General features: G+C 41.7%; 2 protein-coding genes across 13 annotated transcripts; both read right to left on the reverse strand.

The window, feature by feature from the left end:
* Positions 1-776: 776 nt before the first annotated feature.
* Positions 777-114,845, reverse strand: arhgef12b (Rho guanine nucleotide exchange factor (GEF) 12b). Of its 12 annotated transcripts, none has more exons than XM_047018153.1 (41): positions 113,770-114,845; positions 58,850-58,870; positions 57,883-58,008; positions 57,600-57,694; positions 54,912-54,962; positions 53,205-53,303; positions 53,045-53,094; positions 52,209-52,266; positions 51,868-52,073; positions 50,243-50,362; positions 50,023-50,142; positions 48,751-48,870; positions 48,463-48,546; positions 48,196-48,306; positions 47,453-47,551; positions 46,592-46,634; positions 46,382-46,487; positions 46,034-46,171; positions 45,221-45,253; positions 34,045-34,159; positions 32,545-32,650; positions 30,091-30,321; positions 29,313-29,463; positions 28,249-28,284; positions 27,845-28,011; positions 27,539-27,685; positions 27,331-27,416; positions 27,108-27,233; positions 26,596-26,710; positions 26,373-26,473; positions 25,997-26,074; positions 25,685-25,760; positions 19,490-19,657; positions 12,305-12,392; positions 8,659-8,733; positions 8,447-8,556; positions 8,039-8,308; positions 7,532-7,837; positions 7,129-7,358; positions 6,670-6,742; positions 4,910-6,037 (listed from the first exon to the last, which is right to left on the reverse strand). In XM_047018153.1, the coding sequence occupies exons 1-41, from the start codon at positions 113,799-113,801 to the stop codon at positions 5,937-5,939; spliced, it is 4,668 nt and encodes a 1,555-aa protein (XP_046874109.1). In that variant the 5' UTR covers positions 113,802-114,845; the 3' UTR covers positions 4,910-5,936. The 12 variants fall into 12 exon arrangements, with proteins under 12 accessions (XP_046874105.1, XP_046874110.1, XP_046874109.1 ...); XM_047018155.1 differs by lacking the exon at positions 113,770-114,845 and adding an exon at positions 59,296-59,615; XM_047018149.1 differs by lacking the exons at positions 58,850-58,870; positions 113,770-114,845 and adding an exon at positions 777-2,899 and having other exon boundaries at positions 5,902-6,037.
* A 1,768-nt stretch (positions 114,846-116,613) lies between these two features.
* On the reverse strand, positions 116,614-117,850 carry tlcd5b (TLC domain containing 5b; the record flags this gene model as incomplete). The annotated part of the gene is made up of 2 exons (XM_047018162.1): positions 117,476-117,850; positions 116,614-117,098 (listed from the first exon to the last, which is right to left on the reverse strand). Coding segments are annotated over exons 1-2 (675 nt in total), but the record flags the coding sequence as incomplete, so codon positions are not given.
* Between the last annotated feature and the right edge of the window lie 26,329 nt (positions 117,851-144,179).

Genomic DNA, 144,179 nt, shown 5'->3' on the forward strand with positions numbered 1-144,179 from the left:
ACCTACAGAGTTCTCTGACCCTAGGCTTGACCATATAATTCACTCGACACAAAAACACGTTTATTGCACCTCTAGTATGATAATGGTCAGCCCAGGTCAGTTTGTTTATGTCAGCCTAGTGTCATCTATAGGTCATGTGAGGAGAGGGTTCTCTGCTGGCAAGGAATGCTAGCACCAGTATTTTCAGGATATAATGTTCCATTCAAAATTTTTCCGACACTCAATTATGCTATTATTCCACTTACATAGTGGGACCAGTCTCACCTACTTTAAATTGAGTGAGCAAGATACCAAAATACACTATAAAGGCAGGAATCTCTGTGTGTCTGTGGCTTATGATCCTGTGAACTGGGCAGTATACTGTATGAGGTTGAAAATCGGCAGGTGTATTGCACAGGTTTCAAGGACATGGTGTGTCGTGTGTGAGAAATAAATATAAACATGTTCTCCGCCATGTTAAGCTGCACTACATAATGATTCTGCAAAACACCTGCTAGATTTCAACTTCATACAGGGCTCTGTTTAAAGATAATCGAGCCACAGACACACAGATTCCTGCCTTTATAATTAGACTTGTGCAGTGCCTGTGTCCATGATGCACTAGCACGTTGTTCCAACAGGGTCATATTTCATAATGTTAACTTGCATTGAAAAGTAGTGGCAGAGAAATGATAAAAATGCATAATGTCTAGACCACAAAACTTGTTTATAAAGCATCACAAGGCACAAGACTCAAGAAATACCTCAATTACATCTGTCAAAAGACAAAAACACAGTTTCAGTGTTTCCAGCAAGCTTCTTTAATAATATATTTTACATTTTCAGTTGTGTGGTGTCGAACAATCCCCTTCATTTTAACAACGGATCAGTCAAATGTAAATCTCTCAACTAAAATAACTATTGATGTTTTCAACATAGCCAGAGACCATTTTAATAATAGTACTCATAATAATATAAAATATTATAACGTCTAGACAAAAATAATAAAAATATAGATTACATTAATATTTTAGAGATACCTTGCAGTCTCAACATTTTCATTTTTTAGTAGTTTCTGTTAAAATGATACATGATTGTATGATGTAGAAAGCAAAAGAAAAAACATGGAAATGTGTAGATTGCTCTTTCTTTAAGAGATGCAGTGTTGGTCATAATTATACAATTTTTACATTTAAAATAGTCCATACAAGTTCTTTTTAAAAGTTTTATGTGGTCTTTTCAGCTTTTTTTGTAATTTACTTCTTTTTCATCCAGAATCCATGACAACTTCATAAGCGCACACAGTCTTTTGGCTACGGTGTACGTTGGAGTAAAAGTAATATATGTTTTGTGCCTTGCAGTCATTTCTCAATCCAACCATGAAATTGCAGAAGTCCTGTGCTCATACCCCAAAAGCTTAATGGTGAGTGAAGAGTTCCCCAGTAGCTTGTATCCAATAGATTGTGTACAGTAACTGTTTTGAGTTTCAAAAATGGTAAACCAGAATGTTACAGTAACTGCTTTCGGAGGGGGGGTATGGGGTTGGAGGGGGTGCATGGGGAAGTGATGGGGCTATTAGAAATAAATGAATATTACATGACAACAAAGTTAATCACAGGAATGACAATAATGTCCTCATGTATTTCTGCTTTGTCACAAGCTTGTGAGATAGCAGGTCTGCTCTTAAGTAAATCTGAGGATATACAGCCCTGCACCCATAAAGTGGGTACGTTTATTTTCTCCATCATCTCAACACTGACGGCATATCACTGAAATATTTTTACAGCACTTTTCATTCCTGCAGAAGTCTTGTCCATATTTCCATCAAAACAGAAATGTGAACAGTGGTGAAAAATTCGAAGTCTAGCCTTTTTAAATGACCTCTATGACTGCAATATGACTGCACAAAGGAGGAAGGCATATACATTTGCATCAAACTGTTTTAAATCAATAGCTACAATTTATGATAAGGAACTGTTTGACTACATTTTGACTATTTTCTGAGGGCTGATCAAGGCCTTGTGCTTATCTACTTGAAGTCTATCTAACAAAGTTTACGGGCTGGTAATTCAGACCTTGATGTTTAACCTCAAAAGGATTTTCTATAAATATCCACTGTTGATAAGTCAATCAATTACCAGGATCAGGTTTAGTTGTTAGTGTTGTAGACTAAGTTTTAGGTCCAAAAGTTTACTTTCTATCTGGCAAAAATGGGAACAACAACAGATTTCAATTTGTACAGACCTAAATGGCTGATTCCTTAAGTGTATGCAACTGTCCTCGGAATAATCAGCACACTTCTCATATTGAGTCACAACTACTTATGTTGTGTATTGTACTCTATGGAGGTGTATCAATGGAAAACCACTCTCAAACAGATGGAGGGGGTGATGGAGATTCTGGATCACTGAACATCCCCCATATAGAGGGACACAATTCTCACTTTTAACCAGAACCAAATTCTCACAAGCAACAGGAACATACTACTTAGATCAGACGCAGTGGACAAAAAAAAAATCTGTGGTGAGGATTTCCCTGTCCAGTGATATCCATGCTCGCTGGAAAAGTTGTATGGTGGGCCATGCAATCTGAATGGCACTTTTCTTCATTTCCATTTGGTTTTCTGGTTATTCAAGTTGACCATTACAGTGGAGTGTTTGGAAGTACTATGGTCCTGGGATGAAGCTGTGGAGGTTGAGGTCTTCCCTGATTGCCATGTATGCCGGCCTGTCTACTTGCTAACTTTGCTGAAATTTCCAGGCTCTGCGGTCGGCCACTGCAGCATGAGGGGATGAGGAGAAGAAAGGAGGTGGGTGGGGGGCATCCAGAGGAAATCAGACACCGTCTCCCCCTCCCTCTGACACTCCTCTGTCCTTGAGAAGTGGAAGGGAAGAGGACTGCCATAATCACTAACTCTGATCTGGAGAGAGACACAGGGAATTAAAAAAAATAGTAGAGGGAGTTAGTGACGGTACAAAGCAGAATCTCCTAGCTCTGAAGCCGGTGAAGTAGTGATGACATCAAAATATATTAAACCATGTTGGAACCAAACAAAAAAAACAAAAGTCAAAAGTCAAACAAATCAAAATATAATATACTGCATATTTGAGATTCTTGAAATTGTAATAATAAATATAGCTGCAAGAAGCAATGGCGGATTCCTCCTTGAAAATGGCAAAATGTTGTAACATTTACATAATAGATAGTTACACTGGGAATAACCAGAAGACTTGAAACTGTAATTTCTGTCATAATAATAAATAAAAACGTTTGTACCTCTGACTGGATTCAACCCACCACCCTTCACACATCAGCACTGCGTCTCATCCTACTAAGCTAAATCATTCAGTTTTTGTATCAGAAAATATTTTAATAAAATAAAATTTATAATAAAATTTCTCCAATGGCACCCATTGTCAGATTTAGTTGAAGTTTAAACAGCTGTAAATTTGTCCAATTTATATATGGGACATAAAAACAGGACAACGGGATGACTGGGTTGCTGCTGTAAAGAATAGCTTACTCGTAGTGCTTTAAAAAGGTTGCTTGGGGTGCCAAAGCTTATCATGTAAGGGAATTTCAAATCATGCCTAGCATCAGTTGCGATTTGTCCAGGCTTAGGTTCCTGAAATGAATTTGCGCAACAGGCTAAACAATCAATATACTTCATTTGAGCTAATTCGGTTGTGAATCTGACACTACCATGCGTAGACTCCAAGTAGCTAGCTACTGTTGTAAACCTGGCTTGTTTTGCAGTGGTTTACACCGTCTCGCTAAACGGATGATTGGAGTGTTGTTATGGGTTCAAATCAACACTCATTGCTATGTTTTACAACCGGAGGATTGACCGGAAGACTAGAAACCGATCTGTCAAAAAAAAATGTTTTGCTTTTGACTGGTTTTGAACATACAACCCTTTGTTTACCTGCACATCATCTCATCCAATTTAGCCATTGCCAGATCTGAACTCTTTCATGTTCAGTCATCAACTGGATAATAAAATAAGATGTTTCTCCAATAGCAAGCATTGCCAGATCTGGTCCAAGCTCAAACAGCTGTAATTCAGTCATATTTTCACATATCAAGGTGAAAGTTTGCAGGGTACTTCAGGGTGGTGTCATCTTAAAGCCTATTAGGTTTGAAAAACCATCATTCAAAATGAAATTTGATTTAGTGACACAAACTTATTGAGGCAATGTGTACATTTACATAAATACACCCCTTTCACCCATTTTGTATTTGATTCAACTGTCTTAAGCAACATTTTTGAATATGTCAATGATATATATATGTACCAGATTTCAAGTCAATTTGACCTTTTTTGTAAGAGGAGATCTATTTTGAAGGTTTTCCCAATTTATCACTGTACAGGAAAATCCATCACGGTGGACCTTAAGAGTCTTTGAGGCTTTTTTCTTCCTCATGACAAATGAGGCATGCACACCAAGTTTCAGAAGAATTGGAGCAATGAGGTGGAAATGCAATCAATCTGAAAAGTGGACATTTGGGCGTGGCCTGTGGCGCCCCCTATGGTCTGATGTGGGCCATTCTGCGATTGGGCCGTAGTTGTGGCATGTTGTATCAGTATGCCAAATTTCAAAACTTTTTACCAATGTGTTTGTGAGATAAATTACAAGAATAAATATCGCTGCGAGCAGCGATGAGGGTTCCTCCGCAAAATGGCAAAATATTATAAACATGTACACTATAGAAGATCGAGAGTTGGACAACAAGAGAGCAAAACTACTTCATGTTTGGCCAACAACAGGCTGAATGGGGATTTGAACTCATGAGCATAAGGTTACAAATCAGTCTCTCTATCCTCTCTGCTACACACCAACTGTTAAGATTGTATGAATAGAAAGTAGGGATGTGCATCTCCATCACTGAGGACGATTCGATACACATCTCGATGCACTGCCAACGATCCGATACATTAAAGATACATAAAAGCAACTACTAATGCGATACGGTACGATTCACCCCTATTGCGATGCAGTGCGATTCGACACGATGCGATTCAATGAGATGCGATGCAAAGGGAATATTATGCTATGCAATTTAATATGGTACATAATGATTTACATTTATGCTATGATTTTATTCTTTGTCAGACTGCAAATCATCAATTAACTAAACAAGTGAAAGTTTTATTTCACATATTAAACAAAGTCTCTGACAATAGAAGATAAAATAACATCAGGCCTGGACCTTGCCTTAAACCAGTTCTTCTTTCCTGTTGTATGTGCTCTCTGGATGTGAAAATGGGTAACGCTAAACTATTACTGGCAGTCACAAGCTGCTGTAAACACTGTCATTTAACTCCACACACAATTGAACTCATACGCCCTACTTTTCCTACTCATACGTCCTACTTAAGATTTTTCTCAATGACTCAGCTATCTCTCGTCTTACTTTGTCGTACACAACAGGGATTTGTTTTGTCGGAGAATAACTTCCTATGCTAGGTGTACCGCCCGGTGGAGCTAGCCACTGACTGTAGCCATAGCTGAATCCGAGGGGGAGGCAGACGTCTCCAGACAAACACCATGTAGCCTCTTCAGGTGACTACCTAAATTAGCCGTGCTGCCTGTGTACTTTATAGCAGTACGATATATCTTGCCAATTATATGGGTCTTGTCAAATCCGAAGTGTTGCCAAACCTTGTATTTATTGCAATTTGTAGGAACGTGTAGGCTAACTCTTCCTCCGCCATGATAACACTCGCCCGGACACGCCTCCAACTCGCGCGAAACTTTGCTGAGAGACTTCACGAGAATCGGCACTGACAGCAGTGGAGATAAGAGCGTGCTTAAGAAACTATCTAAATATAAAATTATTGGTCACAAATCATTGGTCAAATTTGTAAATACTATAGGTGTTCGCATACACATAATTCTATACAAATACATTGGATTATACCGATGCAAAGATGTTTGAAACGATGCATCGCGATTTCATCCCACATTGTATCCGGTGCACACTTTTTTGATCCGGGCCATCGCATCGTGAGCTTTTATGCCGATGCACCGATGCGAATCGGTGAATCTTCCCATCCCTAATAGAAAGGGCAGAGTGTTAGCTTTGTTCAGCTTTGGGACAAAGGTTAAGAAACTGATGACATTTCAAGGTGAAATTGCATGAAATTGTGCATGGTATTTCAGAATGATGTCATCCTTTTTAACTAAACAGATAATCAAAATTATGACAGGCCAAAATATTACGACTGGGTTCAAACCTACGACCTTACACTTAACAAGTCACCATCCCAGCCCACTGAGCTATTCTCATTGTTGAATAGTCATGCTCAGTTACTGTATAAAAAAGTAAGCTGTTTCTCCTGTGGTAAGCGTTGTTAGATTCAGCCACAGTTTAACTGCTTGTACATTTCCTATAAAAACGGGACAACGGGATGACTGGGTTGCTGCTGTAAAGAATAACTGACTCATAGTAAAAAAAAGGTTGCTTTGCACATGCTTAGGTTTCTGTCAACCAGCTTCATAAAGTAGCCCCCTGGAACGTTATCCAACATTTGTTTTTCTCGAAGGAGTTCCATATGCTGCACATTTCTACAAATGTAGAAATTGGTCAAACATAGGAAAACCCCTGGATGGAGTCGATGTGTCCAAACTTTTGACTGGTACTGTGTAACTATTAAATATGTACATACCAAGTTAAAGAACATAGTACCTTTATTCTCCTCTGTGTCAGTAGCCGTTTCACTCAGACTTTGGCGCAGTTGGTTATACTTGGTCTCCACGTCCTGTAAGCAGATTGTTGACACAAATGTAGCTTCTGTTTTGACATATGAATGTGAAAGGGATGGATGGGCTGCATATGGATGACTCGTTGATGACTAAATGAATGGGTGGGTTGATGCATAAAAGGCAAAAGAATGAAACTGTCAGAAGTGGTGGATGACAAACAAATAAATGCCTCTGAAAACAATGACCACAACTTTATTCATAATAAGGTACTTTCCACACTTTTCTTAGCAGTCAAGTGAGATGCGTGGGATGACCCTAACCTCAGGGCTAATTTTAATCTTGGCCATTGCCTATTCGAGAACTTGTCATCGTGGACCTCCGTTTGACTCCTGTTAGCATGTTATGCTACTAGCTAACGTGAATCTAATGCTACTGTGCCTACCTTCAGATGTTGCAAGTTGGCCTGTAGGAGGCGTAGGTGAGTCATAACCTGTCGGCTGAGGTTGGGGCCGGCGCCCCCTGTCTGTGAGGACGAGGAGAGCAGCTTCTTCAGGTCGATGCTGAAGTCGCCTGCGGAGCCCCACTGGATTCCTCCCTCTCCACCAAGCACGCCGTCGTCATCTGTACTGCTTTCCCCTGAACCCCCATAACCCTCCAGGACCATGTAACTACCTGGGAGGGGAGGAAAGAGGCGATAGAAGATGAAAGATGAAGATGAATGAAGATGGAAAAGTAGAAGAAATGTATTGTGTTGATAAAAAAAGGTGTGATGATGAGGGGTCCTGATAATGTCCTATTACCTCAGCCCTGCAACCCTCCCCACCTATCTCGCCCTACCAGCTCACCATATTCCTCCGATGTCTCAAAAATGTCTGTGTCACCAGAAGGGAGTTCTGGAGCCCTGTCTTCCTTCCCAGTCTCCGCCTGGTACAAACCACTGCCGTTTTCAGCGGAGACAACAGACGGCGGTGTTGTCCTGCAGTCAGGGTTGTTGCTGCTGCTGCTGTCCTCCGGGCCCCTAAGGGAGGTGGTCCTGAGTAGTCGGCCTCCGACGGCTCGGCCCTTCCTCTGCTCTTTGTCTTTCTCTTTCTCTCTTCCTCCCTCCTCACGGGTCATCATGTGGTTCAGAAGCACCTGCTTTAGGGCTGCCACTGAGAGGAAGGAGTGAGGAGTTAGCTTTATGGAGATATTAAATAATAAGCAATATCAATCTACCGCAATGTCAACATCATGAATATGTTTTAAACCCTGCCAAAATGTCATGATAGGGACGAAGTGTAATGTGACACGTGTGTATGGAGCAACTAAACCAGGGGTCTTTCAAAGAATACGTTTTGAAAAAGAAAACTCACAGGTCCTTAATGCCTCCTCTGCCCTGGTAGGAGCTATGCCAAAAGCATCTGGTTCCTGGTCATCCATGGCGATGCCCTGCCGTGACCTCTGCTGAAGGAAGGGCAGTCTGTCGGCCAGATCGCCTTCCAGGAATGTGCTCACTTCCTCCTCCTCCCCTCCCCTGTCGGGTACAGCCTCTTCTTCCTCCTCATCCTCTGATTTGACACCATCAAAGGGATTGGTCCCTATCTGTGGGGCTTGCAGAACCAAAGAGGAAGTGACGTCTTTTTCTAGGAGGACACAGTAGGGAGGGTGTGCCTTAGTACAGCACACAGAACAGAAACACATTTCCAACCAAATGCTGTTATTTTAGTGACCATTTCAATACTGACATGATATAATCTTGAGATACAGTATTGAAATATAACCTAAATAACCTGGGGACTGGATACTTCCAGTTGAAGTCCTGTCAGGGTCAGGGTCTTTGCTCAGTTTGGGCACTGCCGTACTGATAATCTCAACAGCTTCTTGCTCCACACTGAAATGCACAGACATCCAAATTCAATTACAAAAACCAAGTTCAAAATTTGTGTTTCACACAATAGAGGTCACATAAGCCAAAACAATGCTTAAGACTCACTCTGTTTGTGGTAAAGGTATGATGTGCAGTTTCGTCTTCATGTTGTCCGCCCTCTGTGTGATTAGACACTGCCACCTGGTGTAGGGGATGCAACACAACACGTTGAGCTCACAAAGGAGACAATAGGCCTCATTCAACAAATGTTCTTAAGAACAAATCTGTTCTTAAACCCCACTTACGCAGTTTTCAAGAAGATTCACCAATGTTTTCTTATTTGGGATTTATTCTTAGGTAAGAACAGAATTTATGCACATTAATGGGCCTCATTCACCAAATGTTCTTACGAACCAATTTGTTCTCAAACCCCACTTACGCAGTTTTCATGAAGATTCTGGCATTCACCAATGTTTTCTTCTTTGGGATTTGTTCTTAGGTAAGAACAGAATTTACGCACACCCAAAGAGCATTCTTACACACTATTGAGAGCTGACATGTTTGCGCAAAATAAGTAGTTATACCTTTTTCGTCACTTCTAATTTAAAATAGAATATTTCTCTCCTTTATAATTTTCCACCTAATAATTTTCACAATTTTACACATTTTTTTGTTTTTGTTTTAATAAATACACACAACACTTACATTTCTGCTCATCTGTAAAGCACTTTGAGTTGCCATTGTGTATGAATTACGCCAGTCCTATTTAAATAAACTAGCCTTGCTTTGCCTTCAATTCACATCAATTATGTTAAAGGGGCAATTGACTGCAAAACCGATTTTACCCAGTCATTGTTGAAAAACGACAGTTCGGAGGGTAAACTGAACATACCGTGAATATCAAAGTCCATTGACACCTCTTTCCTATTCAAATCTCAAAAAGAAAAAATTTGGCTGTAAAACTCTAGCTTTTCAACAAAGCTACCGGTCCTACGTAGGACCGGTGATCGCCCTCTTATTGGCTCTCTGTATCTTTGTCACGCCCCAGAATTTACATCCAGACCAGCCCGAGGTAGCGTCTATCTCCGATACTAGTTTAGCTGCGCGCTGCTCTGTGTAGGCTACTTATAAGGAATTACAAAGAAGAACGTTTTGAATTATAACAAGGATATTGAAAATAGACCACGGTCGTAAATGCTGTGTTCCAGGCTGTACAGGGAAGGCTAACACTCACAGTCTTCCCAAGGAGCCAAACATTCAACAGGCATGGCTGCTGTTGTCTATGAGAAGATCCCGGCGAAGTTCGACACTCAATCATTCATTTGCTCTGAACATTTCACCCAAGACAGTTTTGACAACCTTGGACAATTTCAAGCAGGATATGCTAGGAAGCTGAACCTGGAAAGAGGTGCTGTTCCAACCGTATGCTCATTGCAACCGCAAGCTAAGGACAGTATGTTGTGCTAACAGTTATTAGCAATGCTAGTAACGTTTCCTGTATATAGCATACCAGGTAGAATGCTAAATACGTTTCTACACACATGACTCTAGCTAGACTAGCTGTAGTCGGCATTAGAAGGGAAGCTTCCGAAAAATAGCCAGAAAACGAACTGCAGTCTGGCTTATTGCTAACGCCTGTCTAGATAATCTATTTGAAAGAACTGGAGAAAGGCAGGTTCTACATATAGGATACGTTAGCATTTCTAGTAACTGTTACTAGTAACACCTAGACTGTAGGCATGTAAACAAGTTTAGCTTGCTAGTTAACGCAAGAGCATAGGTAGAATGTGTGATAATTTAGCCTAGTTTATTGGCAATGGGGCTAACGTTGATTCATGTTCCTGACTGTGTTTCATTCAAATAAATAACCTGTGTAATGAAAATCTACAATTCACGATGCATGTTTGTCCAGATCTTTGTCATGTTATTTTACAGCAAGATATCTAGAGCTAGCCTAGCTAACTAACTGAAGCCGAGTAGAATCACGATATGGTTTGGTTGCTAAGCTGTAGCCTAACGTTCTACCCACCTAAATCAATCCAGTTTGCTTCAACAACCGAAGTGGAAACAAGTAATGTTATCATTTCAGATGATATATAGTCAATCTGTTGAAAACAGTGTTGTGTAGACACAATAGATTTATTTGCGCGTTTTTATTTCAAGTCTCCAACTTCGGTGTTTCAGAGAGTGCTGCTGTTGGCCGTGTTGCGTTTTTGCTCCCAGCTTCACTCGTTGATAACCAACCAATCAGCGCGCAGCTTATCTAAATATTAATGAGCATACCATAAAAGGAGAAAAGCTAGTGTTTTTTCCCGGGAACATTTCAGAGGATCTGTCAGAGGGCATAGAACAGCACACGGGCCATTTTCAACCCAACCAATGTTACATACCCTATTCGGAGACCTTAAGGAACTGTGAAATACCCCCAAAAAACAGTCAATTGCCCCTTTAACGGTGAACCTTGCCATTCAATACCAAGTGACTTATCACGGTATTTATATTCCGCACACTAGGACTACACCACACAATGGCGTATTTATTGCTGCTGCAACATTTATTTGCAGAAAGTGACGACTAGGCTACCTGTTGGGACGCTTTAGGCTACCAAAAGCAGTCTTCATGGATATTTGTAACAGTCATCCATCTTCTATCTTTTGAAATATGTTTTTTTCCCTCAGATTTCAGATCAAACCATTTCTTTTTCACTTCATCAGTTCTGCGCCCTTCTCCAGATACAGCCTTCACTGCATGAGTAGAATAATTGCATTCCATGCATCGGTTTTATTGACTGGTCTTTATCCACCGCTGATGCTAAATATGATGTGTTGTTTGTCACTAACTTCTTGCAGCAGTACCTCCACTTCGGAATTACTAAAGTTTTTCTTTCTTTTGGATTTGGGGCCTCCACCGTCTTTACCTCGTCTTTTCAACAATTCTCTGAGTGTGACCTGCCATCTCATGCCCTTTTATGGGAATTAGCGAGGCGTTTACCTTTGCTAAATAAGAGCAATGGGGCACAAGCTTTCAATTTATGACATTCTATTGGGATTCATCATTAGGTGCGTTCAACATGGACTGCAGCTGCATGAAAGGACTGGCGGGAGTAGCCGCTTGCAGTCGGGGAGGAGTTGAAAACGGCTCTGTGAAGTCGGACATTCCAGCTTCTCGTGGCTTGCTGCGTTGACGTCAGTCATGGCCGATCAAGCGCTGTTAGCTTACTTTATTTATAATTAAACTTAATCTTTCCGTTACTGAAGAGGCAGACTAAAACCCTTTCTTCGAATTTTTTTAATTATATTAAACAGTTTGGTCCGGATTTGAGCATTGGCGAAACTAAAGGTGTCAGAATAATTACAAAACACGCGTCAAAGTTGTTGTGTCTGAGTCTGGCCAATCATGAAATAGCTGTGTCGTCATTAGAACCCGTGCAGTTGCTGTTGAGAAAATGCGCTCGGCTACACAGCCGGCAGTTCTCAAATCGATTTCACGGTACTTTGATGGCTACGTCACAGTGACCTAGCCTCGGCGCTGTCTCAAGTCGGACAAAAGGTCTAGCCGGCTGCGGCGCTGCATGAAGTCAGTCCATGTCGAACGCACCTATTCTAAGACCACACCTGCGAACAATTCTGCTGTTTAGGAACACGTCATGAATCACACGTAGACTTTTCTTAGGAACCGTCTTAAGAACACATTTAAGAAATAACTTAGGAAGATATTGGTGAATGAGGTCCATTGAATAAGACACTGAAAAGAAGAGGTTGGACAGACTTACGTTCTCTGCTCTGACACCGTCTGTGCCATTAGCTCATAGATTTGGGCACCGTTGTCTGACATGGACAACACGAAGAAGGACTTGTTATCTGAAAAGGGAGAGACGTGACATTCCATTTTATTCATTTAGCAGAAGCTAAATGTCTTAGGAGAAGAACTACAAGGAGGGAGTGTTCAGGGGTCGATGTTCCCGCGTCTATGCATACTGCTGGATGATGTCCTGGAGGAATGCAGGATCCATCCTGTTGCTCTCAGTATAGGTAAGTGTTATATCTAAATTAACAAAGTAAACCTTAATAAATGAACGGACCGGGGGCGGCGTGCAGTTAATTTAATTCTTTAAGTGAACCTAAGAGACACAGTACACGGCAACCTGCCCAATAGGGGCGCTTAAGTAAAGTGGCCCAACAGGGCCAAAATTAAGGATAAGAAGTATAGAATCCCAAAACACCACATTTCCTCCCCCCTTATTTAACACATCCACCGGCACTACAACACAATCACTATGAGAACTTCCATTTTAGGACAGGATATATGGGTTACATTTGTAAACTATAAGTTCAAGCAGCTTGCCATTGGGCTTGTTTTTGCTGACAATGTTGCACAATTTCACTCCCTGTTGGTGGTTTGATTTAGCCTGGCTGCCAGCCGAACAAAGCCCCCGCCCACAAAAAAATGTGGTCGGGAATTTCAGTCTGGAGTTGCTCGGTCTGGGAAAAACTAATCCCCGAACAAGAGCTGTTCGGACCAATCCAATTGTCAGGGCGTGCTTTACACGATGATGGACAGATGATCAACAGTAACATAATTAACCACGTCACCAAAGAGCGCTTGGGTTTAATTCGTTTTCAACAAACAACATATTACGTTGCTTTGATTGGTTGTAGGTCTATCCAATTCCGGATTCGGTTGAAATACGCCCCATACTCACAGCCCAAAGGAGCGGTTTCAGACCGCTTCAGAGTATGACAACGTCAGGCTAGGTTTGATTAAGTCCATGCTCGTTCTCTTTTGAGTAGTAGTGTTGCTGGAGATTACTTTGTGGTGCTATGTGGGGTGTTCCGGTAGGTCAACAGGAAACGGTGTAGCCCCTGGTAGAGGGTACCCAGACCCGCAGATGCCTTTAGGCTGTGCTTCAGTGTTTGCACAAACCTCTCAGCTAAGCCATTAGTGGCTGGGTGGTAGGGTGCAGACCTAATGTGTTGAAAACCATTGACTCTGAGGAACACAGTCATCACTTTGGACCCAAACTGAGGCCCGTTGTCACTCACCAGTTGATCCGGACTTCCGAACTGACTGAACATTTCTCCCAGTTTCTCCATGGTCTTCTTTGTTGTTCTTGATGTCATGATGGCAACCTCAGGCCACTTACTGTGTGCGTCTATGACCACGTCCTAAAATGGTCCAGCGAAATCGATGTGTATGTGCTGCCATGCCACAGCTAGCCACTCCCTTGGATGAACAGGAGCTGGTTGAGGTGCATTTCGCACTCTGTGACATGTGGTGCAGAATTTAGCTTTCTCTTCAATGCACTTGTCCAATCTCGGCCACCAGAAGTAGTTTCGGGCCACCTCTTTCATGCGCACCATGCCACAGTGTCCCGCATGGAGCTGTTTCAGCATGGGTCTGCGCAGTGATGGGGGCATGATGACCCTTCTCCCCCACAGCAAACACCCCGACAGCACAGACAGTTCTTGTTGTCTGACCCCATATGGCTTAGTTTCAGGTGTGTCTGATCTCTTTTTCCCATTTTTTATGGCCAACGGGTCGTTCCTTGTGGCGATTTTCACTTGATGTGCTGTAACAGGGGTATCTTCAACTTGGTGGAAGTAAAAGATGTCTGAGTGCTATGTCATAGGTTTAGTTACAGGAAGTAGAAGGCGTGAGAGGCCGTCTGCATTGCCATGGAGTTCTGATTTCCTGTATTTGATGTCATAGTCATGGCCTGACAACAGCAAAGCCCATCTTTGCATCCTACTGGCAGCCAGCGGTGGGATGTCTGTACGTGGTCCCAGGATAGCAGTGAGTGGTTTGTGATCAGTTAATAGTGTAAATCTCCTCCCGAACAGATATTGATGGAACTTCCTGATTCCAAACACAATGCTCAGAGCCTCACGCTCGATCTGAGCGTAGTTGGATTCTGCCTTATTTTGTGTTCTCAACGCAAATGCTATAGGCTTTTCTAAACGGCCAGGCATAATGTGAGAAACAACTGCACCTACCCCATAAGGAGATGCGTCACATGCTTAGTTGTGGTGGCAATGATGGGTCAAAGTGCGTCAGTGCATCAGAATTCAACAGGGCCTCTTTTGACTTGAGGAATACTGTGTGGCATGCAGCAGACCATTCCCATGTAGTGGTTTAAATAGGGTGGAGAGATTCTGAATAAACCGGCCATAGTACTTAAGCAGCCCTAAATATGAGCACAACTGATTAACATTTTGAGGAGGTGGAGCCTCCACAATGGCTCTGGTCTTTAAAGGTGCTTTATATAGCCCGGACGCGTCAATCAAATGTCCAAGATAGTCCATAGAAGACTGAACATTTTTCTTTATGAACCCTCTACTACTCTCTTAGGCTCTGTAGAGTTGCGTCCAGGTTACGAAGGTGGTCAGAGTCATCCGTCCCAGTAATCAAAATGTCGTCAAGGTAACACTGTACGCCTGGCAACCCTGACAAAATCTGATCCATGGCTTTTTGGAACAAGGCAGGAGCTGAGGTGACCCTGTAGCAACCGATAATGTAATTACGGCCAATAGTGTAATAACGGCCAATAACGTAATAATTTGAATGTAATAAAACCAATAACGTAATAAATTGCCAATAATGTAAAAGTTGTTGAGCCAATAATGTAATAACGTTTTGCCAATAATGTAATAACGTATTACGTTATTGGCCTTGCATTGGAGAAAAAAACGTTGAAAATGTAATAACCGAGCCAATAATGTAATAACTGAGGTATCACTTTATTTTATCTTCAATTTCCGGAGAGCAAGGCCGAATCCCAATACTCCCCCTTACCCCTTCCCCTTACCCCTTCCCCTTAATTTACCCCTTCCCCTTGGCCCTCGAAAGTAAGGGGTAAGGGCTACATAGCCCTAGGAAATGGGACGCCACTTGGTTACAGGTACGTCATCTAGCACGTATCGATATCTCCAAAGCAAGTAGCGTTATACACTGATATTAAACGAAATTCGCTGCTAATGTTTACTTAGAACTGTAGACATGCTAGTCAAAGAAATGCGGGACTGTTGTGCAATTCAGAACTGTAACATTAACGTACCAAACTAGCGATTTTTAGAAACGTTTCAATTAGGAAAATGGTTGCAAATATATATGTTCATGACTGTAAATAACACAAAACAAGACTGTCATAATTTTTTTATCAATTAATTAAGCCGATAATATAACATTTATAGGACTCTCTGGATGATTTGGTCGCCATTGTTGCCGGTCGCACAGTTTTCACATAGCCCTAGGTTTCAAGTAAGCTCCCGATCTTACTTGGTTTTAAGGGGTGTATACCCCTTAGTCTTAGCCCTTCCCCTAGCTCCAAAAGAGTTTTGGGACACCACTAGCTCTCACGGGAACGCGCAAAACTAAGGGGAAGGGGTAAGGGTAAGGGGTAAGGGGGAGTATTGGGATTCTGCCCAAGTTGTAAAACATAACTGTGAAACATAACTGTCTTTACATCAGGGGCGAAAGTAGTTTTTATTTCTTGGTGGTAATATGATACCGGTTTAATGCGTGTGCACAGCGCGCGCCGAAGATTTCACTTCGCCTAATTATTTATTCTCACTCTACATTTACATTTAGCATTTATTATGTATTTATTTGTTTATTTACTGTTTATTTACTGTATTATAGTCTACTTATCAAGCATTCACTAGGACTTCATATCACTCTAGCATCACTCTTTAACCCACCTGTATCTGTTTTTGATAATTCTGCTTCATGATGAATGCCGACCGACGAGGTTTTGTATTTTGCCAGCAGCGCAGATCATGAGAGGGGCCCCTTGAGGGGGATCCCGATAACAGTGTCATTGCACTTTACTGCATTGACTATCAAAGGGGCGCTCACATATTTTGTCGTTGCATTTTATTCTTAACCAGTCGTTGTCTTGGGGCCCCAAGCCTGCTCGGCGCCCCAAACAATTGCTTGTTTTGCTTGCCTTGTCGCGACGGGCCTGTGCGTGTGTCGTAATTTCTTCCCGGTACGGCATGGTTTTGCATATGTGGATGAATGAGTGCATTAAATCAGTTTAGGAGCAGCATCTAGGTTATATGCATCAGACAAACATTTAGCTTTTAAATATTGGTGATTAAAGCAGTATGATATGATATTATTGAATGAGGGGGCTGCAGTCATATTGACATATTATACATTATCGGCTCAGTTATTTAATTTTCAGACAATTCTGCAAGCAATTGAATGTTGCTTTGTAGATCAGACTGGCCCCAACACTGTTTTGGCCGATTCAAGAATCCCAGAGTAAAAGTAAAGCTTTGCTTAGGGTAGCCCGACGTGTGCCTCCAAAAAATGTTACCAGTCGAGACCAATGGAGCCCAACCTGAGAGCAATGGAGACCGCGGGGCTGTCATTGGTCAGATAACGACTCATTCCCGCAGCCCCTAGCGTTCCGGCGGTGAATTGCAAAACCATACTGAAAACTGCAACGCAGAACTTAGAAAGACTCACGACTCCATAAAAGCGCTTGCATGGTCATAAGATGGATACACGGAGTACTATAATGGAACCCTAAAAGTGAGGTATAAATCCAAATGGACTCTTAATTGCTCCTTTAAGGCCTCCTGTGGAGGGGGGTTTGAGGGTGGACGGGCATCTGTAAGGTCAGATATTTAAACATGTGTTGCAAGATGCAATATTAAGGCTAAGAGTGACACTTTATTTCCAGAAATTGAAGATAAAATAAAGTGATACCTCAGTTATTACATTATTGGCTCTGTTATTACAATTTCAAAGTTATTTTCTAACGCAAGGCCAATAACGTAATAACCAGCCAATAAAGTAATAAGTTATTACTAGTGCTGTCAGTTAAACGCGTTATTAACGGCGTTAACGCAAACCCAAATTAACGGGGTCAATGTTTTTATCGCGCAATTAACGCTCTTTTTGACCGAGCAAACTTTGTCGTTTTTTTCACATTCTGTTGCAACAACTACTGACGTTAGAAAAACGACAATACCACACCGGATCTAGCTAGACCGGAATCAAAACAACAGGCACGCCACACACTTGTTTGGGCTTGCGAGCCGGCTAAAGAGTAGTAGCAGAGCCCCTATACGGATTAGACATTCTCTGGTAGTAGGCTAACGTTACGTTTTGAGTTGATTGCCAGCGCCAGACACCAAAATGGATGCCAATAAGATTCTGAATGGAAAGTTTACTTTTAAAAGGTTGCCAAATGGTTCCATTGACAATACCAAAGTGATCAGTGTGTTCTGTCGTTGTGAACTGAGCTATCATTGCAGCACGTCGTGGTGAGCTATCATCGCAGCACACAGCTGATGCGAATTCTCCGCCCGCTCGCCAAAGCCAGGCAATTGCAATGTTGTTTTCAATAAAAAAAAAACATTTGCACGAAATCCTAACCACTTTTCCATGTTGAGAAGAGCATTAACATTTGAAAAAAGAATGGATGAAAAAGAAATCAAGGGACATTTACAATAGATAAAAATGTGCGATTAATTGCGATTAATCGCGAGTTAACTATGACATTAATGCGATTAATCGCGATTAAATATTTTAATCGTTTGACAGCTCTAGTTATTACATTATTGGCAAAAAGTTATTACGTTATTGGCTCAACAACTTTATTACATCTTTGGCAATTTATTACGTTATTGGTTGTATTACATTTAAATTATTACGTTATTGGCCGTTATTACATTATTGGCCGTTATTACATAATCGGTTGCTACAGACCCCAAAAGCCAGGCGGCAATAGTGGAACAGTCCCTGGGTGCTGATGGTCCGGAGTTCTCTGAACTCTTGATTGACAGGTAGGTAGGCCTGGTTCAGGTCAATTTTGCTGAACTGTTTGCCATGCGCCAGGCCTGCAAACAAATTGTCCATGAGGGGAAGTGGGTAATGCTCTGCTTGCAACACTAGGTCACTTTGAAGTCACCACATATCCAGAGTGTCCCATTATTTTTGCGGACAAGCACGATGGGGGTGGCCCAGCCACTGACACTCACTGGTGCCAGCCCCCCACTTGTCACTAGATCGTCTAACTCCTTCTGCACCTTTGGCCGGAGAGCATTCGGCACAAGTTGTGCCTTAAAAAGTTGTGGGCTGCTCCCAGGTTTAATGCTCAACTTTGCTGTCATGTTCTTCATGTTGACAAGGTCATTTGTGAAAAGATCAGCGTGCTTCTTTAAGATCTTCTCGAATGCCGTCTCTCCCTTGATTAACATTCGTACCACTGGCCATTAAATTTTTACTTTGTCCATCCATAATTGGCCCAGCAGGGATGGGTGATCACCCAGTACGACATACAAAAGGGAGTTTCAAACATTGGCCATTCAGTTCAGTGCTGACCTTTACCAGTCCTGTTATGTCCGGCATGTTTTAGATGCAACACACCTGATTCAAATGAATGGGTCGTTATTCAGCTCTGCAGAAACCTGTTAACGACCATTCATTTGAATCAGGTGTGTTGGAGCAGGGAAACATCTAAAACATGCAGGACAGGGGATCCCGAGGACCAGGGTTGGGAACCACTGCACTAGGCGGTCACAAATTGCATCACTAAGTGCTTCATGTTTGAATTAGATAAGAAGTATAGAAACCCAATACACCACAGTAAGGATCAAGGTTTTGCACCTATCTTTGCGGTGGCAGGCAGCCAATGAAACGACCTCAGGGGGGGAGTTGGATGTGAGTACTTGGGGAGCTTAAAGATTAGACGGGCGGCCGCATTCTTGACGATCTGCAGGGGGTTTATGTTACCCGCTGGTAGGCCAATAAGGAGGTAGTTACCATATCACTGGGACTCCCATAGTGAGTGAGTAAGGTGCTTAAGTGGAGCCTCTTCAGCAGACCTGGAAGGTCCTATCAGACAGGTAGGACCAGAACCATTTAGTCTTGTACGAAATTGCAGCATAGGACTCTGATAACCCAGATCGCTTTCAGTTTTTTTCCCACAGAACAGGGAACTCACCAGTTGCTACAGAGCGCACCAGCACAGTGCTGAGCTTGATGATGGGGCTGAAGATGTGCTTGGTGTCTGCTGTCCCTGCCAAGTTCTTGCTGTGGCACTTGAGAACCATGCGTTCATCCTGCTTCTGCAGAAGGACCAGGATGTCCTCAAGAAGCAGGGTGTACAGTTCTGAAGGGAGAGGGAGGAAAGTAGTACTGGCACATCAGCATCATTAGCATATTAACCAGATAGATCACTTCTAAAGCTAGCACGTCACAACCTCACAGTACATCTGGTCTAGAACTGAATATATTTGAATATACAGTCAATTCTGGAATTATTGGCAACCCTGGAAAAAATGAGTAAAACATGTTTCACCTTTTTGTCTTTTAGCTTAATGTCCCATTGGAAAAGGAGTTGAACAATCCAACCTTCAATTTAAGTACATTAATTTAGAGAAGAAAAAAAAAACAGGTTCCAGGTGAAAGACCAGACAAAGCATGGCTCAAAAAACTCACCATGAAGAAAAACAACAATGGTTCCCAGCTGCCCTTGCCAGGTCACCGGGGCCCCGCCCTGGAGCCAGGCCAGGGGTGGGGCTTGATGGCGAGCGCCTGGTGGCCGGGCTCAGCCCGAAGAAGCAACGTGGGACCCCCTTCCAGCGGGCTCACCACCTACAGGAGGGGTCGTGGGGGTCGGGTGCAGTGTAAGATGGGCGGGGGCCTTGGCGGGGGCCTTGGCGGGGGCCTTGGCGGGGGCCTTGGCGGGGGCCTTGGCGGTCCGATCCTCGGCTGCAGAAGCTAGCTCTAGGGACGTGGAACATCACCTCGCTGGCAGGAAAGGAGCCTGAGCTGGTGCGCGAGGTAGAGAGAATCCGGCTAGATATAGTAGGCCTCGCCTTGACGCACAGAATAGGCTCCGGAACCAGTCTCCTTGAGAGGGGCTGGAGTTGCCCTTGGTGAGAGGCGTCGAGCTGGGGTGGGAATACGTGTTTCCCCTCAGTTCAGCGCCTGTACATTGGGGTTCACCCTGGTGGACGAGAGGGTAGCCTCCCTCCGCCTTCGTTTGGGGGGACGGGTCCTCACTGTTGTTTGTGCATACGCACCAAATGGCATCTCAGAGTACCCACCCTTTTTGGAGTCTCTGGGGGGGGGTACTGGAAAGCGCTCCTCCCGGATATTCCCTTGTCCTCCTTGCGGACTTCAATGCTCATGTGGGCAATGAGAGTGAGACCTAGAGGGGCGTGATTGGGAGGAACTGCCCCCCCGATCTGAACCCGAGCGGTGTTTTGTTGTTGTACTTCTGTGCTAGACACTGCTTGTCCATAACGAACACCATGTTCAAGCATAAGGGTGTCCATATGTGCACTTGGCACCAGGACACCCGAGGTTTCAGTTCGATGATTGACTTCGTAGTTGTGTTGTCGGACTTGGGGCCGAATATCTTGGACACTCGGGTGAGGAGAGGGGCGGAGCTGTCAACTGATCACCACCTGGTGGTGAGTTGGCTACGATGGTGGGGCAGGGCTCTACGCTAATGTTTCCACAAAGGAGTACATGTGTACACAAAGAAATTTAGGAGCACAGTGTTATTTTTTTGTATGCGTTTATAAACATAACTTAATACAGGGGCGTCGTTAGACCCTTTTTACAGGGGCACATGCCCAGTATAAATCTGCTGTGCCCCAGTAAAATCTAAAGTTTTAGTTTTAACAAACCGAAAACACAAAGCTCGCATTGACTATAGATGTCCCTGCCAAAGCTGATATCAAACTTGCGTCCCTGAACTGTTATATGGTGGGTTAAGCGAGGGGAGTTTCTATAGCCTAATAGTGCATTGTGCGCAACAAGCTTGGAAGAAGGGATATGAATAGGGACCTGTGCCCCAGTACAGTTTTATGTCTAACAACGCCACTGACTTAACAGTTAATGCTAGACAACAAGCAACTTTCACTCTGATAGAACTAGAACAAATAGTTTAAGAAACATGTATATAGTTATAGTTAATATTTTCTTTAAATACTGGGACATTATATATTATGTAAACACGCCATGGATTAAAAGGCTTGGTAGTCAAAGCTAGGGTTAGGGTTAGAATGCCAGGGATTAAAAGGTTTGGTAGTCAAAGCTAGGTAGACCCAGAGCCATATAAAAAGAGAGTTGGGACACTTCCATAGACTTCCATTGTAGTCTAATCGAAGAAGGCAGAAGTAAAGCGTGTCATTTGCGACCTGTAGTCCCAAACATTGTATTTTGCAACGTTCAACCCCATTCATGTTCAGTGTTACGGATCAAGTTAGCTGATTTTGAAAATAGTTTTTAAATAATGCAGTAATTTGATCAATTTACCAGCTAAGTTGCTTCGTAACACTGAACATGAATGGCGTAATAGTTTGTGAAAGACCCAGAGAAATACAAATTTCCGACGAGGCAAAATCCCGGACAGTTTTGGAATCCCTGCCGGACGCATTTTTTTGTTCTCGAAAAGAGGACATGTCCGGATAAAAGAGGACGTTTGGTCAAGTTTATTGTAAGATATAGCTTGTTAGATTCTAAATGCACATCTGATTAGAGCTAACAACAATGAATTGCAGATTAAGATTAGCTGTCGACGCTCTGCAGGAATTTCAGGTCCACTCTCTAAAAACAAACGACCCTCTCACTGGACATATTGCATAATAAAATGTTTTATTGAATGCAATTGGTTGCCTTGTATATTCTGTTCTATTTACCAAACTCCTTTCTTGTTTTAAATTGAGCTGGTGTGAGCTACAGTATGGTAGCTAGCATAGACATTTCTAGCTCTATTTGACAATATTGCTGCCTAGTGTTATAAGTTAATGTAATACATAAATGTTAATAAAGTATCAGACATATACATAATACAACACACCGGTAACCAATTGATATTATGTGTTAATATACCGACAATGTCAGTAAATCTAGATGCTGCTACTGTCTGTCCCGTTGAAAACCATTCAAACAGGTTGCCAACAGTGTTTTTTTTGCGAGCTACTTGAACCAAGTGATCACGTGTCGGCGAGATCAGACAGTGTCGTAACTCTCTTTTTATATGGCTCTGGCCCATTGGTAGCGAATGTTCTGTGTATTGACAACAGCCCGTCGTCACTTGCATCGGGGGGCGCCCTTCTATCTCTGGGGCTGAGGTGGCCGATGTGGTTGAAAAACTCCGCGGTGGGAGGGCCCCTGGGGTGGATGAGGTCCGCCCGGAGTTCCTTAAGGCTCTGGATGTTGTAGGGCTGTCTTGGTTGAAATGACTCTGCAACATCGCGTGGACATCGGGGACAGTGCCTCTGGACTGGCAGACCGGGGTGGTGGTTCCCCTCTTTAAAAAGGGGGACCAGAGGTTGTGCTCCAACTTTAGGGGGATCACACTCCTCAGCCTCCCTGGGAAAGTCTATTCAGGGGTCCTGGAGAGGATAAGTCCGTCAGATTGTCGAACCTCGGATTCAGGAGGAGCAATGTGGTTTTCGTCCTGGCCGTGGAACAGTGGACCAGCTCTATACCCTTGGCAGAGTCCTGGAAGGTACATGGGAGTTCGCCCAACCAGTCTACACATGTTTTGTGGATTTGGAAAAGGCCTTCAACCGTGTCCCTCGGGGGCTCATGTGGGGGGTGCTCCGAGAGTACGGGGTACCGGATTCCCTGATCAGGGCTGTCTGGTCCCATAGTTTGGTCCGCACTGCCGGTAGTAAGTCGAACTTGTTCCCGGTGAGGGTTGGACTCCGCCAGGGCTGCCCTTTGTCACTGATTCTGTTCATAACTTATATGGACATAATTTCTAGGCGCAGCCAGGCCATTGAGGGGGTCCAGTTTGGTGACCTCAGGATTGGGTTGCTGCTTTATGCAAATGATGTGGTCTTGTTGGCTTCATCGGGCCGCGACCTTCAGCTCTCACTGGAGCAGTTCGCATCCGAATGCGAAGCGGCTGGAATGCGATTCAGCATCTCCAAATCTGAGGCCATGGTTATCGACCGGAAAAGGGTGGAGTGAAATCTCCGGGTCGGGGAGGAGATCTTGACCCAAGCGGAGGAGTTCAAGTATCTCGGGGTCTTGTTCACGAGTGAGGGAAGAATGGAGCACGAGATCGACAGGCGGATCGGTGCGGCGTCTGCAGTGGTGCGGGCTCTGCATCGGTCCGTCGTGGTGAAGAAGGAGCTGAGTCGAAAGGCGAAGCTCTCTATTTACCAGTCGATCTATGTTCCTACCCTCAACTTTGGTCACAAACTGTGGGTAGTGACCGAAAGAACAAAATCGCGAATACAAGCGGAATACAAGCTTTCTCCGCAGGGTGTCCGGGCTCTCCCTTAGAGATAAGGGTGAGAAGCTCGGTCATCCGGGAGGGGCTCAGAGTAGAACCGCTGCTCCTCCGTGATGAGAGGAGCCAGCTGAGGTGGCTCGGGCATCTGATCAGGATGCCTCCTGGACGCCTCCCTGGTGAGGTGTTCTGGGCACGTCCCACTGGGAAGAGGCCCCGGGAAAGACCCAGGACACGCTGGAGGGACTATGTTTCTCGGCTGGCCTGGGAACGCTTCGGGGTCCCCCGAGGAAGAGGAAGAGCTGGTGGAAGTGGCCGGGGAGAGGGAAGTCTGGGCCTCCCTGCTTAGGTTGATGCCCCCGCGACCCGACCCCCAGACAAGCGGCAGATAACGAACGGACAAACGAATTTAAAGAAAAGAAAATCTGTGATCACTGTGTGCCACAATTATTGGCACCCCTACATTGAATGCTTTGTACAACTCCCTTTTCCAATAAAACAGCACTAAGTATTCTCCTTAACATCTATTTAAATTGGAGAATACAGAGCTAGGAGTCTGAGAGCATTCTTCTTTACAGAATCTCTCCAGATCATCCAGGGTCTTAGGTCCTCTCTTTTGCACTCTCCTTCTCAGCAAACCACAGGTTTTCAATGACCTAGATGGCCTTGTCAGAAACCGGATTTAGTGTTCAATTAACAATTTTTTAAAATTGATTTGGACATGTCCTGCTGAGAGATCCAACGACAATCCAGCTTTAGTTTCTTGTCAAAGACAGCCAGATTCAGATTGAAAATATCCAAGTCTATCAAAGTTTGTAGTGTCATGTACCCTAACCATTATAACCATTCACTGACTTCTGAAGCTCAACATAATTTTCCCTCATTTGATTGGTTAGTTCTCCTATCTTTCCCATGTTGATGAATACAGCATGAATAAGAGAATATTGGGCCTCATTCTCGAACGCAGTTAAGAAGAATTTAAGAAGGAATTTCTCCTGAATTGGATTTAGGAAAACATTTGGCATTCATTAAAGTTTTCTCATCTGGGATTTGTTCTGAACTTCAGAACACTTTCCGAACTCGAAATAGCAGTCGTAAATCGTCCAGAGTTGTCTCAAATGCGATTCCTTAAAAAACCACAAGGTTCAAAGGAAACGCATTTAAGAAAACTCTTCGTGTTTGAAGTGTTAATGAAGTTATGAGAAATCGTTGGTGCGTTGACGTGAACGTGATTGCGTTCACATCAACTCTACAGACTATGGCAAGCCGTTTTATCAATTAAGCAATGAATTCTTGATATCCAAAATTCGAATTCTGGATATCAAGAATTGCATTTTGGATTTCAAAAATTCGAATTTTGAAATATTATTGCAAATTCAGGAGCACGAGGACGTGCTTTCAACTTAAAATATATTCTTCCTGGGGAGCACAGCTCAGAAAACGTCTGCTGCGTAGGAACACATTTTCAAGCGTTCATGAATTTGGCGGATGTCTTTTTCTTACATTGTTTTTCCAAAGCCCGTAAGAAACAATTCAGAAGAAACTAATAAAATGTTCGAGAATGAGGCCCATTGACTCTGTGTCACCTCATATATATGCCTGTGAAAGAGGAAGTCACAGATTACTGCTTGTAAATTCCTAAACACTATGATAAAAGTCAAATATTAATGGAAATGCTTTAGTTAGATTTGTTCATAAGAATTTCTAGGGGTTTCCATAATTGTGGGACTCATGGTTTTATTAAAAATAAGATACTTTTTTTCTCAAAATAAACTTTGGGAAGTTGGATTGTTCTAATTTTCTGACATTAGGGAAAATTACAAAAAGGTGTCATTTTTGTGGCACTTTTTACTCTTTACCAGGGGTGCAAATAATTTCTGAGTTAACTGTTTAATATGTATGCTATTGAAAGATGTTATTTGTTATGGAAGGTCATACCGATGATCTTGTCTTTGTTGACTTTCCAGGAAAGAGGTCCTTCATGTACCATCTTCTTCTTGGTGAGGTCCAGATTCTATACAAAAGCGGGAAAAGGCACCAAACATTTTTGAGTTGATCTCATTGCAACCCTTGACCCAAGTCATTGTTTTGGAGTGACATTTTTTTAATTTTGTCCATCCATGGTTTTCTCTAATCACAAGCACAAATATAAAAAAGGAGAGTTCATTTCAAGCTTTTATCAAGAACAAAAAAAACAAATGAAAGAAAAAACGTTGAGAAAATGGTGAAAGTTTTGCTGTTGGACCTCACCTTAAACTCAGATATCATAGGGTTCTCACTCTGCTTCAGAGATGACAGGTCTAATCGTCGCTGGTAATCTTCTAGCCTCTGGAAAGCAGAGAAACACATTCATGAGCACCTAAAATGTTGAATATAATTTAGTCCTGCCACTAAAACAACATGATGAGACAAGTTGCTTTGCTCAACATCATTTGAAGATATGACGTAATTTATTTTATATTATTTGTATATATTAAAACATATATTACAAGGACAAATCACAGAAACCATTTATTAAAATGTAAAGCAACCAGAAATACATAACAAGTAAGACTGCTTGTATAGTATATTTGTGTATACACTTTTGAGGCCTTTTAACCTCAAGTTTAATTATGTGCCTTCTAACCTGTTTGTTCTCTGCCTCTTTGACAGCCTGGTTGACATAATTGAGTATCTTCCTACAGCACTCCCCAGCTCTCTTCACCTTGTCTCTTTCCTCTGTGTCATCTGTGGCAGAGTTTAGATACAAGCCAAAAGTCAACAGAGAACCCACCATACATCAATAAATATCGCCCCGCCTACACCAAAAAAACGCTGCACACTGGTGATAGCAACTGTGCTCAGTGTACCTGTGTACTTTGCTATGCTCTCTAGCAAAAGCGGATACTTGGTGAGTCTCTGCATCTCCACTGGAATGATATCCTTTAGCTGCAGTCTGCGACAGAGGCGGTTACTCTCTGCTTCCTGCCAGATGAAAAGACAGAGTTAGCGTCATACAGATGTCTCCCCTGTAGTGCTTCTCTCTAGCTCTATCTCAGCATGAGCTGCCGATGACAGTCTTTAACCTTGCAAGATAACTGCATTTGCATGATATAGACTTTGATAGACAGATGGTTTATCACAATCACTTGGCAATTTCTTTTTTAAAGGGCCAGCCCTTTAAAAAAGCCCCACAGTTTCCAAGGATGACTTGGTTATGTGTAACAACCTATCTGGCGAGTCAGGTTAAATCATATTGGCCTTCATAGAATTCATTGATTAAACGCTCGTTGTGTAGCAGTACTCCGGACTATATTGTGTATAGCCTTGCCCTACCTACCTCAGCATAGTTGAAGTATAAATATTATTGGTAATACTGTACCTGCATAAAAGAGGTGAAGCGCTGGTCTTTCTTCTGTCTGGTCTTGATAAGTTCTAAAGCAAATGGCTGATTACTGCAGAAGGTGCCCACTGCCCGCTTGATCTTCTCCTCCTCTCCACCACTGAACTATATTGTGCACACACACACACACACACACACACAGTGTCAGTCAAACGCAAGTTTACTTTGCCATATGGCATTAGTTTATGAAAGCATCCATTACCCATGTTAGCAGATCATCTCCTATCTGCCCGATGACTGATGACTCATTCTTTTTGCGTATAGCCGTCATCTGATCTGTTATAGACACTGGATTGCAGGATTAGTTTTGACAGAAAGTAGTAGTCCTTCCACCAAGCAACCCACACTCAAGCATGAAAAAACGGTTGTTGTGTGTTATGACCCTGGTCAGTTAGGGGGATAGTGTTTACCATGTAGCTGAACGATCTCCTCCAGGTTAGTGAAGATGTGTTTGATGTCGACTGGAGGGAGGATGCCGTCTCTGGTTAGCTTTTGGTAGAAGACGTAGTCTAGAACCTTCAGCATTCTCAGGTGTGCTCGCTCGGTGTAGAAAAGTTCTGTGGCGTACAATATTACACTTTAAGGCGCAATTTATTCCCTCCGTTCAGTTCACTCACACCTCAAAGATAATTTGAAAGAAAACTAAAGACGGTTCAGAAATGTTGAATACCTAACAGCACCAACACTAACAGAGTCAACCCCATATTCAGACTCACCATTGATAACTTCCTGTCTCTTGATTTCCTGTGGTGTAAGGCCAGCCAGGATGTCTCGACTGACCAGCTGCTGCCAGTTGGGAGGGTCCTGTTCGCACTCAATCTCATTCCCTTGGTCATCTTCGCTTTGCACGTCTGAAGAGGTCAAACCACTTAACCCGTCCATTCTGTAAGTGATGGGGAGGATGGAGGGATTATAGATGTTAAAGCTCTCACTGGAAAAAAATTTGACTTATTGACTGATTAATCAGCCGAGAGGGGAGGTGTGACTGGCTCTAAGGTTTTTTTCATTTAGAAACCTAACAAGATGTATTCCCAAAAGACACGTTTAATTAAGTTTGATTACATTGGATGACTCAAACGAAAATCAAGATGGCGGTAGCAAAAGAACAGGAGATGCTCACCTCCGAGCAGGCTTGGGTGTCCCTCCCTCTGGAGCTCTGAAAACAGATCAGAATCTTAAACCCCCACACTGCTGCTGCCCACACCAAATTATTTGACTCACTGGCCTTGCTATCATGAATCAGCATGCTCTAAAGTCCTTCCAACGAGGTCACTTACAATCCACAAAGAACAAGAAAAGAAAACACACACAAAACAAACAAGACACACAGATCTTCAGAATTCTGCCCTTTGGCCTTAAGACTGTGATTTACAAAGGAAGTAAACGGCTATGTCTGTTTCCAAGCCTATCCAAGCATAGCATTGCAAAGTGAGTGACCCAACATTTATTGCATTGAGACCGCAGTTGTGGCCATGTCAGAACGAAGGGATGATGAGCTTGGAAGTGGTACGACACGGCAGTATAGTGGAACACTATGGGGATGTGAGGGAATGACAGGACAAATATTTCTGGATCATGCAATCTTTTTGGTCAGTGTACACACTTAGATCTTAGCTGGCCTCCACTGTATTGTCCACTCTGATTGCATGAAGCATTAGGGAAGAGAGTTGATGGATGATATTTGATACAGCATTGCAGCATGTGTTGCTAGACATGCAATATTTGATTTTGAGTGAGTAAGTAATGTAGTTAAAACAAAGTAACTTAACATTTCTGTTGCAGCAAAAAATGACTGTGCATACTAGTCGGATTTAGACACAAGACAAGTCTGGCCATAGTGTAACGGGTGTGAACCTGTGAAACCTCAGGTATGAAACAGGCCACCCGCGTCAACGTATAGCTAGCTTTTCTTTGGCGTAGCTGGTAGTGGTCACGCTTAGCAAGTCGGAAGTCGTGCATTCAAGCCCAGTGAGTGGCGAGTGAGCCTTGTCGTGACAGAGCGTGGCTACAGTTGTTACATACCCGTCACAATAGAAGCAATACAATAATTACGTATATAAATGAATTCTGCATAGAGAGAGGGGGACAGTAATTCGAACTAAATGACATTGTCCTTTATTCTAATACAGTGTGAAACTGTTTGAAATTCTTAACTAATCTCTGTATTTGTGGTGCAAAACGTACCTGTCACTTTCTCGCTCCTCCTCTTGTAATTGGTCTAGGGTGCAGGAGCTGAAGTCAAAGTGGGTGCTGGTTGGGTGGGACATGCCATCAAGGGTATCGCCCAAATGGACCCCCTCACTAAGTCTGGGTAGAGCAGAGGAGGGAGGGAGGCCTGGAAGGGACACAAAAGAGTCAGTTTCATTCCATTCTATTGTTCCCTCCAAGCCAACAGAAAGCACAGTGCTGATTCCAGCTAAAACTATATTGAAGAGAGATTGCATTCAGAATTGTTGCAAATTATTTCATAGACTTCATAACACTCAAAAACGGAAGAGTTGAACAAAAAATGTAACCATTACATGACTGTCGTCCAGAGAAACATCAAAATAGAGCAGAAGAAGGAGGGGGAGATAAATAATGGTACAGATACAAAAAGGCAAAGATGAATGCCCCTGAATCAGGAATAAACGAGTAGCCAAAGAAGGCAATTATTTTCCTGGGCTGACCCTTTGAGTAGCCAGACTGAGCCAGTCTTATAATAGGAACCTGGTCTAGAGAACACATGTGTGTGAGAGGGGGGAAGTGGAAGTTAGGACAAAACAAACAGGCAACAAATGAGGGGGAGGGGGTAAGGGGTAAAGGGTGTGGGGCAGGAGAAGGGAGAAGGTAGAGGTAGGGAGGGAAAAAAATAGCTTCAAAGCAAACATAAGAAACTGAAGGAGGTGAATGCTGACGGATAGGGTGAGAAAGAGGTAGTGGATGGCTTGCATTAAGATCAGAAAAGACGACAGGCTATTACCTGAGTCCGAGTCCCGTCCCGTCAAGTCAGAGCCCTGGCTCGCTGGCACGCTGTGGGGGGGTGAGGTGATATAGGTCAAGGGCTGGGCGCTGGCATCAGAGCCCTCGCTGGATTGGTTCCCGCGGGCCCGGCTCCCAGCAGAGGAAGATTCTGAATGCTCGGAGACCCCCATGGCTGGCTGGGACAGCTGCTTCTGGGGTCGCTGCTTGGTCAGCTCCATGGCCTTGCCAACTGTGCACACACACACAGATGTATACACACACACAAACACACCTGATTACAGAGTAGACGCAGAGCTTTGGTCCCCATCCACCCTTCGTCTCCTTCTAGGATGCTGGAGGGGAAGGGTGGAGTTGCTTTTGAAATGGAGAGGGCACAAGAAACTCACAGCGCAATCCCTCACATTTTCATCACAATGAACCTTCCCTTACGGAAAGAAAATGTATTTACCAATATATGATTTGAAATACATTTTAATATATTGTAATATATTATTTTCCATTACATTGACCAATATATTATATATGGAAATACATGGAATAATATATTGATGATAAATATATTACTAATATATTATAAACTATAATATCTATTCATGTAATATATTGCAATATGTTGCAGAATACAGCAATGATTGCCGTTTTCCATATATTGCAATATATGGAACATGAATATACAATATATGGGGTTATATATCCCAAAATATATGCAATTATGTATTCATAAATAACCACCATAATCTATGCCGCTTTATATGGGAAAATGTATGGGTAATATATGTAAAGATATAGTGTCACATGTATGCTTCATGTATGGTAGAAGATATTTTAAATATATGTAAAATTATATGGAAAGATATATTGTACAATGCATGTGTACATATACGAGAGCATGTCCATACAATGTACAGACATATATGGTGATATTTACATTTAGCAGACGATCTTATCAAGTGACTTACAGTAAGTTACAGTAAGTACAGGGACATACCCCGAGGCATGTAGGGTGAATTGCCTTGCCCAAGGACACAGCTTCATTTTTGCGCTTACGGGAATCGAACCGGCAACCTTCTGATAAATAGCCTGATTCCCTAACCGCTCAGCCATCTAGAAGGTATTCGAATATGGTTGTCAACGGCAGTATTTCAAATGGAATCCCGATTCAAACAGTACCACCTGCTAACTGGAAATGTGCCCCCAAAAACATAAATACTGTAAGATTGACATTTATTTAGGGGGAAATGGCTAATTCAAAAAGGTTTGCTGGAAGCGATCATTGTCATATATTTCAAATATTTTTCCATATAATTTTACCTATATTTAAAATATATTCCACAATATATTGAACACATATCTGTACATTTATTTCATGTATATCATTCCATATAATTAGGATTCCCCCGTCAGGAATAGGCTTTAAGGTGACTTCCCCCTGAAGTACCCTGCAAAGTTTCACCTTAATATGTGAAAATATGACTGAATTAGAGCTGTTTGAGTTTGGACCAAATGTGACTATGATTGCCATAGGAGAAACGTCTTATTTTATTGTTCAGTAACTGAACACTGCAAAGTCTAGATCTTGGAATGGCTCAATTGGATGAGAGGTTGTGCTGGTAACCGAAGAGTTCCAGGTTCAACTCCAGACATAGGCGGGTTTTTTTTACAAAACAGTTCCTAGTTTTCTGGGTAATCCCGGTGTAACTATTATATCAATTTTACAATATTTTGCCATTTTGAAGGAGGAATTCGCCATTGCTGCTTACAGCTATATTTTTTACATATAATTCAAATATATTCTACCATATATTAAACATACATGTGACACTATATCTTTACATATATTACCAATACATTTTCCCATATAAATCGGTTATACATTATGGTGGTATTTATAGATTTAAAATTGCATATATTTTGGGATATGTAAACACATATCATATATTCATGTTGAATATGTGGAAAACGGCAATCATAGCTGTATTCTGCAATATATTGCAATATACTACATGAATATATATGATAGTTTATAATATATTAGTAATATATTTATCATCAATATATTATCCCATGTATTTCCGTACAATACAATGATTAAATCCCATATATGGACATATATTGCCTAATATATCACATCATATTTTCCAATATACTGCAATATATTTTCCTTCCGTAAGGGTTATCACATGCGAATCATGCAACCTTTGTTTGGTCCAGTGTAAAAAAAAGCTGCCATAAAGAGAGGTCTTCTTAACGGTAATATTGTGGGAATGTTGGGGTTTAGTGTGTGGTTTTAGAATTTGATTACCTTTTGGCTCAAATTCCCCAGTATGTTTAAAAAGAATATAAACGGTGTCTTGACCACAGGACACCGTTGTTGTACTGCCCTTCCAAACAAAACACAAAAACTCAAGGACTGCAGTCATTTTCAGCTGTTGTGGACGGCCGATCTACGTACTTGATGTGGAGTCCACTCTGCTGGGCCGACGAGGGGGGACGAGGATGCTGGGAAAGCGAGGTTTCCTCACCTTTTCTTCTCCCTCTTTCTCAGGCTTAATGCTCTTCTGCGTGGCAAAGTAACACAGATATCAGACGCTCGCAAGACAGTCAAGCGAGTGTTAACATGCAAGAGTGGAAGTGAAAAATGGTTCTGTGAAGGAAAGTTAATGTGAATGTTTATGTGAGATCCCATCCGTGTCCATTCGCAATTGTTACTGTCAACTGCATATAGGGTGACCCGACGTAGACCTAGTTCTGCCGGGCACTCTTCCTTAACATCATTTTTTGCACCGAACACAACAACAGCGGATGATAAAACCATCGCTGCTGAGCTGACCAAATTATATATTTTAATTTCTATTACAATTAAAATAGGGATTGTCCTCCTTTTTGACCCTTTGTCCTCCTTTTTGGACCCAGTGTCCTCCTTTTCAGGGTAATGCTTCTGGTCACCCTAACTGCATAATAGATGGTCATGGTTGATTTGTATTTGTATGGAGCTAGAAAGCTGACAAAAGTATCTGAATTTGAATATGAAAGATCTGAAATATTTGTGTGTCGAATTTCATAAAACTTAAAAATATTTTGCTGTTGAATATATGAAATTCGCTATTAGTAATACAGTAGCTAGCTAGCGTGACTTGATTCAACCTGGATTTTCTGTGTGGGTATTATAATTATAGACACAATTGAAGTTCATGATTTTATATCAGGCTGGATGTTGATGCCATCAAGCTCTTAAAAGAACTCCAACACAGAAAAGAGAACAACGGAACATAAATATATAGGCTATAGCTTTGCCGTTGTTCCGCGTCTTCCATCGGTCTCCGCCGCCCTCTGACTCTATCTTGACTCACTTGGTAACACAGTAACTGCCTATTTTGGCAGAGGAGAAGACACAAGTTTTTACAAGTTTCATAAGCACTTGCTCCATACTCTTCCTCCAACGACCAACTCTTAGCTTTTGTTCTGGGGTAAAATTCGGTCAGAGAATGTCTAGATTCGGTCGTTCTGAAATCGTCTTCTTTTCCCTGTGAAGGCAAGCTGTTTCACCTTTGGCCTAGTTCAGACAAAATCTGAATCTGAATTTCCGCAATCTGAATTTCCGCAATCTGAATTTCAGCAATCTGAATTACAAGAATCTGAATTCCTGCAATCTAAATGTCAAGAATCTGAATTCCTGCAATCTGAATTGTATATTTTTTTATTTTTGGATCAAAATAATTCAGTTTTATTAAATTCGGCATACAAATAATTCAGATATTATATATTCAACAGCAAAATATTTCAGTTTTATGAAATTCGACACACAAATATTTCAGATCTTTCATATTTAAATTCAGATACTTTTGTCAGCTTTCTAGCTCCATATATTTGTGCCCCTGTGAGAGAGCTTTTGCAAGTATAGGCTTGTGTCTGCATGTGTGAAAGCGTATGTGTGTTTTGAGGCCTCTATTACCTTTATCTTAGGCAGGAAGTTGATGCGGACTCGTTTGGGTTCCAGACTGCGAGGTTCCTTGACCTTCACCCCCAGGTGCTTCATGTAGGTGAGGATGACATACTGCATTGTTGTGCTGAAAATAAAACAACATACTCAGAAAATACAAAGAAAACTCGACTCAATGACTGTTCCCTAGTCAACAGTCAAATATTATGTATTATAAAAAAAGACATCTGTCTGTGCTTAGAAAATATAATTACTAATATCCCATGCAGAGGAGGTCAAACCACAAACTGAATTTCCATAACCTCTAATATTCTGCTAATAGTGGCATCCTGTTTTGAAGCATGCAGATGAAATCACCGATCAGCTATGTGGAGCCATCCTAAGATCTTCTGTTCTCTTGACCATCTCTGGACACAGTGCAAGCACACACACACACACACACACAGACACACAGTCCCTCAGCCCGCACATCTTTGACAGCTACAGTACGTCACTATATGGGATATGATCCACTCTCAAGCATGGTGAGTGTGCTACATCTCTCTAATAACGCCAGGAATCTGTGTGTGTGTGTTTGTTTGTGTGTCCGCATTAGTTTCCCACGATTATCTGGAGAACAGGGCACTCTGCAAAATTCAAAATTTCGTTTTTGTTGTCCAGTCTGCAGGTGCCAGACCGAATGCTTCCGTATCTCCTGCCAGAAGGCAACGGGGTAAAAAGAATGAAGGATGGGTGGCAACAGTCTCTTAGAATCCTGCAAGCTTTCTTGAGGCATTGTGTGTGGTGGGTTTCTTGTAGGGCTTGGAGCTTCCTGCCGATGATAAACTCAGCAGACCGGACCATACTACGTAGGGCCTTGCGGTCCCTGTCTGTGCAGCTCCCATACCTCACTGTGATGCAACCAGTCAGTAAGCTCTCTATAGTGCATCTGTAAAAGTTAGTGAGGATAACTGAGTCCATAACAAACTTCTTCAGTCTCCTCAAGAAGAGGCGTTTCCGGGCCGCTTTGACCACCTTGTCCGTGTGAGAAGAAAAGGTGAGATCATTGCTGATGTTCACCTCGAGGAATCTGAAGCAACTGACCTTCTCCACTTCGGATCCGTTGATGTGTAGTGGTGCATGCTCCTCCTCCTGCCGCCTCCTATAGTCCACAATCATCTCCTTAGTCTTGCTGACGTTGAGAGAGAGGTCCTCTCACCATAATGTCAGGGTATCAACCTCCTCTCTATAGGCTGACTCGTCACTGAGATGAGGCCCACAATGGTTGTTTCGTCAGCAAACTTAACAAGGAGGTTGGAGCTGTGCGTTGCCACACAGTCGTGAGTGAACAAGGAGAACAGGTGAGGGCTAAGTACACAGCCCTGGGGGGTGCCTGTGTTGGTCATCAGTGTCTATGAGGTGCGGTCACCGTTTCTCATCACCTGTGGCCTCCCCGTCAGGAAGTGGAAGATTCACTTGCATAGGGAGGTGCTTAGTCCCAGGTCCACAAGCTTGGAGACCAGTCTGAAGGGGATGATGGTGTTGAATGCTGAACTGTAGTCAATGAACAGTATGAACATCGTCTGTAGACCTGTTGGACCGGTATGCAAACTGCATAGGGTCCAGGGTGGGAGGCAGCGAGGAGCAGATTAATGACCTGACTAGCTGCTCGAAGCACTTCATGATGACAGAGGTCAGTACTATCGGGCGATAGTCGTTCATGCAGGTGACCTTGGTGTTCTTGGGAACAGGGACAATAGTAGTCCTCTTGAAGCAGGTGGGTAGTACAGGCAGGCTGAGGGAGAGGTGTGATCGATTCTCTCAAAAACTACCACGACAGAGGTTAAAGATGTCACTGAAGATCCCTGTTAGCTGGTCAGCACAGCCCCTGAGGGCCCTACCTGATATGCCGTCTGGGCCAGGTGCCTTGTGAGGGTTGATATTCTTGAAGCAATGCCTCACCTCAGCTAAAGTTAGTGTAGTGTGCCAAGGTTTTCAGGTAGCTTCACTGCAGGGGGGGGTCACTGTCCCTCTCAAAGCGAGCGTAGAAGGCATTCAACTCGTCTGGCAATAGGACAGAGGACTGGGTCTCACTGTAGCCTCTCCCTTTGTAGTCTGTAATGGCTTTAAGTCCACTCCACATGCGCCTGGGGTCAGAGCAATGGTAGCTGGACTCCACCATGGTCCTGTAAGCCCTTTCCGCTGCTTTGATGGCCTTGACAAGGTCGTATCTGGCCTTCTTGTACTGATCAGGGTCCCCAGAGTTAGACCGGGCACTCAGGCCTGGACCGCAGCTCAACCCAGAGCTTCTGATTAGGGAAAGACCGGACAGCCTTCTTGGGGACGATATCATCGATGTAGTGTTGAATGTAGCTGGAAACAGTGTCCATGTTTTCATTAATGTGGGGAGTCAGATGGCTGAGCGGTGAGGGAGTTGGGATAGTAATCAGAAGGTTGCCGGATCGAGTCCCCGCCGTGTCAAATGACGTTGTGTCCTTGGGCAAGGCACTTCACCCTACTTGCCTCGGGGGGAATGTCCCTGTACTTACTGTAAGTCGCTCTGGATAAGAGCGTCTGCTAAATGTAAATGTAAATTAATGTCCCCATCTGCTGCCTCTCTAAACATCAGTCAGTCAGTGATCAAAAGCAGGGCGGGGGAGGGATTTGTAGCTGCCCTTGAATGCTGTATAACAATAATAGAGGGTCTGGCCTCCACGTGTGAAGAAGTCACCCTTACGGAAGGAAAAAATATTGCAGTATATTGAAAAATATAATGTGATATATTAGGCAAGATACAGTGCCCTCCAAAAGTATTGGAACAGTGAGGCGAATTCCTTTATTTTTGCTGTAGACTGAAAACATTTGGGCTTGACATCAAATAATGAACGTGAGACCAGAGATCAACGTTTCAGCTTTTATTTCCAGGTATTTACATCAGGATCTGATGCACAACTAAGAAAATATCACATTTTGTTTGAATCCACCCATTTGTCATGTGAGCAAAAGTATTGGAACAGATATACTTAAAACATATTTAAGTGAATAAGACTTAATATTTAGTTGCAAATCCTTTGCTTTCAATAACTGCAGCAAGTCTGTGACCCATTGACGTCACCAAACTTTTGCATTCTTCCTTTTTGATGCTTTCCCAGGCTTTCACTGCAGCCTCTTTCAGTTGTTGTTTGTTTTGTGGGGTTCCTCCCTTCAGTCTCCTCTTAAGCAGGTAAAATGCATGCTCTATAGGGGTTAAGTCTGGAGATTGACTTGGCCAGTCTAATACCTTCCATTTCTTGCCCCTGATGAACTCCTTTGTTGTTTTGGCAGTGTGTTTTGGGTCGTTATCTTGCTGAAGGCTCTGCCAATCAGTTTGGTTGCATCTTTCCTTAAATTGGCAGACAAAATGTTTCTGTAGACTTCCGAGTTCATTTTGCTGCTGCCATCATGTGTTACATCCTCAATGAAGATTAATGAGCCCGTCCCAGAAGAAGCCATGCAAGCCCAAGCCATGACATTACCTCCACCGTGTTTCACAGATGAGCTTGTGTGTTTGGGATCATGAGCAGTTCCTTTCTTTCTCCAAATTTTAGCCTTTCCATCACTTTGGTAAAAGTTAATCTTTGTCTCATCAGTCCATAGAACTTTGTCCCAGAATTTTTGAGGTTCATCTCTGTACTTTTTGGCAAATTCCAGCCTGGCCTTCCTATTCTTCTTGCTAATGAGTGGTTTGCATCTTCTGGTGTAGCCCTTGTACCTTTGTTCATGAAGTCTTCTGCGAACAGTAGATAGTGATACCTTCACTCCTGCCATCTGGAGGTTGTTGCTGATCTCACTAACAGTTGTTTTAGGGTCTTTCTTTACAGCTCTCACAATGTTTCTGTCATCAACTGCTGATGTTTTCCTTGGTCTACCTGTTTGACGTCTGTTACTTAGTACACCAGTAGTTTTCTTCTTCTTCAGGACATTCCAAATGGTTGTACTGGCTATGGCCAATGTTTCTGCAATGGCTCTGATTGATTTTCCATCTTCTCTAAGACTCACAATTGCTTGTTTTTCACCCAAAGACAGCGCTCTGGTTTTCATGTTGTTTTCACCTCTGAATACAGTCTGCATAGACAAAACCTATCTTACCCAATCTGAACCTGAGTGTAGACATTCAGTGGTATTTATTGATTGAATAATGTATGTAATAGGACACACCTGGGCAACAAAACACACCTGTCAGTCACATGTTCCAATACTTTTGCTCACGTGACAAATGGGTGGGTTCGAACAAAAAGGTGATATTTTCTAATTTGTGCATCAGATCCTGATGTAAATACCTGGAAATAAAAGCTGAAACGTTGATCTCTGGTTTCACATTCATCGTTTGATGTCAAGCCCAAATGTTTTCAGTCTACAGCAAAAATAAAGGAATTGGCCTCACTGTTCCAATACTTTTGGAGGGCACTGTATGTCCATATATGGGATTTAATATTTATATTGTACAATACATTGCAACATATTCAACATGAATATATAATATACGTGTTTATATATCCCAAAATATAAGCAATTTTATATCTATAAATACCACCATAATGTATTCAGATTTATATGGGAAAATGTATTGGTAATATATGTAAAGATATAGTGTCACATGTATGTTTAATATATGGTAGAATATATTTGAATTATATGTAAAAAATATAGCTGTAAGCAGCAATGGCGAATTCCTCCTTCAAAATGGCAAAATATTGTAAAATTGAGAAAATAGACAGTTACAACGCGATTACCCAGAAAACTAGAAACTGTTTTGTCAACAAAAAAAATCCTATGTCTGGAGTTGATCCTGGAACCCTTCGTTTACCAGCTGTTATGCCTACTCGGAGATCCGGGCCTCGACGGTGTACCCGTTTGTCCTCGGCTGTAGCCAATTATGTTTATGTATTTAAGAGGTGAGTTTGTGTTTGTCAGTTGTCGGTTATTGTCACGTTTTATGTCCAGAGAGCATTTTAGACTTCTCTTGAGAGCTCTGCAGGATGCAAGCTTTATTTTTGTTGTTCTGACGAATAGGCTACCTAAGTTGAGTGCTGTTTTGTTTTGCCTATGGACATTCCATTAAACTACAACCTCCTGCATCATACACCTCCTGTTTTTTCGTTCGACTCAACTACATGGTGACACCCGCACAACCTCATCCAATTGAGCCATTCCAAGATCTAGACTTTGCAGTGTTCAGTTACGGAATAATAAAATAAGACGTTTCTCCTATGGCAATCATAGTCACATTTGGTCCAAGCTCAAACAGCTCTAATTTAGTCATATTTTCACATATTAAGGTGAAACTTGCAGGGTACTTCAGGGGGAAGTTGCCTTAAAGCCTATTCCTGACGGGGGAATCCAAATTATATGGAAAGATATATATGTAATATATGTACAGATATGTGTTCAATATATCGTGGAACATATTTGAAATATAGGTAAAATTATATGGAAAAATATTTGAAATATATACTGACAATGATCGCTTCCTGCAAACCTTTTTGAATTAGCCATTTCCCCCTAAATAAATGTCAATCTTACAGTATTTATGTTTTTGGGGGCACATTTTCAGTTAGCAGGTGGTACTGTTTGAATCGGGATTCCATTTGAAATACTGCCGTTGACAACTTTCTTAGAATATGTTCTAGATGGCTGAGCGGTTAGGGAATCAGGCTATTAAAGTTTTTTTCAGTCGCTAACAAGCATTTGTCCAAACAGTTGTCACATTTTCAAAACTCTAAACACAATTAGCACAGCATCAGTCTTTTTTGGCCATACAATTCACATATTTCATGTCTTTTTCACACAATATGCAGTCAGTGAACACATTTCCACAATGCTTACATTTTCTTAACAGACAAGCCATACCTCCCAACAAAATGATGGATTGTTTGTGTAGTATTTACGAATGTTAACACACAACATCCCACAATAGCAAAAACAATTCTCCAAACCTTAGATACAGTATAAAAACATCTGCTTCTGCAATGATATTAGTTCAAAAACAACATATCTCAGCTGAAAAAAAAGACAATTGAAAAATGGACACAGAGCTGATTTATGTTGGGTAAAGTGGGCCAACCTGATTCCAGTCTAGCTTAGACTCAGTGGCAGGGGTTATTTCCTTCAATTACCATAGAAGAAGGACTTTGAGGAGTGATGTTTTTGGAAACAGAAAAATACAAACACTGTAATGTTTGGACGAGGAAGAGCAAGGGGCCCAGGGAGATTCGAGCAGGCCCAGTGAGAGATGGAGGGAGAGGTGCAGAAGCAGACAGAAGGAGGTGCAGGTGCAGTGAGAGGAGCAGGGCTGGGGATAAGAGCAGGCCCAAGGAGAGGGCAAGGTAGAGGTGTAAGAATGCGTGGTGGTGGCATTCCAGGGGCTGCAAGAACAGTTGTCAGTGATGAACTTCATACCACTATCATTGACCATGTAATCAACCACGGTCTTTCACTAAGAGAGGCTGGTGAAAGATTGCAACCCAAGTTGAGGTGGAATGTGTTTGAATGTGAACATTATTGTATATGTGGACTTACAGTTCCCAACCAAGAAATGTAGTGTAAAAGGTGGATTGCATGTTTTGCATGCAAATACCTGAAACATAAGTCTATGCAGTTTTTATAATGTCAACAATAGCCAGTATTTTGAAACCTGGTGTACTTTGAATGACCGCATGTACCTTGTGAAGTGAAAACAAGTGTTATTCTTTGACAGAATCATTTCATTTTGAGTCAGATTTCGTAGTCAGTCAGTGTTTTGGTAAAGTCAGTGTGTGCAGAAAAACATGTGTTCTGTCTTGAAATGGAGAGTTAGTATATATTTAACAAAATATGTTTTTGAGAAGAAAATTATCCATTTGGCCAATTGTGTTTTGTAGGTGTCAGTCTGTGTTAAGAGTTTAGAAAAAGTATCCGAAGTATGGGTACGCGCTTCTTAGCGATTGAAAAAAACTGTAATCAGAGGGTTGCCGGTTTGATTCCCGGCAGCGCAGTTTTTGAGACAGTGCGAGCATTTTTTACAAGCACTCGTGCATGTGCGACCTACACATTTTGAGTGCACAATGTCAGCACACAACGATGTAAATGCGACAATTTTCATCATGTTGGCTCTGCATACCATCACAATGGATTTGAAATGAAAAAATCAAGATGTGCTTTGAGTGCAGACTTTCAGCTTTAATTTTAGGGTATTTACATCCAAATCAGGTGAACGGTGTAGGAATTACAACACATTTGATATGTGCCCCCCCCCTTTTTAAGGGACCAAAAGTAATTGGACAATTGGCTGCTCAGCTGTTCCATGGCCAGGTGTATGTTATTCCCTCATAAAGGGAGTTCGTTATTTCATTGACAAGGAGCAGATAAAAGGTCTAGAGTTAATTTCAAGTATGGTATTTGTGTTTGGAATCTGTTGCTGTCAACTCTTAATATGAGGTCCAAAGAGTTGTCACCATCAGTGAAGCAAGCCATCGTTAGGCTGAAAAATCAAAACAAAGCAACCAAAGAGTTTTTAAGGCAAAGAAGTGGAATGTTCTGCAATGGCCAAGTCAATCACCTGAACTAAATCCATTTGAGCATGCATTTCACTTGCTAAAGACAAAACTGAAGGGAAAATGCCCCAAGAACAAGCAGGAACTGAAGACAGTTGCAGTAGAGGCCTGGCAGAGCATCACCAGGGACGAAACCCAGCGTCTGGTGATGTCTATGGGTTCCAGACTTCAGGCTGTCATTGACTGCAAAGGATTTGCAACCAAGTATTAAAAGTGACAATTAGATTTATGATTATGTTAGTTTGTCCAATTATTTTTGGTCCCTTAAAAAGGGGGGGGCCACATTTAAAATGTGTTGTAATTCCTACACCGTTCACCTGATTTGGATGTAAATACCCTGAAATTAAAGCTGAAAGTCGGCACTTAAAGCACATCTTGATTGTTCATTTCAAATCCATTGTGGTGGTATACAGAGCCAAAATGATAAATTGTGTCAATGTCCAAATATTTATGGACCTAACTGTATTTGAACTCAAGCTTATATGGTGCGTCGCTGTATATCAGTTGTAAAAATGACAATAAAAAAACGGCCCCTTCTGCAACCGACGCAGGCACACCCCACAATTTTCCCCAAAATTGTCCCAGGGGCGATTCTATGATCAGACCTTTAGGGGTGCTCAGCCCCCAATCAGAATGTGACATGAATACAGTGCCTTGCAAAAGTGCTAAATGTAAAACCCCTTGCTAATATAAATCCCTAATTTCACTGGATAACAATTAATACATTTATGTATTATTATGCAAAATATTGAATGAAAAAACTAAGGATGTCCCTTTCTTCATGAACTACTAGCATCAAATGATAATAAACAATATATTTAAAATTATATATTATTATTTTTAGGGGTGCTGAGATCAAATTTAGGGGTGCTTGAGCACTCCTAAAAATGACATAAAATTGCCACTGAATTGTACCGTCTCTAGTAACATGAATAAATGCATTGCAGGTCAATATAAGGTGTGCCCCTCAACTTTCTGCTTCTGCTCCAAAAAATTTCAGTCAGGGGCTACTGTGCTCCTAGAAAAAAAAGTTAGTCTGGAGCCCTGTATATTATATATTCATGTTCCATATATTGCAATATATGGAAAACTGCTATCATTGCTGTATTCTGCAACATATTGCAATATATTACATGAATAGATATTATAGTTTATAATATATTAGTAATATATTTATCATCAATATATGATCCCATGTATTTCCATATGTAATATATCGGTCAATGTAATAGAACATATTATATTACAATATATTAAAATGTATTTCAAATCATATATTGGTACATTTACATTTATGCATTTAGCAGATGCTTTTATCCAAAGCGACTTCCAAGAGAGAGCTTTACAAAAGAGCATAGGTCACTGATCATAACAACGAGGTAGTCCCAAACACTGCAAGCAGCCAAAACATGAAGCATACATTGTGAAAAAACTAAACAAGTGCCAAAAGGGAACAACATAAAACAACATGAACCATGCAGGACTGTACCTGTGGAAGAACAATCAATAGTAAATATTTCACAGCGAGTACAAGACTTAACTTCGTTACAACTAACCTACAAGAGCAACCAGTCACTCAATAAGAGTCATTGTGATCCTGGAGGAAACTAACAACAGGTCTAGCCAAGCATTCCTAAGTGCCGTTGTACTCCCGGAACAAGTGCGTCTTGAGCCTTTTCTTGAAGGTGGGGAGACAGTCGGTGTCCCTGATGGAGGTGGGGAGCTGGTTCCACCATTGGGGGGCCAGGCGACCAGGGGGGCCTGGTAAATATATTTTCTTTCCCTAAGGGCAATGTGCTGATAGTATTTGGGCAGGACCTTCTTTATGTTGGCTCTGTTGAAATCACCAACAACAATGAAGGCTGCCTCTGGGTGCATATTTTCCAGACCATTGATAATCCCATACAGTTCATCCAAAGCAGCAGCTTTATCTGCCTGGGGGGGATGTAGACTGCACTCATGACGACCGCAGTGAACTCCCGAGGCAGAAGGGTCTGATTTTTACAGTTAGCAGCTTAAGGACCAGAGAGCAGTGGGATGTTAGTACCGCTACATCCGTGGCCCATAGAAAGTTAACCATAAGACAGACCCCTCCGCCCCTGCATTTGCCTGAATCAGCTGTCCTGCCCAGTTTTGAATCCCAGGGGGATGGGGGGGGGTCTAAACCTTGCCCCTTGCCCAGGGAGCTAAATGTGCTAGGACCGCCACTGGGTACCAAAACCACTGAGAAGAACTGTCATCACCAGCTGCATCACGAACACTGCACTATCCAAGCCCGGAGTGGCCATCGGGAGAATTCCCGGTGGGAATTGCTTTCTCTTTGTTTTTTCACACACCGAATAAAACTATGTGTTAAGTTTGTTAAGTTACTGTGTGATTGATAAGTAAGCTAATAGGCTACAGTAGGTTTTAATTTAAATAAGCCTATGATCAGACTGTGCATTAAAAAGTGCAGTTTTCAGTTTTCGTGCATGCTCTCTTTCTCAAACACAAGTGCGTGTACCAAGGTTGTTGCCATGGAGACAACCCTAAACCATCGTTGTGGAGGGAGTTAGCAAGATTAAGCTGATGCGAAAATAATAAAATGGATGGAAAAAAGAGGCCAGGAGGAACTGAAAAAGCCAGGTAAAAAAAGAAAGATCTTCAAATATGTTTTCTCAAAAGCCCTCAATCTTTCAGGAAAAGAATTGGGTTGTCATTTCCGGCTAATATAATAATGGCTATATTACATAAAGCTTAAAAAAAAAGAATTGCACTGAAATTAATGCAAAAAAAAATCTCACGCGCTCTACGCCTGCCCGCATTCATGTGAAGTTACGATTTCAGCTCACATCAAAACCATAAACTATGTCCTAGGTTCGGGCTAAGCCCCGAATGTTTACAACTTATGACTCTGCCCCTGGTGGGGATGGGCTGGTTTTGGCCATTACACTCCTGGGCTTAAAATGGGTCCCACTCCAGCCCTGGCACTATCTATCCATAATTCCAGAAATATGTGTGTGTCACCGACATCATCGCGGGCACTGTGCCCTATCTAAAATTCCAAGAATCTGTGTGTGTGTGCCACCAATTGTATCACAGGCACTATCATAGAGTTCAAGTAATCTGTGCTTATGTGATTCACTGCCATCTTAATCACTGACTGCATCTCAGGCACTATGCACTAGTTTCTTAAACTCTACAAAATGAAAGGTTTTGTGCAATGGACAGTATAACAGTGTGTATGCGAACACTGTGACTTGGACAGTCTGTAGTTATAGATAGTCTTTAATACCATAACATGTATTAAGAACTCATTCAGCAATCTATTCTATTTTTCTTGCACTAACCGCATAACCACACCTCCTTCTCATTTACTTGCCAGCAACACTCAGCACTGCATGCTTAAAAGACTTCATCGATGACAAACCATTCACTTGAGAAAATTCATGTCAGAAATAAATTAAATGTAATATAATAGAAAATAATTCGAATTGATTATAATAACATTATAACGGCCGAAGACATCATTCAATTCACAATACACAATCCTCCTCTATGAGAAAGTCGAATCAAGAGCCCAAATGTCAGGCAGGCCCACTGAATAAAAGAGACAAATGAGAGAGGAAATGAGAATGTGACACAAATGGCCAACTTACCACTTCTCCTCTTCAGTAGAGGGTGATGTCAGGCTGAGAGAGGAGAAACATAACATAGTTAGCTAATTTACATTCATACACACACATACACACATGCATAGACAGACACACACAAACTACTGATTTTGTTTCATACAGTAAACAAATGAACAAGCATATGTAGAAATCTCTAAGATGTTTGAATGGAGTTTGGATTAAAACGCTCTACACTCAAGCAAACCATGGGTTTAATATATATTTTTTTTTGTTAGGGTAAGTTTTCATTAGCTTCTAGTGGTTAACCTGGAAGTTAGCAAAGCCTCAAACAGGTATTTGCTTTGGTTGTAATGCAAACATACAAATAGCCAAGAGGTGTGTATGGCGGGTAACGTCACCCAACACAGGTAGCCCCAGCAAAAGTACATACCTAAACTGCTTACACCCTCTAACATCAAAAACACACAACAGAGATGTTTCTGAAGAGATGCTCATCAGGAATGTTCACAGGCTGTTTGAAGAATGTAAGTCAGAATGTCAAACCCACGGTATCTTAATCCCTTAAATCTCCTTAAATGAAGAGACCTGGAAAATCACCTAGAAAATAGGCTTCTATGTTTGTATGTGTATTTTTCTGTTTGTGTGTGCAGTGTTTGTTTGTGTGATTCTATCCTATATCTATCTTTGTGTGTGTTGCGTCTGTGAGTTGGGGACATAATCTGTATCTATCTGTGCGCATGTCTGAAATGTGTGTGTACTTTGTGTGTGTGTTTCTGCGATCTGTTCTGCAAGTGTGTGCTTTGTCCTCCGTGAGTGGGTTTATGCATGGCTACTCACAGCACATCCTCAATCTTGGACATTATGTGTTCAGCGCAGGAACGCTCTCTTTCCAGTGCCACACGGTCCCGCACTCTCTCCGTGTCCAGCTTGGCAAGCTCAGTCTCTGCCAGCGTCAGACCCATGCTGCGCTTCTGCCTACACAGACACACACATGCATGCGCACGCACACACAAATGAGTAGAAAAAAGCAAAACAAGAGCATTTGTTGTAGTGAGTTATGATTTATTTGGGTCTTTATTGTCCCAGACAAAAACAATCCAAACAGATTAGTAAAATGCAAATAAATATTGCAAAAAACAATATAGTCGGCATAATGCATGTGGCGTTTCAGGGTGTGTGTGTTACCGGAAGTCCTCCAAGTTTTTCTGGATGTCAGCTAGGAGTGTGTCCTGGAGGACCTGTGTGTACTGTCTGTGTAACTCCTCAGGAATGAGCTCTGGTCTCCGGCGTTCTGAGGGGACACACAGCCTGTTAAACACACACACTGCTGCACATACTCACAACCACAGCGTTCATTGATTTTGTGAAAACGATAGGAACACAATAAGAGCATACCAAGTTCAGAAGCGATAGAGTCAGGCACTGCGACTTTAAGGTTCTGTAAAAGAAAAAAGGAAATATGTAATATCACTGTCGAACAGAAACTGTCAGATTCTGCTGCCCCAACAAATGCAATCCATATCAAACAACCATTGTTGAAAGTAGATTTGAAAGGATACTGAGCATCGTTTTGGTCACTTCTCTATTCCCTTTCGTTGGGAAAAGTCTAGAAAAAGTCCACACTTGACGGATTCATGACATGAAGCTTCCACCAAGACCTGTCTTTCTGACACACACAAACATACGCGCACACAAACACACACTTATCCCTTAAAAAAAAGCCTGCCCCGGCAAAAATCCCATAAATGTTAGCCTGTGACCATCCTCTGGCAAACCCCCAAATAAATGATAATGGTTGTATTAGCATTCATGCTTGCATTTCTCATTACATTTCTATAGATACAAGCAGTTGGACGTCGGTTACTCCAGTTATCTGAGATAACCACCACTGAGACTACTCACATTCAAATCTCTTTTGACAGTCTACAGAAATTAAACATAAGAACATGTTGATGTCAACACTAGTTCTACAGTGTGCCACAGTTACATTCTTAGCAGATAACCTGCCCCTGATAGGCTATGGTTCTTAATTAGGTTAAGTTGAAAGTAAAGGATTTGGCCAATTAGTTAGTTACCAGGGGGGTTGTACCATACAGCATGTTACATTGTGAAACCCTGAATGGAAAATTGGCAAGGGAGAGTGAGGACACTGATTCTCCTGCTAACTTAGATTGTAGACTGTTTAAGATAGAGGCTGTAACAAGGGCATCGGGGCTGTGGAGGTTTGGATTGTGTGTGTGTGTGATGCCAGCTCACCGCTGCTCGGTCCATAAAGAAGGTGTGAAAGTCCATAAAGATCCGTCTGGTCTCTTTGGAATTGGTCTGCTTATATAGGTCGGCATAGAGGTAGCACAGCTAAGAGACCAAGGGACAACAGGCAAAACAACTTACAGAAATCAGCAAAACACTTCACATTTAATTAATTGACTCAGCAACAGAACTAATTAATAAATAATCAACATATGCAAAGTGATTATGTTACGGCCACGGCCTGTTCCCTGTCCCTTTTACACCCCCTGCTGGTTCTCCTGTATCATCCTGCCTAGACCCTACACACCTGCCGCCCATTACCTCATCATCCTGCATACTTCAACCCGCTTTCCAACCACTCCTTGTCAAAACGTTGTCACAGCTATTGTGGAAGTATGCGCTTTTGACCCTCAAGCATTGAGGATTCAAGCATCAAGCATTCACTTGCCTTCTGTAAACCTGTTTTCTTTGTGCAGGATCGTCATCCGAGAACCCAGTCCCTGTCTACCTGCCGACCCGCTGATTCACCGAACAAGACCACAACTCAGGAATACACCCAATAAATCACCTAAATCGTATCTGTACTGCATTTGGGTCCACTCTGTACTACACCATAACAGATTAATAGAATATGTATGACCCCACTTTAGGAGAGAAATACATAATTATACGTAAAAGTCATACGTTGAGGTATGTGTGGGATCCGACACTGTTGATAAAATGGACTGTGTGTGTGTGTATGTTCTCACCAGAGGTGCCGGATCAAACTGTGAGACCACGTGATGTAGGAAGGCAGCCAGGTGAGCAGGTCTAGACTTTAGCAGCTCCATGCTCTGGAAACAGCTACACTGACCATTAATCTGACAGAGGGAGAGAGAGAGGGACAAATAGAGAGGAAGGAAAAAGAAATAAGGGGAAATAGATAAATAGGAGAGGAAAAGGGGATGAGAGAAGGAACAAAAACAGACTGAAGCGGCTAAAGCCATAAAACAATTTTTTCTGTTATCTACTCTTACCTGTTCCTGTTCAGTATCAAAGTAGTCATCCTCTGCTCCGATGATCTGAGGGTTTAGTCGGGAGGAGGGGCTGCCCACAACGGACTAGGAGACCAGAACCACAGTGCATTAGTTTGACAAGGACTGGATACACTGCCACACATACATGCCATCAAAACAAATTCACAGCTTTTTGGTCTGGGAGTAGGTTTTTGATTATATTTTATGCAATAGTGTGTTTGACAGTGTATGTACACACAATACAGAGAGGTGTGTGTGTTTGTGCATGTATGAATATGCGTGTCTCACCAGATCGGGTGTGTCCTCGGTGTCGGGCGAGTGGCAGTTGATGCTGTCTCTGGGGGTCTTTGGGCTGTGGCAGGGGGTCTCTCTTTGGCACAAACTCTCGGGGAAAGGACTTGGAGTCACCTGACAGAGACAAAACACCAGAACAATAGACCATTTCAAATCCCTCTGAACGACCCTTAGTCGAGCTGGCCAGGCATAACTATCGCCAAAAAATAAACCAAAACGTAGCCAACAGTTTACCCACACTTCTTTTATTTATTAAGAAATTAGATCACTGTTGGCCTTCCAAATTGTGCTACAGTGGAAGCAATGTATTTCACACACACAGAAATAGCAATTGATTATTTAGCTTCACATTTACATTTATTGCATTGCATTGCATTTAGCAGATGCTTTTATCCAAAGCGACGTCCAAGAGAGAGCTTTACAAAAGAGCACAGGTCACTGATCATAACAACGAGGTAGTCCCAAAAATTGCAAGCAGCCATACATTGTGAAAAACTAAACAAGTGCCAAAGGGAAGACCCATAAGAGTATGCAGTTATACAAGTTACAAATTAAACAACATGAACCTCAAAAAGTGCAAGACTGTACCTGTAGAAGAACAATCAACAGTAAAATATTTCACAGCGAGTACAAGAGTTAACTTCGTTATAACTAACCTACAAGAGCAACAAGTCTCTCAATTAGAGGCATTGTGATCCTGGAGGAAACTAACATCAGGTCCAGCCAAGCATTCCTAAGTGCCGTTGTACTCCCGGAACAAGTGTGTCTTGAAGTGCCTTTTCTTGAAAGTGGGGAGACAGTCAGTGTCCCTGATGGAGGTGGGGAGCTGGTTCCACCATTGGGGGGCCAGGCAGGAGAAGAGCTTGAAGCTTCACAATCTGAATGGCTACCATATTGTCAAAAATGCCTCGGATACAAGCACATTCTATTGAAAATTCACCAATTCATGGTACCTATCAACACCAACATATTTTGTAATTGTTAAATATAAATCAGGAAACGCATACTGCTCATTTAACCTTTTACAGAAATGTGTAGACCTGCAATTTAAAGAGTTTAAATTCTCAAAAGCAATTTGAAGACAACAAATAAAAAATTATTTTTGCGACATTCATAAACAGCTATCAGGGGAGCGAAAAGGATAAGGAACAGTGTGAAATACCCCAAAAACCCAGTCAATCACCCCTTTAACAGATAAACACTATTTGGAACGATAGTGCCAGTAGGAAAAGCAGGTTTCATGAGTGAGTGTGTGTTGGTACATACAGTGTTGTTGTTGTTAGTCCAGGGCCAGTCACTGCTGCCCTCTCTCCGCGAGGAGGGGGTCTGGTCACCATCAGTCCACTCCTCCTCTACCTCACCATCCCTAGGCGACAGGGGGCCGTCCTGACAGTGGACAATCACACGCACGCACGCACTCACACTCAATATATATTTGTGAAAACTGTGATTTTTGATGATTCTCTGTATTTGTGTTTGTTCTCACCTGAGGTGTCCCTGTGGCCTTACTGAGCTGGCCCTGTAGCAGTGGAATGTGCTGCTTGGCCTCCTGGATCTCCTTCAGTAGTTTGGGTGTGGGGTTCTTGCTATACTCCTCCTGCATTGCCTGCAGAGCGACGACAAACAGTCAACGCATGTCAGAACGGTGGCTGGGGGAGATACTGCAAGGCTCTTTGTCCTAAGTCTGTCTGGAGTGTTGGTGGACATGTACAGCACAGAGGAGTTGATGGTGTGGGTGTGTGTGTGTGTGGGAAAAGGAAGTGCTTCACTTTCACATGGTCTCAGTTCTCTAGGCCTTGGCATAAGGGAACTGAGAGTAATAGTGCTAGAAGAGATAATCACCTCTATAATACTGTTGTGGTTAAAGCAGATGACCCCTGCTGTCTACTTGGTTGCCATGGAATAGTATTGTGTTTGTTAATAGTGTAAATAGAAAGAGAGGGGGAACAAAACAGAGAGAGAGAGGTGGAAGGAAAACAGAAAGAGAGGAAATACAGAAAGGGAAAAATAGAGGCACAGACAAGAGAGGAACAAAAAGGAATGTCTCTCTCTCATCCAACTTGTCTGCCTGTGTCTGTGTCTGTCTGTGTCTGAGTTGGGATCAAATCACCTGTGCCAAAAGACCCTTATGCGAGTTACATGGAGTGTGTGTGTGGTTCTCTTCTCGTGTGTATGAGTGTAATTGTGTCTGTGTGTCTGTCTGTGTCTGTCTGTGTCTGTCTGTGTCTGTCTGTGTCTGTCTGTGTCTGTCTGTCTATCTGTGTGTCTGAGTTGGAATCAAATCACCTGTGCCAAAAGACCCTAATGCGAGTTTCATGGACTGCGTGTGTGGTTCTTTTCTCGTGTGTATGAGTGTAATTAGTACTCAATGGTTGTGAGCAAAGCAAAAAGGTTTCTCTCTCTTTCTGTCTCTCTTCACTCCCAAACCTTGCCTGGTACTCTTTAGTCATCATTTTATGAAGGATGTCCACTTTTTGGTTGTGCACAGCACTGTTCTCTTCCTGCGGGGCGGGGAGGGGGGGGGGGGGGCAAATTAATGAAGGGTCAGAAATAAGGCATGAGAGACAGAGAAGGACAAAGATGTTGTATAGAGGAGGGCTGGCTTGGGAAGACAACCCAGAATTACTGGTTAACTTGTTTAACTGGTCAACCACAGGGGAAATGATGGATGAATGAAACAAAAAACAGGGAAGTATTTAAAGCGATAAATAAATAAAATGATGCGGTGGAAAGGGATGTGTAAAAGGAGGGAGCATGACAGAAAGAATGTCCTCAAATTAAATAAGAAGAGTAAAGGAATTTAGGGAGTACTAAGAGTACTAAGTTTATCTAAGAGTAATCATACATGGGGTGAGGAAACATTGTATTTCCAAATTCTGTATGAACAACAAAGTAGGAGTGAAGAAGGATAAGAGAGAATGAATAAATAAGAGACATCCAGAATAATTATGAAAAGTAGAAGGACCCTCATAAACAACATAACCCTAACCATACTTTCTCACTCGACACACACTCCCTATCTCAACCACACCCACGCAACTCTACCAAACATCTACATGCATACACATGCAACAACCCCCCGCCCCCCCAACAACATACACGTGGACGTACCCAAAGAGGCAGCGGGGGTGTGATATGGTCCTGGGTGCTGGTGGTGGAGGAGGGGGAGAGACCACGCGACTCCCCCGACGTGGGTCCTGGGGAGTGGGGGGAAGAAAGGGAGGGGGACAAGCCTGGGTCTCCCTCCCCTTCCCCCAGGGGGATTTGGACAAGGCCTGGGGGTCGCCCCAGCACCGTCAAGGCAACATAGGAGCCCGCTGCAGAGGACAGGGTTAGTTTGGGGTACATGTTATTGTCATGAAGCCTGCCTCCGTCATATGTCATGCTGTGTCATGTACATAGCTGATTTATCATAGTTTAATGCAACATTCATAGAAAGTAAGATGACTTACATTTGATAAGCTTGACAACTTCTACATGGTTTGAATGTGTTACTAAGGTGCCGTTAACCTAAGAAAAAAACATGATTGCAGCATTACATAAAAATAAAAAAAATATCCCAAACATTTTATAAGCAGTTTTCCTTTGACATCCTCAAGTGATTCATTTTCAACCACTAAATAAATAAATACTAGTCAAACTTTGTGTGGGGATTTTACATTGCAGTTCCCCCTTCAGCCAGCAGATGTCAGAGTGGTAATTCTGCAGAGGGCATTACACATGACCCATGATCTACTGCAAAAGCCTGCAGGGGTCCAGCCAACACTTGAAGAAGTAGGGGACTCTGTTTGACTACTCTAGGGGAGTCAGATGGCTGAGCGGTGAGGGAGTCGGGCTAATAATCAGAAGGTTGCCGGATCGATTCCCCGCCGTGCCAAATGACGTTGTGTCCTTGGGCAAGGCACTTCACCCTACTTGCCTCGGGGGGATTGTCCCTGTACTTACTGTAAGTCGCTCTGGATAAGAGCGTCTGCTAAATGACTAAATGTAAATGTAAATGTACTCTGTGAATGCGTCCTTCCTGTGTGGTAGTCTCTTATCTAACGCAGCCGGATGGACGGAAGTGTGTGGCCCCTGTAAGAAATCTAACAGCTGTTAGAAATCTGAGTCAGGGTCAGATCGATGGTTTAGCAAAAGGAAAGAAGGTGGAAAGGAAACATTTGAAGAGTACATAATTGCAGTTTAAGAGTGGGATGCAGGTTACCATGAAGGTAAAAATAGTGGGAGATGTTTCACAGGAAAGGAATTTAAACTGGGCCTATGGGCACAAAAGAGAACAGGGGTTCACCTTGATGATCCTATCACCAGTCTGGACACCAGCTCGCATGGCAGCGCCATCTACAGCACAGGAGCAGAAGAGACGAGGGAACATATTGTGAATCTGAATGCAGGCGTTCCAACTCAAGGTCCGATTTGCGTATTTGAAATACATTATTTGATCCACTTACCCTCCTTGACCAGTTGCACAAACACAGGGTTGTCTCCGCTCACCGTCAGCCCAAAGCCATTCTCGTCTTTCTGGATGATCACACAACGCTGGACAAGCCCTGCAAAAAGGCAGACAGGCAGACAGACAGACAGACACAGAAACATAGTTTATGTTACTAAGAGAAATGGTGTACTGATCCCAGGCAGAAAGAAAGATTGTGTGGGTGATGGAAAACTGTGTGTGGTGTGTGTATATGTGTGTGTGTGCGTGTGTATGCGTGTGTGTATTTGATTGTGAGATTAACACACACTGGATGTTGGGTCAAACTAGTATAGACAAGTTCCTCCACAGCAAAGCAGACATATTACCCTCTATGAAACCAGATCATACAAATATTGATAAAGCTGATTGGGCTTCTGTTCACAGAGGAACATCTAACAGATGGCATCTGAAGAGGGCAAAGCGCTAAAGTTGCAAAGCTGAGTTAAAGTTACTGTACTCACTAAACTGTACTCACTACTTTCTCTGACCAAAATGTATACTTTTTAACCTCCACTGATATTGTACATAACAATATAGGCCCATTTTATGTAAATTGTCCTTGAGTGTTTTGAAAGGCGTCCCACATATAAAATGTATTATTATTACATTACATGCCTTCTGCCTCAATTCATAAAATAAGCCTCTCTTCCTTTGACCACCTCTATTTCTAAACGACTGTCTCATTATAGTTTCCATATATCTTTCCCATAGATATACAGTAATGCCGTAAGCTCTTAATGGGTTGGGTAAAGCTGAATGACCCTGAAGGAACCTGGTTTGACTCATAGATAAGCACCGGCTGTTTGGTGAACAGTGATATCAGCACACGTGCAGGGACACCTCCAGTGGTGTTTGTTTGAGCACCGATTGTGAGTGTTTGAGTTACAAATAGAGGCTGAACCCGTCACAGCAGGTTACGCAAAAGTCAGTCCGTCTAACGAAAGGTGATTAAAACAACGTTGATGCTTTGGTTTCCACCAAATTAAATAGAACTTTCAGCATGTAAGTGTTTGAGGGTGTATTTGCAGTCCCGGTATCTTGAGTAACAACTCATAGTTGCAGTGAACAGCTTGAACAGCTAATCATCACTATTAATCTTGACGACCATTCATATAAACACGCAGCACAAGAAAATTCATGTAGTAAGATCTCAAGATATACTCAGGGATTTAAGGAATATCTGGTTAGTAGGTTAGTGAACAGGATAGGAGACATCAGAAGAGAGGGGGTTACTAGGGAAAATTACCACACAACACAACCATACTAGGAGTGTATGTAAATATCCTGCAGTAGCCTTCTCTCCTTGTCACCTTTCCTTTAACTGCACTGGTTTGAAGAGATAAAAATAATGTACGGTTCAGTTTCTTCAGGTTACATTGATTACATCCCAGAAGGTCTTCACTTGAATCAGATGGATTAATGATCTGGGACATCAGACAAAGGGAGTTTCTTCTTGACAATGAATCAATCAATGTGTCAACTCAATAATTTGAAAGAAAGCATGCTATACTGTACATCTTTGACCAGGAAGAATATCTTTGAATATGTTTGTATTTTTGGAACGGGAGGTGATTATATTTAATCTTATCTATCCAGGTCTTTTCAAAACAGTGCAGATGAAGTAAAGGAAATGAGGGAACAAAGCAAGGTAGGTCCTTTTGTGACAACTTCAGGACCGTCTTACCACAGGGCTCTGGGCTTCCCTCTGCTACCACAGTCTTCTGCACAGGCAGTTCTATCAACAACACCGCACAGTCACAGTGGGAATGCATACCCGGACACACACACATACCCAGACACACATAGAAAACAGCAAAACAGAAATGGGAGAAAAAAACACAATTGAAACATTTAAGAAAGCCAGAAAAAGATAAGTGTGTATTGTAAGTGAATGATGTGGCAAAGTGTGAGTAGGACAGTTACTGCCTGCATACAACATCACCATTGCATAATATTTTGATGATATGGTAGCATGTAGGCTATTCATTATATTGATGGGCAACTGTGAGTTGATAGATTGGATTAATATAATCTGTGTGAAAATAAATAGAATGTTCTTTCGCATTAAGACATTTATGAAAGCAAGAGTATTCATGTTTAAAGTCTTGCATTATATCTGAAGAAGACGGATCTAGAGGAAGGTGTGATAACAAATAAAGATTCAAACTATGCTGTTCATAATGGACATTTAGCACGATCAACTATTTTGTATATTGTATATTGTTTTAGGCGGCAGCCAGTCTCTTTGGTCGCGTCATGTCACAAAGTTCATAATTTGACAGTTCGGTCAATTCTACATCAAAAGTTTTACACCCAAAAAAGTCAAGCAGGGCATCATTCAAGAGATATGGGAATTCTGTTTTTAGCCAGCTGGTTTGATAATTTTTGTGATTTGTGTAAAACTGGCAATCTGAGTGAGACTGCGCCTCACGGTGTTATACTGTGTTGACGTTAGCCTCAGAGTCAGACACGGGTCGCTCACTGGCACAATGTTGTATTTCACTTAATTTTACACCAAAAACGTCAGGGAGGACTGCCTTTTGTAGTTACGAGCCTGCTGAAGATAGCCAGCATCTCTGATTTTTTTAACCAAGCCTGTTTCATTCGTCATTTGCCTGAGAAAGCAACCTCCGTTAGCCAGGCTTATTTTGCCCGATCACTTGGTCAGGCTATTTAAAGGTATCGGGGTCAAGTGACTTTTGTACATGGACAAATGAAACGTAAATTTAATTTTCCAAAAGACTAGTGCCTCAAAAAGTTCATGTCAAGCCCTGCAATCCAGTGGCCAGAGATATATGATGACCTGATCGACACTCCAAGTGTATTATACCCGGGAAAAGTTTGTCTTTTGCAACCGACATGCGCAGTTGAGCCTGCTTGACAGTCGTGTGACGTAGGGTGAAAATTGGTCTTTATGCAAGATAAGAGGGTGTTTCATCTTCAGACCAGAAATGGCAGTACAGGTAAGCTTGCGTGTTTGTGTTCAACTACATTTTACATTTTTTTTTTTACATTTACATTTATTCATTTAGCAGACGCTTTTATCCAAAGCGACTTCCAAGAGAGAGCTTTACAAAGTGCATAGGTCACTGATAATAACAACAAGATAGCCCCAAAGCATTGCAGGTAGCCAAAAACAAGAAGTACACATTGTGAACAACCAAAAATAAGTGCTAAAGGGAAGAAACCATAAGAGCATGTAGTTAAGCAAATGACAATACACAACATGAATCTCTAAGTGCAAGTGTACCTGTAGGAAAGCAATAAAAATAGGATTAAATATAATACAACAGTTTAAATCAGCTACCACTAACCAACAAGAGCAACAGTCTAAGCAAGAGTCATTGTGATCCTTGAGGAAACTAGCGTTGGGTTCAACAAACCATTCCTAAGTACCGTTGTACTCCCGGAACAAGTGCGTCTTGAGCCTTCTCTTGAAGGTGTAGAGACGGTGGGGAGAGGTGGGGAGGTGATTCCACCACTGGGGGGGCAGGCAGGAGAAGAGCTTGTGTTGGGACCGGGCGGTCTTGAGCGGTGGGACCACCAGGCGGTTGTCTGAAGAGGACCGTAGGTGGCGGGTGGGGGTGTAAGGCTGCAGGAGAGACTTGATGTAGTCGGGTGCAGTCCCGTTCACTGCTCGGAAGGTCAGTACCAGGGTCTTGAATCTGATGCGGGCCGTTATGTATAGCCAGTATTGTACATGCTCTTATGGTTCTTCCCTTTGGGACTTATTTAGTTTTCACAATGTATGCTTCATGTTTTGGCAACCCGCAATGTTTGGGGTTATCTCGTTGTTATGATCAGTGACCTATGCACTTTTGTAAAGCTCTCTTTTGGAAGTCGCTTTGGATAAAACCGTCTGCTAAAAGCATAAATGTAATGTAATGTGTGTGTGTGGGCACATCTACTTTCTCCGGTCTCTATAGTTCTCTGCAGGTCTCTGTAGTACAACAAAGTCGAGCATCAGCCTGCATGTGAATGTTTGTGTGTCTTTCAGTTGGGAAGCCATGTTACTTCTATTTGACCCTCTCCCCAGACTACACTGGACCGAACTCCCCAGGGCAGACTGTTAGCTCATGTTGCCGCAGCACTTTCTCCCATTGCTGCATAATTTATGTTCAATTAACTTAAGGGATTGAGGAATGTTGAGTTGTGAGGAGAGTAGGTTCAATGTTGTGAGCTGGGGTAGTATCAGGGATAAGGATAACCAATGCCTTGGCTTTATCTAAGCACGTTGAAACAGAATGCATTTGTTTAATTCACCGCAACAATGGGCATAATTCCCCTGATATCGCATTGATATGCCAACCGTGAAGGAACAGTGTCTGTGTGTGTCTGTGTGTGTATATGCGCACATGAAAGAAGCACTCACCTGTGGGGTCAAACTCATGTGCAGACTGGACAGCGGCCTTGTCACTCTTGGGTTTCTTGTCGGGGGGATGGTCCTTGCTGAGAATGCTAGCGGTCCTGAATGCGAATGGACCGGTCAGACAACAAAACACCAGACATTCACACAAATATAACCCATAAATGACTTGAAATTCTTCCCCTCCCAAAAGGGTTATAAAAAAAAAACAACATATGACTTGACACACCTTTCTCCTTTGGACATATCAAGGTGTTAATGTAGCCAGTGTGTATCGGTTTAAACTCACTCCTCAAGTATGTAAACAGGCCAGCCGCGCCAACGAATAGATAGCTTTTCGTTGGCGTAGCTGTTAGTGGCCGCGCGTGGCAAGTCAGTCGATCCCAGTGAGGGGCGAACATCAGCCCGTATACCTCTGACGGAACAAGACCACGTCTGTTACATGTGCAAGTGTAAATGTCTGCCCACGCTCTAGTTCTCTCTCAGGATCATGTCCTGAGATGTTATCCCAAGTGGAAAAAGAGTATCCTTAAATCTACTTTAAATGTATGAAAAGAAAGATGAATCTTTTTCTACAACATTGGAAGTGTACTTAACTTAAGTGTACTTGTTTTACTTGGGCTCACACACAAAGAAGTTAAAACGTGTGTCACGTTTATGTTTTACGACTTGTTGGATTGCATCTCTCTGTCTTGTCTCACTAATGTGATAATCGAATTTGAGTTCAATATTATATTTCACATTTGATAAATTCTGAATTTCTCTCCGACATGCTTGAAGATGTCTAGACACGAGTATCTGCTAGCTCTCATCCCGTACCTAACTGAGTCAAATCCCTGGTGCTATGGGGAAAAAATGCTTCACCCTCCAAATGAAAGTGCAGTGTGAGTCATCTTGATGCTTTTGAAGAGGGAGTCTCACAGAGTGGGGGGTTCCTAATAGCCCTACAGAAGGCCAAACCCACCAAAATACAGGTGTCTGACTCAATGTGTACATCCTACTTCACGTTACATGTTTTGGCCATCAAAGGGAGTCAGGTGGCTGACCAGTTAGGGAATCGGGCTAGTAATCAGAAGGTTACCGGATCGATTCCCGTCCAAGCCAAATTGAGTTGTGTCCTTGGGCAAGGCACTTCACCCTACTTGCCACGGGGGAATGTCCCTGTACTTACTGTAAGTTGCTCTGGATAAGAGCGTCTGCTAAATGACTAAATGTAAATGTAAAGGAAAAGTGTAAGCAAAGAAAGTTCAACTCACCTAGTTGCTTTTTTGGGAAACCTGCAAAAGCAAAGGACAAATAGTTAAGTAAAAAATGTTTTATACATGAAAGATTTATTTCTACACTTTTCTACATTTCTACACTTTGAAGTCATGCATTCACCTGTAAGACTGAGCATGGACCAGAAGACATTTCACACACACACACACATACACAGGCACACACACACACACACGCACGCACACTCCACAGATGCAATAGAACTGTCATTGACAGACTGTCTGTCTGTGCCATATCATACTTCTGTTTCGGGTGGTTCTTCAATGTAATGTCACCTGCTATACTTAAATGGCAGCTTAACAGCCCTATCACAGAACATCTGTCCTCATCTGCTTAGACAACACAACAACACAAACATTGGGTTACAGCCTTTTAACAGGAAAAGGGGACTGGGCCCAAAAAAACAAGGTGACACCAGACCCACCTTGAAACCATGTCATACAAAAAATAAGGTGCGTGTGTGAAGCTAACATAAACCTCATGTCCTCATGGTCATGGCATGCAGTTCCACAGGTTTCAGTCTCTCGAAATGATGCAAGCGAGAACCTCACAGATTAATACACAATAGGTTCCCCACGTTTAGATTGCACAAACCCCTCTCCTCAGTCACTCTATAACCCCCCTGTCGCCACACACACACACTCCTACTCTCCTTCTTCCGCGGGTGTTTTTAGTTTTTGTTGCTGTTCCTTCCCCTAGACAATGGGTGCCCTGCACTTTGAACAATGGCGATCACGTCAAAGCCAACTTACTACACTGCAGCATTGTGGGAGAGATTCCCGGAAACAGAGAGGGCTTCTGGCAGGGCTCCCATTTCCTGAATGGGGGGGGGGGGGGGGGTGTATCTTTCAGTGAAGGCAGGGGGCAGGATTTTGAGAAATATCAAGCTAGTTCCCAGAGTTTTAGCCAAACCTCCCATTTACAGTCTTCTCACAGGCCAGAAAAAACAGCAGTGTCGAGTCAAAACATATAACAAGCTAGGGGGACGGAAGACAGCCCAAGAAACAGACAACCCCCCATATTGACCTATAACACAATATACCTCAGCAATGCCAATTCCTGATTATAGTTTGCATCTCTGTAGTACAAAGCCATCACATGTTGCCAGACAAAGCTAATTTCATTCCCTCAGACTAAACAAACCCAGTCATATTGAAACAGGAAAGGGAAACAGACAATTCCCTAGCTACAATACACCATATCACTCAAAGAAATAAGGGACACGTAATGGTTGTCCTTATCTTGTTTCTCCTCAGATGGGCTATGTAGTAGAGATTAGGATGGTGGCAGTCAGGGATGGATTTTGCTGATATTCAGACTATGTCCGTTTGTGTGTGTGGGTAGGGGTGAGACGATATGCAACTTTGTTGTTTCGCGATTTTATTGTTGTGAATTTCCATTATCGGGTTAATCGCGAAAATCCTCATGAGTGACTTGAAAAAGTTGAGTAGTTCACTAACTGGGGAGTTTGTAACAACCAAATACATTCTGGTTCAACAATGATTGTTGGAAATTCATAATTAAATGTGATTGGTGAGTCATACGAAAATGAGGAACTGCCTACCAGAGTGGTAGACGAGAGTGAGTTACAGATCAAGATACAGAAGTCATGTTCAAGACAAAGAAATAAAAAGAAAATTGTGAGTGTTAACTACCCCTGCCGTGTGTTTCTATAAATGTTAACAGTAACGTACAGTCCTATTGATTTATTTAAATCAAAAATCTAATTTGTATAGCCCTTTTTACAAGCAATGTCAGAGAATGTGCCCATAGAACTGCACCTAAACCCTAAAGGAAGACAAGGAAAAACAACGGTTATCTCCATAACCATTGTTTGTCAGTCAGAGAAACAGGAGGACGAGATGTCTGTCAGGTAGTTTTGTACAAAAGGTGAGGGTGACGACCATGTCCTCTGTCCACCACACAGATCTCCTCTACTCCTACGCCACAGAGGATGGTTACCGAGGTCGCCACTCCTCTAGTGGACTGAGTTTGAATGCCAAGTGGCACGGGACCCATAACCTCATATGCCGTAATGATAGAGTCGCGGAGACAGTGGGAGAGTCTTTGTGTAGTCAAAGGCTTTTTGCAGGCTTTGATGAAAGAACACTCTCAGCTCGCACCTCTGTGCCCTGAACATCTGACTGTTGACCTTGGCACAAAAATTGGGTTATAGCACAACAGCACTCTACATGTGTTGACAAGGCACTCACTTAGCCGTAGTCAGAGTGAGGAGTAAGCTAGACTTGAGAGAAATGAAACGCAGGGGTATGCTGACGATTTTTACTTACGATGCTTCCACAGAGCCTCGAACACCATGAACAGGTCCCACTGGGGTGTTGACGATCTCTAAGGAGGTCTGAGCCCACAGGTACCAGCTAGGAAACGATTAACCAATGGGTTGTACTGGCAAAACCTTCATGAAAAGCTGAGACGGCTGCTGCGTATACCTTTACAGTACCTGTGGCCAGTCCCATGTCAAACATGAAACTGGGTAAATGTTTTGTCCTTCACACCACTAAGTGAACTTTTGTCAGTCATTATGTATCCTCTTGCAGCGGATTGCGCGTGTCAGCTCTGTATAGTTTGGAGGACAGCATTAGACAGACCTCTGCATTCTAAGATGTCCCTCTCAGTACCGAAGCCATGAGAGGACCTCGGATCACTGGTAGGCTCGATGGAGGGTTGTAGCCTCCACTTATCCTCCCATGGACCACCCCGTGACATCAGGTCCACTCCTTTGTTGAGCAGGCCTGGCATATGCAGGGCTCCCAGGGAGCGCAGGTGAGTGAAGGCCAAATCACTGTCACTAAAATACACAGGGCACAGGGCGCCCTGGTAGATCACCGATTAAGAGCGCTGTGACAATCAAGAATCAGACAGCTGAGATATGTACAATTCAGGAAACCTGAGACAGAAAATAGTGAACGGCACACTCACGTGCATTTTTTATAACAGAAATCAAGTTTCAGCAGCCAGCTCCACCTAGGTTGGCTGCTCATGCCTGTATGTGAGGCACTCAAGAAACAACTCTTCAAGTAATTGGCATAATTAATCGGGTGTTCATGACGACAACGGTCTCTCACCTTCTCTCGAGCCATCCCTCTGGTATGAACTTCTATTGTGATGTGTTGACTAGCGGACCAGTCGGTCAGCTAAGTGGAGAAAGGGAAATAGTCTAAAGTTGCCACCCACGGCTGAGTCATGAGGCTGCTTAGGCCTCTGTACCTGGTGCTGGAAGTGCAGGGAAATCTCAATCTCTCTGGGGATGTCACATCACCACTAAGGTTAAGGCCTTAACGCAGGGTTTGATTCTGCATGTCTTCCCCCGCTCTCTCTTTGCTTTCCTGTCAGTCTCTCCAGCTGTCTCTATGAAAAAAGCTGAAAAATTCTAAATGAAATGTAAACAAATTGGAGCTGTGAAAAATAACATGTTAACACGTTATGATAAAATTACCGTAAAAAATGAAAATGCATTCAACGTAATATACACACAATTCCACCCAATCTGCACTACATTTATTCATTTAGCAGACGCTTTTATCCAAAGCGACTTCCAAGAGATAGCTTTACAAAGTGCATAGGTCACTGATAATGGCCGCGTTTCCCAGATTCGTTAAGAAGCTCTTAACGCTAACAGTACGTTCACACTGCAGCGACGCGATGCAAGCGACAACATGTTTTCCATTCATTTTCTATGGAGCCAGGCAAATCGCTTGCGTGGTGCATTGTGGGTAGCGAAGCGACAGAGGTGAGATTTTCACAACTTTATGCAAATGAGGAGCGATTTTCGCTAGCGATGGCCAATCGGAGTGTTTTCTTGTTTCTCGTAAAATAACAACCATGGTAAATATTTCTAGCTTTCTAGGTTTCAAGGTGGAAGAGAAACTAATCGTTTGTGTGGCTGCTTACCCAGTCCTGTACGATACGTAGCTGTATTCGTACAGAGATGTTAATAAAAAAAACGATGCATGGCGCAAGGTTGCCGAAGTTGTTGGTGCTTGTATTTTCTAATTCAGTCTAGTGACATTACGTAACTTCGTTCTGTAGTAACTAGCTAGCTAGCTAGCCCGGCTGGAACTCCCTATCGTATCGACAGATTAGCAGAGACTTTGATTAATAAAAGTTTTTTACCCATGTCAACGTGTATGTCTATTAAACAGTTTTGTACTTTGTATACAAGTTGTATTTTGATCGATGTTGCGAGTACGTAAACCCAAGTCTGCACACTTGGCCATTACAACAGTGACTTTAGAGAACTACATTATACATGAATCTGTTTAAAACGCCCCCGAGCGAGGTGAACTGTGGGAAGGCGAGCGATGGCAAGCGATTTGCGTCGCTGCAGTGTGAACGCAGGGTAAAGGCCGAAATATGCTTCTGCGTATCCGTTTACGGATGGGCGGGCGCACGGATACGGACGGATAGACTGCGTTTATGGTTCTCCGTAGGCTGTGGGTGCTGAAAACAATTCACCGCCAGAAGACTAGGTGGCGCAACGGTTTTTTGTAAGACGTCGTCGAGTGTTTATTTACCTAGGTTACCAAGAAGTCGGAGCAAATTTACAAATTAGCTGTTTCATCAATAAAATATGCAAATTTTCAGCAACTACACTACCCATTTCTCGTCACATTTTTATTCAGATGCTGTAAAAACTTACAGCAATGGCGGTCAAAGGAACCTGTTTATCACGGCAACCCCGCCCCTGACGCAAGCAGTTCTTAATACTGACCAATGACAGCCAAGGGGTTCTCCGTAGCTCTCCGTAGCTCTCCGAAATTACGACGGATAGTTCCGTGATAAGCTGCTTGATAAGTCTCAAACCATTTAAGACTTAGCACTTATCCGCCCAAGTACCTCTACAAAATCTACAATGTGTGCCAAAATAATACATCCTGACAAGCCATGCTGATCAATTTGATCTATAAGGCCAGCATGCGATCTCTGACACGACTAATGTCTTCCATAATCTACCGAATCTAGGTGTCCCTATCTCCCTTGATCTTTTGTGGAGCTGCTTTGGTCTGAAGATAACCACGCCCCTCTCGTTTGCATGTGAGATCGGAAATAAATACAGCACAGAAATAAATGTGGTGTGGAAATAAATGTGGTGTGGAAATATATGTGGAAACTAGAGAAGGTACCATTTCTGGGGAAATTGTAGGGCGTGCTTGTTTGCGTCGGTTGCAGGTGGGTCCGTTTTCCCTTCTAGTGATATTTTCAAGCATTTAGCCTACTCATATTGCATAATTCATTAAGAACACGCTTTAAAAAAACGAACCGCCTTTGAAACAAGCGAACCCCCTTTGGAACAAGCTAATGTAACAATATTGTCACTGACAGTATTTCAGATGGAATTGCAAATCTAACAGTACCGTCTGTTAACTGAAAATACGTAGCAAACAAATCAAAGTTTTTACAGCAATTTAGATTAAAATCTCACCACCTGGCTGTCTTCACAACAGTCATATCGTCATAACATTTCCCTCTTTCAGTTTTTTCGTGTAAAATTCAACTATAAAATTACGAAAATACTACTATGACGTTTTCTAGCATGGCTGCCGCCTAAAAGACTAGGCGGTCTCACGGGCGACCCGCACTCGCTCAAATTACAAAGACTTTCACAACCTAAATCTAAAATCCGAGATTGCAGTTCCACTCGAAATCGCTTTCTCAACAAAGTCCATTGGTTGGAATTTTTTGGGGGTGGTATTTTTCACTCATAATCCAAGCTCCAACTTGCATGCTAGAACGTGTCTATCACTTTGTAACCATGCGTCGTTGCTAACGTGTGTTGACGTGGTGACGTAGCCAGCACAGAGTACTCTTCGTCGACTGAAGGCACTTTTCGCCACAAAAACGCTGTAACCTCCTAAACTGTGCAACGGAACGTAAATCCCAATACAAGCAACTAAATCGAGACCAAGACAAACATTTTGACACAGCCGTTAGTCCAAATATTGACTGAGCCTTAGGGGGGGGAAAATTAATATAACTAGAAAAAAAGCTGTTCCTGCGAAACAGCAGTGAGAATGCTGAAAACCTGAATGGGGATAGCTGACCATGCTACAAAAGCTGTAAATAATGACAATTTAGTAGAAAGTTATAAGCTGAAGTTTCAAAGCGCCCGAAAGGTATTTTTGAAAGGGGCTGGAGCTGGACGAAGGCATAAAACTACAGAAAAGAAAGGAAAATGCAAAAAGAGAAATAATTCAGAAGAATTTGAAAATGTTGTAGAAAGTCATTTGCTCAGGTTTCAAAAGGCCTGAAATGTTTGTTAGAAAGGACCTGCTGCGAGATGAAGGCAGAAAAGTACAGAAAAGAGAAGAAAAATGCTAAACAAAAAGGGGAAAAATTCAGAAAGATGAGCTACAGGAAAATGTGAAAATTTTGCAGAAAACAAGTTGCTGAAGTCTGGGTTGAACGAAAAGGACAACACTGGAATGACTTGAACTTGCTGGAAAAACGTAGCAACCGTTGGTCATTGGCAACAGACTGGCAACATTTCTAAATAGAATCTAGGTTTCAGGTTCAAGACGGAGGAGAAACTTATCATGCGTGCTTGCACACCCAGTCCTGTTCAGACACTTAATTTAGGATGACATAAAAATAATAATCCATAGTGCAGGGTTGCCTATGTTGGCGTTGTCCCTGGTGAGTTTTTTATACGTAAATAATAAGATCATGCTACATCTAACCAGCGGATCATTTCTTGCAAGTGTGTCAAAGTGGTATGTATTAAATTTACATTTACATTTAGCAGACACTCTTATCCAGAGCGACTTCCAGGGACATTCCCCCCGAGGCGAGTAGGGGGAAGTGCCTTGCCCAAGGACACAACGTCATTAGGCTCGGCCGGGAATCGAACTGGCGACCTTCAGATTACCAGCCCGATTCCCTCACCGTTCAGCCACCTGACTCCCTGTATTAACACCGTAGGCTTGAATAATAACCGAAGGCGTGAAGCTAGAGAGAGGATGCAATGGAAGATTTCCTACATAAGCTAGATCTACTACTTCAAATTGAAAACAGAGAAGATATTTAGAGTAGAGACAAGTTACTTAACATCTGTGTTAACATCTGTAGCCGATTACTTTCCGAGACCCAAGACTCTGCCGAAACCAGACATGTCCTTTATATGTCTGTGCGGTCAGAAATACGACTCTACAGGCAGTTTTAAAATCGTCTTCCTTTCGGCCTTCTCTGACGAATTTTACCCACCTCTCCATTGAAGTTAGTGAGAGAATATGAAAGGCTGCTCTCGCTTCAAGGCTCAAAGCTGAAAATCTGTTAATGTGAGCTCTTTAGTAGTTACATTGGCTGAAAGAGGACAAGTTTTCCTATATTTTAAGGTAGAACTTGTTTCTGTAAGTTAAACTAAATGAAAGTCAGAGGAATTTGTTTGACAATTTAGTTGAATGTCAGAAAAAGTGCCACTCTGCTGGCTGCTCAATCATAAAAATCAAGAAGGAGCAATTTTTTTCATGTATTTAAAACTGTCACAATTCAAAAATGGCTAATTATTTGAAAAGGCTAAATCATGTGGGAATAGCTGAATGTCTTGTGAACATTTTAAAGGTTGAATGGTGTTTCTAGCTGAAATTATGCTGAAGTAGTTAAGTTTGAAAGAGGAGGAAGCTTTTTAATTATTTGAAAGGATTTACCATTATATCTAATGGGAGAATAATTTGCACAAAAACCCTAATGTCTTATAAAGTATAAAAGTGAGAAATACCAAAAGTCATAGCCAACATCCCCTGAAGGAGCTGAACCTTTTGATATAAATAATTTAGGAATCGGTGAAAGTATGCAGGACTAGTTAAAGGCCAAAAAACGGCGGAAGAACTCAGTTGAAAAACAATTGTGAGAATGCTGAATAGCATTCTCAAAAGAATGCTGAACAGCATTCTCACAATAATAATTAAGATATATGTGTGAAAACAATGGTTGTGCCCTTGCCGAAGGCAAAGCACACCGAATAAGTGTGGTGTGTAAAAGTCTAAAAAAATAAATACATGTGGCATTAGGAAATAAAAGTCCCATTAAATAAATAAATGTTGTCTTTACCAAAATTTCATTTTTAAATAAATAAATGTATTTATTAATGTTGGTAAATGGATTCGGCTATATAAATATATAACGCTATATTTATGTATATATCGCCATCTTTCTTTAATTTCAGAGTTTTTTTCATGGCCATATTTATTTATGTATGTATTTATCTATTTATTTACCTATTTATTTAATTTTGACTAACTCGGTGTTCCATAGTCTAAAGTATAGAGTTAATATAACTAGAGACAGCTACTTCTGTCTTCCAAGATGGCGTCCCCATTCATTTCCATGAAAAGTGCTCAGTGGCACAGTGAGGCAAGCGAGAGCGCGAAACTGGACAGCGCCATCTTTCCACTTCCGACTCTTCCGGTTTAGCGTTAAACTCACTTTTGTCCTAGCTCCGAGACTCGTCGTGCACGCTCGCAACTAGCTGTACACGTCATACTTTGTGACAACCAGTCGCGAGCATAGACTTATATGGTCGCCAGCGTGCGAGCTAAGGCATTGCAGTGGCAGAATGGGGTATAAGTCCGATAAGAATCAGAGACATGATGCAAACTTTACGGAAATGTATGCTGTCACTGAATAGTATTCCTTTCACTTGGATTTTAGAAATAGGTTATTGGGCTAAATATAGGGCTATTCTAGGTGGAACTCATCACATGTTGCTTTTTTTTTTTTTTTTTTTCAACGCATTGTATCTGATTAAATAAACTGTTAACATGAACAGCTCCGTCGTTGTTCTCGTCAGGCAAAGAAAGCTTAATAGTTATTTTGGTAACAGAAATCTTCCATAATGCAGACTTACCATAGCTTACTGTCAACTTTATATTCAAACGAAATGCCACGAAATTCACACTGCCTTCAATTTAACATCAGTGTAGAATTGTGGTCTGTGTTTTATATGTTCATCCTACATAACCAAACGCCTATATTAATGGATATAACGTGATCTAACAAGACTTGGTAATAATGTAATAAATAAAAGCTTGAGAAGTGTGTCTAAAATAGCCTATACTTTATTGACCATTTGCCTTTGAAAGAGGCATATTAATAGAACTTTATAGGCTACATGACGTTTCCATCAGATGTAAGTGGGGGTGAAACTGTCACTGAGGACCTTTATTGTCCCACAAAAGCAGTCTGGCTTGATGACACGATCAAAAAATAATAATGGGTGTGTTTAACAAAAGCTTCTGAAGGCAAGACTAATATTATCTAAATATATATAATTTCCTATTGTGGTTATCAGTTAAAGTAGCTATTAATCCTCGTATTTGCTCCAGATAGACGTGTCAGCTATGCTATCTATGCTTGCGCTTAACATTATATATTTGCCATCATGTCATGAAAGTTTTTACGAAAAATTAAGTCTGTTTTAAAATAACGGGAATAAACTATATTAACAACATTTCATGTATGTGTGACAACCATTTGCTAAACTTGCTACAACAGGGCAGGCAACTCAAGCCATTTCTCCCTGTGCTCATTCAATATAAGTTCATGGCTCATACAGCTCCATACAAATTGGCTATCGGCCAATGTGAATTTTTGTGCTCGTGGCCTGTTAGTATCCGCGAGCACATTTGCAGGCAACTTTTATTGACGTAAGCAAATAAATAGGGTGCTAGTTTACCCATTTCGGATTGGTTTCAAACTTAGCAAAAATCTGGAAAAATTATTCTATGAAAAAGCTAGTAGTATGAGCCAAGTTCGAGAATCGAACAAAAATTATTGGGGGAGGTGGTTTTGTAAATGTTGGCTGGAGTTGATAGAATAAAAAAGACCGGAAGAGTCGGAAGTCAAACACGAGATGCAAAACCACCTATATCCACTGGGGCCGTTGCTTCAAGCCGAGGGGCGAGGGCTTGGTCTAAAGGTCTTTTTCAATCCGAAGAACGCTAACGGTGCGTACACACTGCAGCGGGGCGGGTAGAGCGGGGCGTCGGCTTCCAATTCATTTTCAATGAAACCAGGCGTTGACGTTCGCGTAGGGCATTGTGGGAAGGCGAGCGGGGCGTTGAAAGTTGGATTTTCTCAACTTTATTTTAATGAGGAGCGTGAAAACACTAGCGTTGGCCAATTGGGTTGGTTTCTTGTTTCTTCTAACGTAAAAACTGTTGGTCATGGTAAACATTTCTAGGTTTGACAATTTCAAGATGGAAGAGCAACTCGTACCCGTTATGATTAAATTACAGGATTTATTCGTTATTTTTGTTTAACGAATTTAACGTAATATAACCACAATTCCACCCAATCTGCAACTTCTGGATGAGAAGTTCGAGTTCCAAAAAAACTCAGATGGAACATCCAATAAAACCAAAGTGATATGCACACTCTGCGGCAGGGCTCCAGACTGCGACCAAATGGTCGCATTTTGCGACCAGTTTTTGAGACAGTGCGAGCATTTTTTACAAGCACTTGCGCATGTGCGACCTACAAATTTTGAATTCATTGGGTGTGCACAATGTCAGCACACGTTAGCAAACAACGCATAGATACGACGTTCTAGTAAGACAGCGATATCAGCTTTCCTTCTGCATTAGTACCGTAGCTTAAAGTCTAGGAAAGTTGAGGTTATTTTTCGCTAGGTACCTATAAACCTAGCTAAAAGTCATGGAAAGTTTAAGATATTTTTCGCTAGGTTCCTACGAACATGACATGTCTTTACGAACATGTCTTGATCTGCCAGACAAGTGGGTGCCCCTTTGTTCTTTTGGTGAGCAGTTTCACGAGCCCTTCTTACCCGGCGTCATGGAGCCTAGCAGCTAAATACTTATTTAGCACTAGCGTTGCTACTGTATCCATGCCTGTGTTTGAGCTGTTGCGCTGTTATACTCGGCAAGTATCGTGTTGTGGTGTCGGAGGACTGATCGAATAGGGCATCATACATTTAAGTCATTTAGCTAAGACTTGCATGTACAGTACGTAATGTCACATTAAATAATGTATTTAAACTCAAGCTTATATGGTGCGTCGCAGGGGCGATTCTAGGATCAGACCTTTAGGGGTGCTCAGCCCCCAATGAGAATGTGACATGAATACAGTGCCTTGCAAAGGTGCTAAACATAAACCCCCTTGCTAGCATAAATCCTTAATTTCACTGGATAACAATTAATACATGTATGTATTATTATGCAGAATATTGAATGAAAAAACTAAGGATGTCCCTGTCTTCATGAACTACCAGCATCAAATGATAATAAACAATATATTTACGAAAATATAAAACAATCTAAGACGCACACTAATGACACAAATTCAGAAAATCTGAAAATGTAATTAATCATGATTAATCCACAGAAACCTGTGATTAATTTGATTAAAATGTGTAATCATTTCACAGCCCTACTTTTAATATACTTTTAAATATGCTTGGAAAATAGTTCACTTTTAATATACTTTTAAGAAGTATACTTAGAAAATAGTTTACTTTATTATACTTTTAAGTATGCTTTGAAAATAGTTCACTTTTGATATACTTTTAAGGAATATACTTAGAAAATAATTCACTTTTGATATACTTTTAAGTATGCTTTAAAAATAGTTCACTTTTGATATACTTTTAAGAAGTATGCTTAGAAACAGAAAATGGTATACATTTCTTCTGGAGTAAGATGTACGTTTTCTATAATTATACAGCAAAAGCAGTCAAAATAATTTTAAATTACATTACAGGTTACATTTTTTAGATCCATCTCATTCTAATTATTCATGTGTATGAAAATCTATTATGCATTGCACATTGAATCTTTTTTTGTTACTGAAGCTGTAACCTTAATTACTGACAAAACATTCTGAAGCCCTATACTCTTATACTAATAATTATCAATTGGAGTATTAATGGGAAAAAAACGAAAAACCTACTTGAGAATTTGAAGGTTATACTGTCAAACTGACTGAAGAACGAAATAACGACGTGAAATGATGAAGATAGTGTGGCTCATTGGCTAGTCAATTCCCATGATGCAAGGCGGTAAATCGTGTACAAATTTGCTGATAAGTTTGCAGTTTGTTCGAAATACAAATATAAATTCATGAATTTCGTTTTTTAAATGTGTCTGCTTAGAATGTAGTGTTTTGTTACGTGGTAATTGTTATTGTTGTGCTGGTTTACCATTGTAACCATGAGTTAAATGACTGTTACGTTTCATGAGAACAGCTGGATTCGTAAATCGTTGATGCCATTGCAGTAAGTAGCTTCTTTCAGAATCTGCAGTGACTTTGTGAGGGCCCCCATTCTCGCCATGTGATGCAAGATCTGAGGCGTCTGAGGGGCCCCTAAAAATTTGTATTTATTAGTAAGTCATAGTAAAATTATATTTATTAAGTTTACGTCTTGAGATACTTACATTAATTGAAAGTGCACTTGAAAGTATTGCAAAGTATACTTTGAGGCTCTTTAGGAAGTATACTTCATGAACTGAAAGTGCACTACACAGGTTACTTTAGAGTATTCCAAGGTATACTTTTAAGTACTATAGGAAGTATACTTTATTAACTGAAAGTGCACTACACAGGTTACTTTAGAGAATTCAAAAGTAAACCTTAAAATACACTATAAGTGTACTTTAAAGTGTAATAAATAACCTAAAAAGTGGGCCAATTCAGTTTACTTAGTACAAAAATAGTATATAAATAAGTACACTGCTAGTATACTTTAAGTAACATGATAATAGTATACTTTTTATACTAAGTAAACTTACAAAATAAACTTGAAGTATACTTATTTTTTGTAAGGGTAGCTCTGCTTCACAGTATGGCTGCCTATTGTTATAGATGAATCATGTAATACATGAATGTTAATAAAGTATGAGACATTTACATGATGCAACACACCAGTAACCAATTGATATTATGTGTTAGTATACCGAAAATGTCAGTAAATCGAGATAGTGCTGCTGTCTGTCCCGTCGAAAACCATTCAAACGTGGTTTTCACCGCTCCTTCCTGTTAAAAGACAGACAGTCTGTCTGTCCAATCAGGAGGGTCTGTCTTCTGCTAGATAGGCCCTACCTTTTCCGTCAGAAGTTAATGTCGTTGCGTTTTCCTATTTGCCGTTGCGTTTTCCTATTTGCCGTTGCGTTTTCCTATTTGCCGTTGCGTTTTCCTATTCGCCGTTGTGTTTTCCTATTCGCCATTGTGTTTTACTATTTGCCGTTTTGTTTTGCTATTTGCCGTTGTGTTTTGCTATTTGCCGTTGTGTTTTGCTATTTGCCATTGTGTTTTGCTATTTGCCGTTGTATATGTTGCACTTCAGGGCCACCGTAGTATAGTGCTTGTGTATTACATTTGTGTTAAATATAGGACAACAGCTTATAACATTTGTGTTTGTCATTTCAATCATGTTGATAGGATTATGATAAAATGCAGCAACTAGTGTCTGCACTGCGATGCTAGCTAGGTTATTGAAAAGTCAGAGCAAATTGACAAATTATCCGTTTCATCAATAAAATAAGCACATTTTCAGCAACTACACTGCCCACTTCTTGACACATTTTAATTCAGATGCTGATTGTATTGTGAACGTACCGTTTAGCGGAAATATGAATTGTAAAAACGTACAGCAATGGCGGTCAAAGGATTCTGTTTGTCTTGGTGGTCACGGTAACCCCGCCCCTGACGCAAGCGGTTCTTACTTGGTTCACACCCTAGCCCAGCTCTGAAGTGGTGCTCCTTGCCAAACACTTTCCCTGGTTCAGAGCCGGTTCTCAGGCTGTCGAAAGAGAAAGAACTGGTTCGTGATTAAGCACCGGCTCCGAACCAGCACCCAAAACACGTCGGATAATCGGGCCAATTTCGGTCCTTCCGACAATTCTTGGTAATGTCCCTATTATCTTGATGGTTCCGCAGATAATTTTATCAGATGTTCCCTTGGTGTGAGGTGTGTTAAGAGTGACCACACACTGTAGGAGCAAAACGGCGAAATCTAGGATTTTTTGTCCTCATGTTTGTGGTCTCTCGCAGTTTGAAAATCGTATACGATTTAAAAAAACGTTCAGTGTGTCCCCAGCATTAGGCAACCAACTCTGTATAACATAGGAAGAGGTTTCACCTGAAATGATTTGGAGTATTCTGCAACATTCTTCACTCGCAATCAGCTGTGACCACTCAGTAATGCAGCTAATTAGTCATTTTGGGTTGAATTCTGTAACTATCTGCTCTTCTGTGCTCAAAGATATTGCTCCAGTTGTGAGATACGTTTTTAGACCTGGCAACGTTTCCCAAGAGTGTATCCCTCAACATATTACTGCCTTTGCCCAGCCTTCAAATGAGCAATAGAATAACAGAGAAAAACAGATAGATGTGGAGAGAGAAATATAGAGATGGCAAGAGAGATCTTAGGTCTTAGAGTCATCATCATTAACAGCACTGACAAACCCTTTCTGCCTATTTGTCTATGTCCAGAGAAGCGGAAGTCAGCTCAAGGCACCAAGCAAGACTAGTGAGCTGTATTACAGAAAGGTTAGCTTGTTAATCAGTATTGGATAAAACATTTACAAGACACCATGCATAGTATGTTGGTATGAATAAATCATTGACAGAATTAAGATAGACAATGATAATCATTAGATTATAAATCTATTTTAAATTCCTTTAGCCATTACCTAAAGGTCTAACTTCCATTGTGTCCTGAAGGCACTACATCTCAAACTAGAGAAATCATTCAATGTCTTGATATCCAACAACAGCGTACAGTCGTTAAGTCAAACCAGACTGATACAATATGCACAATCCACACACACATATTCCTGCCCCATTCTTTCCTCCATCCATCCCTCCCTTCCACCCATTTTCTTTGCCATCCCCTTTCCAGGCCCTAAAGGGAGGAGGAGGCACTCCCCCTGTTTCTGCCCCAATAAGCCTGATCAGAGACTGTGCATCCTGACTCGAGGGGACGTACATTTCTTCACGCTACACTGTCTGTTCACGTTTTATTAGCATGGCCAGGCCCAGGGCCAGGGCTGGTGGTGGGGGCAGGAACCAAGGGAGGGGTGTGGAGAGAAAGAGAGATAAATCCACTGGAGGAGACAGACACACACCCCAGCCAGCCCCCAGCTACCACAAACCAGCAAGCACCTCCGCATACACCATGTTCCCACCCTTAGGCTGAAAAGTGAGAGAAATAAGAGGTTTGGGAAGGGCAGTCTTTGTAAGGTAGAGTAGTGACTAGGAGGAAGAGTAATTGGCTTTAATGAATAAATAAATAAATACATAGGTTATTCCCGTTCATCATTCAGACCTTAAGGCCAGCAAAGGTCTTCGGGTTTGAAAAGATGGAAAGCCCAGCAATGAATAATGCATCACCAATACCCAATGAAATCCTGTGAGATGCATGACCTTTTCAAAGCAACACTCTAGGGAGGGTTTTCACAAAATATCTTCTTCACCCCCAAATAAGCACGCACATGTTGAGAAAGCCATATTACAAAGGAAGAATAAGTAAGGGATAATGCCCGACGAGGTGTCCAATATCACCTGATAATGGGCGATGCGGAGGCGTGAACCGTCCAACGCGCAGCGGAGGACGAGGTGTCCAATATCATCTGATAATGGACTCCGCTGCGCGTCGGACGGTTCACGCCTCCGCATCGTCCATTATCAGATTATATTGAACACCTCGTCCGGCACTATCCCTTACATAAGGAAGCAGCAATATGTAGGATATATCTATATAATCCATGTCAATTTCATTGTACTAGTACACAGTAGTGGGCCGTGTATTTTACACCTAAGCTTTCAGTGCTATCCTTCCGCAATTAAACCGCCTTCGAATAACGTCACCATGACACCCCATACTCACAGTGACAGTAACCTTTATCGAAAGGAGTTAACACTTGTTAACTTACTTGTTAAATATGTATATATATATAATTTTATTTGGATTGTGTTCAAAGTCAGATGAGTCAGATGGCTGAGCGGTGAGGGAGTCAGGCTAGTAATCAGAAGGTTGCCGGATCGATTCCCCGCCGAGCCACATGATGTTGTGTCCTTGGGCAAGGCACTTCACCCTACTTGCCTCGGGGGGAATGTCCCTGTACTTACTGTAAGTCGCTCTGGATAAGAGCGTCTGCTAAATGACTAAATGTAAAATACCAGATGGACATTTGTGTTCACAATACCCAATAGCTATGTAATTTTCAATACCGAAGTTATGTTCCACAAATGAAATGAATACAGTACTTTGTACTGTTTTGGGAATTAAAGACACAAATAAAGTGATTATCTGTTTTTCTGTGAAAGTGAGGTAAAATTGCATTTAATTTTAGAACATTACAAAGTTCAGAAAATATGTATGAAAAAATATATATATCGTGTATATGAAAAGATATATGAGCAAACCAACGGTTATTTTTCTTTTCTTTTACAAATGGGAGAGTTTGAAAGAGGCAAGGGAAAATTTCAGAGACAAGGAAGAGGAAGAATAGAGCAACAAGGAGGCTGAAAGTGTGAGGGGTCTGTGAAAGTAGAACAGAATAAAGGACACCAGAAAAGGGATACGGTAGGGGGGGTAGGGGGGTGCTTCCCTCCTCCACCCCATGGTGAGTAGCTATGGCCTCTAACAGAGTCTGGGATTAACTGTCCAGTAGTTCAAGAGGAAGTTATGTCAAGTCTCGGTCCCCCATGTTCTTTTTAGGTTCTGTGACATCCGCTGAGATCACCTAGCCTTGTGTGGAGCATCACTCTCGTTTAACCCTGATTTGTCCAAATAACCAGTGAATACAACTCTGTACACGTCTGAACACCTTTTCAAACTGTCATATCTCCACAGCACTACCTCCACAACTCTGCCTCCACAGCACTGCCTCCACAGCACTGCCTCCACAGCTCTACCAACTCAGCACTGCCCATACAGCATTGCCTCCACTGTTATACCTCCAACAGCATTGCCTCCACAGTTATACCTCCACAGCACTGCCTCCACAGTTCTACCACCACAACACTGACTCCAAAGCACTGCTTCCAAAGCACTGCCTCCACAGCTGTAACTCCTTAACTCTGCCTCCGCATCTTTACCTCCACGACTCTACCTCCACAATTATGCTTCCGCAGAGGAATACCTCACGTTTCTGTGTTTTCAACTGTCTATGAGATAAAGTAACTAATACAGGAATTTGCATGCAATGTTTGAAGTATTCTGACACTGGGTGTAATAAATTAAGTCATGCAAAGGTGACTTCCCACCCCCCTCCCTAACCCCAGAGTGGGGACCAGCTGAAGTGAACAGAATCACCCAGTATGTGTGTGTACATTAGTGTGAGTATGTGTGTAAATGCTGCGTGTGTGTGTGACCATATGTGTTTGTGTCAATTCAGGACAACAAAGCCTCAGTAATAACACTAGGATGGATTAATCTTCCTCGCTTTAGACGTCTACCACAATTTATACAACAAATGAGACACACGCTCCCCACACAAACAGCCGGGCTACCCCCCAGTAAAGGATTCAGTGCCAAGGGAGCAACTGTTAAGCCTGGCAGATCTTTGTGACCCGCAGATGCAGAGGAGTCCCAGCGTCATCTAATTTCCCTCCCCATCACCCGCTCTCTCTCTCTGGCCTGATGCTCTAGGTCTCTCCCCATCGCCCACACTCTCTCTCTGGCCTGAGGCTCTAGGTCTCTCCCCATCGCCCACACTCTCTCTCGGCCTGAGGCTCTAGGTCTCTCCCCATCTCACTGCTGGCCTGACGAGACCCCTTGGTCTGGAATGATTCAGGATGTGCTACGCTATAAAACACTGGCTCTCAAGTGCACAGTCAAAACCGCTGCTTTGGAAAAGGTTCTTGTGTTGAATATCATTAGTGCAGTGGCAGTTTATGTAATTATATTTACTTGTTGCAAACCACTCATCCAAATGACTTTGTAGATGACACAGCACATGCTTGAGCCCTGAGCAATACCCCTGGCAAATTTTTACTTCATACAATTAAGATAATCCCGCAATACACTCATGCATAGATTCCTGCCTTTATAGCAACATATCTATGGAGGATTGTTGCACATCAGGCAGCTGGAGTTGAATTTAAAATGGATTCAATGATGAGGGAAAAAACCTAAAGTCTAACACCTATTTAAGAGTTGAGTTGCGGGGCAGCTCAAAGTCCTGATGAGGTCAAAACAAGGTGAGAGGTGAATGGTAAAGCCAGCTTAAGAGCTGCTTGAGACAGAGACACAGAGACACAGAGACACAGAGACACAGATGAGAGCGAGAGAGAGAGAGAGAGAGAGAGAGAGAGAGAGAGAGAGAGAGAGAGAGAGAGAGAGAGAGAGAGAGAGAGAGCGGCTGTGCTCTGTCCACCATTCACAGACGACCTGCCACAGGTCACATTTTTACTGCTTCTGCATCATGAGGGCACACTGATAAAACAATGTTATATTTGGCTTCAGAAAGCAGTGTACACAGCATACACACACACACCACACACACAAACAGACTGTGCGCTTACACATGCATGGATGGCACAATACACATGCCTAAGATTCCAGCGATTAGTTGGGAGGTTTGTAATAACAGGACCTTGGTTTAACCTCCAGGCTTAGGGCAGATCAGGGAGAACTTAGCCTTTTAATAGATCATTAGCCTGGAGTGTATATTGCATCGTTCAAGAGAGCTTTGTGTCGTGCTTTTCCCCCACATAACGGAGTCTCCTGAAGTGGGGTAACAGAGCCCAATCCCATGTCACCCTCCTCCCATGGCTAGCCATAGTAAAATGATGCCAGTGGAGTCAGTGACAGTAGTTTGGCAGATTTGCCTGTCCACGCATTCAAAGCCTGTCCACGTGCAGGGGATATGCCTGCCATACAAATCAATACTCCTCACATGCTCTAATTACAAGCACTCAATTATCCCAGTGTACTCTCAATCCCTACAGAGTTGATCAGGTTCATTGAACCAAATTGACTATAGTCTCATGAAAGGAAACAAGACTACAAACTTTGATAGGTTTAATCGGATCACACAGGGTTGAGCACAAATTTGTTGATCGTGTGTGCAGAGCAAAACCTGGCCCAAGTTGTCTGGATGAGTTTCGGCAAAATTGACAAAGAACTATCGTTGCAGTTAAATTGCCTTGCTACATTCATAAAACTGAAGATTCTATGTTTCATGTGTTTACTAATATAATTAGTAAATTGATCATTTTCTTTGAAAATGTATTGAGAGTCAGTGGCAAAAGACATTTGAATTTTCAGTGCAAATTTTGGGCTACCTCATTAAATATTTTACAGTATATTAAATATGTATATAAATACATATATTATATACCTCTCAAGAGTTTGGGATAGTCCCAAGTTTTAGAGAAATATATTATTTATTGAAGATCTATTTTTTATCCTATTTGGAATGGGGTGGGGTATATTTAGCTGAGGTCATTTAATGTTGGAACATGTTAAAGTGGTCTGAACACTACCAATTTTAACATGCTAATTGCACGCAAAATTACAAACAAAAAAGTTGTCAAACAAGATGTTTTGAAAAAAGGTAGCTCTCTAGAATTCTACTATCTCACTACTGAAACAAACAACAAATACTGTTTATATTGTGCATTATAACATACTAGTGTACAGTGCCCATGATGCAGTCATGATTAAGATGCCAGTGAAATACCCTAGATTTCCATGACACATGACAAGATAATCAATATTTTCCTGCAATAGTGAATGTAGGTTACGGCTCGACATTAAATTATAACATGAAGAAGAAGTGAATATAGTTTGTTTCATAACAAGATGGACAAGATTCAGAGTGTAAGCTAATGTGAATCATGTGTGGTTATGTATAAAACAATTCTGGTGTCTTGAATTGGACAATAAAGTTAACGTTCGCTAGCTAACTTCAACTTTGCTGTTGAAATAATTTCATGACACCGGAGTGGTTTTCAACGTCAAACAAACTACAATTGATTCATTAACATTCAGTAGTTGGGGCCCAGCTAGCTACACAAAATCATTTGTTAGCTTTTAATAGCTTGCTTCAAAATGAACTTTAAATTGTTCCTCTTTGTATTTTTTTTTAATGAAACATTTACATTACATTTAGTCATTTAGCAGACACTCTTATCCAGAGGTACTTACAGGGACATTCCCCGAGGCAAGTAGGGTGAAGTGCCTTGCCCAAGGACACAACGTAATTTTGCACAGCCGGTAATCGAACTGGCAACCTTCTGATTACTAGCCCCATTCCCTAACCGCTCAATTCCCTAATCCTACCTGCCCATTCTGGTGTGTTGGGCTCATGACTGGAGCTTGGTAACTTTACTGGGCCTGGCTCTTCACTGTTAGCAGCAAACAGGACTAGAGGCTGCTGCTGCTGAACAGCCACAAGAATAAACTTGATGCATGAACGGTGGTTTGCAGACAATGTTGTTTTGCACGGCCGCTAGGGTCTTGCACTGCTCCTAACTACCTTAACATTAGCTTACCGGCCGTCTCGTCATCTTCATTTGTTGTTTTAAGGAAAAATTGAGTTTCTAGAGCTGAATTTTTTTTCTGGCCTTTTCAGCGCCGCCTTTGCTCTTTTTGTTATCCATTTTTATCTGACGTTTTTTATGTTGAGCAAGGTGACAGCTGTGAGTGCAGGCAGCCTAAGGACAGTCACAGCATCCATATTTCAACCCAGTGCCATGACAATCGGCCCTCGCGGCCGAAAAACCGACCGGCCCACCGAGGGCCCGTTCTACATACGTCGCTAACTCAGTTGGTTGGATTTGATTGTTAACGATTTGTCATGAACTTGGATTGTTCGGTTCTTCGAAGCTCACCCTGGACTTGCTGTCATAGCAATGGGCCCGTAAACTTAAACCTGCTCGGGAGCAGGTTTATTTTATGTAAACAAGATTTTATTGCGGCTTTACAAGCAAAGGTGATACAGGAAGTCTGTCACAGCCATGTCCATTTTTACGACAACAACCTGTTGCAGAAGGTGCACAAATAATTAGCAGAATTTAATATTAATCGCACATTGCGTGATAGTCAGATCCAATTAGCACAGCGAGACACGCTACTAGCCGATAATTTTTGAGAGACAGTGTTACGTCCCCAGTCCTGTCATGTGTTTTGTGTGTGTGTTTGTTTTGCTCTGTTTCCATTCTCTACAGGTGGCACCCATCGCCCTCATTACCACTCATCAACCAACAACTCCTCCCTCCCGTTACCCATTGTCCAGCTGGTTCTTGTTGTCCGTTATCCAATTCCGTCGTCCCCTCAGCTGTATATCTATCACTGTTTGTCTCGTCAAGGGGGCGCGGCCTTATTGTCTTTTGGAGAGCTCCTTCTTGCCGTGTTTGGCTGAGCTGGTTGTGAGGGTTGTGGAAACCTGAGAGACCCGTTAGTTGATAACTGTTTTGTGTTGTACTGTAATTCACTGTTGTTTGATAATCCCTTTTTGTTTACCTTATTTCTTTTGTCTTCCCAGGGAGGAGGGGAAGCACCTTGTGTGTTAAGCAATACGCAGTATTGTTTGGTTGGTAATTAGGACAGGTAAGGGTGGGCTGTCTTTTGTTTTCTTTGCTTTTGTGCCGTCTAGACCATTCTCCCTACTATCGCCGTGGCTAATAAATGCCCTTATTTGACGGTGACATTGTGTCTGTGCCCTTGCTTGCACCACGACTCCATGCCTCTTTTTCTGACCACTGGGGGTTCTTGAGTAGTGTGGCGTAGCTTCCCCTCCCTAACGGGAGTAGTGCGTAACAACAGTCTATAGGTTTTCTCATGAGGGTTTCATTTACATAATTAATTTGTTGGAACTGTAACCCAGATATATTTTCAGTCAGTTAATGCTTTTCTGTATTATCACTGTTTTTGGTGTGTGTCTCTTTAAGGGTTACGACCACTTTATGTTGCGGCAGCTTTACGACTGCTGTTTTACGGTGTGTGTTATTGTTACCTTGGAGACGAAGTTTTCGCGGGTAGATCTATTCTTCAATGCCTGCAAGCAGCGTGTGGTTCAGCTGTGATTCTCCTGCTGTTTAATTTTGGAGTTTAACTTGTTAAAAGTATTTTTAAGTGAAATATTTACCGTACAAAGTACTCGGTTTTCTTTGGATAATATCCGGAAGTCCGTCGGCAACGTTTATCTATAAGAAGACCGTTTGCAAGGAACTCCGCCGAGTGAATGAACATTGACGAGACGCTGCCGCTGTTTCCTGAGTGCTTTCCTGTGGCTCGTGAGCTTGTGAAGAGCCGTCGTCATCTCCTGAATATCCTGAGGATTGCAGGCAAAACTACTAAACCACCACACATATGGAAGCAAATCGTGACCAAAATTCAAATGAAAATGCATTTCCAGAAATGCATTTTCATTTTAAGAATGTGGCTGCATTATTTGACTCATAAATCAAATTAGTATTCAATCATCCTATTTGCATTTTCATTTTCTTCTTTAAGACTGCTCATTCTTTCCCTTAATTAAAATGAAAACGAAAAAGACATTTGAAATTTAATTTTCAAAATATGCCCCAGCAAATAGATACCAAAATTCAATTTGAAATGTAAAATTTGAAAATGAAAATGCATTTCCAGAAATGCATTTTCATTTTAAGAACGTGGCTGCAAAATCGTGACCACAATTCAAATTCAAATGCATTTCCAGAATTGCATTTTCATTTTCAAGAACGTGGCTGCAAAATCGTGACCACAATTCAAATTCAAATGCATTTTCAGAAATGCATTTTCATTTTAAGAACGTGGCTGCAAAATCGTGACCACAATTCAAATTCAAATGTATTTCCAGAAATGCATTTTCATTTTAAGAATGTGGCTGCATTATTTGACTCATAAATCAAATTAGTACTGATTAGTACTGAGCGGACATTGCATTTTCATTTTCATGTTCTGCCCGCAAAGAACTGCCCATAATTCGAAAACGAAAATGCATTCTGAGCGGCGCAGTAGAGTGACGTCAGTTGCCGCTCTTCTTCAGCTCCCTGCTGACCGAGCTACCCATCTTGTTCGGTAGGGGGCGGTGTGCACATACGCATTGCATTACATGACAAATGTGCCGGGAAATTGATTGAATTGCCGGGTCTTTAGAGGACGCATCACAGATCATGGCGCTCCCTCAAATTGTGCAGACACTGATAGAATTAGCTGAGCTGGTAGAAACTAATAATATATCTGAGTCTGATGCCCGTGACCGAGTAGAACAAGTCACAGAGAGCTTGGCTGCATACTCTGCCGTCACAGACGTACACATTAATGAGGTTGCCATAGTAAACCTCTCTTCAGTCCTGGAACGGCTGGATGCTGTGGTGGAGCCTCAAATGGGACGGGGACGACCAACCATCCACATCCCGTTCGAGTCCATCGAAAACTATTTTGTGATAGTATTTGTGATCAAGTAGGCTAAGACGCATTTCAGTTCAGCAAATGTTAAATAAAACTGATCGATAGTAAACTGCTATCACAACCCGAGTAAATTCTGTTTATTGGTTACAGAACCACATTAAATTATGAAATTAGATGATAAAGTAATTATGGAAATAAGAAAATACAAAGACAAATAGGCCGATCTTACTGTAATAATCGAGAAAACATGTGACACGGTCACTACATTTAATTTGTCTGCTACTTTTTGCCAGCCCTCTACTGGATTTTTTTTGACTCTGAGGTGTTCCCTGCCATTTTAATTAAATCTTCCAATTTGGAGTAACCTTCGAGCAAGCTCTTGCTCTGTTTGGCTCTGTTGGTTGCGGAAAACACGGGGCGCTCTTTTTGTCCATGGTGAGCAGCCATCGATTTTTGTGAGCAGCCAATAACAGGGTTGCTGATCAAGGTTTCTACTGTCGATACATACCCCCTTTTTGACCAACGCAAAACTCAATCCAGCTATACTAATCATAAACAACAAGGGTGTTGGAAGAACCGATCATGATTAGCACGATGATGTCATCTTGGATGTGTCATTTGATCTCGGATGTAATAAACAACGTACGGAGAACGGGCCCTGGGAATTCTCCCGGTGCTCCCGATTAGCCAATCCGGCCCTGCTAATAGACAAAACACAAGCAAATTAAGAAAACATCTTCATTAATTTGACATCACATGCGCAGCATTCAACAAATGCGCTGCAAAAATACAAACAACACAACCAAATACATAAACGCACTGCAAATATAGAAACGCGCTGCAAAATGGAAAGAACACAAAACCCTAAAAAAATTCTACCCCAAAAAAGCTGCACCTAGATTACATAACGGAAGTGCTCCAAGCCTTTAGGGGGAGCGCTAAGTGGAACATCTTGCTTTTCGATCCAGAGAGAGAGCAGATAAGAGTTTTTTGGGGAAACACTCTTTTTTAAAGGGGTGATTGACTGGGTTTTTGAGGTATATAACATTGGTTGGGCTGAAAATGGCCCAGGTGCTGTTCTATGCCCCCTGATACATCCAGTGAAATTTCCCTGGGAAAAAATGCTAGGTTTTATCCTTTTATGGTATGCTCATGAATATATAGATGAGCTGCGCGCCATTTGGTTGGTTTACAACGAGTGAAGCTGCGTAGCAAAGACGCAATACGGCCAACAGCACTCACTGAAACAAGACTGTGGAGACTTGAACAATGAGCAGAGACTTGTACAAATAAATCTATTTCCTAGAACTGCGGTCTTACAACTGCGGTCTTAGAACTGCGAATGTTACGTTCCCCCAGTGTTTCCCACAGATTAGAAAGCCATTTGTGGCGGAGGGGAGGTTGGGGGGGTTTGAAATAATGCCTTTGTTAATAATTCGTTGCACAGAACTTAACCCCACCCTATATTAAATATTAATCCCAAATGATTCACACCTTCACAAAATCAACAACAACAAACTATTTCTGCCAATGCAGGTAGCAACGCTAGTGCTAAATAACTATTTAACTGGTCGGCTCCATGACGCCGGGTAATTAGCTAGCTCCTGAGACTTTTCACCAAAAGAACGAAGGGGAACCTTTGATTAAGACATGTTTGTAGGTACCGAGCGAAAAGTAGCCTCAACTTTCCTAGACCTTTAGCTACGGCACTAATGCTGAAGGCTCGCTGATATAGCTGTCGGTCTTACTAGAACGGCGTAGGTATGCATCGTTGCTAATGTTTGCTGACGTTGTGACTGTGCGTATGTGAAAAAAACGTGTGAGTGACAGAGAGACGGAGTCTATGTGTGGGAAACACTGTCCCCAGTGTTGTGTTGCAGGGTTACAATTTAACAATCCGGCACGTGAAGGGTGCGGCGAACGTGGTCGCCGATGCACTGTCACGTGTTGCCTCATAACTGGGTTAACGTTCTGGTACGTTGTCTCAGACCAAGGGTTTGCGTCTTTTGTGGTGGTGGCGTGTTACATTCCCCAGTGTTGTGTTGTTGTTGTATGTCTGTGTGTTCCCCTTTTAGGATCCCTCCCTGATTGGAGCTCTGGCTCCTCCCCCCTCATCAGTGACTGCAGCTGGATTCAACCACCACCTATATAAGCTTCCACATGTCTCTCTGTCAAGCGAGGGCTGGCTGGTGGCATGTTGTTGCTTTGGTCTGTAACTGTGTGTAATTGTAATTGTGTGTGTACACGTGTGCTGCGCTCTCTATTTTCTGTATTGCAGTACCTAAGAGTTTTTGGTCTCACTGAACCTTTTTCGCTTGTGGTTGGTCTGTGTGACAGACACCTAACGTGTACTTTTTACATTGAAAAACCTTGGGACGTGCTTAGGCAAGAGGCCCGTGGGCATATATTACCCGTACATGTACCTTGTCTATGCACACTCGGTAAGACCTGGACGGACCACCCCATGTATTTTTGGTTAGTGCGCCGACTGGCGTGTCAGTTAGGGGTGTGTTTACTTTTACTTTCTTTGCTTTGGTTCCGTCCAGCCCCTTTTCCCACACTACCGTGTTTGGGAAAATAAAAGGCCTCTGTAAACGGTAAAACAGCTTCTGTGTCCTTTCACACCTATGACCCCACACCTTTCCTCTGACTCCACAGGGGGGGAGGGCTTACTAGCAGCGGGGTGTTGCGTTTCCTCCTCCAAGAGGTGTACATACCAGCGGTCCTAGAACTGCGGTCCTAGAACTGCGGTCCTAGAACTGCGGTCCTAGAACTGCGGCCTCCGGTACTGCAGGCACATACTATTCAGTATATGCACTTTATTGTCGTTTTCTTCGCTAGCCAGCCCCTTTGAAAGCAGTTGATTATAGGTTGTTACAGCGAATTTGCTTCTAAATAACGAAACAGAATTTCCCTATTTTCCTTACTACGTTTCAGTGTTGTAGTACTCGAGAACGGTGTTGGTCTCGAGACCACTTTTTGAAGGTGTTGGCCTTGTCAGAATCGACCGCTGTTTTACTCTGCCTTATACCATGGTCTGGGTGAATGCTCGATTCTGATTGGCTGCAGGGGTGTCCATTATCAGGTGATATATGGACACCTACTAAGTAGTTCCAGCAAAACTGTTTGTACACCGTTCAAAATTGTTGCGCTGGCTGCATAGTATAGCCTGTAAAGTGTCTGAAATAAGTAACCATAACAACAGGGACGGAGTCAAAGCCTAGCATGTAATTAGCTACAACGAGTTCCTCAGGGTTTTTCCTGCATGGAGAAAATGTTGGCAGGCGCCAAAGCTGTTTTCCCAAGCGCCAATGAAAAATACCGAGCGCCAAAGGCAAAGAAAATGTCCGCGAATATGTTCTCAATAGTATGTTTCAAGTAGGCTACAGCCGAACCCTCGTTCTGTTTTAATCAATAGTAATCGAGTTGAGCGTGTCTTCTTGTCTGATCAATACGCAACTGTGAGGTGCGCGAATGGACAGAGTGGCCACTAAACTGTCGTTCCGCTGCGAGGGCCAGCCCAACGTGCACGAATACACCTGTACAAATGCAAAGGAGTCAGGTGGCTGAGCGGTTAGTGAATCGGGCTAGTAATCTGAACCTATGTCTAAAACATTGTCTTTTAAAATTAAGTTTTTCTGAAAAATTGTACTTTCGCCCCTGCTCTCTCCAACACATTCATTTATGTAACAAAATTCACTGATACCGAAAGTATATCCTCTTAATATTGTCATTCTGTTAGCTAGCCAGCCCCTTTGAAAGCAGCTGAATATCGGTTGTAAAAACGTTTTTGCTTCTAAATAATGAAACTGAATTTCCTTATTTTCCTTACTAGACAGAGTGGAGGGGCTGTGACGCAAAGAGAGCAAGCCAAGCTGCGCAAATTATTTTTCAATATTTGATGTCGGCATGCTTATTCAAACAAGGTCAATCCTGGCACTGCACTCCGTTGGGTTGTAAAGAGAACACCTGCAGAATATGAACTTTGCAGAGTGCCCTGTTCTTGAGTTGATCGTGGGAAACTAAACCCATTTAAATTTATAAACACACACACAGATTCCTGGCCTTATTAGAGAGATGCATTTGTGCGTATCACGTCCAGTCTGCAGTAGGAATAGAAAGCTCTTAAACCGTAAAGCTCTTTTTAGTAGTACTCAGGGCCCAGGTAATTGCCGATTTATTATAAACAGCACTAGGAGATAATCCGGCTCCTGAGAGCTCTTACCAAATGCAAACCACTGCATCGTTATTGTTTCCCCTACTCCTCAGTGGTGGCTACACAGCGAAGGCCTGGACATGATTTGCAGTCACTGCTTGACTGTCCTCTAAATGTCAGCCATTGAGCACAATAATCCATTGAAGACAAGCTGCAGACATAGGGCTTTCAGCAAACACAGGATGAGTTTCCTTTGGCCTTACAATATCAATACATAGTGCTGAGCTTGGTTAATCAAGTTTTATTAAGATTACTTTTAGAACATAAGTGTACAAGGGGGGGGGGGTTTCAAATTACTGATTAAAAGTGCTCATGGCTACAGTGTATGTACACTCAGTATGTAGCAATGGCACACTTTTCATGAACTTTCCTTAAATGTCAAGTAAGGTAGCAGCTGTCTACCCAAGAGGTTGGGCCGGTTCCAAAATAATTAAAAAAGTGATTAAACTAAACCAAACCGTCACATTAGCGTAATTTCTGGAAAACAGCTGGTTGGATCCAGGATGTCCGCCAGGGCCCCTTGTCAGCATGCAGGGATTGTCTCCAACCGAGGCTATTTATAGCCGTACAGATATCGAGAGGTGAAAAAAACCCTAAACTAAACAACAACAAAACACTCATGTGTTGCATGCCAAAAATACCAGACAATTCCTTAGAAATGTTAAGCTCAGCTACGGGGCTCAGGAGTTTCCCATTGGCCTGTGAGAATGCAAGCTCAAATACAGGAGATTTAAAAGCTCATTCCTTGATACATTAAAAAGATGGTCAGTGCAGTGCTAACAATAACTATCAAGGAAACAAGGACTGAATTACAAAACTGAAGCTTTCATGGCAACAACCTTTATTACTTTATAATCAAGTTGAACTTTTTCTGCGTTATTTGGAAGAAAGACAATGCATCACTTTCATTTAGACTCAAAGTAAAAATACTTCACTTTAGCATTAAAATAGTTCACTCCAATTTAGTTTTCCAAACTAAATTAAAAATAAGAAACATTTCCTGTACCACAAACACATGTCGCTTAACCACCACAACTAGAAAGGGTCAAAATGTTTCCCTACTTTGTTAAGGAGAACAGACCCCTACGCTCAACAGTTGTCTTTGTGGTTGGTTAACTAAGGGCCAGAGTTGAACAGCGTGGAAACATTTGAATGGTCACCTACACAGCTGCTGTGTATGCATGAGTGGGAGAATACCATAGAATACTGCAGCCACCTGCGATGCATGAACATATTCTTTTCCAAAAAACTATAGGTTCTATGGAGAAGGGGGGACTTGATGGCGAGTAGAAGTGGCAGAATCTACAACAACAAAAAGTCAAGTAAAAATGTTCAAGTCATCATGTCATTTTGATTGACATAATATACTTAAAGGTTTTGGTCCAGGGGCATAGTTCAGAGGCAAAGTTATAGGACAAATAACTTTTTTGAAATCAATATTTACATTTCGCACGTTACTTTTCTTACAGTTCTACACTTGCAATTCCCATGATGTAACTATAAAGAAAAACATTTCAGTACGGCATTTAAAGTACAACTTTATTTTTATTTTTCAAACGTCATTCCATTACAAGATGTCTGTATCTTCAAAGGTCAAAGGTGCAACATCTTGCATAAATCCAAACTTTTATCAGGCTATGGCCAACATGAATTGCCTGGGCTAGATCATAACTGAAACTAACTCAAACCCATTTTTTTTAAGAAAAAAAATCTAATTTAAAAGTATACGACAAATTTACAACAAACCAAGTGTGACGGTTGAAGTGATTGAAACTAGCCTGACGTTGTCATACTAATAATTCTAGTCAGAATATGAGTCTGAAAACTCTCCGTTGGGCTGTGACTACGGGGCGTGTTTCAACCGAACTCGTAAAACAAATGCCTCTTCGCTCAATTGGATAGACCTACAACCAATCAGAGCAACATAATATGTTGTTTGTTGAAAACAAATTCAACCCAAGCGCTCTTTCGTGACGTTGTTGATTACGTTACTGTTGATCATCTGTCCATCATCGTATAAAGCCCGCCCTGGCAATTTCATTGGTCCGTCCCGATTCTGGTTTTCTGTAGTTGGTCCCCAATACGAGACCCTCCAGACCCAACTTCCCGAACAAATTTTTTTGTGGGCGGGGAGAAGTTGGGCTGGCAGCCAGGCAAGATTGAAACACCATCATACACTAAAACCCTCAAACTGGTTATTTGGTAATGGTCCGTTAGTGAAGGAAGTTGCCAGCCTCTGATTTGACAGCAGTGATAAAGGTGTGACAGGGTGTAGCTAGCTACCCCACCCCTCTTATCAGCAGCCAGAACAGATGTAGCCAGCTGGGGAGAAACATCCATGGCAGGCAAGGAAATACAGGGAAGACTCTGTGAGTGTATGTGGATATGTGCATGTGAGGCTATGAGAGGAAATATGTGATCATATATGCGAGTGTGCTTTTGTAAATAAGTGTACAAGTCCATGGATAGTGCACACAATGGCATGGAGTGTGTGTGTGTATGCTTATGACTGTGTGTGTGCCTCAATGTCACTTTGGCTGTATACATGTTTGTGTGGAGGATGTGGGGGGAGAGACCATAGCAATCCACAGGCAAAATGTGCCTCCTGTTGAGACTCGCTCCAGTGGGCCTGACAGAGTGATTACAGTACGTAACGCATGATGTTTCTTAATATGCTCTCGCCGTTAACTTTTTACCTTATTTTCCAAACTAGGACTTCTTGTTTACAACTTTACCATATGTAAATCATAGATTAAACCTCCAGAAGGGAATACAGGATTTTTTGGTTTACTTCTAATGCCATCTCTCACTCTCTTTCTTCCTCACAGACATCATCTAAGCCATCATCTAAGTGCACAAGTTCTGGTAGATATGTTTTTCAGTTGTGATGCCTTTCTCTTTTCTAAGACCACAGAAAGAAATCCATCTTGAGTGTTCGGTATAGTTCTATCAAACTGAGTGTATTCAGAGTGTACAATAACCCTCTCAAGAGATTCAATGAGCTCATTACTTTCAGAAGCATCCATTAAAATACCTCTGAGGACTTCTCAGTGGAATGTAACGACCGCGTCAGGAGGCCAAGTCAACCTATCTTACGTCTTCCTGAGATCCTTACCATCACCTACATTTCATTGCACCACACTGTTTTGTATTTTTTTAATCTGTACTTCAGTATATCTGTTTATTACATGCAAGAGAATCAAGCTTTCCAGTCTATGTGTAGATGTTGTGCACTCTAGCTGTAATGGTATTTATAATAAAAGTAGCAAACTGAAATATCTGCCAAGCCAAAGAAAAGTAAAGCTTGTCAAGAGTTTGCTCAAACTACTCAAATCAAACTAGTGGTGGTTACCAAATTGAAGGCTTTATGGTGAAAAAATGGCTGGTGTGTCCCTTGGTGGCCAGTGTAGCAAACAAATGACATCCATATTTGAAGTTGGGAGCAACAGGGTTAAGGAGACGAGGGGGGGGGGGGGGGGGCAGTGTGTGAGGGTCATCAGTCAGGCAGGCTATCTTGAGGAAGTAATTTTCCTTTCTCTTCAACTGCTGGCAGGGGGAGGGAGGCGAGTAGGGAGGAGGATGGGAAAGCGGACGCACATTACTGGCAGTTTCCATGGTGACGCAGCTGGGAAAGTTGAGCGCTCCTGTCACGTGTGTAGGGCACGAGGCGTTGTGCTGGACTGTGCTGCTCACACACACATACACGCACAGACACAGACAGACACACACACACATATATACCAGACTAGGCAAGAGAGCAGAGAAGGCGAAAGAGAGGAGCCTGTTTCCTTTCTTTTCAAGAGGGGTCTTTTTCTCTCGCTCTTTTTCTCGTTCTCCCTACCACTTTCTATGGGAACAGAACATTATGCCTGGCCCACACACACTCGACAGTTCTATGGCTTCTACTGATCAGACATTGAAAAACTCAATGTTGATTTCCCTTTTCATATGAAAAATGTTGGGCTACATGTGCTTCAGCCATGAATCAGTTTACAGTCTACAGTATACAGTAACTGTACACAGCAATTTCCAGCACTGAGAATGGCTCACTGGGATAAGATGGGCTCCTTTGAAGTGCGAGGTCTTAGGTTCGAATCCTGTCAAAGTCATCATACTGGTTTATCTGTTTAGTGAAGCCAGGTATGTATGGAGTTAGATTAGTTTCATAATTCAAACAAACAAACGCAACACGATTTAAACAAACTTAACACGATCCAAACAAACGTAACACAATTCATACAAACATAACACGATACAAACAAACGAAACACGATTCAAACAAACGTAACACGATTCACAAATGTAACGCGATTCACAAATAAATGACCATATTACATTCGTTTGCAACCTGACAAACACAAGTTACAAATCCCTGCATTCGTTGGTGTGAATCCCTGCATTCGTTGGTGTGGATTTTTGAAACTTTCCTGACGCGCTTAGATTCACAAATGCATTTTTTCTAAAAGATATCCTCTGCAGCCTATCAGATGTCTTCAATTTTAGCCAATCACTGGAGAATGTCTAATATGGGTAGACGGGCTCTGCGTTAGCCTAGGAAACACGGAAAATGACTAAACATGAATCCTGCCATTCTCAACAATATTTAATCACGTATGATCATCGGTTTAATAAGATTAACAAGCAATATTTCACCTACATGCTACCAGACGACATTGCTCGTAATCTGAAGGAGACGATGTCCGTCATTATGGCAGGTTATTGAAGTCCACATAGACACGTTAATGTGATTGGCTAAAATTGGAAGAGACGATCTGATAGGCTGCAAAGGATATCTTTTAGAAAAAATGCATTTGTGAATCCAAGCGCGTCAGGAAAGTTCCAAAAATCCACACCAACGAATGCAGGGATTCACGCCAACGAATGCAGGGATTTGTAACTTGTGTTTGTCAGGTTGCAAACAAATGTAATACGGTCATTTATTTGTGAATCGCGTTACATTTGTGAATCACGAAATACATTTGTGAATCGTGTTACGTTTGTTTGAATCGTGTTACGTTTGTTTGAATCGTGTTATGTTTGTATGAATCGTGTTACGTTTGTTTGGATCGTGTTAAGTTTGTTTGAATCGTGTTGCGTTTGTTTGTTTGAATTATGAAACTAATCTAACTCCATAGGTATGCCACAGTAGCTGTCTAGCAATATAATCATAATTTTCATGATAATGTTTCATTGTCTGGGGATTTATACTCAAGAAGAGTCAGATGTATTGTTCATTGTAGATTTAATGATGCTACATCTAGCCAGTGCATTAGATTTCTTGCATCATAACTTCTGACCAGATTTGTCATAAATCACAAGATGTGATTTATGATTACTGATTCTATGTGGCATACCAAGTCAAAAATATCACATTGTCCCACAACCCTTCCCACAGGAGTAACTATTTTTTTTTAATACAGTAACTGCACGTATGACATCATGCTTGTTTATCCGTTTAGTGAAGCCAGGTATGCCACAGTAGCTGTCTAACAGTATAATCATAATGGTAATGATAATGTTTCAATCTCAGGGGATCTATAAGAGTCAGATTTATTGTGCTTTGTAGATATGTGTCCACTAACCTCTAGGGGGGCGATCCCGTGTGTGACACATGTTAACTTGTGATACCAGACTAATTGATGCCGCCATTTTGAATAAATTAATAACATGTTTTTGTCCTACCCTTCTATGGCTGGGCGGTATGACGGTATATACCGTGGAACGGTAGAAATGTGTCTACCGGGAGAGATTTGGCTATACCGTTTTAACCGCGGTATACTTTTCAGTGTTTCCCACACAGACTAATTTGTGGCGATGCGCCGCAGAATCAACACCGGCCGCCCCATATTGCGTTTCGTAATTATTTTTGTTAACACTATTTAGGTTAAACATGCAGCAAATTCTTTCAGCTGCATTTCCTTTCCCTGCTCGCCCTCCGTCTCTCTGTCACTTAAGCGTCTTTCTCACATACATAGTCACAACGTCAGCACACGTTGGCAACGATGCATACATTCGCCGTTCTAGTAAGACAGACAGCTATATCAGCGAGCATTCAGCATTAGCTTAGGATCTAAGAAAGTTCAGGCTACTTTTCGCTAGGTACCTATGAACATGTCTTAATCGAAGGTTCCCCTTTGTTCTTTTGGTGAGAAGTCTCAGGAGCTAGCTACTTACCCGGCGTCATGGAGCCAACCAGTTAAATAGTTATTTAGCACTAGCGTTGCTACTTGCATATGCAGAAATTATTTGTTTGTGGTTGATTTTGTGAAGGTGTGAATAATTTTGGATGAATATTTATTAAAATAAAGTTCTGTATAACAAATTATTAACGAAGGAATTATTTTTCACCCATCCCCTTTGTCAGAGGGCATTACGGATCCGTATAACGCTGTGAGTACTAGGTCACCACGCGGATGGCATGACTGCGCATCAGCCAATCGGAACGCTCGTACTAGTAACTTTGAGTCTTGTTTTTAACTCAAGTGTTGTCTCATGTGAGGCAATTGTTTTTGTTTGTAATAAATAATCAAGTGTGATGATGAAGTACGGTATGGTTATATAGTACCTTTTCTTAAATAAATTGACTATATTTACTATATCAATTACTATACCGTGATATATACCGTAACCGTGATATAAAATGACTCATACCGTGATAGGATATTTTGGCCATATCGCCCACCCCCATACCCTTCCTACAAAATGTATCAAATATTCACCAAATTTGACACAGATTATCTTCAGACCACAATCACGTTGACATATCAAAATAGGACTGATTTACAGCTGTTTAAACTTGGGCCAAATCTGACAACCGCTTGCCACAGGAAAAATTTGTTATATTTTTACGCAGTCACTGAAATCTGATTTCCAGCACTGAGAATAGCTCACTAGGATAAATTGGTGTCCTGGCAACATCAACATCAGAGGTTCAAATACAGCCAAAGTTGACAAGCTTGTCATGTCTCTGATTCTCTGTTTAGAGAGACTATAAGCCACTGCAAAGGAAGCCAGGTACACCGCAGTCACTAGATGTCAAAAGTTTCTTCTGGGTCATCTGACCTGCTTGGCCACCTTGCAGCTATATTTGGTGGCCAAGCGGCGAAGCCACTTAAGTGTTTCTACCTTTTCTTATTATTATTCATCTTCCTCTCCCATTGGAGTCTATGGCAGCCCCTAGAACCGTATGGTAAAAAGTCGTGAAATTTGGCAGACTCATGAAGCACAGTCCCGTCTTTATTTTCACAAGTTTCATGTCTCCTATTTGAGCGCTCTAGCGCCACCAATGGGTTAAAGTTGGTGTTGTGTTTACACACTTAACTTTTGAACCGTATGACTGATTTTCAAAAATGAGGTACTATTGGATTCCCTGGATCAAGACGAGTACAACACACCCTATGGCGTCAATTTCCGGTTATATAGATTTTTGAATTTTAATGAAAAACGTTTTTTCGCTTCTTCTCCTTCAATTGTTGTCAAAGGATTTTTTTTGATTTTCAAAACTGTTTGTCCGGTACAGCCAATCAAAATCGGCAGCAGACACCAAACAGGAAGTTGGGTCTTATCTCAGCAAATCCTTGAGACATCAACACCAATCCTGGTATGATGACTCGGAACCATCTTCTGAGGATGTCCAACTAATTTGGTGTCATATGATCACTGGGCGTGGCCGCAGGAAGCAAAAATGTGTTTTGGCTAATAACTGTTCCCTTACAAAAAATAAGTATACTTTTTGTAAATAAATAAATATACTTAGTATAAAAAGTATACTATTATCATGTTACTTAAAGTATACTAGCAGTGTACTTATTTATATACTATTTTTGTACCAAGTAAACTGAATTGGCCCACTTTTTAGGTCATTTAGTACACTTTAAAGTACACTTTAAAAGTGTAATTTTGAATACTGTGAAGTAGCCTGTGTAGTTTACTTTCAGTTCATCAAGTATACTTCCTAAAGTACTTCAAAGGATAGTTTGGCATACTCTAAAGTAACCTGTGTTGTGCACTTTCAGTTCATGAAGTATACTTCCTAAAGAGCCTCAAAGTATACTTTGCATTACTTTCAAGTGCACTTTCAATTATTGTAAGTACCTCAAGGAGTAAACTTAATACATTAAATTTTACTATGACTTACTAATGAATTAAAATGTTTAAGGGCCCCTCAGACGCCTCAGATCTTGCGTCACATGGCGAGAACGGGGGCCCTCACAAAGTTAAACTGCAGATTCTGAAAGAAGCTACTTAGTGCACTGGCATCAACATTTACTGAATTCAGCTGTTCTAATAAAACATAAGTCATTTAACTCGTGGTTACAATGGTAAACCAGCACAACAATGACAATTACCACGCAACAAAACACTACATTCTAAGCAGACACATTTAAAAAACGAAATTCATGAAGTTACATTTGTATTTTGAACAAACGGCAAACTTATCAGCAAATTTTAACACTATTTGCCGCCTTGCATCATGGGAAATGAGTAGCCAATGAGCCACACTATCTTCATTATTTCATGTTGTTATTTCGTTCTTCAGTCAGTTTGACAATATAACCTTCAAATTCTCAAGTAGATTTTTCGTTTTTTTTCCATTAATACTCCAATTGATCATTATTAGTATAAGAGTATAGGGCTTCAGAATGTTTTGGCAGTGATTAAGGTTACAGCTTCAGTAACAAAAAAAGATTCAATGTGCAATGCATAATAGATTTTCATAGACATGAATAATTAGAATGAGATGGATCTAAAAAATGTAACCTGTAATGTACTTTAAAATGATTTAGACTGTTTTTGCTGTATAATAATATAAAAAAGTACATCCTACTCCAGAAGAAATGTATAACATTTTCTGTTTCTAAGCATACTTCTTAAAAGTACATCAAAAGTGAACTTTTTTCTCAGTATACTTCTTACAAAAGTGGACTATTTTCAAAGCATATGTTACGGCCTCTCTCTCCTGCTGTCTGGTACCTCTCAGGTGTGGTGCGTTTCCAGCTGATGACGTGGGCGTGTCCATCAATGCTCCTCGTTAGCCAATCAGGAGAGCTCCATACCCTTAAGAGTGTCAGTTTGTATGTGTTGGTGGAGGGAGGTGGCAAGGTTTTTGTTTGTTTGAGCCAGTTTTGGTTTTGTGGAGAGCTGTGGAAACGTTGTTCTTGTGTAGACCTACTGTGTTTGTAACCCTGGTCTGGGGAGTAGGGCTAGGTAAGATACCCTGGGGTTTACATACACCCAAAGGTAACTCGTTGTTATATACACTAGGTTAGAAGCCAGCGGCTGTCACCCGGTGTCATGTAGCAGTAAAGTTAGTTGTAGGGATATAGACAAGCGAATGTGACACTGTGAGATACTTTGCGTACTGTGATACTGTGAGATACTAGGTGTACTGTGATACTTTGAGATACTAGGTGTACTGTGAGATACCAAGTGTAATGTGATATTGTGAGATACTAGGTGTACTATGATACTGCGAGATACTAAGTGTAATGTGATACTGTGAGATGCTAAGTGTAATGTGATGTTTTGAGGACTGGAGGGGTAGGGAAGCTCAGGGACTCTTTGTTTATTTCTTTGATTTGGCAGACCGCTGGCACTGCCCTACACCTAACCCTTTGCCTGTTGTCCTCCCTCCCTATTGTTTCTGAGTTTATGTACTTATTAAAACCGTGTAACACGGCATTCCTGGTTGTGGCAAACACGTTTATTGGCGCTACCTGCCCGCATCCTCCACCGGTTCCTGTGGGCAGTGGGACGTTGCGTTCCCTCTTTCAGGGGGCGTACGTAACAGCATACTTAAAAGTATATTAAAAGTGAACTTAGTGTACTATCCATATTTTAGTATACTTTAATCTACTTTTTTGTAAGGGTTGATTTGTTTGCCTTTCTTAGGTGATTCCTTTGTCTCATGGTATCTTGGGACATCCCGTGTTATCTTGGGACATCCCGTGTGTGACACATGATAATGTGTGATAACAGCCGAATTGATGCAGCCGCCATTTTGAATAAATGAAAAAATGTTTTTTCTCTACTACTCCTACAAAGTGTCCAATCTGAACCAAATTTGGCAGAGACTATCTTCAGACCAAGCCTCAAAAAGGTAATCACATGTTTTTTTTTATTTTAGAAACCTTTTGCCCGGTACAGCCAATCAACATGTGCGGTTAAACCAGCAAACAGGAAGTTGGGTCGTATCTCAGCAAATCTTTGATGGATTCACACCAAACTTGCAGCGTGCACTCGTTACCCTCTTTTGAGGATGTCTAAAATGTTTTATGGGTCATTTGACTGCTTGGCTACCTCATTGCTGCTTGCAGCTAAATTTATTAATCATCTTCCTCTCCCATTGGAGTCTAAAGCAGCCCCTAGAACCATATGGTAAAAAGTTGTGAAATTTGGCACACTCATTAAGCACAGTCCCTTATTTATATTCACCAAGTTTCATGTGTCCCATTGGTGCGCTTTAGCGCCACCAACTGGTCAAAGTTAGACATGTGTTGACACAGGTAACTTTTGAACCGTATGAACGATTTTCAAAATAAGATGCCGTTGGATTCCCTGGATCAAGGCGAGTTCAACACACCCAATGATGTAAATTTCCGGTTATATAGATTTTCCAACATTTTGAATTTTAAGGAAACATGTTTTTTCGCTTGTTTTCCTACAATCTTTGTTCAATCTTCCCCAGATTTGGCAGACATCATCGTCAGAGCAACCTTCACAGAAATTATTCAAAGAGTTTTTATTTTCTAAACCGTTTTATCCGGTACAGCCAATCAAAATCGGCAGCAAAGACACCAAACAGGAAGTTGGGTCATATCTCAGCAAATCCTTGACAAATCAACACCAAACTTGGTATGATGACTCGGAACCCTCTTTTGAGGATGTCCAATCAATTTGGTGTCATGTGATCACTGGGCATGGCCGCATGAAGCAAAAATGTGTATCGGCCGATAACTGTTTATTTGTTTGCCTTTATTTAGTGAGTCCTTGATTTCATGATATCTTGGGACATACCATGTGTGACACGTGATCATTTTTTATAACAACCGAATTGATGCAGCCACCATTTTTTATTACTGAAAAAACGTTTTTTCTCTACTACTCCTACATATGTTGTCAAATATTCACCAAACTTGGCAGAGATTATCTTCAGACCAAGCCTCACAAAGCTCATCACATGTTTTTTTGATTTTCGAAACCGTTTGCCCATTACAGCCAATCAATGTGCAGTTAACTTAATCAAACAGGAAGTTAGGTCGTAGCTCGGCAAATCTTTGATGGATTCACACCAAACTTTGTCTAGGGACTCAGAACCCTGTTCTAAGGATGTTTAAAATGTTTTCTGGGTCATATGACTGCTTGGCCACCTCATTGCTGCTTGCAGCTATATTTGGTGGCCAAGCCGCGGCGGTTTCCTCTGGCCCAAATGTTTTCAGTGTACAGCAAAAATAAAGGAATTGGCCTCACTGTTCCAATACTTTTGGAGGGCACTGTACAAGCTTGGCACACCTATTTTTGGGCAGTTTCTCCCATTCTTCTTTGCAGGACCTCTCAAGCTCCATCAGGTTGAATGGGGAGTGTCGGTTCACAGCCATTTTCAGATCTCTCCAGAAATTTTCAAGTCTGGGCTCTGGCTGGCCTACTCAAGAACATTCACAAAGTTGTCCCAAAGCCACTCCTTTGTTATCTTGGCTGTGTGCTTAGGGTCGTTGTCCTGTTGGAAGATGAACCTTCGCCCAAGACTAAGGTCCAAAGAGGTCTGGACCAGGTTTTCATCAAGGATGGCTCTGTACATTGCTGCATTCATCTTTCCCTCGATTCTGACTAGTCTCCCAGTTCCTGCCGCTGAAAAACATCCCCACAGCATGATACTGCCACCACAATGCTTCACTGTAGGGATGGGATTGGCCAGGGCTGCGTTTCCCGAAAGCCTAAATTGATCATAGAATCCATTGTATGATGGATCTTAATTTTAAGGGCCGTTTCCCGAAGCCATCGTAGCTAAAGAGGCTCTTGAAAATGCTCATAAATTAACGAGAGCTCCAGATCAGTCGTAGATCGCTAAGTGCATCTTAAGCAAAGAGACTCAGTGGAGACACCAGTAGGCTGACCCTAAAAACAAGGCTACATGGATGCGAAATGATAACTCTTAATATATTTTTATATTAGGGTTCCTCCGGTAGGAGGAAACCTATTGTTTTTGTTAGTATTCTTATTGGGGTGTGCTTGCCTTCGGCGAGCACAAACCATTGTTATCTCACATACTGTATATTTTCTTATTATTTATTGTTTCTTTTCGCCCCCCTAAGGCTCAGTCAATATTTGGACTACATTGTCAACGGCTGTGTCAAAATGTTTATCTTGGTCTCGATTAAGTTGCTTGTATTGGGATTTACGTTCCGTTGCACAGTTTAGGAGGTTACAACGTTTTTGTGGTAACAAAGTGCCTTTAGTCGACGAAGGGTAATCTGTGCTGGCTACGTCACCACGTCAACACACGTCAGCAACGACGCATGGATACAACGTGATAGACATTCTAGCACGCAAATTGGAGCTTGGATTACGAGTGAAAAATACCACCCCCAAAAAGTCCCAACCATTTGGCTTTGTTGAGAAAGCGATTTCGAGTGGAACTGCCATCTCGGATTTTTGATTTAGGTCGTTAAAGTCTTTGTAAATTGAGCAAGTGAGGGTCACCCGTAAGACCGCCTAGTCTTTTAGGCGGCAGCCATGCTAGAGAGCGTCATATCATAGTAGAATTTTCGTAGCTAATTTTGTAGTTTAATTTTACACGAAAAAACAGAAAGAGGGAAATGTTATGACTATTGTGAAGACATCCAAGTGGTTAGATTTTAATTTAGGTTGCTGTAAAAACGTTGATTTATTTGCTACGTGAGAGCCCCGTCAGCCTCCATTGACGATTGCGGCAGCAACAACAGCGTTGTCGATCTGCGTCTGATGAGTCTTTGTTTAATTTCGAACCAGGGTCAATTCTACATCCAAATGGAGAGCAGTTTTTTAAAGATATGGCGATTGTGAAGACAGCCAGCGGGTCAGCATATTTTTGTTATTTGTGTAAAACTTGGAATTTGAGTGAGACCGCGTCTTGTTTTGATGTTAGCCTCGGAGTCACAGACTCGGCTCACCCACTGGCAGTGTGTAGTAGTCAACAGTCATGGGCATCGCCGCAATGTAACTTGAGGGGTCCCCCCAAAAAAGTCGTTTGGACCCCCCCACCTTTGTGATCAAAATATTAGTGCATGACTGGTCTACTAGTCCAGCGATCTTTCCATTGCTTCACAATCAAATCCGTTCCACTTTATCAGTAGGGAGAATACCCATAGCAATAGAATGCCACTCCACGTTTTCTATAAAAACAGCATTACGCACGTAGATTCAACTCCCATACTCTTTGATCGACGCATCGCGCTTGGAGCTACCACTTCAGACATGACTGTTCCACAGACGAGAGGGACATAAGGAGGGTATTTTCGAGGAAGAGGAAAGTAAGTCGAAGTTGCCCAGTTTTCCCTTCAGTGGCCAAAGCACCCTTATGAGACATTCTCTGACTATAATAGCGTTAGTTAAGTCACAAAGATTCATGGCGTTACCATGACAATCGCCGGCTCCGGAAGTTTCCTTTCTCTTGCTATTTAGCTAACTTTTAACCGTAACCATGACGCGTTGCTAGGACAATGGAGGCGTATGAAGTGATTTAAAGACGTTAGCCCTACTCCGGCTTAGTGTGTGGTAAATGTACACTACCTGGTTCTTAGAAAATTGGCGAGTATCGCTATCGAATCATTACCGAACTGGCATAAGCACCAGCCCAGAACCAGCACCTTGGAATTTTTGGTTTAAAAGGGGTGTGTGTTTGTGTATGTTGGGATATGTTATGTACCTTATCTAAATATTTTAATTAACGTTGGAGTTTAAACCTACAGTTTTGCACTTTAATTTGCAAGCCTTTGTTTGTTTGTCAATGACATATACAGTTTGTTGTTTTCAAAATAAAATTAACTGGAATGGTAAAAAAAATAAATCGTTTCGATTAACCCTTTACTGTCTGAGCCAAAATTTTGAACATTCCATATGCTGTTGAAATATGATATTCATATTAATATTCATATTTTATGATTTTTCATATTAAATCATACACCTTATATGTTTATACCATATTGAAGAGGAGAACTAGGGGATTTTTATGATGTGAATAAATTTATGATTACTTAAGGCAAATCATATTTTATCAAGTTGGTTTCAGGCAGCCATTTTTTTTACAAAAACTTCTCCATTCACCATACCTCATCACACAACTTAATTTTTGATTACAAGATGGAGAAAAACTTTGAGCAGGTGGAATATCCACAAATCTGTGGGCAATGTAGAACAGAAGACAGATTAGAAATATCATATTTTGATTAAAAGTTATGACCATTCTAGTGACTAGTGGAGACATAGAGGAAACCGGAATTTTCCCCAAAAGTAGCTAGCGCTATGACTGGATACTCCTCTTGATAACTGAAAAACATTCGGGATTCTTCCACAATCGACCGAATTGGCCAAACAAGGCATGTACATTTAGCTTACAGTGTACATAATCTAGGTAGTTAATGTTGTTTTTCCAAGTTTTTTAGAAATCTGCTCAAATCGAAGCTAAACAGTGCTACCACCGTCATAGCTGCCTGTCATAAACGGCCGAGCCGGACACGTCATTCTTTCCTGAAAACACTTGCGTCACTCCCACAAACAAATTCTTTGTAACTATAAAGTTTAGACTTTTAATTGACAATATTGACAACACATATCAAGAAACTCACTCATAATATCTTCTCCGATTTCAATTCGAAGCTGTAAATCTAACACTGTGGGCAATCTCCCATGGTCTCCGCTCTGGCTCCGCCTCGGAAAACAATGGCTGCCGTTGCTGACGATAAATTTATTTCCCCCTCCCAGTAACCCCTTAACCAATGATATGTGCTTTGAGCTTAAGTTGTCATGAGTATCTGGCAGTTTTCAGAAATAAAATCGGTGATTGGACGGCAAAGTTATTAAGGCGGGAACCATGAGCATTTTAATGTACATATTTGAATGGTCCGGCAGGAAAGGGTTAACCGACTAATCGAAAAATCTACAGTCTACAGATTAATCGATAGAAAAATAGTCGTTAGTGGCAGCCCTAGTTGTATTCCCTGGATCAAGACGAGTCCAACGTCATGACGTCATACCCAAATCTTCTTCAAAATTGCCGCAGATGATCTTCCGACCAAGCCTCACAAAAGTTATCATATGGATTTTTGATTTTCGAAATCGTTTGTTAGTTACGGCCAATCAAATTGATGTGGCCAAATTGATTGAATGAATGACGTTTTTTCGCTACCCCTCCTATAAAGTTTGTCCAATCTTCACCAAATTTGGCACAGAACCTCTTCAGACCAAGCCTCTAAAACGACATTGCATATTTTTTTTAGATTTGCTAAACCCTTTGACTGGAACAGCCAATCAAAGTCGTCAACCAAGCCACCATAAAAGAACTGAGGTCATGTCTCAGCACCTCTTTACTGCGTTAACACCAAATTTGGTATAGGGACTAGGGACCCTGTTCTAAAGAGGTCCAAAATAGGTCATGCAATTTCACCTCTAGGTGGCGCTGCAATAAGCAATATTTGGCACCAATTATCTTCAGATCAAGCCTCACAAACGTTTTCACATGGTTTTTGATTTTCAAAGCAGTTTTTGCCTGTAAAGCTGATCAAAGTCGGCGATGAAGCCGCAAAAACAGGAAGTGAGATCATATCTCAGGAAATATTTGCTGAATTGACATCAAACTTGGTAAAGGTCTTCGGGACCCTGTTCCAAAGAGGACCACAAAAGGTTGTGTCATCTAATCGCTAGGGGGCGATCCCGTGTCTGATACACGTTAACTTGTGATACCAGATGAATTGATGCAGCTGCCATTTTATGTTTTATAAAAAGTTTTTTCCCTATTCCTATTCAAACTGTATCTAAAATTCATCAAACCAAACAAATTAAAACCGTTCAGCTATCAAAAAATTCTGCAGTTTCAGGCCATGACTGCTATGACTTTTCAGCTTTCTACCTCTTATGTTTGAATTAATATAAATCATTATTCATAATATTTTTTACATGGTTTTCCAATTGAGTTTTTTTTCAAATCCTCTCAATCTTCTTAAACTTATTCAACTTTCAAGTCCTTCTTCTTCCTCAATATTTTAGCTACAGACACCATTTAAACTTTAAAATATTGTCAAAATCCTAAACTCTTTTTTTTATTCAGCTTTTTGATATCTATATAACTTTTTTCAATATCACTGATTATGTTTCGTGAGTTTTTCAAGCCGTTTCTGAGATTTACATGGGTGTGTACATGAAAGCCTAGAGTGCAGACTGAAACGCTTCAAGTTAAAATGCCAGCATTGCCAAAATGTTCACTGTTCATGCTTCATTTTTGGATCAATAGATAGCAAATTTTGTGCTTGTTGTAGACAATTGTCAGTGGAATACAACAGACGTACACATTTGTTCAGAGCTCCACAAAAGCGAGACAAAGTCCAAATCTCGCCCCATAGAGACCAATGCAAATCTGGTGACAAAATCGAGTCAAAAAAGGAAACTGCCGGTAGAGTCGTATTTCTGACCGCACAGACATATGAAGGACATCTCTGGTTTAGACAGAATCTTGGGTCTCGGAAAATATCCGTATTTTTTGGATTGGATGTATAGTTTTGCGTCTAGGTTAACTTGTTTGAGGTGTGGATTTTAGATAAATGTATGTTATTCTCTGCCCTCGGTGCGTTAGCAGTCATAGCTGCACCATCACCATGGCAACGACAGACACGCACCACTCAGTCTCTTACACAGGTGATTCGTATTAGCTAATTAGTGGAGACAAGACAAGCAATTCAGTCAACTCGTCTCATTAAAAGACTATGAGCACCACAACACAACTACTACCACTACTGATCCTGCTATATCGTATGCCACTACTACAACTACTAATTCTGCAGATGCTGCCAATATCTCTTTTACAAACTACTATGCTAATGGTACTGTTTTGTTCTACTATGCCACTGAGTGCGTTCACTTGACCATTAGAAACCCGATAGCAATTGTCGGCTTATGCCAATAATACGATTACTCCGTTTACATGTGTAATCAGTTATGCTATTACTCAATAAACGAGTCTACATTATTATTTTTATTAATCGTTGTATGCTCCACGGACAAAACTTGCAACATCATCCTTCTGCAACAAAGCGTCGCCGTGTCTTCCTGTATCGGCCATACTGCTGTATGTTTCATTCAATCAACACACTGAATCCTGCTAAGAAAGCCAAGTAAACGCACTCAATGATAGGCTTCTATATCTGCTACTACTATCCCAACTATAATTTCAGCTGTTAAAACTATAATATTCTTGTTAGGACTAGCTACCCTAGGCTACTTCTTCTGTTTAACAGTTCAGCTTTCAGCTTCTCCCGCATTGTAGGGTATTTAAGCTCTTAGTTTGTTGATGCAGTTCAGCTTTCACACTGCCTCTTGAAATTCAACTATTTCTTTGATTGCTCCACAACATTCAAACTTATTCTCCCGCATTGTATTTAAGCACTTAGCTTTGTTAGATGATGCAGTTCAGCTTCCACACTCCCTCTTTTGTGTGAATCATACAATTTTTTAATTAATTTCAGCTTGCGGGTATTTTCTCATTTCTGTATTGTCAGCCATAAAAATAAAAAAAGAATTCAGATTTCGGCATGCCAATGCATTTTCAGAAGGAAATGCATTTTCTAGTTTTGATTCTTGTGCAATGGGAGTCAATGGCAGCCCCTAGAACCATATGGTAACTTTTTGTGAAATTTGGCACACATTAAGGACAGTCCCTTCTATGCTTACACCAAGTTTCATGTCTCCCATTAGACCATTCTACTGCCACCAACGGGTCAAAGTTGCCCTGGTAACTTTGTGGATCTTGATGGTATTGCATTTCCGAATTTATATGCAATGGTAAAAAAGATGAAATCCTGAAACATTGATAGTAAAGGCCAAAAGTAACTACCACACCTCAAATGGCCCACCACTACCCATAGGTGACGCTACAGGCCACGCCCTGATGCACAAAGATACAAGGCTATCTGGAATGGGTTGGCTCACCAAGCCCACTCCCTTCACTCCTTGGCTTGAAGCCAAGGCCCTTGTGGATCTTGATGCTATTGCATTTCATATTTGTTATCCCATTGGTAAGTCTGCAGCATAGATTTTTCTATAAAGTGACAATTTGTGAAGAATATACATTTTTCAATGGTTTGCAATGTTTGTAGGAATCCGCCATTGCTGCTTGCAGCTATATTTCACGATTGTTTTCCCATTATGGGGAACTTGCACATTTACTAGAAGGCTAAAGGCCGATTTATACTTATTTATACTAAGTTTTTACGGACACGCAGACAGGGAACGCCCTCTCAGAGCTCTGCGTGCACCTTCTGATTTTCCTGACTATCCATCCGTGCGTCCGTCATTTTACGGATACCCCTTGGCTGTGATTAGTCTGTGTTAAGAACTGCTCGAGTCAGGGGCGGGGTTGCCGTGACCAACAAGAAAACAGAATCCTTTGACCGCCATTGTTGTAAGTTTTTACAACTCTTATTTCAGCTAAAGAGTACATGTAAATCAGCATCTGAATTAAACTGTGATGAGAAATGGGCAGTGTAGTTGCTGAAAATGTGCTTGTTTTATTGATGAAACAGCTCATTTGTAAATTTGCTCCGACTTTTTGATAACCTAGCTAGCATTGCAGTGCAGCGCTATCTACTGTTCTGGCGGTAAATTGTTTCAGCACGCAGAGCCGTCGGAGTGGTATAAATTCAACCAATCCGTCCGTGCGTGCTTCTGTCCGTAACGGAGTCGGAGAAGTATAAATCGGCCTTAATATCTCCAAAGAGTTGATCAAAACACAAGGCCTGGTGATAAGTGTGGCTGTCCACCCACGACATAGAATTACTCGATTTTCCATGGCATAGCTGGCTAAAGTGGTGTTCATGAAAGGTGGTTTCCCCAGTCTGAACCCTGGTGTGGGGGGAAGCCATTTTGACGAATGATGCGACATCACCTGCAACACAAGCTCAACATGTCATAAATGATTCAGACAGTTTGGTCCAGGGACGTTGTTAGACATAAAATTCTACTGCGGCACAGGTCCCTATTCATATCCATTTTTTCGTTCAAGCGTGCTGTGCACAATGCATTACTAGGCTATAGAAACTCCCCAGAATCGGGACGGACCAATGAAATTGCCAGGGCGGGCTTTATACGATGATGGACAGATGATCAACAGTAACGTAATCAACAACGTCACGAAAGAGCGCTTGGGTTGAATTTGTTTTCAACAAACAACATATTACGTTGCTCTGATTGGTTATAGGTCTATCCAATTGAGCGAAAAGGCATTTGTTTTACGAGTTGGTTGAAACACGCCCGTAGTCACAGCCCAACGGAGAGTTTTCAGACGCATATTCTGACTAGAATTATGAGTATGACAACGTCAGGCTAGGAAATAACGGGAATAAACTGGAAATGTTGGGGTACTTTAACTATTTTTACTTTGTCATGAGCAGACATACATGCAAACATTTATAATACAAATGTTAAAAATGACATTTTTGACATTTTGGGAGTAAAACTATGTTCTTTCATCGAACAACAAAAACATGAACGTTGAATAAAAAAAATTGTATTTCCTATGATCACCACCGCTCAACCAATTTTTTTGTGTGTTTTTCCCTAAATCCTTTCAGGTCTTAATGCTTTCTTCCTGGACCTCATCAACCCTCACTGTCCACTTCCTCAACATCTGACTCGTCGTCATCTCCGGTCTTACTGTCCAAGCTTGTTGAGGATGGCTCTGTGTCAGGCTCAAAGAGCCTTAAGTTTGCCCGGATGGCCACCAGTTTTTCGCCAGAACAAAAATGTATTTCAATCATAGAGTTAATATAACTAGAGTAAGCCACTTTTGTCTTCCAAGATGGCGTCCCCATTCATTTCTATGAAAAGTGCTCAGTGGCGCAGTGAGGCAAGCGAGAGTGCGAAACTGGACAGCGCCATCTTTTCACTTCCAACTCTTCCGGTCTAGCTTTAAACAGTGGCTCTTTTTTTTTCCTAGCTCCGAGACCTCGTGCACGCTTGCAACTAGCTGTACACGTCATACTTTGCGAAAACCAGTCGCGAGCATAGATTTATATGCCAGCGTGTGAGCTAAGGCATTGCAGTGGTGGCAGAATGGGGTATAAGTCCGATAAGAATCAGAGACATGATGCAAACTTTACCGAAATGTATGCTGTCACTGTATAGTATTCCTTTCACTTGGTTTTTAGAAATAGGCTATAGGACTAAATATATGGCTATTCTAGATGGAACTCATAACATATGTTGCTTTTTTTCTTAGTGATGAGTATGATTTCCAACGCATTGTATCGGATGAAAAACGTGGTTTTCGCCAGGCAAAGAAAGCTTAATAGCTATTTTGGTAACCGAAATCTTGCATAATGCAGACTTACCATAGCTTACTCTCCACTTTATATTCAAACGAAATGCCACGAAATTCACACTGCCTTCAATTTATCATCAGTGTAGAAATGTGGCCTCTGTTTTATATGTTCGTCCTACAAAACCAAACGCCTATTAATGTATATAACGTGATCTAACAAGACTTGGTAATAATGTAATAAAAGAAAGCTTGACACACTTTATAATAAATATACTTTATTGAACATTTGCCTTTGAAAGGGGCATATTCACAGAACCATATAGGCTACAAGACATTTCCATCATTTACATTTACATTTATTCATTTAGCAGACGCTTTTATCCAAAGCGACTTCCAAGAGAGAGCTTACAAAAGAGCATAGGTCACTGATAATAACAACGTGATAGTCCCAAACATTGCAAGTAGCCAAAACATGAAGCATACATTGTGAAAAGCTAAACAAGTGCCAAAGGGAAGACCCATAAGAGCATGCAGTTATACAAGTTACAAATAAACAACATGAACCACAAAAGTGCAGGACTGCACCTGTAGGAGAACAATCAACAGTAAAATATTTCACAGCGAGTACAAGACTTAACTTCGTTATATCTAACCTAAAAGAGCAACAAGTCACTCAATAAGAGTCATTATGATCCTGGAGGAAACTAACTAACAAGTCCAGCCAAGCATTCTTAAGTGCTGTTGTACTCCCGTAACAAGTGCGTCTTAAGCTTTTTCTTGAAGGTGGGGAGACAGTCAGTGTCCCTGATGGAGGTGGGGAGCTGGTTCCACCATTGGGGGGCCAGGCAGGAGAAGAGCTTGTGTTAGGACCGGCAGTCTTGAGCGGTGGGACCACCAGGCGGTTGTCTGAAGAAGACCGTAGGTGACGGGTGGGGGTGTAAGGCTGCAGGAGAGACTTGATGTAGACGGGTGCAGTCCCGTTCACTGCTCAGAAGGTCAGTACCAGGGTCTTGAATCTGATACGGGCGTTGATGGGTAGCCAGTGGAGAGAGATGAGGAGCGGGGTAACATGGGAGCGTCTGGGTAGATTGTAGACCAGGCGGGCCGCTGCGTTCTTAATCCTCTGAAGAGGGCGGGTTGCACACGCAGGGAGACCAGCGAGCAGCGAGTTGCAGTAGTCCAACTTGGAGAGGACCAGTGCTTGGACTAGCAGCTGGGTGGAGTGCTCAGACAGGGATCTCCTGATCTTTCGGATGTTGTAGAGGGTGAATCTACAAGACCGGGAGACTGCGGCGATGTGGGCCGTGAGGGAGAGCTCGTCATCCATGGTAACCCCAAGGTTCCTGGCAGAGGATGAGGGGGTCACCGTCGCAGATCCCAGGGTGATTGACAGATCGTGGGAGATGGAGGGTTTAGCCGGGATGATGAGAAGTTCTGTTTTGGCGAGGTTCAGCTGGAGGTGGTGCTCGGTCATCCAGGCGGAGATGTCTGCGAGGCAGGCCTCAATCCTAGCTGAGATCCCCGGATCGGTCGGGGGGAACGACAGGTACAGCTGGGTGTCGTCGGCATAGCAGTGGTAGGAGAAGCCATGGGAGATGATGATTGGTCCAAGTGAGGTGGTGTACAGAGAGAAGAGGAGGGGTCCAAGGACGGAGCCCTGTGGGACACCGGTGGAGAGCTGGTGGGGGTCTGACAGTATGCCTCCCCAGGAGACCTGGTAGGATCTTCCCGAGAGGTAGGATGAGATCCACTGGAGTGCAGTGCCAGTGATGCCCATCTCAGAAAGTCTGTAGAGCAGGATCTGGTGGTTAACCGTGTCAAACGCTGCAGAAAGGTCCAGCAGAATGATGACGGATGACCTTGAAGCCGCTCTGGCAGACTGGAGGGCAGTGGTGACTGAAAGGAGGGCAGTCTCTGTGGAGTGGCCGGTCTTGAAGCCCGATTGGTTGGGGTCAAGCAGGTAAGATGTAAGTGGGGGTGAAACAGATGTAAGTGGGGGAGAAACAGTCACTGAGGACCTTCATTGTCCCACAAAAGCAGTCTGGCTTGATGACACGATCAAAAAAGAATAATGGGTGTGTTTAACAAAAGCTTCTGAAGGCAATACTAATATTATTATAATATATATAATTTCCTATTGTGGTTATCAGTTAAAGTAGCTATTAATCTTCGTCTTTGCTCCAGATAGACATGTCAACAATCTATGCTCGCGCTTCACATTATATATTTGCCATCATGTCATGTCAACGTTTTTACGAAAAATCGAATCTGTTTAAAAATAACGGGAATAAACTATATTAACAACATTTCATGTATGTGTGACAACCATATGCTAAACTTGCTACAACAGGGCAGGCAACTCAAGCCATTTCTCCCTGTGCTCATTCAATATAAGTTCATGGCTCATTCAGCTTAATGTAAATCGGCTATCGGCCAATGTGAACTTTAGTGCTCATGCCCTGTTAGTATCCGCGAGCACATTTGCAGGCAACTTTTATTGACGTAGGCAAATAAATGGGGTGCTAGTTTACCCATTTCGGATTGGTTTCAAATTTAACAAAAATCTGGAAAAATTTGTCTATGAAAAAGCTAGTAGTATGAGCCAGGTTCGAGAATCGAACAAATATTATTGGGGGAGATAGTTTTGTAAATGTTGACTGGAGTTAATAGAATAAAAACGACCGGAAGAGTCGGAAGTCAAACACGAAATGCAATACCACCTACATCCACCGGGGCCGTTGCTTCAAGCCGAGGGAGATGAGTATGGCTAATAAAGGGTTTTGTCGGTCTCTAAATGTTCTGGCTCTTCTGAGCGCACCTCTCACTATCCGCGCACCAAGCTGCACAGGATCTACTATGAACGGTGACGGCATTATCGTCAAGAATGAGTTAATGGGCGGGGTTTTTATACCGGTTGATCTCTGATCTCCAACTTGACCTGCTCCGGACCAGGTTAGCCGTTCAGCATGTGTTGCCATTGCGATCTACCCCGGTAACAAGTGATCCACCGTCGTAGTACAGAAAACCCTGGGTTGAACCTTAAGTTACCTCACTAACGCCAAATCTTGATTCGTAGTACAGGCCCCTGGACTTCTGTTTGCGTGCTGCAGTGGCTATTTGCCAAGCTCAGAAGAGCGCGCTAACATGGAATGCATGGAATTTGTGTTTTGGTTAAACTGATTTGATTTCACAAGTGTTGATTAGGATACTGCATGATTTCTTTCTGGGATTATCAATCTAAATTAATGCACTGACTGAAAGTAAATTGTTAAAACTCATAGATTTTACTGTGGCACAGCAGATTTTTACTGGGGCACATGCCCCAGTAAAAAGGGTCTAACGACCCCCCTGGTTTGGTCTCATGATTGCTGTTGCTTTCATTGGAGACACAAATATCGAAGTTTCATCAACAGGAAAAAACAGAACAGGGTTGATCTTTGACCAAGTTACGGTTAGGGTCCAAACAAAAAGAGAGTGATTATAAGGGTTTAACACAGGCTGTCAGTTTGTTTCCCCATGTGGATCAGAATCTGCCAAAGAGCACATAGGCAACATGCTGACAAATTATGGGAATGTTATACCAAACAGCAAAGCTGGCAATCAGCCGGTGCAAGACAACCATCTTTATGGACCCGTTCTACACAAGTTGGGGCCTAAGTACACGAATATAAATCTTTTTGTTTTGTAAATGTAGTTCTAAGAGAAAGGTTTTTCTTTAGTCAACTGAATTACCAACAGTGGTTAAAGGCAAAAGTTCCATTCCCTAACTTCCTGTGGGAGCTCTGTTTAGTCCTTCATAATATCAAAGGAAGTGGACAAAATGACTACCTGAACATCTGGTTTTATTTGCTTTGTCTATGTTTAGAAAAGTAAATCAAAGTAACCCTGTCTTTACTTGTTGTGCTCTCTCTGAATGGCTGAGCATTATAATACCTTCACACAAAAAAAACTAAAACTTTTACGAGGAAGATTACAACTTTCTTTCATCAGCCCAAGTCACAAGACCATCCAGGTCTCATGCAATGTTGATAATACACACCTGAACAGTCCCATCTTCTGATAACCATCCTATGCTGGGACCACCATGCCACCACACACTCTGATCTTTGTTTCTGAGGCAGTCAACAGACTTCTTGCACCCATGCAATCTCAGACTGGTATTACAATGACTCGTCCTTCTCCAATTTGGTGTCAAGAGATGACAAACAGTTAGAGGTTTTCAAATGCAAAAAAACTGAAACTAAGAAAGATGTCATGTGCTAATAATATTTCAATAGTATAAAGGCAAATATTTTCAATATTTTTGCAATGTTTCTGTTTTCACAGAATGCTGCTGACAATGGTATAATCTTTAACGTTAGTATTTAGTTTGCCACAATTGAGACCTCATTCATTAGAAAAAACTAGTGACACTCGCTCATGCACCAAATCCTTTGCATTATTGCCAAATTTGAAATCACGAACCACTATTTAGAGTGCATTTCCTAACCTAGTCAAAACATTGCAACCAACACCCTTTTTGAACACAACAGTGCAAGCCCTTGCAGTGTTACAAGAGGGGATAGAATGACAGTAAAGCTTGGGCTGATTCCCGTCCTGCACTGCTCACCGGCCAGCGACTGTCAGGAAGGGCTGGTGGCCTGGCCAGGCTGGCAGACATTGTTTATCAGTGATGTCACCACTTCCCGCGAGTGCCTCAGGGAGAGAAGAAAATCCTCTGATCAGCGAAATAGTGACAAAGAGCTGGTCGCATGTCTCCCCGACTTCATCAGTCTCAACAGTGACACTTCCCACTAGCCCTAAAGGTAGCCTTTATTACACACAATTATTTATATATGCAACAATCAGTCTCTCTAAATCACTTATATCAGGGGTATACACAAGCAATGGGTTTACACAAGCATTTCAAAATGAGTTATTCGTACTTCATTTGAAGGCATACAGATGATTTAAACAATGTCTCTGACAGGAGAAGTCAATTTAAAAAAAAGAGTTTGAAACCCTACTGAGGATTATATCTTTGATCTGTCTCTCTCAACCAAAATGAAATGGAACAAAATTATGCTCCCTCTCATTGGGACCTGCCAGAAAATAACTGTTGAGGTGGAGCTGAAACAAGGGGGGCTTTTGAAAATGTACACTTCATAGTAGGAGAAAGTGACTGAGACAGAGCAATAGGATTGGGCCGGACTCTGCTCCACTGTTCTATCTTCAGCAAACGCAATGGGGTTGAGGTTGCATGCAGAGAGGATGATGATGAGATGACCCTGCTTCTTGGTTTGACTGTCAAGTTCTCTCAAGCCATGGTTGTATCCATTCCTGGTTTTACAAACCTTTTGAAAGAGAACTTTACATCTTAGGTTAATGAGTGAGATTGTGTCTTTCCAAAGGCATGACAGTTGTCTTCAAATGTGGGTCATCATAGATATTGTTTACAATGAGTTGCTTTGAGAGGACTATTGTAGCTTAGCTTCAAAGAAAAGATTAGTGCGTGATCAGTCAGGAACCAAATTATATGACTAACTGTTTCTTCATGCTATACAGCAACGAGTATGCTTGTGACATCTGGGTAGTTGCAGGATTCAGTGATGATACCAGAAAAGGTAGTCCTATCAGGAGAAGGGTGTTGGCTTGGTGATGCAAACATCAGTAAAGCTGAATGCTAAAAGGTTTTTGTTGCACGACAACAATACCAAAATAGCCGGTCTTAATCTTGTTATCTACATCACTAGTGAAATAATTGGACATCAATTGACTTTCCAGTGTAATGGGTGTCTATCTTTGCCATTTCTTGGAATACACTTTTCAAACAGTTGAGGGTACAAGAATGTGTACTGGAATCTAATCTGCTGGGGGATATGCTTTTTCCATTCCCAGCCATCAACTTCTGAAGTTTTAGCAAAACTGGAAAGCCGGCCAAAGCTGTTCAGACTAGCACCAATGGAAAACTTAAAGACATCCAAATGCTTTAGGTTTTCAAGGGATTCCATATTATACTGATTACCACATGCCTTGAATGCAACAGAAAAATGTAAGTAGGCACACTATCAAAACAGACGTTTAGTGCTTCGGCCCATGTCATACAAAATGACACAAATAGAAACAGCGCATCGCAAGGCATATAGCATGACACTAGTCCAGACAGTAGTTATACACGCATGCCACATGAGTCCTACAAATCACTTCCCTCGTGTTGATGTTATTTAAATGTTCTTGCCTCATTCACCACATTTCTCACACTTTCAATAAAGCCCCTCCTTACAAAAAACAGCCGATTCATTGTTCAGCTGTTCCTCACACTATGGGCGAAGTATGAACCTGTGTGACCATGGTGGTATATTACCCTATTCAGCACAAACAAGCAAACACTTTGGCTAGAAACATCAGAATCACACAGAGTTGAGGACAGCTATGTTCTGGGCCATACAGATGAAAACGCATTCCTACTCTCTCTCTGTTCCATAGTGTCACCAATCAGATCACCTCTTGATATTCCTGTACATTTTCCTTTTGCTGTAAATCAATTCACCAGATTTGTTTTTGATTAAGTAATTTCCATTGTAATTCACAGGAATGCAAAAAGAACCCATTTCTACACAATCATTGGGACACAGTGAGGGGCAATCAGGCTTATGTGGTAAGTTCAATAATGGATGACAGATCCAAAATACATCTTCAACAAAGAAAAATGTGACGGCTATAGAGCGTAGTAGTCTACATACCAATTCCAGCACATCGTCTGACTAACACAAACAACTGTACCACAAGATATAACGTCACACTGAATGTACTATATGATTCAATCATCATTCGAGACTTGTGAGTTTGATGTACAATTTACCTGTCAGTGATTGTTGACTGTGTGCCGCTCATTGGGCTTCCGTTGTGGGGTTTTTCGACGGATTTTATCCAACTAGCATTTTACCACAACGACAACCTCAGATTTTGAATCGACTCCGTATTTCCTTTCAGTGTCTGTCCAACCAAAGCGTTCCACATCGACTGAAAATCGTTTTATCCATCAAATGGGAAAATTATTTAGGTATTCCACAGTGTACACCCAATTTGTAGATTTAGTATGTTGCTGGAGCAACTGATGTGAAAAAATGTGACACGAGAGCGAATGAATCAGGGTAAAATATAAACATCTTCTTCAAAGACATTACCGGGACGTGAAGTAAATACGCCGTGTTAAATTGATATTTCCAAGTATCACGACATTAATCTCTCAAAATCTTCAAGAGGAACATTAAATGCGAACACATTGTAGCCTGGGCTTCGCCTGCCGCTGTCTGCATACGTCTTTGTCAGTAGACCACCGGGGAACTATTAGCCGACTGGCTACCTATTGTTAATGTTTCCTTTTTGAACACAGTAGCCTACCAAGTTGTACTTTCAATTACTCTTTTTAAACGAGTCTTGCTTATTAACTGAGAAACAGTCTTAACTTCGTTTCTTGTCTTCTCATAAGTTTTTTCCAATCTTGCTTGCACTCGGTGCGGATCCTTTATTTCCCCCTCTGAAATGTTTTCATGGCAGCAGCATTCCCGATCGCCTCTTATCCCTGACGGGCTTGGTCCTTCATGTCTGGAAGAATTCTTCCTATACTAACTATAAGGAAAGTTTCCGACGGTAAGTTCTACACCTTTTTGCAATATTGAAACAGTGTTGTGCACCACGTTTCAAATCTACAAGTTAGTTCAGATAAGTGATTCACACTTATGCATAGGCCTCTCGCTCTCACTGTATAGAGCGGATGGAAAAAAGGAAACGCTTTCCCACCCCCACATGAAGAAAAAAAAAAACACCCAATCCCTCTTTTATAGAGATTTCGATGGATAACTTTCTGAAAGCAACAACACATTGCTGTATTATGCATTTGGCCATGGTTATAAAAGTCTACGGTATGAAATAATTTCATTTTAATACACAGAAAATCGTTTCGTAGTCTATGCGTCGCAAAGGTGGATTTAAATCTGGTATATTTTATGACAGTTCAATTCAATACTCCTCGCAAAAATAAACTACGCTTCTGCCCTCGAAATTGAGAAAGATGGCATGTTTGAACGTTACATCAATTATATTATTTATCTATGGAACTGTTGTTATAATGGCAGGTTCCAAGTTACAACGAGTCTGCTTCGGCGTCTGTTTGTGTAGCCAAAGACTCTAACATAGCAACCATACAAAAATTAGCCTTCTGTTAATGACGTTTACTGACGTAGATAACAAGTTCAAATATTACACATTTTCAACTCTTTCCTGGCTTCCAATTACCACCCCATGTATTGACACTTTCTATGACATAACAGCAACTTAACTAAAAGTTAATATAAGGAAATGACATGACTTGATCAACAGCCCTCATCACAAAGATTAAGTCTTCGAAACCTATTACAAATACAACACATATACTATTGTGTCAAATGACTGATTTCTCTATTATACAGTAGTTCTTGATTTATCCACCGTTTCAGTTAAAGTACATTTTTGTTTAACACTTGTTCACTTCTACTTGTATTAGTGATTCATGCACATGTATCGTACTATTTGTCAGTGTCTCATTATAATTATCACCTAAGGATGACAATTATTACAAGTAGAGACATAAACCTTATCTTCTAGCTGATCTCCAACATGATTTGATTAGGTATTTAATCTGACTTATTGGTCCACAGAGCATATATCATGCACTTGCTAAACTGATAACTACACATGCTAGTAAAGAGTAACAAGGTTTACAAATAAAGTCAAGTCTCGCTAACAACATATGTTGCAGTATAGGCTGTAATGCATCCAGAGACAACAATTCTTACACTGGGGGATGTAGTCTTTATTCACCATCGTTCCGATGACTGCTAAAAAGGATTGGCACTATTTAAATCAGCTTCATGATTGCAAAACACCTTAGGTGAATTGTAAGATGGACAACATGAAAAAGGTTGACAGTGCCATCTAAAGGACAAACTAAATATACCAATATAGATGGCAACAGGCACACAGTGCTTTCTTGTTGCCTACAAAAGGTCTGTACATTTTATGAAGTTCAACAATTAGCGAATGGCATGGAGTACTATGATTCAGCATACCTATTGCAAAGAAACTGACATGTTTACTGCCTAATAAGTGTAGCCTACCTTAGCGTTAAATGGATACATTCATTCACTTTACGAAGGATCACCATAGTTTTAATGTTTATCCTTTGGCATTTGTTTATTGTTAACTCGTTACTCAACAAAGCTAAATGTAGCCTAACTTTGAGGCAGAGATCATGCACAAAAGGTAAATGAAGAAATAATAACACAAAGTATGTATTCATTACATATGTCCTTGAGGTAGTCTATCTTCCCTCCTTTGAATTCATGAGAAATACAACTCTCCTTTAGGTGCAGCATTAGCAATTGGGGTTGCAGTCGATCCTCCTCAGAGCTACATCTACAGTATGGCCCAGAGCAGTGGGTTCCTGAAGGTGCTTAAGAATTTTAAATGGCGCAAAATTCTCAAAATGAGACTTGTACATTTCATGAGTTCCAATTAATATGGTATGTTTAAAGGAGCATCAAAGTTCTATATCTAAACATATAGACAATTGGAGCCCAATACCATCTCCAGATTTCAGTCTTTAATCATTCTTTCCGGTATGTCCATACATATCTTGCCCATTCTGCTCGACCATGTTGTGCCTCTCTTGCCATTTTTTATACTTGGCCCGACTTTTCTTGCAGGCAAATCTTGCTATGTCCACCATGAAGACCCAAGCTAACATGTACATAGCCAGACCCCCCCCTTTCATTATTAGACTGGGTCTGGGGGAGGTGATTTCACAGTAGAGCATGATGGTGCCCACACCAACACGCACAAAGGCAAACAGCAAGATGAAGAGCAAGTCGACCACATCCCCCAGCAGGCTGTCGTAGCGCCCAATCTGTCTGAGGAACCAGCGGGCTTGGAGAAGTGGGTTTGTAATTTCACTGCCGAAGATGACGGCGCATGTCTCAATTCCAGACTCTCCCAGGCCCAGTGCCAGCAGGATACCCAGGATGCTCATTGTGTGGTGAGCAAGCATGATGGGGCCCTCAGAACAGTGGCACATGCACCAGCCCATGTCGAAGAGGAAGTAGCCCAGGCTGAGCACCAGGGCCTTGATCTGGAGAGGTGTGTTCTCCGTGCCTACGGTTGGATATGGACAAAGGTACAGGGGTTCATTGCTAATTTGTGCTAATATCTTTCAAATTATTAAGTAATTAAGTATTTCTGAAACAAAATTACTTCTGTGGAGATTTACAAGGTACTGTATGCTATGCAACAAGGTGTCATGATGCATTTCACGATTTCCCCTGGTTGAATATCCAACTATTTATTATGTTATGGACAAGATTTTGGTCATTCACTTTACCATATACTGTAAAGCATGTGAGAAGAACATGATTGATGAAGTAATTGGGAGATGACATTTGTTAAATAATTTGTGGAAATTTTTTCATTGAGGTTATTGCTCCAATGTAGAGATAAAGAAATCCAGCACACATCTCGGTGCCACGTCTCACCTGGGTGAGTAAGGGGCCAGGGCCCATCTATGAAACCTATGTATGCTGTCATGCCCACAATGAGTATCCCATGAAACAGCGTCACCAGTCTGCAGTTCCACTCCTTTCCTCTTTGGTTGGCTAGACAGCAGAAGACACAGTATAATGCCACCCAGCCAATCAGACTGCAGATCACCTCAAGAAGAAGCATTGGTGTCTCTGTCTGGGAGAAGGATCAGGATTAGATAGACTTTGACAGATGCTTCGGTTTGTGATATACAGTGGCTTCAGAAAGTATTCATAACTCTTCACTTTTAGCACATTTTATTGTGTTATCTCTCTAATAATGCCAGGAATCTGTGTGTGTGTACAAATTAGAATGGGTTTAGTTTAGGGGAGGGGAGTCAGGTGGCTGAGCGGTTAGGGAATCGAGCTAGTAATCTGAAGGTCGCCAGTTCGATTCCCGGCTGAGCCAAATTACGTTGTGTCCTTGGGCAAGGCACTTCACCCTACTTGCCTCGGGGGAATGTCCCTGTACTTACTGTAAGTCGCTCTGGATAAGAGCGTCTGCTAAATAACTAAATGTAATGTAAATGTAGTTTCCCACAATCAGCTCAAGAATCGGGCACTCTGCAAAGTTCATATTCTGCATGTGTCCTCTTTATAATTCAACGGAGTGCAGTGATTGACATTGTTTGAAAAAGTATTTCGACATCAAATAATGAAATAGTTCTTTGCATCCCAGCCCCTTCACTCTGATTGGTCCTCTGGTCTGCAGTGAGGTTCCTAAAAATATCTTGAGAACCGGGTACTCTCTGCTCAGTTAATACTTTGCAGGTTTCCTTTTTATAATCCAACGGAGTACCGAAAACTAATGCAATTAACAACGACATTAGCAATGAAATGAAATTAAGCGTAGTAAAGATCTGGATAAGAGCGTCTGCTAAATGACTTAATGTAAAGAAAATCTGGACATTCTGTTTCGTTATTTAGAAGCGAATTCGGATTTACAACCGATATTCAGTTTTTTTTTAAAGGGGCTGGCTAGCTAAGAGAACGACCATATAAAGTGGATATACTTTTAGTTTAGATGAGTGAATTGTGTTGCATAAATGAATGTGTTTACTGATGTAAAAACTGCCTAAGTAGTAGGGATGTGTCGTTCGTGAACGATTCCTTCATTTTGAACAAATCTGTAGGATTACTCGGGAGTATCAAGTAGTCTCCGAGAGTGATTAATTCATTTTCTCGGGACTGTTACATAGGCTCAGTGAAGGAAACAGAAATGATCAGTTCATCTCCCGACTGTGTTTTCTTGTAAGATTCTTTGGATAATTTTTCATCAGAAAGAAATCTAAAGCCAAGATACATTTGAGTAGGCTTTAGAAGGAAATTGCACATTTGTGTGGCAGATAATATATATATTTTTTATTCCTGCACTAAATACAATACAGAATGACAGCTTATTTATTATCACACTAAAATGTAGTTATCACTGCAAACAATTACATTGCAATGAACTGTAAATAAAGTTTTTAAAAAAGTTTAAAATAAGTAAATTTCACTTGTGACCAAAGACTCGTCCCTGAACAAGTACTTTTTTTTTCAAATATCAATTGTGATCTGAGAAATATAAGTAGGCCTACCAAAACCACTGAAAAGAACTGTCATCACCAGCTGCATCACAGCACTGCACTTTCCATTATTCCAGAAATCTGTGTGTCACCAACATCATCGTGGGCACTGTACCCTATCTATAATTCCAGGTGAGTGTGTGCCACCAATTTTATCACGGGAACTATGTGTAACATAGTTGTATAGGTTCAGGTTAAATTCTACTAAATTGACAACTACGCCATCTACTGTTAAAATTTGTACCTGCTTCGAGTAGCTGTAGCGCAGCATTGTGGGATATTCCTCACAGTAACGGAGGATTTCCAACAAAGTAACATGTCAGTCGAACAAAGACAGGGAGGCTACCGGAGGGAGTCCACCGAGGAAGGCCGACGGGGCCTGATCACCTCTTCTGATAAGTATCAACCTATTTATATTATATCTTACCTAGAACATTTTCATAGCTAGCATGTGTTTCTTTAGCATTCCTGTTCATTACACTACCCGTAGACGTAGATATGTCAAAAAGTATATACAGTCTACTTCTAACCTTCACTACCAATCCAGATCTTCTCCACCTGCGCTCTCTCTTTCTTTAGGGCTCTGGAACTGCCAGTCTGCTGTGAACAAGGCAGACTTCATCCCAGCGTTTGCATCTCATGCTTCTCTTCATGCCCTCGCGCTGACTGAGACATGAATCCGCCCAGAGAACACTGCAACTCCAGCTGCTCTCTCCGTCAACCACTCCTTCACTTACTCACCCCGCTCAACTGGGCGGGGTGGTGGGACAGGGTTGCTTTAATTCCCACACATAAAATACACATCCACACCACTCCCTGTTACTGCCAAATCATTTGAACATCATTATGTTATGCTAACTGATCCTATCAAAGCATGCTTAATTGTTCTTTACCGCCCACCAGGACCGCTAGCCGACTTTGTGGAGGAGCTGGACATGCTCCTCAACGTCCTCCCGGATGATGGAACCCCCCTGATAGTCCTTGGGGACTTCAACATCCACCTCCAAGGAACGCAGGCCGTTGACTTCTTGTCTCTCCTGACTTCCTTCGACCTGACGCTGCTGAGCACACCGGCGACCCACAAGGCAGGCAAACAGCTAGACCTCGTCCTGACACGTAACTGTATCACTGACTTAACCTCTGTAACCCCACTACACACTTCTGATCACTACTTTATCAAATTCTCTGTCTCTCTCCCTCCAACCCCTCCTACGTCCCCTCCCCTTGTAACTTTCCGCCGCAACCTCCGCTCCCTATCCCCCCCCCATTTTCATCTATTGTAACATCCTCCCTCCCTCCCATTGACGAGTTCTCGTCCCACCCCACTAACACTGCCACCGACTCCTTGTTAACCACTCTAACTGCATCTCTTGACTCTCTCTGTCCCCTGTCAACCAGGCCTGCGCAATCTTCTCCCTCCTGCCCGTGGCTTACGGATGTTATTCGTGAAGAGCGGTCCACCCTTAGGGCAGCTGAGAGGAGATGGCGCAGTCCAAAGATGGTCTGGACCTTGATACGTATCACTCCCTCCTTAAATCTTTCTCTTCTCACATAACTGGTGCTAAAACCATCTACTTTCTGAATAAGATTAACTCTGCTTCAAACCCCCACAAGTTTTTTTTACCTTCTCCACCCTTCTTAACCCACCTCCCCCACCCCCTCCCTCCACCCTGACAGCAGACGACTTCTCCTCCTTCTTTGAGAAAAAAGTCGCAGACATTAGCAGTCGGTTCCCTAAACCCACCTTTCCTACCCTCTCACCCTCCACGACTGACCCAACTAAATGTCTAAACTCTTTCTCTCCTCTGTCCGAGGCAGAGATGTCTGACCTCATTCTCTCTCATCGCCCCACCTCCTGTCCCCTTGATCCTATCCCCTCCCCTCTCTTTCAAACCATCTCCCCCTCCATCATAACTTTTCTTCTCCATGTCCTAAACTCCTCCCTTACCTCCGGCACCTTTCCCTCTGCCTTCAAACAGGCCAGAGTTACCCCTCTACTCAAAAAACCCTCCCTCGACCCTGCCGTCCTCCAGAACTACAGACCGGTATCACTGCTACCCTTCTTCTCAAAAACAATTGAACGTGCTGTATCTAACCAACTGTCTAACTTTCTCTCTCATAACAACCTGCTTGACCCCAACCAATCTGGCTTTAAGACTGGCCACTCCACAGAGACTGCCCTTCTTTCAGTCACCACTGCCCTCCAGTCTGCCAGAGCGGCTTCCAGGTCAACCGTCATCATTCTGCCGGACCTTTCTGCAGCGTTTGACACGGTTAACCACCAGATCCTGCTCTCCAGACTTTCTGAGATGGGCATCACTGGCATTGCACTCCAGTGGATCTCATCCTACCTGTCGGGAAGATCCTACCAGGTCTCCTGGGGAGGCAAACTGTCAGGCCCTCGCCAGCTCTCCACTGGTGTCCCACAGGGCTCCGTCCTTGGCCCCCTCCTCTTCTCTCTGTACACCACCTCACTTGGACCAATCATCACCTCCCATGGCTTCTCCTACCACTGCTACGCTGACGACACGCAGCTGTACCTGTCGTTCCCCCCGACTGATCCGGGGATCTCAGCTAGGATTGAGGCCGGCCTCGCAGACATCTCCGCCTGGATGACCGAGCACCACCTCCAGCTGAACCTCGCCAAAACAGAACTTCTCATCATCCCGGCTAAACCCTCCATCTCCCATGATCTGTCAATCACCCTGGGATCTGCGACGGTGACCCCTTCATCCTCTGCCAGGAACCTTGGGGTTACCATGGATGACGAGCTCTCCCTCACGGCCCACATTGCCGCAGTCTCCCGGTCTTGTAGATTCACCCTCTACAACATCCGGAAGATCAGGAGATACCTGTCTGAGCACTCCACCCAGCTGCTAGTCCAAGCAATAGTCCTCTCCAAGTTGGACTACTGCAACTCGCTGCTCACTGGTCTCCCAGCATGTGCAATCCGCCCTGATCAGAGGATTCAGAACGCAGCGGCCCGCCTGGTCTACAATCTACCCAGACGCTCCCATGTTACCCCGCTCCTCATCTCTCTCCACTGGCTACCCATCAACGCCCGTATCAGATTCAAGAGCCTGGTACTGACCTTCCGAGCACTGAACGGGACTGCACCCGACTACATCAAGTCTCTCCTGCAACCTTACACCCCCACCCGTCACCTACGGTCTTCCTCAGACAACCGCCTGGTGGTCCCACCGCTCAAGACTGCCAGGTTCCAATACAAGCTCTTCTCCTGCCTGGCCCCCCAATGGTGGAACCAGCTCCCCACCTCCATCAGGGACACCGACTGTCTCCCCACCTTCAAGAAAAGGCTCAAGACGCACTTGTTCCGGGAGCGCAACGGTACTTAGGAAGATTGGCTGGACCTGATGTTAGTTTCCTCCAGGATCACAATGACTCTTATTGAGAGACTTGTTGCTCTTGTTGGTTAGTTGTAACTTAAGGTGGCCGACATGTACAAACGCCCTGCATGTACAAACACATGCAAATTGACACACGCGCAACCTGCAAATTAAGAAAACATCTTCATTACATTTACATTTATTCATTTAGCAGAAGCTTTTATCCAAAGCTACTTCCAAGAGAGAGCTTTACAAAGTGCATAGGTCACTGATAATAACAACAAGATAGCCCCAAAGCATTGCGGGTAGCCAAAACAAGAAGCACACATGTGAACAACCAAATAATAAGTGCCAAAGGGAAGAACCATAAGAGCATGTAGTTAAGCAAGTTGCAATTTAACAGCATTAATCTTTAAGTGCAAGTGTACCTGTAGAAAAAGCAAGCAACAGTAAAAATAAAAATAAGATTAACTAAAATAGAGTATTTCGCAGCGAATACAACAGTTTAAATCAGTTACCACTAACCAACAAGAGCAACAAGTCTCTAAGCAAGAGTCATTGTGATCCTTGAGGAAACTAGCATTGGGTTCAGCAAACCATTCCTAAGTACCGTTGTACTCCCGGAACAAGTGCGTCTTGAGCCTTCTCTTGAAGGTGGAGAGTCTGTATCTCTGATGGAGGTGGGGAGTTGATTCCACCACTGTATATTTTGCCTTTAAAGTATATTTTAGACACAGTTCTCAAGCTTTTTTTTTTATTACATTATTACCAAGTCTTGTTAGATCACGTTATATCCATAAATAGGCGTTTGGTTTTGTAGAATGAACATATAAAACACTGGCCATATTTCTACACTGATTATAAATTGAAGGCAGTGTGAATTTCGTGGCATTTCGTTTGAATATAAAGTTGACAGTAAGAAATGGTAAGTCTGCATGATGGAAGATTTCGGTTACCAAAATAACTAAGCTTTCTTTGCCTGGCGAGAAAAACGACGGAGCTGTTCATGTTAACAGTTTATTTTATCCGATACAATGCGTTGGAAATCATGCTCATCACGAAGAAAAAAAGCAACATATGTGATGAGTTCCATGTAGAATAGCCCTATATTTAGCCCTATAGCCTATTCTAAAAAACACGTGGAAGGAATACTATACAGTGACAGAATACATTTCCGTTAAGTATGCATCATGTGTCTGATTCTTATCGGACTTGTACCCCATTCTGCCCATAGATTCTGCAACTGGAATGCCTTAGCTCACACGCTCGTAACCATATAAATCTATGCTTGCGACTGGTTGTCGCAAAGTATGACGTGTACAGCTAGTTGCAAGCGTGCACGAGGTCTCGGAGCTAGGGAAAAAAAGAGCCACTGTTTAAAGCTAGACCGGAAGACACGGAAGTGGAAAGATGGCCGCGTCCAGTCTCGCTCTCTCGCTTAGCTCACTGCGCCACTGAGCACTTTTCATGGAAATGAATGGGGATGCCATCGTGGAAGACAAAAGTACTAGTACTCTAGTTATAATAACTCTATGAGCTAAACGGATATATTTGTCTTTTGCCTGGGGCCAGTTGCATAAAAATAGACCTAGTCTTAGACTTAAATGCAACTTTAAGTCCGACTTGCCATAGACACTTCAATTTACCTGTTGCATAAAGCTTTACTATCAGTGACCAACGTAGGGTGACCAGACGTCCTCTTTTACCAGGAAATGTCCTCTTTTCGAGACCTAAAAAATGCGTCCGGCAGGGATTCCAAAAACGTCCGGGATTTTCTCTCCACGGATATTTGTGTTTCTCTGTTTTTTTCACAAACTATTATTACGCCCTTACAAGTTTTGGAAAGTGTATCTCTCTTATGTTCCACCTTCTTGCGTGAGCTCTGACTGTAGAGAAAACTGTCATTGGTCGACCGCCTTCTCAGTGTTGCCTGATGCACAATAATTATCCTCCAAATACGTTTGGAGGATATCATTTTCAGGCTTAAATCATTTTAAGCCTTCGATACGATACTTAGCCATTTCCAATCTGGTCACCCTAGACTAACGTAAGACTGACTAACGGTGCGTGTCCACTACAGCGGAGCAGCGCGGAGCGTCGGCTTCCAATCCATTTTCAATGAAACCGGGCGTTGACGCTCGCATACGCTCCCACAATGGCCTACACGAGCGTCAACGCCCGGTTTCATTGAAAATGAATTGGAAGCCTCCGTGCCGCTCCGCTGTAGTGGACACGCACCGTTAGAAAGCCTGTTGCGCTTTGCATTATGGGTAAAATAAGACTTCGCGAAAAACAGAAAACATGGTCGGACAAAACAGAGACACTTAACGGCTAAAGATTGATACATTTAAACCTGATGAAAACCTATATCTGTTGGAGGAATACAATATTGAAAAAGTTGTCTTCTTAACAAATAGTGGATGCATTTTTTATCTTCTTAAGTTAACCCCAATGCTACTTCCATTTATCAACAACTCCAACACAGATGGCTGGCGCTAGCATCAATAAATTGAGTTATGTTGTCATCTACTCTCGTTTAATAAAATTACATTTTAGCGGAAATGCAGTCAACATTTTCTGCAGTTACAATTAACAAACGTAACAAATTTCGTAATAAATTATGCCAAGGTAATAGGTGTATTCGACTTCATGCAGCGCCGGCGGCGCCTTGAATCTGAGAATGCCATTGTCTGCATCAAGTCAGCCGGGCTGCAGGCGGCTGCAGACCACGCTGGCGATGCATTAAATCGAATGCACCTAATGACGTAGCCTATTAGCAGATCGTTGGCATAGCAACTCAGCCCTTACCGCAAGGTTTTGCCAGGTTTCTTACAGGGTGAGTCGTTGTTGACCATAACACGCTAGCATTCTGCTAATGAATGGTCAGTGAAGGACTGACTACGACCAGAGATCCCGCTTGATGGCATCCCAAGTGGAACCAGAATGTCAGCATTAGCAACATTAGCAACAACATTAGCAAGCCCAAACTCTTTCTAGCATGTGTATAGACAGTAGGGCTGTCAACGAATATTCTATATTCGAATATCTATTCGAATAGTGGTTAAAAACTGAAATTCGAATGTGAAAATTAATATTCAAATGTAAAAAAAAAAGTGGCAGCAGTAGTCTGTCTGCATTGCGGGTTGGCGTGCGCCTCAGCGTCACTGCTGACAGTTGACTTGCGTGGAAGATGGCAGAAAGTGCAGAACCCAGCTTGACCGCAGCAGAGAAAGTGATTGTAACCCCAAAAAAATCTAAAGAGTGATATCTGGAAATATTTCTGGCTGGAGTTAGCTTACCATTCAACAACTAGCAACGTGAGGCTACATCTCCATGTTTAACACGGCACAGCTCGCTCGGAGCGTTCAATATCGGTTCTATACTGTAAAACTTCAATTGATGTTAATAATATTTGTTTCAATCACTGAATGAAGCCTGCCACATTTGGGACAAGAATCGCAACCTTAAATTACTTGCACAAAACTCTTGATCAGAACTCAGCATTTGTTCATTGTTGTCGTTCATTTTACACCGCTATGCGCAGAGAGCGAGACGGTGCGGAGAGAGAGAGAAAGAAAGAGTGCGTGTGTGAGAGCGAGAGGCCAAGGTCTGCAGTCTTAACCATTAGATAATTTACTTCTTTTTGTGTAGGTAATATGTTGTTAAATATGTTTAAACTAGAGCTGTCAAACGATTAAAATATTTAATCGCGATTAATCGCATTAATGTCATAGTTAATTCGCGATTAATCTTAATTAATCGCACATTTGTATCTATTTTAAATGTCCCTTGATTTCTTTTTCATCCATTCTTTTTTCAAATTGTAATGCTCTTATCGACATGGAAAAGTGGTTCGGATTGCTTTGTGCAAATGTTTTTTTTTAAATTGAAAACAACATTGCAATCGCCTGGCTTTGACGAGCAGGCGGAGAATTCGCATCAGCTGTGTGCTTGGCTGTGTGCCATCAAAATTATATTTTCAACTCCACGACGTGCTGCGATGATAGCTCATTCCCTCCGGCTCAGTTCACAACGACAGAACACACTGATCACTTTGGTCTTGTCAATGGAACCATTTGGCAACCTTTTAAAAGTAAACTTTCCATTCGGAATCTTATTGGCATCCATTTCGGCGTCTGGCGCTGGCAATCAACTCAAAACATAACGTTAGCCTACTACCAGAGAATGTCTAATATCCGTAAACGGGCTCTGCTACGACTGTTTAGCCGGCTCGCAAGCCCAAACAAGTGGGTGTGGCGTGCCTGTTGTTTTGTTTCCGGTCTAGCTAGATCCGGTGTGGTATTGTAGTTTTTCTAACGTCAGTGGTTGTTGCAACAGAATGTGAAAAAAACTACAAAGTTTGCTAGGTCAAAAAGAGCGTTAATCGCGCGATAAAAAAATTGACGCCGTTAATTTGGGTTTGCGTTAACGCCGTTAATAACGCGTTAAACTGACAGCACTAGTTTAAACTTAAATAAATTAGGCCTACCTACAGTATACAATAGTTGTATCTCGTTGTATTAATTTGTCCTGTTATTGATGTGCCTAATGGGCAACCAGAAATTCGAATATATTCGAATATGTGTTTTTTTAAAGGGAATATTCGAACGTAATTTTTGAGCAATTTTGACAGCCTTAATTTACAGGGAGAGCCTAACCTGTCAGCTGTGTATTCTCAAGAGTAAAAAGGAAGTGACCAGAGCATGCCGTAAAGCAGTATCTCTGTCGTGCAATGTGTATGACGTCATTGACATTTTAAAAGTATTTTTAAGTCAAACAATCTACTTAAAAAAAATCTAAAACCCAGCAGTGAGTTTTTTTTTGCCTCCCCTTTCGAATTCAAGATTTAAATTACTAGACAAAAAATGATATCCTGAGAAAAGTGGATTTTAAGGGTTTTTTCCATAGACCTCCATGCATTCTTCCCTGGACCGTTAGCGCCACAGACATATATATTTCTATCGTTAGCGCCCTCATATGGAACTATAGTGGAACTAGAGAGTACAGAGTATTGCACAACAACAACATTAAATCCCCAAAGACAGTTATGCAAATTGATATGCAGCTGTCCAGACCCCAGCCTTAAACTAGCCTACTAAGTAGCTGACTTGCTAGCTAGCTACAATTGGCTTGGTTGAACTAGGATAGGATCGAATTTGTATCATACATATTTACATTTAGTCATTTAGCAGACGTTCTTATCCAGAGCGTTGATAAGAGCTAACATGTCTATTTCAAATCGTAACAATTTCTACATTTGAGATACCTCACCTTTGATTAAGCACAACTTTTATACTGTGGATAAAGGCCCTACAACCTGTCAAAGTGGACTTGGCTTTATTCACCTCCATAATGTGGATTAACATGCATTAAAATGCACTGTAAATATCACGATCGAAATATATACTGTTAAAACTGAAATATTTTGTTAAATAGACTTGTTTTTTTACTATTTAATAGTCAATAAAAATTTCTGTTTGCAGCCACAGTAGTAAACAAATTATTCAAGCGTGCTTTACCTTATCTGGCTCTCTCTTCCTATCCATCCTAATCTGATGTCCAGATCTGAAACACCGGAACACAGACTTGCTCCTGAACCTGCATCGGAGTGGCTCTGACCTTTCAAAACAGACTAAACGGGTCAAAGAGAAGAGGAGCTTTGAACATATGAAAGAAACGTACGTTAACTTTTCTGTGGCAACTGTAAATGTCGAGCCATCAATTAGTGCCCTAGCTACATCCCTTCCCCCTGAAGCTTCCGCGCAGCTTTAGCCTCTTATGAGATTACAGTCCCTTTTCTCCAGATATACACTATATATACACTGTAGACCAGGCAAATGATACAAGGCACATAGATGGTGTGCTATGCACTAGAAAGTACACATTAATGTCAAAAATACAATTATTTTAAACCCTAAATACATCACTTGGTTACATAGGCACCCACATTCATATGTATGTAATCATAGTACCTACATAATAATTCAGTTTTATATTGCTGGTGATCATGTGTGATTTTTGCTGGCAATGGTTGACTCAATCCATAGTATGAAACAGTGGAAGGCATATCACTTCCCCTTCAGGACTAAAAGCTAATTACCCTTGGAGCTGTGAAGTAGACAAGACAAAGCTGCATCTTTAACCAACATCCAGATTAGTTTTAATCTGTGACAGGACTGGGTTATTGCACCTCAGGTTACTGGATGTCACTATTACATTCTATTCACTTCTTTATTATACAGGCATCCTTCATGTTGTCTTTGCAATTTGGTCCTGGGAAGGATATAATTACTTCTATGTTGTATGGAAGTAATTAATTTGCCTTAAATTGTGTTTGTCATGGTAGATGTAACTCTGAGGAGGAGGGTTAGAGGGCTGTGGAGGAAAAGTTATATTTGACCAAGCAGTTTTCTTGCTGCTGGTTAAGAGATAAATGTGGCAAATAGTTTTTTCCCACCCAGGCTATATCAGAATAGGATTATTTTGTTAAATTCACTGCATATGCTAAAGTGACCAGCAGGGTGATTCTAGGATCAGACCTTTAGGGGTGCTTAACCCCCAATGAGAATGTGACATGAATACAGTGTCTTGCAAAAGTGCTACACCTCCAATTTCACTGGATAACGATTAATACATTTATGTATTATTATGCAAAATATTGAATGAATGAAAAAACAAAGGATGTCCCTTCATGAACTACCAGCATCAAATTATAATAAACAATGTATTTATTTGTATTATTATTATTTTTAGGGTTGCTTGAGCATCTCCAAAAAGGGTCTAAAATTGCTACTGGTGAGCAGATGTCCACTTTTACCGGGACATATCCTCTTTTCGAGAACAAAAAAATGCGTCCGGCAGAGATTCCATAATCGTCGAGATTTTGTCTCATCGGATATTTTTAAGTTTTGGAAAGGGTATCTGCCTTACGTTCCACCTTCTTGCGCGAGCTCTGGCTGTAGAGAGAACTGCCATTGGTCAACCGCCTTCTCAGTGTTGCCAGATGTACGATAATTATCCTCCAAATACGATGATTTTGAGCCTTTGGTATACAATACTTTGCCATTTCCAATCTGGCAACACTGAGCACCTTGCCGCCTCCACTAGTTGCATTGTTTACAACAGCACATGACATTTGCAGCCATGCTGAAAGCTAAATGTAAGTTCACGAAAAAAAACAAGAAAATAAAAGAAGCTGAGTGCATGACATGCCGAGCAGGCACTTATGTGTCAGTGGCAAATAAAGGTGCCAGCGATTTGATTTAGTGATGGGCTTTCCGGTGTTGTGCGATCAGATGCACGGCTTTCATGAGAAGCAACCCCTCGCTGGAGGGCGCGCGAACCAAGTGAAGGATTTCGTCTTGATATCGCAACCAAACGGAGGGGAGACAGGTGTCTCACATTATACTTTCTTTGATATATAATTCAATAGAAGAATGTCGGTTATCTGTGTAAATAACAGATGTTGTTCTAAACACAGAATCCTCAAAATTCGGCATTCAAACCGTATAGTAACGAACGCGAACCAACATTCTTGCTCTATGACATTAGCCTGGTTCTGCCCTCCTACGTACTAGGGCTGCAACTAACGATTAGTTTAGTAATCGATTAATCTGTCGATTCTTTTTTCGATTAATCGATGAATCGGATAAAAAACCTAAAAAACATTCATTTCCAACCTTTTATTCAAAAACAGAACTGAGAGTGCAAATTCACAGTGCAGAAAATCTTAAGAATGTGCACAGAACAGTCACACAATTTTGAAAAAGTTATTCATATTAGCGTGGATTTAATGCTATTTTCAGAGATGAGCAATTTATTTGAGTTTTCTTTAAAACATTTGTGAAAATTGAAAGGTTGTGGAAGTAGGCCAGACTTTATTAGAATAATCTGGTGTTTATGTAAGATTTTTGACACAATTTTGAAAAAAGTTAAGATTTGTAAGGATCAAGCTATTTTCAAAGATTAGTGATTTTCTATCATTGGGTGTGCTTTGCCTTCGGCAAGGGCACAAACTTTGTTCTCTCACAAATATATATATATTTTTTAATTTCGTTTTGCCCCCCTAAATCTTCGTCAATATTTGGCCTATATAGACAACTAGGTGTCCAGAGTAGCTCCCAAATCCTTGTTTAATATAGGAAATATTCGTCTTATTGTTTAAGTCAATGAAATAAATGAAAAAATAAAACATAAATATAGCTGCAAGCAGCAATGAAAGGGCCAAGCAGCATTCGATATGGAAATTCAGTAGCTAAAGAACCAAAGCAAAACTTTTCATAAAAAACATTCATGTCATTTTGAGACAAAATGCACTGGCTAGATGTAGCAGCGTTATATCTACAAAGCACAATAAATCTGACTCTTCTTGAGTATAAATGTCCTGAGAATGAAACATTATCGTTACCATTATGATTATACTGCTAGACAGCTACTGTGGCATACCTGGCTTCGCTAAACAGATAATCTGGTATCAAGACTTGCTTGATGACTGTGGCTGAATTCGATCCCACGACCTTGTGTTTCAGAGGAGCCCGTCTTATCCCAGTGAGCTATTCTCACTGCTGGGAAATGCTGTGTTCGGTTACTATAAAAAAAAAAAAGGAAGCCGTTTCTCCCGTGGCGAGCTTTGTCAGATTTGACCCAGTATAAACAGCTGTAATTCAGTCATATTTTGACGTATCAAGGTGATTGTGGGAGGAAAATGATTGGTTTCGTCTCCATTAGGTAAACCGTCGCAGAGTCAAGGCCTCACGTCCGCTTTGTCAAAATCGTTGGCGCGTTACTCGTGAACGGTTTGACTTATCAATACAATTTTGATAACTTTTTGTTGGCATGGTCTGAAGATGATCTGTTACGATTTTCATGAAAATCGGAGAAACGGCCTAGGAGGAGTTCGAAAAAGTAGCAATGTCTTAAAATACAAATGATGGAAAAACCTTTGGGACGACAATGGGTTCAGTCAAATCGTCTGCATCTACGGAATCCAATGAAACCTCACTTAAGGTCTCATTGTTCAAAAGTTATGTGCGTAAACACACCTCCAACTTTGACGCCTTGGTGGCGCTATAGTGCTTCAGGGATCGACATGAAACTTTGTGACGATAATCAGGAGACCGTTCCAAATCAGTGTGCCAAATTTCAAAACATCTCACCAATCGGTTCTAGGGGCTGCCATAGACTCCTAGTCCTAAGTATAATAATAATAATAAATATAGCTGCAAGCAGCAATGAAGGGGCCAAGCAGTATTCGATATGGAAATTCAGCAGCTAAAGAAGCAAAGCAAAACTTTTCATAAAAAACATTAATGTAATTTTGAGACTAGGGCCGAATCCCAATACTCCCCCTTAGCCCTTCCCCTTTATTTACCCCCTCTACTTTACCCCTAGCCCTTGGCCCTCGAAAGTAAGGGGTAAGGGCTACATAGCCCTAGGAAATGGGACGCCACTTGGTTACAGGTACGTCATCTAGCACGTATCGATATCTCCAAAGCAAGTAGTGTTATGCACTGATATTAAATTAAATTCGCTGCTAATGGAGTTTACTTAGAACTGTAGACATGCTAGTCAAAGAAATGCGGGACTGTTGTGCAATTCAGAAATGTAACATTAGCGTACCAAACTAGCGATTTTTAGAAACGTTTCAATTAGGAAAATGGTTGCAAATATATATGTTTATGACTGTATATAACACAAAACAAGACTGTCATAATTTTTTATCAATTAATTAAGCCGAAAATATTACATTTATCGGACTGTCTGGATGATTTGGTCGCCATTGTTGCCGGTCGCGCAGTTTTCACATAGCCCTAGGTTTCAAGTAAGCTCCCGATCTTACTTGGTTTTAAGGGGTGTATACCCCTTAGTCTTAGCCCTTCCCCTAGCTCCAAAAGAGTATTGGGACACCACTAGCTCTCACGGGAGCGCGCAAAACTAAGGGGAAGGGGTAAGGGGGAGTATTGGGATTCGGCCTAAATGCGCTGGCTAGATGTAGCAGCGTTATATCTACAAAGCACAAAATAAATCTGTGTCTTCTTGAGTATAAATGTCCTGAGAATTAAACATCGTTACCATTATGATTATACTTCTAGATACGGCATACAACAGATACGGCATACCTGGCTTCGCTAAACAGATAAGCTGGTATCAAGACTTGCTTGATGACTGTGGCTGGATTCCATCCCATGACCCACTGCTGGGAAATGCCGTGTTCAGTTACTATATAAAAAAAAGGAAGCCGTTTCTCCCGTGGCGTGCATTGTCAGATTTGACCCAAGTATAAACATCTGTAATTCAGTCATATTTGGACATATCAAGGTGATTGTGGTAGAAATATGATTAGATTACTTGCTTGTGATGACATTATCAAAGTTTCGTCTCCATACGGTAAACTGTCGCAGAGACAAGGCCTTACGTCCGCTTTGGCGTGCTCCTTGTAAAAATCGTTGACGCGTTACTCGTGAACGGTTTGACTTATCGATACAATTTTTTAACATTTGTGGGAATGGTCTGAAGATGATCTGTTACGATTTTCATGAAAATTTCATGAAAATCGGAGCAACCGCCTAGGAGGAGTTCGAAAAAGTTAACTTTTCGTACAATACAAATGACGGAAAAACAATCATGACGACAATGACGTCACAGGCTTTTGTCAAATTGTCTGCGTCCAAGGAATCCAATGATACCTCAATTAAGAAAAACGGTCTTACGGTTCAAAAGTTGTGGACGTAAACGCACCTTCAACTTTGACCCCTTGGTGGCGCTATAGTGCTTCAGGGATCGACATGAAACTTTGCTGACACTAATCAGGAGACCGTTCCAAATCACTGTGCCAAATTTCAAAACTTTTCACCAATCGGTTCAATGGGCTGCCATAGACTCCTAGTCCTAAGTATAAATATAAATCTCCTGAGAATGAAATGTTATCGTTACCATTATGATTATACTGCTACACAACTACTGTGGCATACCTGGCTTCGCTAAACAGATAATCCAGTGTCACGACATACTTGACGACTGTGGCTAAATTTGATTTCCTACAACCTTGCGTTTTAAAGCAACCCGTCTTATCCCAGTAAGCTATTCTCACTGCTGGGAAATGCTGTGTTCGGTTACTATATATAAAAAAAGGAAGCCGTTTCTCCTGTGGCGAGCGTTTGATCTACGTATAAACAGCTGTAATTCAGTCATATTTTGACATATCAAGGTTATTGTGGTAAGAAGATGATTAGTTACCATGCTCGTGATGACATTTCCAAAGTTTTGACTCCATACTCCGACTGCGTGATATGACGAGATGCTAGTGACGCGCTAAGGTCTCGGAGTCTCCTGAAATGGAATGCGTCTTTCTGCCTTAAAGCTGCGTGCGCATCATCATCAAGACCCCATGTATATGTCAAGATAACAATTTCGCCAAATCTGACTGCAGTTTTGTATACCATATGTACTGTGTTATGGTTATTTGAGTTAAACAACTTGTTTAATGAATTCCATGGCTGTTAAATGTCAAATCCAACTATAAATTTATAAAAGAGAGAGTTCCAATCAAATCTGAATTATTTTTAAACCTATAGGTTTAAAAGACAACCTTTGCCTAAACTGACATGCACCAACTCAGAGAACTGAGTTTCAACATCCATATACACTAGGGATGCACGATAATATCTGCACGTCATCGGTATCGGCAGATAAAAGCTTCAAAACTTAATTATCGGCATCTGCAGATATGAAACGTTCTGCCGATGTACCTGGTCAATAAGGTGACGTGCAAATTATGCGCACGCAAAGCAAATGTTTAATTAAGCAATAAGCCCGTTGCGTTGTGCCTCACAACTCCCCTTACCTGTTTTAAAATCAGCGCAAAACACGGGACTTGCGGGCTTTATTGCTTTTCTAAAACTGTTACTACAAATATTTGATATGGTTTCATAAATAAAGACAATCAAATTTAAGAAACAAAATAGTTTAATAATAAACCGTCATACTTCCGCCACTACAAAGTATAATTCCTACATAAATCTTTGCCCCCGCAACAGATTGAAAACAGTGGACGGGCCCATATGGTCTTTATAGTGCCGGCTTCATTCCTTGCCTTTGTTAACGCTTCAATTTCAGCCTCTGTCTTCTCTGCATGCCTGGTCTTTTTAAACTCTTTCTCCTCCATTCTGTTAATAGTCTCCCACCACTCGTCAATCGTCAGCCCACCCAGCAAATCAAAATTCTTTACGACTAGGTTGCTTGCTACCGTGTAACTTTGTAATGTCTTTTTTTAGTTGAAATATACGATCTGCAATCTCACAATCTAAAGGTCTCAAAGTGCTCAAACCTTCACCATAATTCAAGAGTAGTGTACTTTCACGAACCCAATCATTGATTCTAGCTTAAAATGTGTAAAAATAGGACTTACCGAACGTGGCTGCCTCCAACACGGCATTCTGGTGATTCCAGTTGAAAACAACAATGGCCGCCAAAAAATTATTTATATTCGTAACAGCGAGCTGCGATTGGAAGCGAAATGAGGGTGGGGCTTGGTCAGCACACCATTTCCAGAAAGGATGTGTGTGCGTCTCGCCAAGCTCGCGCGTGTCAGTAGGTTGACCACCTGTTCCTCTTCTCGCTGTATAGCACTGCATTTTTTATATTCGACCTGCGGAACAAGGGGTGCAAAGCGGGACAGGGGGTCACCCCAGTGTCAAGGGGCAGGATGAGTCTGTGAGAATTTGGAGCGTGCGCACTGTGGAGCAAATCAATTGAATTCAATCATATATTGACATACCAAGGTGAAATTGTTTATGGTACTAGAGATTGATGTCGTCTTGTACCCTATTAGGTTTGAAAAACAATCAGTCAAAATTATATTTGATTTATTAACAAAACCAATATTGAGGCAATTTTTACATTTACATAAATACACTTCTTTCAGCCATTTTGTATTGCATTTCTTATTCCATGTCACCCTATGTAAAGACGTGTATTCTACACATCTGTAACTAATTTCAAGTCGATTGGGTCTATGGTTTATGAGTAGAAGGGTTTTTAAGGTTGTACCAAATTTTCAAGCATTTTGGAGTAATGGGGCGCTGGGGAAATCACATAGACTTTGTGCGTGTTTTATAGCGCCACCTATGGACGCACATGGGCCACTAGCCGTCTGGGAGTAATGAGTGACCTGTCGTATCATTGGGCCAAATTGGAAAAAATCGGGTCCAGGACTTTTTGAGCTATTGGACCATTTAGCAGAGAAATATAACAATAATAATAAGAATACTAACAAAAACAATAGGTTTCCTCCTACCGGAGAAACCCTAATTAAAGACCAAATTTACGATGTAAATACAATTCAAAAGTGGAAATATACAGTAATCTTCCCAAACACTGATGTCTGTTCAATATGAACAGTATGGTAAAATGACAACGATCGGTTGAGTTTAAGAACATTGACTAAATGTGTGTAATGTGAAAGGATAACACAAAAATGGAATTGCTGTCCTAAATTATACTTTTTTATTACACAATGGTCGAGCAGAAACTAGCAATTCCATGAATCCCATGGAAACAAAGGTGAATGTGTGAGATGAACTGATGTGGAGCACAAATCATCCAAGAAGCAGTACTTCTCTTGAGTGGTTTTTGTTCAAATGACTAATCATTGGATTCAGGTCAAAAGTCTACAACTTGAACTGGTTTAATTACATAAGACACTAAAAGTCAGCAGCTTGGCATGCTGGGACATGGAAAGGATTAAACATTTAGACTTTCATCAAAGTAAAAAATGCTTTTTCATCACTGTCCTCAAAAAAGCAGTCTGCAGAGCTACTGTGTCTGTGGGGTGACTGTCTGTCTCTGGAGGGCTGGCAGGGAGGGGCAAGCAGGGCCTGCAGGCAGGCAGTCAGGGCAGGCCAGCTGGATGAAGCTGTCCTGGGGTCAGGGCTGAAGAAAAGCTGTCCAGCTAGAGGGGGATAATCCAGCAAAGGATCTGTTTCTCTCTCAGCATCCTTTGTTGAACTCTGTTGAGCAAGCCTCTGAATGACCCTCCAGACCTGTAAAAGTGAAGAAAGGATCCATGTCAGTTGTGAAAAATGAAGCTTTTTACAACTACACTTGACATAAACTAAATGTCTTAAACTAATAAACTACAGTTTTTACTGTGAAATGCAGTGGCATTACTTGAACTTGAATCCAACTGTGTTGAACTGATGGAGACCCGGCCATGCAAAGTCACTCCAAACATTTGGCTCGATTCCAGGCTCTGGCAAGAGTATTTAGCTCTAAACTGGTCAATATACACATCTGACCAAAGACCAGCTCGACCTTTGCCTGTGATTCTGACTGTCAGAGACCTTTAAATAGGCTGACCGAGTGAAACTTGCCTGACTAACGTAGGTCGCTTTCTCAGGCAAATGACAAATGAAATTGGCTTGTTTTGAAAGATCCTATATACTGGCTATCTTCAGCAGACTCTTGTCTACAAAAAGCGGCGTTTTAGGACTAGAATTTAGTGAATTACGATATTGTTTACACATACCTACCTTACACAAGTGAACACAATGTACCCCCGGGACGGAATTGCTTGCTCTCCTGAAAGAGCCCCTCCTCTACCTTTTTGATGAATTTGCTGAGATGCTACATGATTCAGTATAGGGAGGACAAACGTTCTGCTCTCAATGTAATCACAACGGAGTTCCAAGCGTCAACAAATGCAAAATTTAACGTATTGCTCATTTGACATTGTGATACAAAACACAATTGTGAGATTTAATGTACAATACCAGGGATCGGCGCCTCCTGCTTTTTTCACGTCATTTTGGGTGACTTGTGTGAATCGTGCAAATCCGAAGAGTTTTTTTTAGGGGGGGGGGGGGGGGGGGTCTGATTATAATTGCACCAACAGTAATTCTGGATTGACTCCACCAAACAAGTAAATAGGAAATAAGCAAATCAGCAGTATGCGCGCAAGCGTGAACTAGCCTACTCGTGTGTCTTCTTGCTGCGTATCTTTTACTGTCTATGGCGAGGTGACTCAATAGGCGGATCCGGACCTAGACGCAATACAAGTAAGTTTTCATTGGTGCGTGATTTTGTGCCTATATTTTTTTTCCTACTAGATGTGCTTCATATCTTCCGTGTCCAATCTAAAGCTCCATCAGGAATCACTCACTCAACGTTGGCCGCAACCTCTGTGGGTCACGCAGGTTGTGTGTGTCATTCGCAACAACGCAGGCTCATCGATTTGCCAACGGTACCTGTTTCTTCTTTAGCGAAAATCATGGCGAGACAAACCCTTAAAGCGAAAAGTTGATTCCAAAAATTGCTAATTTCAGACAGAGTGGGCTGACAAGTATGCATTTGTGCTGCCGGTGGGGATGAATTAGGATAAACATTGAAGGAAATGTGGGATATAGGTTAACTGAAACAAGGAATGTGGTGTATAATTATATGAAATGTATGATGAAAATTGGCTAGCAATTTCGCGCAAACAAATACCAAGAATAGGTTGCAGCAGTTTGTCTTGTGACTTTTTATAGTACAAAATCGCTATCATTAAAAAGGAGATGCAGTCTTTCGACAGACCCTCCCTCAAGCAAAAACCCGGCGTGCGTGACGCTGAGCGTCCGTGGGAGGGACATAATCGCAACATTTATCCAATGACCGTATAGTTTCGAAACACCTAAAAAACCTGTACAAAGCAGCCACATTCAAGTCCCTGGACGCTGGAGATTGGTATGGATGCAGCCTGCAGCCTCCCGTCTCATGCCCTCCCGTCTCATGCCCAAGCTGTCCAACGGTAAATGCAGAGGGTCAAAAATACAAAATCGCGAATTATTGTACGGATGGGGTTAAAGGTAAATTTGTGAGCACGTTTGTTGCAATAAATTGAAAAACTTAAAATTTTACTTTTTTTATCCATATAGTTTGCTGATTTCTGCATGTTTTCCCTGATGTTAACGTATATTTAATGAAACCTGCGATGACTGCATCAGCGTTTTATGCTGACATTTGTTAGCGAATATCAGCTAACGTTACCTAGAGCAATTTATTGTTGCAGACTTTGATGGTTTCTTTTTGTGATTTTCCTTAAGGTACACATCAGTGTCTTTAAAAAAAAGAACACACCGCAGATGACAAAATGCACGGTGTGCTGTACCGACCATCATTGTCCCCCAACCGTCGTGGTTGTGCCTAATCTTAACCTCGACCTCTGCTTCGACTCCTGGCCTTAAATCAATCCTAACCTCAACCGTCGTTGTGACGCCTAAACTCAACCGGGCCTCCCAGGCTGCTAGAATGGATTTTTAGTTTGTAGTCTAGCTATAAAAAAAACACGTACACCAAAGTAGAAAGGAGAAATAGCGGACCAGACAAGCTTTTATTTTGAAAAGTAGAAGCATGAGATGGGAGGGCATGAGACGGGAGGGCATGAGGCGGGAGGCTGCAGCCATACACTCTTAGGACGCTGGGCTTCAACAGAGAAATGCACTGTGACGCTACCGGAAAGTATGAGAAGGAAATCGAGTCAGTCGACCTGCTACTATAATGTATCTGATTCTGAACGAACGCGTCTTTGAGATGAAGGTGTTATAACACATTTAAAATGTTAACACAATAGTAAATATTTGACCATACATTTTTTTGACATTTTAGGGGAAGCCGAGCTTCCCTTGCAGTCTTAAAGGGGCAATTGACTGGGTTTTTGGGGTATTTCACACTGTTCCTTAAGGTCTCCGAATAGGGTATGTAACATTGGTTGGGTTGAAAATGGCCCGGGTGCTGTTCTATGCCCTCTGACAGATCCTCTGAGATGTTCCCGGGAAAAAACACAAGTTTTCTCCTTTTATGGTATGCTCATTAATATTTAGATAAGCTGCGCGCTGATTGGTTGGTTATCAACGAGTGAAGCTGGGAGCAAAAATGCAACACGGCCGACAGCAGCACTGGCTGAAACACCGAAGTTGGAGACTTGAAATAAAAACGTGCAAATAAATCTATTGTTTCTACACAACACTGTTTTCAACAGATTGACTATATATCATTTGAAATGATAACATTACTTGTTTCCACTTCTGTTGTTGAAGCAAACTGGATTGACTTAGGTGGGTAGAACATTAGGCTACAGCTTAGCAACCAACCCATATCGTGATTCTACTCGGCTTCAGTTAGCTAGCTAGGCTAGCTCTAGATATCTTGCTGTAAAATAACATGACAATGATCTGGACAAACATGCATCTTGAATTGTAGATTTTCATTACACAGGTTATTTATTTGAATGAAACACAGTCAGGAACATGAATCAACGTAAGCCCCATTGCCAATAAACTAGGCTAAATGATCACACATTCTACCTATGCTCTTGCGTTAACTAATTAGCTAAACTTGTTTACATGCCTAGAGTCTAGGTGTTACTAGTAACAATTACTAGCAATGCTAACGTATCCTGTATCTATAACCTGCCTTTCTCCAGTTCTTTCAAATAGATTATTTAGACAGGCGTTAGCAATAAGCCAGACTGCTGTTCGTTTTCTGGCTATTTTTTCGGAAGCTTCCCTTCTAATGCCGACTACAGCTAGTCTAGCTAGAGTCATTTGATGTGTGTAGAAACGTATTAAGTATTCTACCTGGTATGCTATATCCAGGAAACGTTAGCACTGCTAATAACTGTTAGCACAACATCATACTGTCTTTATAGCTTGCGGTTGCAATGAGCATACGGTCGGAACAGCACCTCTTTCCAGGTTCAGCTTCCTAACAAATCCTGCTTGAAATTGTCCAAGGTTGTCAAAACTGTCTTGGGTGAAATGTTCAGAGCAAATGAATGATTGAGTGTCGAACTTCGCCAGGATCTTCTCATAGACAACAGCAGCCATGCCTGTTGAATGTTTGGCTCCTTGGGAAGACTGTGAGTGTTAGCCTTCCCTGTACAGCCTGGAACACAGCATTTACGACCGTGGTCCATTTTCGATATCCTTGTTATAATTCAAAACGTTCTTCTTTGTAATTCCTTATAAGTAGCCTACACAGAGCAGTGCGCAGCTAAACTAGTATCGGAGATAGACACTACCTCGGGCTGGTCTGGATGTAAATTCTGGGGCGTGACAAAGATACAGACAAGAGCCAATAAGAGGGCGATCACCGGTCCTACGTAGGACCGGTAGCTTTGTTGAAAAGCTAGCGTTTTACAGCCAAATTTTTTCTTTTTGAGATTTGAATAGGAAATAGGTGTCAATGGACTTTGATATTCACGGTATGTTCAGTTTACCCACCCAACTGTCGTTATTCAACTATGACAAGGTAAAATCGGTTTTGCAGTCAATTGCCCCTTTAAAGAAATCGCCTGTCATGGATTTTATTGGGAAGGTGACCATACACAGCTTGTGGCAAGTAGAACAAACTACCTCTCAAAAGTAAGAACCTACAGGCCTTGTCCTCCATTGATCCTGTGGTGAGGGGCCATTCCCAGGCTGTTACTCAGCTGAAGGAGTTGGCTAGGATCATCAATATTTAGTGCCTTTAGAGGTGGCCAGGAAGAAAAGGAAGAAGTAAAACCAGAAGAAGTGCTAGATAGTTTAATAAGAGTTTGTCTCTGAAAAAAGAAAAATGAAGTTGAATATTACAAATTAGTTTTGGTGTATTTTGATCTTCAGAATGTCATTTTACTCTGTGCATATGGTGGGCCAGGGATGTCGGGGGGTTGTTGGCAATGTAAGTATATGGATATTTGCCGCGGGTCGAGGGCTGAAATTACTTCTCTCTTTTTTGACCATACATGTGTTTGCATCCCTGAATACGATGTACGCTGATATTATTAGTACATTTACTTTCGAAAACAGAAGTCAATTTTTGTTTGATGACTGTCGTTAGCGTAATTAGCCTCTGTTGAACGACATATACGATAGCGGTCTGTGATACATCCGTTTTCGATCGTTAAAATAATAAACATGCCTCACATATCGATGAACCTTTTATGATTTATTATGACATTATATTACTAGTAAACAATTCATGGGTACAACTGTCCTTATATAATTGTAGTTTTAAACCAGTGTAGCTCACTGTGCTATGCATACTATGCTGTACGCGACACGGTTTAGAAAAACTTGGAATTCTACTGCGTTTTAGGAAGCCAAACGGCGCCAGTAAAAACTCGGCACTCCCCTTACAAAAATCTAAATTCCCGGATGAGTTTTTTAATTGGTGAATCAACCAGTCACTCACATTGGAGCCAATCCCTATGTGAATAACATCCCGTATGTGGCACAGAAGTTTTCCCATTTTAAGAGGTCTGTAATTGGCTGAGAGTACCTTGAGCCATTGCCTACTGACCTGAACTTCAATGCCACAGCCTCAATTTGATGTCATTGTGTTCATGAAGGTTTCCTCTACAGGACTGTGAAAACCGCAAACATTTCCCAGCTGGGGGATTTTTTATAATCAAGCTTATGTCCTAGGAGTGCCCCTGTTTTAGAGCTACATTTTGAGTGCCAACAAACTCCCCATCGCCCTGTCCAGCTAGTTAGCTTGCCACACATTCCTCTCCCTGCTTCACTAACAAAATATGGTCAGATGTGCCTTGTTTTCGCTCATTTAATCGGATCGACCTCAAAATCGGTTAACATATAGTGGAAACGTACATCTACGAATCTGTGGTCTCAAATATACATAAAGATGAACAAAATAATATTCCAGCACGTTCAAAGAATCCCGTCAGTAAAGGTTGGCTAGCAAGTTACAGCAGCAGCCTGGCCCCGTGACAGGTGGGGGGAGGGGCGCAAAGGGCACACATAATAGTGGTATTTTGTTGCAACTCATTTTTTAGACCATTCATTTATTTGTAGCAGATAAACATCTAAAAACATAGGCTATAGGCTACAGTACTGTACAGCACTTCAAACATTTTTCCAGTAACATTTGCTAGGTTATGGCCACTACACATTTACTGTATGGCTAGCGAGTGACTGCCAACTAGCATTTCAAGGTTGAATGTCAATCGTGTGCCGGGTAAACTAGACTACTGTAGCTAGACTAGTACAGTACAGTATGCAGCTAGCACAGAAAAAAGTTAGAGCTAGGTTACGTACTATAGCTAAAGTGACAAGACTGAATTTAACACACAAGGGACATAGACAACCTTGGCAACCCTGCGCCAGGTATTCATTTTTTGTGAAAGTCTCTTTAATCGTATAGAGGCGTATAAAACAAGACTGAGTGTGTAGACACACATACGATGAGTTGCTCTTCCATCTGGAAATTGTCAAACCTACAAATGTTTACCATGATCAACAGTTGCTACGTTACAAGAAACAAGAACGGGAGAGCCGGTGGAGACGCCGGCGGGAGAGACGCCGGCGGAGACGCCGGCGGGAGAGACGCCGGGAGAGCCGGCGGAGACGCCGGGAGAGCCTCAGTTTCAGGACCCTCGTTTTATCTGACAGTGCCATGTAGCGAATGAAATAAACATGGACCGGAATAAGATAATATTTGTATTGTAGGATTACGGCTCAGAACAAGATGGACTAGAATCAAGTTAAAGTATTTTCAGGTACACAGAAAAACACCAGGTTATACTGGGCACTGAAATTCTTAAGACAAGACAACGCAAGCACCTGGCATGACATAACATAAGTACACGGAACATAATTAACATCTATGCTGAGCTTAAATAAGTGAAACTTCCTAAATATACAGATAGCAATAAATAATGGACTATACTAACCCTAAATGCACATAGAACCTGTTTCAACCCTATAACCTATTCTAACTTAAGTGGAGTACATCATCTCTTGAGAGAATCAGAGAATCAGGGTGTAAGTAGCTAATGTGAATCGCGTATGGTTATGTATGAAACAATTCTGGTGTATTGAATTGGACGTTAGCTAGCTAACTTCAACTTTGCTGTCGAAATCATTTCAAGACACTGGACTGGTTTTCAACGTCAAACAAACTACTTGATTAGCTAGAGCTAACATTCAGTGGTTATAGCACTAGCTAGCTAGCTCTCCACACATAGCTAGCTTAAAAACGAACTGTAAATTGTTACTCTGTTTATCTGTTTAATGAAACAGTAGCGCAACGTCGCTTATGTAAATCAAGTATTGTTCAACATATTTAAGTTAGCTAAACGTTCAAAACAATTCTGGTACAATTATCTGTTCACTTAAGATCATTTTATGAAATAACTTTTAGACTATTTGTTGTTTTATTGAAACCATAGTGCGATTTTGGCAAGCCCAACTACTGTAGGTGTCTTATGATAAAGCCAGCACATTAATGCAACTTTAAAAAAATGATAGGTTAAAAGCAAGTGTATTCGATCTGTCAGCTAAACGAAATCTGCAGCCTACTGTCTTAAAAATTTACCAAATAATTTGTGTAGGCCATGTTAAAGGCTGTGGCCTTAGTATGCTGAAGAATCTGTCCCTGCAGGAGGTCCCTGCAGGAGGTCTTCATTTCTGGACCAGTTTATCATCGGAGGTAAGTAGAGAAGTGTACATTTTCTGCACAATGCCATACAACTTTATAATCTACTATTAATACCTTTATTATCAACCATTGAAGTAATGCTAATTAATGTACACTACTTAGTTAGGGTAACTGATATTTATGCTTACCTAGAAGTAATATTGTCTATACTATTTCAGTGAAGTGGAGTTTGATAGGGGGATATCTAAACAATTGCGTACTGTAGGGAGACCATTCAACTGGTAAGTAGTGCTGTTACTGACTTCACAATATGGGGTTTGAATATTGAAA

The sequence above is a fragment of the Hypomesus transpacificus genome, unplaced genomic scaffold (genome assembly GCF_021917145.1).
Source record: "Hypomesus transpacificus isolate Combined female unplaced genomic scaffold, fHypTra1 scaffold_94, whole genome shotgun sequence".
NCBI lineage: Eukaryota > Metazoa > Chordata > Actinopteri > Osmeriformes > Osmeridae > Hypomesus > Hypomesus transpacificus.

What these genes read in the sequence shown, in the direction of transcription:
- arhgef12b (XM_047018153.1), bottom strand. Translation starts at nt 113,801, where the DNA reads ATGAGCGGCACACAGTCAACAATCACTGACAG. An exon ending in GGGAAGCCCAGAGCCCTGTG is followed by an intron (nt 53,304 to 54,911) that starts GTAAGACGGTCC and finishes GCCTTTTTGCAG; the next exon opens with GGCTTGTCCAGCGTTGTGTG. An exon ending in GGAGATCGTTCAGCTACATG is followed by an intron (nt 27,417 to 27,538) that starts GTAAACACTATC and finishes CCTGCAATCCAG; the next exon opens with TGTCTATAACAGATCAGATG.